The sequence below is a fragment of the Schistocerca cancellata genome, chromosome 9 (genome assembly GCF_023864275.1).
Source record: "Schistocerca cancellata isolate TAMUIC-IGC-003103 chromosome 9, iqSchCanc2.1, whole genome shotgun sequence".
In the NCBI taxonomy this organism is placed as follows: Eukaryota; Metazoa; Arthropoda; class Insecta; order Orthoptera; family Acrididae; genus Schistocerca; species Schistocerca cancellata.
Genome location: NC_064634.1, coordinates 80,460,243 through 80,604,421, shown reverse-complemented (window position 1 = coordinate 80,604,421; position 144,179 = coordinate 80,460,243). Strand labels below are relative to the sequence as shown.

Here is a 144,179-nt window from a genome sequence, read left to right as displayed (position 1 = left end):
CCGTCCCTGAATTGCTGTTCAACAGTGGGAGTCAAGAAGGTGCTTAAAACATCAATGTAGGCCTGTGCTGCGATAGTGCCACGCAAAACAACAAGGGGTGCAAGCCGCCTCCATGAAAAACACGCCCACACTATAACACCACCGCCTCTGAATTTTACTGTTGACACTACACAAACTGGCAGATGACATTCACCGGACATTCACCATACTGACACTCTGCCATCGGATCGCCATATTCTGTACCGTGATTGGTCACTCCTCAAAACTTTTCCACTGTTCAATTGTCCAATGTTTACGCTCCCTGCACCAAGCAAAGCATCGTTTGGCATTTACCGCCGTGATGTGTGGCTTATGAGCATGAAATCTAAATTTTCTCACCTCCCGCCTAACGTTCATAGTATTTGCAGTGGATCCTGATGCAGTTTGGAATTCACGTATGATGATCTAGGTAGATGTCTGCCTATTACACAGTGAAACCCTGTTCAACTGTCGACGGTCTCTGTCAGCCAGCAGACGAGGTCGGCCTTTACGATTTGTGCTGAACGTGTCCCTTCACGTTTCCGCTTTTCTATTACATCGGAAACAGTGGACTTAGGCATGTTTAGGAGTGTGGAAATCTCGGGTAGAGACGTATGACACATGTGTCACCCAGTCACGTGACTACTTTCGAAGTCCGTGAGTTCCGCTGAGCGCCCCATTCTGCTCTCTCACGATGTCTGATGACTACTGAGGTCGCTGATATGGAGTACGTGGCAGTAGGTAGCAGCACAATGCACCTAATATGAAAAACATATGTTTTGGGGGTGTCGGATACTTATACATAGTGTATATTGCTGTGTATACACTATGTGTGAATTGTAGATAACAATGATTTTTTTAGACTTAGGAAAAATTCTATATCTGTCTCCAGTCCTGAGAAAATGGATTTTATGTATCACACTCACTTCCATCCACAGCACCAAATACTATGACTATTTATAACATGAATTACATTTCGCGAACAGTTCAAAATATCGGTATGAGATTTTAGCGAATAGTAGCACACAGAGACAAGAGTATTTTGGAATATCGTTAATACATGAAACTTCATATTTGCGTATCCCATCAGAAACAAACTACAGATTTTTCAATGAGATTTTTTTTTTTTTTTGGTTCACTTCGAATACCTGGTGCATTTTATAGAAAATTTGTCAAATATATGCTGATTTATAACATCTTATAATTATTTTTATGAAAAACGCATGTCTTCTTATTTCTAATTATGAATCACAAGCAAAATTCCAATTTTTAATATAATTATGAATTTTTAATTATCGATATTATGTAGATGATTGTTAGTAAAAACTGTATAATTTTTTAAAATAAATCATAAATTTACTATTTATCATAAAATATCGATAATTAGGAAGTTGTCTTTGCATTAACTCTGGGAACTGTCATACAATTTGTAATTAAAAACAGACTTTTTCATAAAAGTGATGATTAGAATTGTGTTAATTAGCACATATTTGATGAATTCTATTTTTAAATGATGTAGATTTTTCGAACTGAATGAAAATAAACTTAAAGAAAAAGACCAGAGAAATATTCGAACCAGCGAACCATTGACTACATACTCACGCATCTCTAGCACTACCAAGTGAGTCTGACTGCCTGACATACAAGTAACATTCGTCGCTTAGATGATACACTTACTTGTCAGGAACTGTAGGCAATCATTCGTCTTGTTTTTATAATTGACAAAACTGACGAACCACGAACAAATTCTGTTTGTTTCTCATTAGCCCAATCAATCATGGTGCAAACACAAACGTGTGCGAGAAACTGAATATTTCAACTATCAGCACAGTCAAACAAACCAACGAATGGAGATAACCGCGGACATGCGCACGACTGTTGCACGTGCCTCCCCCACTCCTGCGTCTGCGCAAGGTGGCCCTCTCGCGCACATTGGAGGCATGCTTCGCTTTCTACCGCTGCATTGTCACCCTCGCCTCTACCTGCAACGGCCATGTGCGCCTAGTGCACAGTGAAATTCGCACCTTTAAGAGAACAAGAGGCGTTCCGCTAGCGGGGCTGTTTTCGGAATACTCCTGGTTGATTTGGGGTTGGTGAACAGGTGTGCTCGTCACACTATTTATGTTTGGTCTTGGGAGAAAAGTATCAGATTTATAGTTTTCAGGCACGTTTGTTCAGATCATGTCCGTTAGTGAAGCGTTCTGGTTTCAGTCTGTTTTGGTGCTTCTGGATTTTCATAGGATTTCCACATTAGGCTGTTCTACTTCCACACTCTATCACTAATGTTTTATCGCAGTAAACAATAATTAACAGACTGGTATATTTTCATGTGCGTCTACTAGGAATGTGAAAGAGTAATAGTCTTCCTTTATCACACAAAATTACCTCAGTTCGTCCACAATGAGCCCATTTTTGATATTTTAACCGAAACTTAAATTGTTGGGTGTTATGGAAGCACTCAGCGTGACGGACTCCCGTCCTAAGGGGCTCGGTTTCGATTCCCAGCTGGGTCGGGGATTTTCTCCGTTCAGCGACTGGGTGTTGTGTTGTCTTCATCATCATTTCATCCCCATCCGGCGCCCAGGACGCCAAATGTGGCGTCGAATGTAATAAGACCTGCACCAAGGCGGCCGGACGTGCCCTGTAAGGGGCCTTCCGGCCAATGACGCCAAACGCTCGTTTCCATTTCCATGGGACCACTCGTTGTAAATGTTCTGTGATTACACTTGCATGATGAACCATTTGACCCTGTCTTCAGATGTTAAATTTTAAATGATAAATTACGAAGCGTTTCACCGTTTATGCCAAAAAACCTGAGTATTCGCGATACTTTTCCAACAACATAGCCTGTATATTGAGGACGGGTAGGAGACGTTCTATAGTAAAGCCTTTCAGTATTTAATCACGACAGAACTCAATGATACGCAGTATGTCCGAATGCTACATGCTCTCCACCAAGTCACTTTCCAACATCTGTTTGCATGAGCCTTCCTCCGCCATATTTTGTTGTTTCATCCTAATCACTAAAGCAATAAGGAAACAAGCTGATACGGGGGACGACATCAAAAGCAAAGAGATTGTTCCAAGTTAACGAAAGTGTTTCAGTCAGCAGCTTCCTTCCAGGATAGTACTAATAACGTAAAAGTCACCTTTCATTTGGCGACTTCATGCCAGGCTGCCTTGTGCACGAGAGTTTTTGTAAAGCAGGAGGATCTTATATTTGTTAACTTGTAATTCTCTTCCGTGGTCGACAGAATTCTGCTTGTGTCAAAAATCTGACGCTGCGTAACAGCATTGTTAATGGCCTTCTGTGCGCTTTGTGGGGGACGTTATTTGTTCACGAGAGTATGTTCGTGTGAAATTTGTTTAACAAGTGTTCACGTTGACTGTTTAATAATGGACATGTTTTTTACTTTCTTCTCTTCAGTACCCTTTTCTGAGTAAGGCTGGTAAATAATGGAAGGCCACATCAAGGCGATAGCAGGAATGAAAGTTACTACGAAATCGAAAGCTTAAATTTCGAACAAATGGGCGGTGAACACCCAGATGTAGTTGAAGGTAGCGTTCTACGTCACAACGGAGGAGAAATCAATTCGGGCGACCCTGAGCAAAAGAAGGTGAGTATTGTAGAGTTACCAGTACAGAAAGGACCGGCCGTATACCACAAAAATAGAAAGTTAGCAGAGCTGGGCACAGTGGGGACTGAAAAGGCGCATGAAGGCGAAGAGACATTTTCTACTACAAGAGTCGTTTCTGTCCATATAGTTACTGGGCATCACTACGGCAGCTGTTTCAGAACATCCACTAGTTGAAATGTTAGTGCTAATGCTGCAAGGCCAACGGGCATTAGAAGACCTTTATTGAGGGACAACAGGCGCTGGATAAAAATCTACATCAAAAACTTGGGAATTAGGAATTACGTTTAACTTTGTAGTTGCAGAGAGAATCCAAGCTTAAAGACTGAAGTAAGGAAGCAGTTTATTGTAATTACCCAATACAATAGTAGCGATGATGCAGAAGGGAATCGACGGGAGTTGTAGGAATGAACTGAAAGTGGCATATAGACGATCGAAAATCAACTGACGGTGAAGTCAGAGGTGACGAGTACAGACAGTATTGTGATAAGAGAAGCTATCGTGAAGTTTATGGTGCACACAGGGAGACCCTCGAGCGAATGTGCCAGCAAGTCGCCCAACAAGAGATTTCGCTCCAAAAATATGAGATTGAGGCTTACAGGGTAGCACTGACAACGAAAATGGAATAGATGTAATTACGAAATGAAGGATATTCAAGTCAAACGCAGTCAGTGAGAATGAAGAGATGTTTACCATGTTCCATTTCAGTCAAAACCAGTCTGAGGTCAATATACACAACCAGGAGGCGGCAGACCATCTGCAACCACAGCAAAAGGATGAGGATAAACTGCATACAGGCGGATGACTTGTTGATGATCGTATTAGTAGGAAAGATAAGCGTAATTGAAATGAGTTACAGGAAATCGAAAATCTCCAGAAAAGGCTACGAGATATTCAACGTCCTCCAGAACCTGTGGATCCGTTTGTTCGAAATGAAAGGGTAGCTACCGATAATGATGAGTGCTAGAGGCACTTCGTGTCGGTACAAAATTATTCATCTGCAGGTATGGCTGGATCGATTTGAACTTTCGATATCGCTTTCAGAGGGACTTCTGCTATAAATTAAATTCAAGTGCATCCATTTAAGAGAGGAGCCAGCTGCGAAACTCAAGCCGAATTCCACAGAGATCGCGTGAAATCAGGCACTCTCATGATGTAAAACTAGCGACGCGAACTACCACTATCGAGCAGCTTATTCCAAAGAGATGGTAACCTCTACATGTCATATCAGAGCCCATCTGTATTTATAAAGTTGCCATTCAGATATTATTACAGGAATTAGTAGATGAACACATGCACCCACCAGGGTAGCGGAGAGAGCTAATTCGCTGCTTTCTGGACTCAGGTACGCGCGCCAGCCCCAGATCGGATCCGCCTGGCGGATGAACGACGAGGGCCGGTGTGCTGGCTAGCCTGGATGCGGTTTTTAGGCGGTTTTCCTCATCCCACTAGGTGAATACTGGGCTGGTCCCCATGTTCCGCTTCAGTTACACGGCTCGCAGACATTTGAAAAACGTCCGCGCCATTTCAAGGCTTACACTAGATGCAGACGGCTGGGGTACACTAATTCTATCCTGTGGGGTTTGGGATGGGGACAAGAAGGGCATCAGGCCAACCTCTGGCGTCAAATCCATAGTAATAAGGCCGACCCCGCGTTGCAGCGAGACAAAGGCCCAAAGAAAATGATGGGGCATATGAACACATGTCAGGGAGAGATGACAATACGGAACAGTCAGGGGTAAATTCTCCTCAGAATTCAGGAAACAGAAGTTATTGGCGCCCAGTAGTTCTACAGAGTTGGAATAATGCCCGATGCCGTGGAAACCGGAGTCACAGTTTATGGAATCCGTATCGATGCAAGTCACCCATACTACATTCGAGATGCACCGTTCAGAAATAACAGACTGTCTGCACATACAGTGGAGATTGGTCGGCAGACCAATGCTACAACAAAGATCGTGAGAGTGAGAATATAAATGTGCATAATTGACTACAAGATGAAAGAGAGAGTCAAGGGTCTAACACTGTGAAGAAGGGCTTCTGCATACAGATTTCACTAGAGTAAGAGAGACACTGCTGAAAGATAGTGAGGCAGTTGACTCACTTATACATGGTGTTATGATTCCATGATCATTGTCCCAAGTAGTCAAAATACCACTCCGAGAGAAGATGTGTCTAAAGACTGTTGCAGACGTAAAATTTACCTAGTACTCCCACTGCAGAAAATGAAAGTTTGTGGTGCTGTTCACGGTAAAAATGTGGATGTCAATCTGCACTCACGACTTGATTTCATTTATCTCTCATACTCATTAGCGACGAATTTCATGATCATCCCAGGATTGGCAATGGAAGTGAACTAGATTTTAAGAATCTGCATGAGATGCCACGTGACGTGAGAGAAAACGGTGCTTTGATAAAAGTAAACAAGAATACTATAAAATTAACATTCGAAGATCGCCTGACCAAGACTGATTCAATGGGTGAGTTACTCATTACTTCTGCAGGTATAATAGATAGCCAATCATTTGCAATAAATGGTGGTTTTCAAATAACCTTTACCATGGTTTCGACAGATTTAAACCCTTCTTCTTTAGAAGGACAAACAAACTCCACCTTAGCAATTCATTGAGTAAAGCTGTCTCCGCGTGACACTTATTGGCGACGGTCCGTATGTCTATATGTAAAAATTAAGGCCCCTAGAATAAAGGGCTTGTCACGTCAGTAAAAGCAATCACTTAAAATAGCAGACCAAGTTAGTAGCATCTTTTCTGATACATTTGAGTGCACTGCCACTAAATAATGATTTATGTGCTCATTGGAATGTGTATGAAGAGCGTGGAAGAGAAAGATCTGAACACAATGTTTCTGGAAAAGGTACAGCGCTTAGAGGAGGAAACAGAAGGGGATGCTACGTTGTAGGAGTATACCCATTGGGGATAAGGTCCTTGTGAGACAACACACTCTAAAGCAAACACAAGTTTTGTTTCCACAAATTTTTCAATGTGTTTGTTGGACCATTTTCAGTCAGAAGAGTTGTGCATCCGAATGCCATGGTAACTGAACTCTGCACACTAAAAGGTTACATAATTTAAGCCACACATCCAGCTTAAAATTGTTCATGGAATAAGAGTACGTGTTGCAAAGCTTTCCCACAGAATTCTAAAATTGTAATTGGTTCATGCTGGATGCTGTGGTTGGAATCTTTTATAAGTATTTGCAGGTCAACAGTACTGACAAGGTCAGCACTTATTATATGTACTTTAAAGTGGACCAAAGAAAATATGTTCCTATTGGAGCAGACAAGTGCGAATATGCTCCTGTTTAGGAGACTGTCGGAAAAGTGGGATACCAGCTGCCTTATTCTACTTTCCTTAACACCTTTAAAACGTTTCCCAAAAGTTTTAGCATGAGCATATATTCGTGTTCTTTCTAATATGCAGCCCACCTCTCACTCCCACAAGCTCACCTAACTGTTTCTCGCTCACCCCCCATGAGTCCAATGCTGTAAGTCGTTGATACCCATCCATTCCCACTTGCCCATTCTCACTCACACATTCAGCCCAATTCATTATAATTATCTCTTTGTGTCTCTCGAATCGTTACTGCCTCCTATCTCACAAGCCGCAGTCTCCTTCGTTCTGCATTACTACTAATGTTTCCTCTCCCTGTCACTGTCTCCCTCTTTCTCTCCATTACTGCTGTTATCTCATTTAGTCCCACTGCTGCTGTCGCTTCTCACTGTCATTGTCTCTCTCTTGTTCATTGTCACTGTCAGACACACCCTCTGTATCACTGGCTCTTACCCAATTCCACTTTCTCCTTCTCTTCGTTCCTCTCACATTGACACTGTCTCCTTCACACTTTTCCTAGCACTGTTCATTGTAAAGAATGCTCCACAGCCACTATTTTTCTCTCTCTCTCACTACCATTGTCCCCTGCGCTCTTTCTATGCTCGCTTAAGCTATTGCTGGAACACAGGTCGACAAAGATGAAGCGCGAAGATCGATTAGTGGGCACTGGATCAAGAGCGCCTTTCACGAGAGAGGCCAAAGACACACCCACTAGCAACGCGCCGCAACGCCCTCTCGACAGCAGATATTTAGGCCGCCGCCGCTGACCGGAGTGCCTCTCTCAATCTTTTAGTTTGGCGTCTGTCAGTTTACTCGCAGAACGGATTTAGTTAATTACAGGCTACGACTATACATAGCGACCAGATTAGTGAAGATAGTGGTGCTAGTTTGTCCTCAATCAGAATTGTACTTTACCAGTAGAGAAAAACTTAAGTTTGTTGGGGTTAGCTTGATTTGGGGGAAGAGACCAAACAGCGAGGTCATCTGTCTCATCGGATTAGGGAAGGATGGGGAAGGAAGTCGGCCGTGCCCTGTCAAAGGAAATATCCCGCCATTTGCTTGAAGCGATTTAGGGAAATCACGGAAACCCTAAATCAGGATGGTTGGACGCGGGATTGAACCGTCGTCCTCCCGAATGCGAGTCCCGTGTGCTAACCACTGCGCCACCTCGCTTAGTCGTCACCTCGCTCGGTCCTAAAGTTTGTAATAGCAGGATTACCGATATTTACATTACAACGGTCTACGAGAAGACTATTACTGATGAACTTATATCACAAAACATGGACTCCATTCAAGTTAAGTAAATGTTTCCAGTTCATGTAAATAAAGGGCAGTATTAATCCACGTGTGCATTTGTGTTGTAGAAAGAGGATATGGGCCACCCATAACAACACCCTCTCCCTTGCTTCCTTGCGGTATAAGACTCTATACTTTCCATATCACAGCCACTCTATGATATCTTCCTTTATTTATTACTTTTTCGTCTGTTCCCCACTGCCACTGTCTCCTTCTCTCACAGCTTAAAAAAGCGTGGATATATTCGCATGCCATAATTTTTGGGGAACATTTTAAAGTTGCTTAGGAAGGTGCTACCCCACTTTTCAGTCAGTATTCTAAACAGGAACATATTCGCCTTTTTTATGCTCTGAGAGGAGCATTTTCCGCCGGTTCCCTTATGTTTCCTGCTACAGCAGAGCATGTGACTAAAAGGTAATAACTTCATGGGTCACTAGAATTTTGATAGTTTACTTACGTGAAATGGAAGTATCGAAAAAATAAAGTTTCAGACCGGATTTTCCGTGTACAATAATCTCGCATTACTTCAGTTTATGTGGCTTTTCCTATATTTCCAAAAACGCAAAATTTTGCGCCTTTTGGAGACATTTAGCGAGAGGGTTTAAGGGTACAGATGTCGATCCTGTCCCGGACAGATCGAATCTCCCCCTTGTGCATCTTTGATCCAGGGAGTTATAGCGTCACTAACGTCGGAAGCCTCACCGTTGCAGAAAAGTGCGGCTTAGCGTACACAGTTCAAAACAGCAGACCAGCTCCTGTGTGCTCGTGCTCCGTTCGATTCCCTAACTAATTTAATTTTCTTTACAACGCGTTGTTCCTAATGTTGTGTTATTGCTCAGAACAAATTTTGCTTATAATATGGAACAAAGTGCCACTAAAGTGAAAAATTGTATGATGTACGACCTTTTTTACTAAAAATATCAGACAGCATGTCTTTAAATATGTAGTAACCAAAATAAACGAAAAATAATCACGGATAATAGTACAGCGTGGTTACTATTAACCTTTCGCTGAAACATCCTGGAAGATTAAAACTGTGTGCCGGCGAGAGACTCGAACTCGGGAACTTTGCCTTTCGCGGGCAAGTGCTCTAGCAACTGAGCTACCCAAGCACGACTCACGACATGTCCCCACAGCTCTAATTCCGCCAGTACCTCGTCTCCTACCTTCCAAACTTCCCAGAAATTCTTCGCAGAAGAGCCATACTGTACTGCCATACTGCACTGCCCGCACAGCTACGCAATCCACATTATGTTGAGGTTACTATTTATCACACCTAGTGTCACCGGTTTTGAGAGTTAAGACATTTATCTCCTGCAGTAAAAGATGAAATCAAGCCTTGCGTCTACAAAATTCCTATAGGCATCGCAGATCCACAAACAGGTTCTTAATCACGTCAATAAGCTCCTCCCCCACCAGAGAACCGCTCATAGCAAATCATTGTTGGGCTTATACGTTACGGGTTGCAGATATGTACATAATACAGGGATGAGGACTGTGGCAAATAATGCTGTGGTCCTTTAGCGGATATCTGTATATTTGTTAGGAGATCCAACTTTCTCGCCTGTCTGCGTAGGTCTGTCAGTTTTAAAATTTTCGTCGGCGCGTTGTTCAGACAGAGAACCATGCGACCCATCACTTGCATTGTTGGGATCGTGGTAGTATGTTATTTCGGAGTGTCCAAGTCTAACCTTTTGAAATGTGATAGCTTCTTCAATCCTAGCCAGCCTATAGTCGACCTCACTGTAGGTTTACTAACAGGGAGGAGTTGAATAACATTGATTTAGGTTCCTGTGGTTCTCCCAAATGATTTAAAGAGATATCAGATTGGTACTTTAAGGTACAGTATTTCATACATCTCAATCCACCCACTTCCTACGATTCAAAGTATTGCTTCTTCTTCAGACACAGAAGTGATAGTAATGAATGGCATGCATAAATAAACGAATTTTACTCCTTGAAAGAAACGTAATTTCTCACAACGAAACTTGGGATTCTTTAAATCAGCGAAGATCCTTCTATCCTTCATAGTCTACTCAGTTGTACGATGCCTGCGAAAGCTTACGGAGAAGAAACAGATACACTCCTGGAAATGGAAAAAAAGAACACATTGACACCGGTGTGTCAGACCCACCATACTTGCTCCGGACACTGCGAGAGGGCTGTACAAACAATGATCACACGCACGGCACAGCGGACACACCAGGAACCGCGGTGTTGGCCGTCGAATGGCGCTAGCTGCGCAGCATTTGTGCACCGCCGCCGTCGGTGTCAGCCAGTTTGCCGTGGCATACGGAGCTCCATCGCAGTCTTTAACACTGGTAGCATGCCGCGACAGCGTGGACGTGAACTGTATGTGCAGTTGACGGACTTTGAGCGAGGGCGTATAGTGGGCATGCGGGAGGCCGGGTGGACGTACCGCCGAATTGCTCAACACGTGGGGCGTGAGGTCTCCACAGTACATCGATGTTGTCGCCAGTGGTCGGCGGAAGGTGCACGTGCCCGTCGACCTGGGACCGGACCGCAGCGACGCACGGATGCACGCCAAGACCGTAGGATCCTACGCAGTGTCGTAGGGGACCGCACCGCCACTTCCCAGCAAATTAGGGACACTGTTGCTCCTGGGGTATCGGCGAGGACCATTCGCAACCGTCTCCATGAAGCTGGGCTACGGTCCCGCACACCGTTAGGCCGTCTTCCGCTCACGCCCCAACATCGTGCAGCCCGCCTCCAGTGGTGTCGCGACAGGCGTGAATGGAGGGACGAATGGAGACGTGTCGTCTTCAGCGATGAGAGTCGCTTCTGCCTTGGTGCCAATGATGGTCGTATGCGTGTTTGGCGCCGTGCAGGTGAGCGCCACAATCAGGACTACATACGACCGAGGCACACAGGGCCAACACCCGGCATCATGGTGTGGGGAGAGATCTCCTACACTGGCCGTACACCACTGGTGATCGTCGAGGGGACACTGAATAGTGCACGGTACATCCAAACCGTCATCGAACCCATCGTTCTACCATTCCTAGACCGGCAAGGGAACTTCTGTTCCAACAGGACAATGCACGTCTGCATGTATCCCGTGCCACCCAACGTGCTCTAGAAGGTGTAAGTCAACTACCCTGGCCAGCAAGATCTCCGGATCTGTCCCCCATTGAGCATGTTTGGGACTGGATGAAGCGTCGTCTCACGCGGTCTGCACGTCCAGCACGAACGCTGGTCCAACTGAGGCGCCAGGTGGAAATGGCATGGCAAGCCGTTCCACAGGACTACATCCAGCATCTCTACGATCGTCTCCATGGGAGAATAGCAGCCTGCATTGCTGCGAAAGGTGGATATACACTGTACTAGTGCCGACATTGTGCATGCTCTGTTGCCTGTGTCTATGTGCCTGTGGTTCTGTCAGTGTGATCATGTGATGTATCTGACCCCAGGAATGTGTCAATAAAGTTTCCCCTTCCTGGGACAATGAATTCACGGTGTTCTTATTTCAATTTCCAGGAGTGTAGTTTGCGGCTGACATCCCGCCTACTCGAAGAGTTACGTCAGCGTCGGTGTTGTTTTGGACGCGACGGTCGGTCGCGCGGCCCCACACAGTCTCGATTCGCAGAGTGGAAGCGGCTGTGACGTCAGACGCACGACCTCGCCCGCCAGGAATCCCTGTTCTCGCAGCCGCTGCGCACTGGAGGTTCTCGGCTTGCAGCGTCACGTTTTTATATGAGGCCGCTTGACGAGGAAATGAGTCCACATTAATCCTGCACCAGCATAATTGTACAGGCTCATGGCAGAAGTTCTGCGACGAGGTCGCGTTCTCACTGCCACCTCAACTGTATTTTTCACACTCCCTCTAGTTAGCTAGCTTGTTACGCTTTACTACCATAAATTTGTGAAGTTCACTTCAACAGTATCTACCGTAACTACAATGAATATTTCGACAGTCAACGGCCGCGCGGGGTTAGCTGAGCGGTCTAAGGCGTTGCAGTCGTGGACTGTGCGGCTGGTCCCGGCGGAGGTTCGAGTCCTCCCTCGGGCATGGGTGTGTGTTTGTCCTTAGGATAACTTAGGTTAAGTAGTGTGTAAGCTTAGGGACTTATGTCCTTAGCAGTTAAGTCCCATAATATTTCACTCACATTTGAACATTTTTTTTTTTTTTGACAGTCAATCCTTGAATGCAGAAACGACGTTCATACTTTTGGTTACCAGACCAACAAACAATGTTGGTCGCAAAGTTCCTCGATAATTTGACTCAATACAATTTCTGTGACGATTACATTAATTTACGCAGAAATATGAGGTGTTTTACAGCCATCAGGAATTTTTGCTGCTACGTTATCTGACAGCCAAGTATACCGTTTGTTTATTCTATAAACCGATTTCACTCTATGATCATTTTCGGATTATAAAAGTAGCAAACAACTGAGCATCCTATACGTACAACCCTTCATCATGAGACTGAAGTAAAGGACAAATGGTTCAAATGGCTCTGAGCACTATGGGACTTAACATCTACGGTAATCAGTCCCCTAGAACTTAGAACTACTTAAACCTAACTAACCTAAGGACATCACACAACACCCAGTCATCACGAGGCAGAGAAAATCCCTGACCCCGCCGGGAATCGAACCCGGGAACCCGGGCGCGGGAAGCGAGAACGCTACCGCACGACCACGAGCTGCGGACAAGTAAAGGACAGGAAGTCTCATCATTTAACCTAGTCTTCACTACTCAGTCTCGAAACCAAATGACCGGTTAGACAGCCAAATGGCGAATGCCGTGCTGCAACATTGCCTTAGTCAAGCTGAAATTATTTGTGCTACGCACATGAAACGGGAGCTTCTAATACCAGAAAAAAGGCATCTGTAGCGTTCAAAATACAGTAGAAACAAACATTATACAGACAAAGATTACACCACTCGGAGACGACTGAAAGGCCGAAACGCTTTCTAACGTATATGAAGCTACATTTCTTTAAGTAATGTATATCTAATTAAAACTGCTTTCTGTAACCAAGCCTTGGTCTCTGTCTACAACTTTTGCCTTCCACACTTCCTTCTGTCACCAAATTCACCATAACTTGAAGTTTTACCGACCTCACGCAGAATCCATCAACAAGTGCAAGAACTCAATGGAACCAATTTGAAACTACCCCTGAAAATGTGTCATAATGAAGCATCCCGTAGCGAAACAGTCCAAATATGAGATGCTTCAGTATGACAGAAGATGTTTAAATTTTCTGCCTTAAATGTAGGTAACTGTGCCTGATGTTACATGCCATTGTGACCTAGATTTCATGTTGGAACGATATACAGTTTATAGTATGTGTTTCACTGTAATTCGAGCTTCTTCTTGAAAAATTGTTCTTAAGATGCAAACTACTCTTTGTGATTCAAATTAAATTGACAGACAAAACCGAAAACGTTGTCCTTCAAAATTATGTTTGATATGCCGGTACACTGGTGGACAATATATTTTTGAATACAATAGGAGCTATTGTTATTGATTAACTGAATAAAGGATAAAGTGATAACAGGAATCATGTATACTGTCTGCATCACAAATTACTCTAGAAAACGGCAGACGTTGCACCGTCCCTTGAAGGTGCATTTATTTTGAGGAAACTGAGGAATTTTAAATTTTGGTACACCCGCTCAACAGAATCTTCACTCCCTAGATTTCAGCTAGTCCAAAATCTAAAGCAACCAATGGACCTGTGCGAAACTTTCGCGCTTTCACAGTTCTAAGTAATGACAGTATATGGAATAAGATTAGTCGTTGGAATTAGGGTAGTTCTGGGGAAGAAGACAATACGTTTTTAAAAATGAACCGAACACCGTGTAATATTAATCATGGATTTATGACACATCCTTGTGTATACACTTCCGTGCGTCCAGAAATGCGTTTTGCATTCGTAATCTTTGTCCGGTTTGTACGAAGGGCAGAGGTTAGAGACTGTCCCTAGGGCTATATGACGTATAACTTTAATTGGACAAACAACCCAGTTACAGTAAGCACACTAGGCTGTAGTAGCAAAAGGTAAACCACAATTCAAGGAAACAATGACTAATATCTTTGTTGTTTCGGAAAGTAGTTGTACGACGGGCAGAGAAACGATTACACCACTGCTGACAGTAATGATCTATGAAAATGCTGTATACAAATTATCCAGTTAATAAGTACTTGAAAACAAATCAGATGGTGCTTGCAACAAGATAATATGAAGAGGGAGTCTCTAATTCGTGTTTAATAAGTTAGCTTCGTAAAATGTAAGTACGAAGCTTGGAATCCATGATGACCTCTCGTCTATCATAGTTAGAAGCCTCTTTTATGTTAAAAATTTACACAAATAGTACGTTTCAGAACAAAATCGTTATGCAATGTCAGAATCCGGTTAGAAAACTTTTCCAGCTGTACCTCATCACCACTGTGCGATTAGTATATGTTGAGAATAAGGAACGTTGATTTAGGAATTGTAACCCCCCTCCACGAACCATGGACCTTGCTGTTGGTGGGGAGGCTTGCTTGCCTAAGCGATACAGATAGCCGTGCTGTAGGTGCAACCACAACGGAGGAGTATCTGTTACGAGGCCAGCCAAACGTGTGGTTCCTGAAGAGGGGCAGTGGTCTTTTCAGTAGTTGCAGGGGCAACAGTCTGGATGATTGACTGATCTGGCCTTGTAACATGAACCAAAACGGCCTTGCTGTGCTGGTACTGCAAACGGCTGAAAGCAAGGGGAAACTACAGCCGTAATTTTTCCCGAGGGCAAGCAGCTTTACTGTATGGTTAAATGATGATGGCATCCTCTTGGGTAAAATATTCCGGAGGTAAAATAGTCCCCCATTCGGATCTCCGGGCGGGGACTACTTAGGAGGACGTCGTTCTCAGGAGAAAGAAAACTGGCTTTCTTCGGATCGGAGCGTGGAATGTCAGATCCCTTAATAGGGCAGGTGGTTAGAATATTTAAAAAGGGAAATGGATAGGTTAAAGTTAGATATAGTGGGAATTAGTGAAGATCGCTGGTAGGAGGAACAAGACTTTTGGTCAAGTGAATACAGGGTTATAAATACAAAATCAAATAGGGGTAATGCAGGAGTAGGTTTAATAATTAATAAAAAAATGAGAGTGCTGATAAGCTACTGCAAACAACATAGTGAACACATTATTATGGCCAAGATAGACACAAAGCCCATGCCTACTACAGTAGTACAAGTTTATATGCCAACTAGATCCGCAGATGACGAAGAGATTGATGAAATGTATGATGAGATAAAAGAAATTATTCAGGTAGTGAAGGGAGACGAAAATTTAATAGTCACGGGTGACTGGAATTCGAAAGTAGGAAAAGGAAGAGAAGGAAACGTAGTAGGTGAATATGGAATGGGGGTAAGGCATGAAAGAGGTAGCCACCTGGTAGAATTTTGCACAAAGCATAATTTACTCATAGCTAACTCTTGGTTCAAGAATCATGAAAGAAGGTTGTATACTTGGAAGAATCCTGGAGATACTGGAAGGTTTCAGATAGATGATATAATGGTAAGACAGAGATTTAGGAACCAGTTTTAAATTGTAAGATATTTCCAGGGGCAGATGTGTACTCTGAGCATTAGCGAAAGATTGACAAGAATGGGGGAAATAAATACAGTAGATAAAGAACGGGTATCTTTCAGAGATGAAATAGTGAAGGCAGTAGAGGATCAAGTAGGTAAAAAGACGAGGGTTAGTACAAATCCTTGGTCAGCAGAAGAAATATTGAATTTAACTGATGAAAGGAGAAAATATAAAAATGCAGTAAATGAAGCAGGCGGAAAGGAATAAAAACGTCTCCAAAATGAGATCGACAGGAAGTGCAAAATGGCTAAGCAGGGATGGCGGAGGACAAATGTAAAAATATAGAGGCATATATCACTAGGGATAAGATAGATACTGAATACAGGAGAATTAAAGAGACCTTTGGAGAAAAGAGGAACACTTGTATGAATATCAAGAGCTCAGATGGAAACCCAGTTCTAAGCAAATAAGGGAAAGCAGAAAGGTGGAAGACGTACATGGAGGTTTTATACAAGGGCGATGTGCTTGAGGACAATATTATGAAAGAGCATATAGACGAATATGAAATGGGAGATATGATACTGCGTGAAGAATTTGACAGAGCTCTGAAAGATCTGATTCGAAACAAGGCCCCAGTAGAGGACAGCACTCGAGAAAGATCAGTTTGGATTCCGTAGAAATGTTGGAACACGTGAGGCAATACTGACCCTACGACTTATCTTAGAACACAGATTAAGGAAAGGCAAACCTACGTTTCTAGCATTTGTAGACTTAGAGAAAGCTTTTCACAGTGTTGACTGGAATACACTCTTTCAAATTCTAAAGGTGGCAGGGGTAAAATACTGGGGGCGAAAGGCTATTTATAATTTATGCAGAAACCAAATGGCAGTTATAAGAGTCGAGGGGCATGAAAGGGAAGCAGTGATTGGGAAGGGAGTGAGACAGGGTTGTAGCCCATCCCCGATGTTATTCAATCTGTATATTGAGCAAGCAGTAAAGGAGACAAAAAAAATTTAGTGTAGGAATTAAAATCCATGGAAAGAGGTAAACATTTTGAGGTTCGCCGATGACATTGTAATTCTGTCAGAGATAGCAAAGTATCTGGAAGAGCAGTTGAACGGAACGGACAGTGTCTTGAAAGGAGTATATAAGATGAACATCAACAATAGCAAAACGAGGATAATGGAATGTAGTCGAATTAAATCGGGTGATGCTGAGGGAATTAGATAAGGAAATGAGACACTTAAAGAAGTAAATGAGTTTTGCTATTTGGGGAGCAAAATAACCTACGATGGTCGAAGTAGAGAGGATATAATATGTAGATCGGCATAGGAAGGAAAGCGTTTCTGAAGAAGAGAGATTTGTTAACATCAGGTATATACTTAAATGTCAGGAAGTCGTTTCTGAAAGTATTTGTTTTGGAGTGTAGCCATGTATGGACGTGAAACATGGACGATAAACAGTTTAGACACGAAGAGAATAGAAACTTTCGAAACGCTGAAGGTTAGATGGGTAGACCACATAACTAATGAGGAGGTGTAGAACAGAATTGGGAAGAAGAGAAGTTTGAGGCACAACTTCACTAGAAGAAGATATCGGTTGGTAGGACATGTTCTGAGGCATCAAGGGATCACCGATTTAGTATTGCAGGGCAGAGTGGAGGCTAGAAATAGTAGAGGAAGATCAAGAGATGAATACACTAAGCAGATTTAGAAGGATGTAGGTTGCAGTAGGTACTGGGAGATGTAGAAGCTTGCACACGATATAATAGCATGGAGAGGTGCATCAAACCAGTCTCTGAACTGAAGACCACAACAAAAAAGCAGCAACTGGAAGTTGTTCGAGTTTATTGAAAATTTTATGGCATCCGTTTACTGGTAACTTATAGACTTCCCAGAAACATATTTTTATGTGTAAGCTGTGTCATTTCCATTTGACTGATGTGACCTCTCCAGCTGTGCTGGTACATGCTGTTTCCGCCTTAAAATTACATCCAGCCTGAGACCACTGGTTTCTTGGGTAGTGTCAATATTCGTGATAAAGATTGCTAAAAGCTCGTGTTTTCATATATACTTCCACCGTGAAGGAAACACATCTACAGCTACGTTTATTTATACACTATCGAAAATGGAAAGTATTATACCATGAAGCAGCAGTACGATATTTATCAAAGCGAGTGACCATGTTCATTACACAACGAATATTAAATGATTCAACTTTCGCTTCAGTCTGAACTGATGCCCACCATCAATATGAGTTTGATATATGATCCCCAGAGACGCGGACACACGTTGGTAATCGTTTTGATACGGACGAAAACAGCTTCTGAATGTGTACTTGAGGTATTTAATCCCGTGCAAGTAACGTTCCGTGTCAGGAGGGTGGTGCTGGGTGGGGGCTGATGTGAAAATAATCGTCTTCCCATTGCATGTTGTAGATTACCTATGGGTGGCAAATTACTGGACTGGTTCGGTCAATGAAGGATATGAAAATCCACCAACACGATTGTGATTCGAGCGACACTGTTAAGTCTTCCATTACACTGCTGCAATGTGGAATTTGTTACCCTAGTCATGAAGGGCAAGACAATAGGGTTTGCCATTCTTGCCACAAACTAACGAGCAGTCACTTACCAAATTAGGTATGTTGTCACAGCCAATAGCTCTCCGGACCATGATTCCAGAAGGAGGCCGTGTATCTCGATAATCACCGACTGATGTTCACATTCACTACGTCGGCTGTGGACGCGTTGCCACTGCTCTACCACACACGTCGCTCAGCACCACAGAACGCCACTTAGTGTCACAACTGACTCTGGCTGTACGCAGTGCGAGTCTCGGACGTCTGTGCAAAAGGCTCAACGCAGCATCCTGACGTGACAGAAGACATGGCACAGCTCCCAATATCGCATTGCTGCTCATTTTGCCCAGCCAGCAACTCGACGTGTCATGGACTCAAGCCGTAGGAAGTCCCCTACAGGAATAATGAGCCATGCTGCCCTTGTACTCACTCACAATTGCGAAAGTGTTGCCAGTGTAGGATTTTGTGCATGAACTGATCACTCGATTACATCCCATGAATATGCGATGGGATGCATGCCTCGAGATCTGGGTGGCCAAAACAGTCCCTCGAATTTTTCAGAATGTTCTTCAAACCAGTAGCGAATAATTGTGGCCGGGTGAACATGAAGTCCGTGAATAGCTACTAATGTTTTCCAGGTAACCGGAAATAACCATTCCCAGTCAATGATCGGTTCTGTTGGACCAGAGGACCCAGTCGATTCCATACAAAAACCGCTTATACCATTGTGGAAACACAACTAGCTTGCACAGTTCCTTGTTAAAAACTTGGGTACATGCCTACCATCAGCTCTTACTGGCTGAAATAGGAACTCATGAAACCTGGCCACAGTTTTCGAACCACCTAGGGTCCAGGTGATACGGTCACGGGCCGAGGAGAGGCGCCGCAGGCCATGTCGTGCTGTTAGCAAAGGCATTTGCGTCAGTCGACTGCTGCCATAGCCCATTAACGCCTCCTAACGGATACGTTCGTCGCATGTCCCACATTCATTTCTGAGGTTATTTCACGCAGTGTTGCCAGTATGTTAACACTGACAACTCTACGCAAACGCCGATGCCTTCGGTCGTTAAGTGAAGGCCGACGGCCAATGCGTTGTGAGAGGTAATGTCTGAACTTTGGTGTTCTCGCCAAGCTCTTGACACTGTGGATCAAGGAGTACTGAACTCGCCAATGATTTCCGAAATGGCATATCCCATGTGTCTAACCTCAACTACTATGCCGCGTTCAAAGCTGTTAATTCACGTCGAGCGGCCATAATTACGTCGGAAACTTTTTCCCATGAATCACATGAGTACAAATGACAGATCCGTCAATGCACGGCACTTTAATACCTCGTGTACGTGATATTACCGTCATGTGTTTATGTTCATGTCCCTACCATGACTTCTGTCTCCTCGGTGTATATCCATGAGCTGACAACAAGAATGGTTCAAATGGCTCTGAGCACTATGGGACTATGCTGTGGTCATCAGTCCCCTAGAACTTAGAACTACTTAAACCTAACTAACCTAAGAACATCACACACATCCATTCCCGAGGCAGGATTCGGACCTGCGACCGTAGCGGTCACGCGGCTCCAGACTGTAGCGCCTAGAACCGCACGGCCACTCCGGCCGGCTGCGGATAACAACATTGTCTTTAAATATATGAATTTACATATTCAGTGTGTCTGGGATAGATATGTCATACTACGCTAACATTCTACGTATGCATTAATACGATGAAAAGTGTGTCGTCGATTTACAAGAAGGTGAATATAGGGATCTGAACATTTCCTTGTAATGTCGTAACTAAGTAGCTCATACTTACTGTGACTGTGTGACATAATTGAATGAGGGAGACAGTGCTTGGCACACTGGTATACGGAGGTTCACTTCCACGTCACGCCATTCTGATTTACTGTGGTGATCCATTGTGAAAACTGGACAGTGACCGGTGAAATATTTACCACGGAAAATCGTAGAACAGCCGTATGTTTTGAGAAGCTATTCCATTTAGACAACCACTTTCGGCATTTTAATAATGCCATCTACAGACTCCTCGATATTAAGAAGGAGTATATGGGTACTGTATATTAGTGATACCACAGATGAACTTACAGAAAATGAAGCATAATAATAAAAGAACATAAAACCTACAAAATTCTATTTCCAGCGTTAAGAAAAGTACACATGCACATAGAGGACAACAAAGCAGAACAAGATAGCATTTAAACTATTACGATGTCACAGAGTTACGAAAGAACAAGCTAAACATTACAAAAAAACAAAAGTGGGCAATACACATTCAGAAGCACAGACGGATAAAGCATGTCTAGTTTCTATTTTTTTGTTTTTATGTATTTTTAAACTATAAAAAACCTACACAATTCTTACAGATGAGCAACACCGTAGTTCTTAGGAAAAGCTATCCTCATTCAAAGTAAAACGTCGTGATATAACCTGTGAAGTACACAACAGTATGCATATCTACCGCCTAAGTATGATGAGCTTTGGTGTACTGCATGTGCATAGGTACTTGTCTTAACGCTTCAAATGGCATTTTGGAGGTTTTAAAGACATTCATTATTACGCTTCATGTTCTGTACGGTCAGCTGTGGTATACCTTGGTATACGCTACATGTATAGACGTTTTTAATTAGCAGGGGACTGATCATGGCATTACTGAGATGCCGAAATGGTTGTCTAAGCAAAATAACTTCTGAAAACATACGGCGGTTCGGCGATTTTCCTCGGTAATAATCCCTGGTAATAATCCAGATTTACGTTTTCCGTGATTTCTCTAAATCGCCCCAGGGAAACGTCGGGATGATTCTTTTGAAAGGGCACGGCAGATTTCCTTCCGCACCCTTCAATCCTTCTGAACGTGTGCTCCCTCTCTAATGACCTCAATGTCGACGGGGCATTGAAACGCAATCTCCCTTCCGTCCTTCACTTGGTATGGGAAATACATACACTCGTTCTTAGTCGTTGAGTTATGACAAACATATGTTAACAAATCTAATACTGCTGTCCTAAATTTACACCACAATAAAGAAACAAATTAATGACACCATCCCTGAAACTTAATATGAAATTAAATAAAAATATTTACACAAGGGACCTATCACAGCTGAAAGCTGTCTGTCACAGTCGTAGCTTTCAGTGGTAATGTCACACTCGCATTTTTCAGTGGCGATGGTTTTTTTTCGCACAGCAATCGAGCTATGAATGTTTGACCGTCATTCACACAATTGGAAGGAGTCTTTGAGAAGCAGTTCGACGAGGCGTTTAAAGCTCGCATATCAAAAGCAAACGTGGCACTTGGTTCACGGGGAACGTTTAGTTTGATGTACAAAGAGACTGCTGGATGGACGCTGTCGGCGGACATAAGTTGGTATCCTGAGCCGCTCATTTGTAAGATGTTAAGTAAAATTGAAGTCAGTTTCCGTTATTCATTAACAGGTCTCATATTATATACGTTTGCCTATTTCCCAATTCGTATTAAAAGGCTTGATGTGGAGATATTTACAGAACCTTAACAATCACTTATCTCTATTGAGATAACACCTTCGTTATTGAGTGAGACGGATAATTTTGGAAGCACAGCGGAGAATCGGGTTTACATTAGTCCATCCGAGTATTTAAGCAGTTGAATTCATCACATACTCGTTTAGCGAGTTTTTTTTCAATATTTGCTTATCATTCAGCAACCTGTTTGTTTAACTCTTCCATTGACAGTGATTTATTGTACCACGTATTCTACGCAAAGATTTTGTGATGCTCGTGGGTTGCAGTGAATGCAGCTACGTTTTCTTCTTAAAAACTCTGAGGTTTATTCGTAATTCTTTGCCGCTACCATAAAAATCTAATATATTTATAGAGGAATGTGCTCTCAAGAGTCGGCACCAAGCTATTTCACGTGCATCCACATACAGGCTCCAGAGGCCACCTCACGATGTATGGTGGAGCGTACATTTCCTTTGCTGTTCCACTCTCAAATGGAGTGAAGGAAAATCGACTGTCTCTATGCCCCCGTACGAGCCCTAATTTCTCTGGTTTTCACGTTCCTTGCCCGCTGTGTACGTGGGCGGGAGTAGAATTGTACTGCAGCGAGTGACAAATGCTTATTCTCTAAATTCTCTCGGTAGTATTTCACGAAAAGAATATCACCTTCCCTCCATTTGAATTCACTAAGCGGTTCAGTTAACACTCGCGTGTTGAACGAGCAAACCGGTAAAAAATCTAGCAACACGCTTCTGAATTGCTTCGGTGTCTCCCTTTAATACGGCCTGGTGGCGACCCCAAGCAATCGAGCTGTGGTCAAGAATGGGTCAGCCTAATGTTATAACAGCCATCTCCTTTGTAGATGAACTTCACTTACCCAAAACTCCCCTAATAAACTGAATTCTGATATAATCAAAACTCCCCTAATAAACTGAATTCTAACATTCGCCTTCCCTACTACCGACATTTCATGCTCGTTACGTATGACACCGCTGTCCACCCCGATAGCTGAGTGGTCAGCGTGACGGATTGCCGTCCTACGGGCCCAGGTTCGATTCCCGGGGATTTTCTCCGCTCAGGGATTGGGTGTTGTGCTGTCTTCATCATCCCCATCCGGCGCGCAGGTCGCGCAATGTTGCGTCGAATGTAATGAGAACTGCACCAAGGCGTCCGGACATAAGAAGACAGTGGTATGTAGACAAGGTATCAAAGGCACTTCTCTGTACTCAAGTGACTGACATGATAAGTTTTCCGACCTGATTATAACCGCGAAACTGGAATTAACATGCTTTGAACGCAGAATCGTAGTTAGTGCTAGACGCATGGGACTTTCCACTTCGAAAATTATTAGAGAATTTAGTATTCCGGGATCCACAGTGTCAAGAGCTTGCCGAAAATACCAGATTTCAGACATTATCTCTCACAAGAGACAACACAAGGGCCGATGGTCTTCACTTAACGTCTGGGAGCAACGATGTGTGCGTAGAGTTGTCAGTGCTAACAGGCTAGCAACAGTGCGTAGAATAACCGCAGAAATCAATGTGGGACGCGCGACTAACGTAACCGTTAAGTAAAATTTGGCGTTAATGAGCTATGGCAGCAGACGACCGACGCTAGTGCCTTTGCTAACAACACGACATCGCCCTCAGCGCCTTTTCTGGGCTCGTTAGCATGTCGGTTGGACGACTGGACGGCTGGAAAATCGTGGCTGGTCAGATGAGCCCCGATTTCAGTTGGTGAGAGATGATGGTAGGGTTCGAGTGTGAGGCAGACCCCATGAAGCCATGGACAATGGTTGTCAACAAGGCACTGTGCAAGATGATGATTGCTCCATAATCGTGTGGGCTATGTTTACATGGAATGGACTGGGTCCTCTGGTGCAACTGAAGTGATCATTGGCTGGAAATGGTTATGTTCGGCTTCTTGGAACCATCTGCAACCATTCATGGTCTTCAAGTTCCCAAACAAACACAGATGGAGTACACTCCTGGAAATTGAAATAAGAACACCGTGAATTCATTGTCCCAGGAAGGGGAAACTTTATTGACACATTCCTGGGGTCAGATACATCACATGATCACACTGACAGAACCACAGGCACATAGACACAGGCAACAGAGCATGCACAATGTCGGCACAAGTACAGTGTATATCCACCTTTCGCAGCAATGCAGGCTGCTATTCTCCCATGGAGACGATCGTAGAGATGCTGGATGTAGTCCTGTGGAACGGCTTGCCATGCCATTTCCACCTGGCGCCTCAGTTGGACCAGCGTTCGTGCTGGACGTGCAGACCGCGTGAGACGACGCTTCATCCAGTCCCAAACATGCTCAATGGGGGACAGATCCGGAGATCTTGCTGGCCAGGGTAGTTGACTTACACCTTCTAGAGCACGTTGGGTGGCACGGGATACATGCGGACGTGCATTGTCCTGTTGGAACAGCAAGTTCCCTTGCCGGTCTAGGAATGGTAGAACGATGGGTTCGATGACGGTTTGGATGTACCGTGCACTATTCAGTGTCCCCTCGACGATCACCAGTGGCGTACGGCCAGTGTAGGAGATCGCTCCCCACACCATGATGCCGGGTGTTGGCCCTGTGTGCCTCGGTCGTATGCAGTCCTGATTGTGGCGCTCACCTGCACGGCGCCAAACACGCATACGACCATCATTGGCACCAAGGCAGAAGCGACTCTCATCGCTGAAGACGACACGTCTCCATTCGTCCCTCCATTCACGCCTGTCGCGACACCACTGGAGGCGGGCTGCACGATGTTGGGGCGTGAGCGGAAGACGGCCTAACGGTGTGCGGGACCGTAGCCCAGCTTCATGGAGACGGTTGCGAATGGTCCTCGCCGATACCCCAGGAGCAACAGTGTCCCTAATTTGCTAGAAGGGGCGGTGCGGTCCCCTACGGCACTGCGTAGGATCCTACGGTCTTGGCGTGCATCCGTGCGTCGCTGCGGTCCGGTCCCAGGTCGACGGGCACGTGCACCTTCCGCCGACCACTGGCGACAACATCGATGTACTGTGGAGACCTCACGCCCCACGTGTTGAGCAATTCGGCGGTACGTCCACCCGGCCTCCCGCATGCCCACTATACGCCCTCGCTCAAAGTCCGTCAACTGCACATACGGTTCACGTCCACGCTGTCGCGGCATGCTACCAGTGTTAAAGACTGCGATGGAGCTCCGTATGCCACGGCAAACTGGCTGACACTGACGGCGGCGGTGCACAAATGCTGCGCAGCTAGCGCCATTCGACGGCCAACACCGCGGTTCCTGGTGTGTCCGCTGTGCCGTGCGTGTGATCATTGCTTGTACAGCCCTCTCGCAGTGTCCGGAGCAAGTATGGTGGGTCTGACACACCGGTGTCAATGTGTTCTTTTTTCCATTTCCAGGAGTGTATTTTATGGATCACAATGTGTATGTCTCTGGGCCACAACTGTTCGCAGTTGGTTTGAAGAGCATTGTGAACAATTCTAGTGAATGATTTGGTCATGCAGATAACCCGCATGAACTCCATCGAACACTTATGGGAAATAATCTAAGGTCAGTTCGAGCACAAATTTCTGCACCGGCAACACTTTCGCAGTTATGGACGCTGTGGGGTAGCATGGCTCAATGTTTCTGCAGTGGATTTTCAATGAGTTTCTGAGTATATGCCACGTCCAGTTGCTGTACTACGTCCGGCAGGAGGAGGTTCCACACGATAGTAGGAGGTACCCCATACTTGTCATGTCAGTATGGTTTTACGTCATTTGACTATGAATTTAGAGAAGTTTCTTCTGTAGAAAATCGATGGCCTTTTTTTTTTTGTCACACTCAAGCAAAAGGACAATGAAATACAACTACTTCTTTGGCTTTGCCATATGTTTTCTATAAGCACTTGGACCATTTATTCTGCATTTGTTAACTCTGACATAAATTGGTGTGCTGAAAATTAATTTTTTAAGCAAAAACTCTTAATTTTTTTATATAAAACAAAAGTTATTAACATTCTACATCTTTATTCTTCATGTCTACATATTTGCAGCCCTCTACCAATAGAGGACACAGAATTGTATAGTGTAACATGTCGGTGTGTAACGTAACTCTGTCGGTGCGTGAGAAACAGCGTGCTGTAATCAGGTTCCGAATTCGAACAGTTCGTCAACACATGCCGCTTCCTCTCCTTCAGTATGATAATGGCAGACCACACACGAGCGCTGTGTCACCTGCAACAATCCCACGTCTTGGGTTCAATGTCATCGGTCATCCTCCATACAGTGTCGACTCGGCCCATTTCTTCATCTCTTTCCAAAACAGAATATCTTCGAGGGTTTCATTCTGATAACTACGAAGTGTTGCAAATAGACGTGGCTTCGGCAATTACGAGGTGCATTCAAGTTCTAAGGCCTCCGATTTTTTTTCTAATTAACTACTCACCCGAAATCGATGAAACTGGCGTTACTTCTCGACGTAATTGCCCTGCAGACGTACACATTTTTCACAACGCTGACGCCATGATTCCATGGCAGCGGCGAAGGCTTCTTTTGGAGTCTGTTCTGACCACTGGAAAATCGCTGAGGCAATAGCAGCACGGCTGGTGAATGTGCGGCCACGGAGAGTGTCTTTCATTGTTGGAAAAAGCCAAAAGTCACTAGGAGCAAGGTCAGGTGAGTAGGGAGCATGAGGAATCACTTCAAAGTTGTTATCACGAAGAAACTGTTGCGTAACGTTAGCTCGATGTGCGGGTGCGTTGTCTTGGTGAAACAGCACACGCGCAGCCCTTCCCGGACGTTTTTGTTGCAGTGCAGGAAGGAATTTGTTCTTCAAAACATTTTCGTAGGATGCACCTGTTACCGTAGTGCCGTTTGGAACGCAATGGGTAAGGATTACGCCCTCGCTGTCCCAGAACATGGACACCAACATTTTTTCAGCACTGGCGGTTACCCGAAATTTTTTTGGTGGCGGTGAATCTGTGTGCTTCCATTGAGCTGACTGGTGCTTTGTTTCTGGATTGAAAAATGGCATCCACATCTCATCCATTGTCACAACCGACGAAAAGAAAGTCCCATTCATGCTGTCGTTGCGCGTCAACATTGCTTGGCAACATGCCACACGGGCAGCCATGTGGTCATCCGTCAGCATTCGTGGCACCCACCTGGATGACACTTTTCGCATTTTCAGGTCGTCATGCAGGATTGTGTGCACAGAACCCACAGAAATGGCAACTCAGGAGGCGATCTGTTCAACAGTCATTCGGCGATCCCCCAAAACAATTCTCTCCACTTTTTCGATCATGTCGTCAGACCAGCTTGTGCGAGCCCGAGGTTGTTTCGGTTTGTTGTCACACGATGTTCTGCCTTCATTAAGCTGTCGCACCCACGAACGCACTTTCAACACATCCATAACTCCATCACCACATGTCTCCTTCAACTGTCAATGAATTTCAATTGGTTTCACACCACGCAAATTCCGAAAACGAATGCTTGCACGCTGTTCAAGCAAGGAAAACGTCGTCATTTTAAGTATTTAAAACAGTTCTCATTCTCGCCGCTGGCGGTAAAATTCCATCTGCCGTACGGTGCTGCCATCTCTGGGACGTATTGACAAACAACGCGGCCTCATTTTAAAACAATGCGCATGTTTCTATCTCTTTCCAGTCCGGAGAAAAAAAATCGGAGGCCTTAGAAATTGAATGCACCTCGTACTTCACTCATTCTACAGTGACGGTGTTAACCAACCCGTCTCTCGTTGGGAGAAATGTGTTCGCCTCCAGGGTGTCTATATTCAGAAATAAATATGTAGTTACGAAGAATAAAGACGTAGAATGTTAATAACGTTCGCTCTTCTTGAAAAGCCTTAAGACATTTCACGTAAAAAGAATGCCCTCGTAAACATTTACAGAATCCGATTCGTGTATCGTATGTGAAACATTGAAACTGATATTTTACGACCAATTTAAATCTCTTGGGAAAATATTATCAGCAGTAATGCTGTATTTATAGTATGAAGGCTTTCACGACCGGATGACATATCTTCTGGTAAACCTTCCGGGATGTAAGGTCGTGGTCCATGAAACTCTTCAGCTCCTAACGTTTCCGGCAAGACTCACTGGAGGAGAAACACCCCTCTGAAGATGTCCAGCGCAGCTCTTGACGAAACGTTAGGAGCTGAAGAGTTTCATGGACCACGACCTTACATCCCGGAAGGTTTACCAGAAAATGCTGTATTTGCCTGCACAGTTGTAATTGTTTAGAATTTGACGTCATATTTTATATTTTCGTGTTTATTTCTGCAGATGGCTTGTATAACCTAGTTTAGTAGATGTCAGGTATTTGGAACGAGAATCACGATGCTGTTGTGGTCTTCAATCCGAAGACTGGTGAGACGCGCCTTTCCACGCTACGCTATCCTATGTAGGCGTCTCCACGTTAACTTCTGTAATCCACCTCCTGTTGAACCCGCTTTTTTTAGACAGTCCTTGAATTTCCTCTACGTGTGGGTTGTTACACGACCCTCCATTACCAAATACACTATTCTTTAATGGTTCAGGATATGTTCTATTGATCGATATCTTCGTTTAGTACCGTAATTTTCTTTTCGCCTCAGTTTGATTCAGTACCTCTTCTTTGGTTATCCGATCTACCTGTCCAGTTTTCTGCATTCTTATGTAGCACCAGTTTTCAGAAGATTGTATTTCTCTCCTTATCTGCACTGTATAGCACCTGTGTTTACGCCGGCCGAAGTGGCCGTGCGGTTCTAGGCACTGCAGTCTGGAACCGCGAGACCGCTACGGTCGCAGGTTCGAATCCTGCCTCGGGCATGGATGTGTGTGATGTCCTTAGGTTAGTTAGGTTTAACTAGTTTTAAGTTCTAGGGGACTAATGACCTCAGAAGTTGAGTCCCATAGTGCTCAGAGTCATTTGAACCATTTTAACCTGTGTTTACGAAACTGTCCAGGCAAATACTTACCTAACGTTTCATTTTATATTACACGTTAAAATATTTATCATATCTTAGAAACACTTCTCTTCGTGTTCCCAATCTATATTTTATATCCGCTTTAATTCAGCCATGATTAATTATTTTGCACATCAAATAGCAAAACTCAGCTACTATCTTCAGCGACTCATATCACAGTTTTTTAATCTAATTCTCTTAACATAACCTGATTTAATTCGACTACAAACCATTACCAGTATTTTATTTTTATTGGCATTTATCTTTTTCAAGACACTGTTCATATTATCTAAGCACACTGTTTGTGTCAAAACTGCAATGAAATTCATCATTGTTGTAAGACCTGCTATATTAGCAATTTTTTTTATTTCTTTAAAGGAAATTTTTGTTAGGAAATAGTAAAGTTTACGATTATAGCGAATCTTATGACTGATGATGATATAAATAGTTGTGTATGTCCCGACAAGAAAGATTTATGTTATAATGACTTCACCAAATATTAAAAATTTTACTTCTTCTGCGTGAACAATAATTTCACTCCAGAATGTTTCTTTAGTTTCCTTTAATGCTTGCTCAGTGCTGAGGTTAAATAAGGTCGGGTATAAGTTGCAATCCTGTCTTACTCCCATCTCAACTAACGTTTCCTTTCGATGACTTTCGACTCATATAACTGTTATCTGGTTTCTGTGCAAGTTGTAGAGAACATTCCCCTCCCTATTTTTTACTCATGACACCTCCAGACTTTCAAGAGAGTCTATCCTATGCAATATTATCAAATGGTTCAAATGGCTCTGAGTACTATGGGACTTAACATCTGTGGTCATAAGTCCCCTAGAACTTAGAACTACTTAAACCCAACTAACCTAAGGACATCACACACATCCATGCTTGAGGCAGGATTCGAATCTGCGACCGTAGCAGTCGCGCGGTTCCGGACTGAGCGCCTAGAACCGCTAGACCACCGCGACCGGCTGCAACATTATCAACAGAATATTTAGCTTCATGTATCATGTGTGGACACAAAGGTCTCTCTGCATGTATTAACTTTGTGTTAGTTGGTTATTATGACTGATACATAGGTCTTGTACCTACTGCATTATTTTTTCTAGGAATAACATTTTTCTTTTATTTATGGGTACCTGCAAAACTTCTATTTTCTAACTGAAACTGGCTGCATTACTGGTCTTTAAATCTTTGCAAGTATATCGGAGATTTAGATCATCGTCTCTTAAACAGAATTCATGGACCGAATCACTTCACTGGTAAAACACAGAATTAAGAGCATTAATTGGAATAGGTCCTTTGTCGAATAGTACACAAATATTCCCATTACCTTCTTAAAACGTGGAAAGTTTCTGACGTCAAGCTGATGCGGGGAACCACCACTCGTAACCTGTCTCACACTCAATACAGATAGTATGAAGGAGTACAGTGCTCGGTGATCATTCTCGGAAGCTGACCAGCGCAACAGGACGCTGGAATTCCCAGAACTGAAACCCCGCTGGCTCGCGAAAAATAAGCGTAGGGGTTCGGGTGGTGGGGACCAGGGAGTGGACTGGAGAGGTATATAAACACGCGTGGGACGTCCGGTCGGCAGTCATATTCGCACAGCATTAGCGGCAGCAGGCAGAAGCAGCAGCAGCAGACATGAAGGTCACACTAGCGATAGCAGCGGCGGCCTTGTTCGTCGTCATGGCAACCACAGTGGACGCCGCATCGGGTGAGTCTCACTGTGATTGTTGCATTTCGGAGGCGCCAGGACAATTAATCATTCAGTATTTCCATTCTGGTACAGTTTTAAGCAGTGCTGCTCCTGCTGTTTCCACAGAGAAACAGATGCGAACGACACCTCCCGCTGTATAGTCGTATCTCACTAAGAGAGGTGGACAATGACTGAAGCAGTAGAGCTTCTGCGTATCCCTGTTAAAACCACGCTTCACCTCTTCATAAATCATTTTATGAAGGCTCCGGATTGAGTCCGAAAACAACACCTCATCATCATTACACTACAGCAACGCCTTGGCGATCCACCTCTCCTTCGACAACTTTAATATTTGGTTGCAGCTGTTGCGGTTCACTTCACTCATAACAGTTCATAGGTGGATGGCCTGGGCCTGCCTTTTGATACCCTTTACCCAGTATTTTTCCTTCTCAAACTATTTTTATGAAGTTGTTAAGAAGATCATAAAATTTATAATTCGAACAACAACCTGCCAGAAATATGGTTTAAAAAAAATCAATTTAAGTCAGATAATTACCAGTTTAGGATTTATTGCAAATTCGTGTTCAGATGCCTCTCACAGATATGTTTCCTTTCCAGCGGGGTCATTGTTTTCTAATCGTTACGCGGCCGAAGCACTAAGATAAACAAAAAAATTTCGTTCATAATTTGGTAAACTTAAGAGAGATTTTTGTCTTTTTAACCTTCACATAAATACTCATGATATGATTTTAAAACCACTAAAACATGAAATGTGTCGATAACTTAGGTGCTCCATATTTCTGTGCGTATTGTATGCGTGTTATGCATTTTTATTATATCCTTGTACTCTTATGTTCGACTTTTCATCGCGATTGTACAGGTTGATTCGAAAGTCATGTCCCATGGCACAAATAGGGTGAATCAGAATTCCACCGAAAAACTTTCAGGGATGACAGTATGGATGAAATCAAGAAAAAATGGCTAATAAACGTAGGCCCTAGAACGCAAACCTTAAGAGCTATGCGCACTTTTTCGTCTTCGATGCTGCTAAACCTCTTCTACCGCAGTCTCTTTGCTTTCCATAGTTTGAGAGGCGGTAGTAGAAACCAAAACAAGAAAAAATATGTCCAATAAACAAGGGCTCTAAAGGGCATACCTTACGAACTGTGAGCGCTTGTTCAGTAGGTAAGACGCGCGTCACAGAAACGAAGATGAAAAGGTGTTCATACCTCCAAGTGCAAGTGGAATCCGCGTATACGCCTCTACTTTTTATCGTGTGATCCAGGGTATAAGATTATGTAGTACACGCAAATAAGTCATCTTTAATTGAAATTACGGATTCGAAAATACACATCACAAAATCTTGCTTAACGCAACGATAATGGTGACGTGCTGTTTGGGATATATTTTAAAAACCACCGCTGGAGGGTATTGCTCACGTTAGAGCAACAGAAGTAATGGTTGTTCTTAAGTAATCTGGAATTTCCGTACTTAATGCGAGGATTCTAAGTCATCGTGTAACATTATCAAACACGACGACTACTTTCTCCATAATATGCGCGTGAAATAAACGACAGTTCAAATGTTTTCCGAAGAACGAAATCATCAGACAAACAGCCAGGGATCAGACTTTTCTTATATTTCTTTGGTATGTGGTACACACAACAACCAAACCGGAACCTACAGCAAACTCCCCTAGCTCTTGTCTCGGTAACAGTTTACGCAACAAAAGAATGAGTCAGGAAATTTGCGAATGGCCTTTTATGTAGACGCTGTTACAATATTCCTACTTACTCGAGTGGCCTGCTGACTCTAAATCTTGTTCCGAATTGTTTTGTTGACCAGTTCGTCGTGTAGTCAAGAATTTAAAACCAGAGTGATTCAATGCAGCATTAGTAGGATGTTTAATGTTTCCTTTACTTTTTGTTTTTATTTTTATTTCCTTTATATGAGAGGTCATAACACGGATTTGTACTCCCATGCTGCGTGCGAAAGAAACTGAAACTGATATGAATAATTATCATGGAGCGTCATTATAACAAGAAATCGACCGACGCTACATTCAAAGGAAAGTTCACTGCGGGAACCCCTGCGCCATTTCGTTCGTTAAAGCCGCCACTGAATGAACCGTGTGTTTGCTACAGATGATTGTCATACAAATCATTCCGAATTACACACGTCTACGATATTTTCAAAAAAGTGTTCACGATAAATGGATTAAAAAAAAAGATACTCATTTCTGTTACGTACCGTCACTGTATTAAGAGAGGTCTCATTCGCTACATCAGTGGAAATATCACCAGTTAGGCTAGGACGAGTAGTTCAAGAAACGTCAAGTAAGGGAGTACGGGAAATCCAAGTACATATCCATCGCCTAATTTATTTGTACAGTATATTTTATAACTAGTCTAAATAACATTTTTTCATCTTAATCTTATTTGTGGAGACGGGTCTGTGAATGCACGTCCAAGTGCATGAAAGTGGTATTAATGTATTCTTTTTTTTTTTTTTCAAAATTCCTGATGCTTAAATCCTGTATTGACACAAAAATGAAAAGTTCGATGGACATCTGTGCCACAAGGAGCCGTTTTCATGTATAAAAGCTAAGCTAAATGAGGCGTCATTGATCATTTGGTTTTGCGGTTCTTGCGGATCCAATGCCCGCTGACAAAATTAGTAAATACCAGGTCCACCTGTTGCATTTTATATAAACCCAAACACTTTGCACGACCTTTGTGACGTCGTTGTTGGGTGTTATTTATTCACTTCTGTAAAATATAAACACATTTTAAGCAGTTAGTTACTGTTATAAAAACTGCTGTAGGCCTAATTTTGTAGGAATAATTACTACTTCGTGTTAACATATTACAGAAATGAGTAAAAAACACCGACGGACGGAAACATTTTTGGATTTACATAAAAACCAGTCATTTGCATAACAGTTGGTGCTGATATTCAGTAGCAAATGAAGCATATTCTTCAGTAGATAATTTTATTTGCAGTGGTTCTCAGCAAGTATCTTTGTCTGAATAGTTGCATGCTGAATGCATATGCATGACCGAAAGTGTCATATTGCTCCAGAAAAGTTAGTAAGGAAACATAACGTAATGATGTTTAACGCGAAACCACGGAATGCTTAGTGATGACTAAAATAGTTAAAATAAACCCTGACTGAGACAGTAAACACATTTTCATTTGCTGGTTGGTTTTTGTTCTAGAGTGTACTCCAGGAGCCACGAAGCAGGAAGACTGCAACACTTGTAGGTGCACTCCAACAGGCGTCTGGGTCTGCACGCGCAAAGGGTGTGTTACGAAGAGAGGTAAGCGGCTGTCTTTTTAATTTGAGAGTTTCCTCTGTACTTTCACAAAATACCGGTGTCGAACAAAAAATATATTGACGTTGTTCAATAATTTTTCGTCCATTATAGTGCAGAATGCAAGGTGTAATAAAACGTATACTTTAGCATGCGAGGAGTAATGAAACGATACGGACTAACGTCAAAGGGTTGCAGAAGGTCTCATGATTAACGAATTCAGTGCAGGAACCCCAACGTCGATTCAGGGCGTTGAACTCACAGGGGCTGATACAAGACGTAAGGGAGCTAACGCCAGTTCTCTGGTGGGCTCTTAATCAGGGCTACATACAGTGGAACTGTTGTTTGTTGTTCAATGTTGTCGAATAACTACAACAAGGTCCAATGGATAAAATAGGGGTGACTGCTGCACAGATAACGACTGGCTTCTACATTTTCAACGGTATGAAGTGTCATTGGATGACACTTCCACAGACGGGCTGGCTCGGAGCAGTATGGGACTTACCTTCTGAGGTCATCAGTCCCCTAGAACTTAGAACTACTTGAACCTAACTAACCTAAGGACATCACACACATCCATGCCCCAGACACAGGATTTTATAAATAGTAATAATAATTTCAAATAGAGGGTGAGCAAAATGAAACCGACGCGGAAAATATTTGTAAGACTAACGCGCAACTGACACTTGTTAAAGAGTAGGAGAACTGCCCACCACAGAAAATTCTGGAAACGCGATTTAGGTACGCCAGTCAGTTGCTGCCACACGTCTGCGAATGCGCGTCTCCCAGATGCTCTTTCGCGAGTACCTGACACTGTCGTCAAGTATAACTGGGGGAGAGGAGTAGACATGCTTACTGACCATACGTACATAAACGGTGCTCGTTATAAAACGACGCATGTTCATTGTCGAGTGGTATGCTAAGCACAATTTGTGGAAAACCTGTGTGAAACTCTCTGTGGAAGAGTTTAAGAGAGCAGGTGTTTGTAAAACCTCCAGGAAAGCCTGCAATGCGAAGTGTAGTGATAAAATGGCGTGAAACGGGTTCCGTAGCGAGTAAAAGCCGTAACTATCCGAAAAGAATTCGAACATTGCCCGAAAAAGGGAAACCTGTAGCCAAGTCAGACTTAACGCCGTTTATCTGTTTAAGTGGGAACGAACCAATCGTCGAGTCGGAACACTGTCAAAAAGGAGCTGCTACTGTATCCTTGCAAATTTTGGAGCCAGACGAACTTTCCAGTTTTGGTTCTGGCTCAAATGGTTCAAATGGCTCTGAGCACTATGGGACTCAACTGCTGCGGTCATCAGTCCCCTAGAACTTAGAACTACTTAAACTTAACTAGCCTAAGGACATCACACACACCCATGCCCGAGGCAGGATTCGAACCTGCGACCGTAGCAGCAGCGCGGCTCCGGACTGGAGCGCCTAGAACCGCACGGCCACCGCGGCCGGCCCCCTGTGATTTTTACCTGTGGGGATAATGGAAGGGTCAGGTGTATTCAGATACCCTTAAAGAGGCGGAGCAGGAGGGGGAGACGGAGAACATTAGTATTTAACGTCCCGTCGGGACAGAGGTCATTAGAAACGGAGCACAAACCCGGAGTGGGGAAGCATGCGTAGGCAAATCGGCCGTGCCTTTTCAAAGGAACCATCCCGGCATTTGGCTGAAGCGATTTAGGAAAATCACGGAAAGCCCTGAAAGAGCTACAGCAAGACACTGAAGACGCTATTGCTGCGTGACGAAGATCTGGCACGTCTGTCTCATAGTTTGATAAAAATCGAGCTCAGCGCTGAATCGAAGGCAGCGGTGGCCATTTCCAGCACCTTGTGTGACCTTCGTTAGCAATGGTCAGTTTCACGTCAGCCATGTTGTAAATATTTTCCAGGCCTATTTCATTTTGCCCACCCAGTCGCACCTTCAAACATCCCTTAACGCTTTACGGAGTAGAGAATGTAACAAAATGATGACATTATCGTCTTTGCTGTAGAGCCTTCCATATATGTCAGCTGTGTTTACTTTCACCACTAGAAGTTGGCAGTTTGCCCATCCTCCCTGTTGTACCGGACCATAACACACTCGCCCGCAGAACGGTGGGTTCTTCGGTTTGCTACGAGAAGAAACCGAATGGAGCTTCAACACTGATAACCTTTAACACTCAAAACACTTGTATTAGTTCATTTTATTACAGTTAGACAAGAAAATTTACTTAACTTGGTATAGTCTATCTCCACAGTAATGTTCTGAGTATTTAAAACTCTTTGAAACCGACAATTTTACAAGACTTTTACTTGAAGTATTACTGACACAAAGTTCACATTAAGGTCTGCCTAATGCATTTAATAAACCGGCGGCCTATCTAAGACGATGCTGTCGTCAAGACCGTTGACTGCGAACTGGGCGAACGTTCCTCTGCTCACCTGTGAGTAGACCAGCGACTGCGGTAGTCTAGCGAAGCACTGAGACGCATGGGTATGCCGGCGTTTTCATTCGTCAGTGTGCCGTCCTGCTACTACCGATTTCTGTGCTTTCGCTGTGAGGTGCCAACCTCTGTTTGGCACCCGGTTCTGTGGACGACGCCACACATCCTACAGTACCGATGCTGCTCCCACTTCCGAATTTTTTACACTTAAGAAGCTATTCTGTGATCAGTATTTTAAAATAACGAAAGGGTATAGACAGCTCTCAAACACGGGTTCCAATTTCAGGCGGTCGACTTCTATAAGAGAGAAAGTTGATCCGCCATCATTAAGAACGTCCCAGTCATCTATGTCTACATCTGTTTATGTACTCGCTAGTCACCGTATCGTGCATTGCGGAGGGTACTTTTTATCACCGCTACTCACCTCCCTTCCTCTTCCATTTGCAAATAAAGCGAGGAAAAACCGACTGCCTATATGACTCCTTATGGAATATAATTTCTCTTCACTAAATGTACGTTGGTGGCAGTACAATCATTATCCTGTCAGCTGCAAATGCTGGTTCTCTAAATTTTCTGAATACTGTTCAACTAAAAGAACGTAACTGGTGAATTTGATAACACAAAGAGTGTTGGATCTGTCGCAACAAATTTTTCCTTGTACCTATATTTTCATTCTGTTTGTCCAAGGTAAATTTTCTTTTTGTAGATCTCTTGCACATAGTTTCAATACAAACTGGAAAGAAATGAAGGTGAATTAAAGAAGAATTTGTGTATCGTAAATATAGGATAATGTTAATGAAGAAGGAAAACTGAGTGGCTTGTCTGTCGAAGTATACAGCCACATTTTGTAGAGACGTCCCGGTTCCCTGAACATGAGCTTAATGTATTGACGCTTCACAGAGGCAGAGGAGTCGCCCATCGTGAAACGGCAAGCCCAGAGGTGTACACCCAACTCGACCTTCAAGAAGGACTGCAACACGTGCACGTGCAACAGCAGTGGAACGTCCGCCATCTGCACCCAGCTGGGATGTCTCAGCCGCGGCCGTAGACGTGAGTCCATCTCTCTCTCATTTCTGTTCGTCTCACTGCCTATTTCTCTGCGTTATAGCAGTTCTTTCCGTGTATGGCCCCGATTTCACAAAACTGTGTTACTTCGCCGTGATACACCAAGCAAATGTTACTTTCGTCCTTGAGTTTTACACACTAGTGAATTACCGGTAACTGTACTGCCGTACAGTTCTCGTACTTTTGTTTCCGATGTCCTCAGAAGGAATAAAAAGCAGACTTTCACTAGCTTTTGTTGCTTCCGCTTATTCAGAATACTGACCTAAGACACAACACTCACAAAGCAGGTCAAATGAAACTAATTAACGACGCTGCGTGATAACTGGTGGATTGCGAACCTTTAGCTGTGTAGTTGAATAGAATTCCGCATACGACACGATTGTAGAGCGACTCAATAGTAAATGATTCGCAGCGTTGTTGACCGCTGACATTGGTAGCACTGAACTGCAAGTAGTAAATAAACTCTGCCTGCCATTGTTTTCAACACTATCAGATTAAAGTGACCTCAACTGAAAATCATTTTTCCGCTGGACCGTGGAGGTAGTGGATCTGTTCTCCTAAGCAGGGGCTCCGTTGCCGAGGAAATTAAATAAACTGTTTAATAAAAGGTCTAGGGGTAGACTATAGGCCAGTATCAGACGGGAAATATTAATTAAATTTCATAAATTCACAATGGAGCACAAAATGCGAGGCAGTCTCGTTACATAGCGTGGGATTTATCAAACCCACAATTTTTACCCTACAGCGCTCCGCGTGCTTGTTAATTTGGAACTTCTGAAGTTTTTCCGCTTTTTCTGACCTTCTGGAGCTTCTGCTCTTTACCTCAATTCCAAATTTAAAAAAAATTAAATTGTGTGAATTCCTAAAGGAACAAACTGCTTAGTTCATCGGTCGGTAGACTTAAGCAGTACTTAAACTGACTTATGCTAAGAACAACACAAACACCCATGCCCGAGGGAGGAGTCGAACCTCCGGTGGGAGGGACGCCTCAAACCGCGTGGCCACTCTGCACGCCATTCCAAATTTCTGTTCTTTTTTTTCCATTCTGAAATCATCTTTTTTTTGTTGATTTTGATCTTCTGTCATTTCTGTCAATTCTCATCATCTGTTCTTTCAGTCAATTCTCATTTTCTGCTCTTTCTGTCCATTCTCAGCTTCTGTTAATGCTGTCCATTCTGAATTTCTGATCTTTCTGTGCATCCTGCGCTTTTGTTTTTTCTGCCCGTTCTCAGCTAGCGCGGTTCCTGCCGATTCTCAGTTTCTGTCCATTCTAATCTTCTTCATTTTCTGTCCGTTCTGAGCTTCTCTGCTTCTTACCTTCTGAGCTTCATTTCAATCTTTCCGTTCAGAGAATCTGTTCTTCTTGTACAGTGTATACTCTCGTCAGTTTCCCTCTCCCCTTTTTGATATTCTGTTCTGTCCATCCTACCCGTTCTGATGTTCTATTCGCTTTTTTAATATTTTGTCTTCCTGATGTCCAGTTGTGTGACGTATTACATTTGGTACAGATGCCGCTACTCCTACAAAAGCATTCCTACAATTCTTTCCTACTTTAAAATAAACATGTATATGAATAAAAACTTCTTGCATTAATTGTCAAAAGTGCTTAAATTTTTAGTTCTTTAGTAATGATGAATACTTTATAGCGAGGAATAGCTGCTCTATTGCTCTCAGAGGGAATTATCTGAGTCCCCTTTGATACTGTGTTGCAGAGGTGAACTGCACCCCAGGAACGACCTTCAAGGACAAGTGTAACACCTGCCGCTGCGGTTCCAACGGTAGGACCGCCGCCTGCACCTTGAAAGCGTGTCCCCCTGGCACGTATTAACCAGGTACACATCCACTCTGTTTGACGTTTGCCTTTGTCAATTTCAGATCTAAACAAGTTAGTGTTTTAATGCTGCAGTGAAGGCTGTCATATGGTCAATGCTTATGTCAGCGCATCTTCCAGACTGAGATGCCACGGTCGGTATATGAGACTACTGATGCTTCATATCCATCTATGAGAGATTCGAGTTAAACGAGGTGAAATATAAGTGCTGAATTTGCAGTAAGAGAATAGCGATTGATTTACCTTTAACTGGCAATGATATCAACAGCCAAAGATAATCTTGCATCAGGCGTCTCATGACGTATGGCTATGTCTTACATACAGCTCTTAGTACACTTATAAACTCGGAGCACCTTGAGGTATTGCAGTATTTGTCTTTGAATATACCTCCCTCAAATGGGGGCAGAACGTTAATACACAGTTTCATACATCTATCATGTCCTCTGAGACATGATGTTTCAACTGCTATTTTTTATGTTGGAAAAATCTGTAGAAAAGCCTGGGCTACTTACAGTGCAGCATGTTCTGAGGTCCCTGTTTTAACAACAAAACTCTATGTACCAAGTAACTGTGGAACAGGTGTGCGTGCGTGCGTGTGTGTGTGTGTGTGTGTGTGTGTGTGTGTGTGTGTGTGAGAGAGAGAGAGAGAGAGAGAGAGAGAGAGAGAGAGAGAGAGAGAGAGAGAGAGAGAGAGGGAGAGAGGGAGTGAGAGAGGGAGAGTGTGTGGGTGAGCGAGTAAGTGTGGTGTGAATGAGTGAGTGAGTGAGTGTATGTGAGTGTGGGTGTGAATGACTGAGTTAGTGAATGTGTGAGTGTGGGTTTGAATGAGTGAGTGTGAAAGAAAGTAAGCAATTTAAATGTTGTCTCAGACCTTTCACCTCAGTTTATTAATAAGAATTTACAGTGGCCTACAATATAGAAATATGTGTTTACACTTACATACAGCACATATCATTTTGATAGTCTCTTATTGTTTTGTGTGTATCTTTAGGGCGAAGGAGATGCTCCTTGTCATACTGTGACAAATTGATAATGGCAAAATATAAATATTATTTATTTAGTCGTATATACATCATTGTCTCAAAATCACTGCACAATAAGACCAACAGAGGAAAGATAAATCTATCAAAGATCTTGGTTGTAATAACTAGTCCAACATTTTTAAAGATTAGAACTATGCAATAACGATGGTAAAAAATTGACGCTGATTTCCGGTTAAGACACCATGGAAGATGAAACTAATGAGGTCTAGACTCAATATACATCGTTGTGGGTGTCACTATTGTGAAAAAGGCTTTAAAAAACCAGCTACTGAGAGAATGTCTCACTAACATTGTCACGATTCTTTCTGTGCACTCCTCAATCTTTATTAGTTTATTTAATACCTTGTAAATAGTTGATACTTTCACAAACATTACACTGTGCTACACTTCTCTATTCAAATATAAAGTTGCCTCATTTGTAAATCTCAGAGTAGCGAGGGTGCAGGGCATGGAAAGGGACTGTGGGTAGGTTGCGTTCGGTGGGAAAGTGGGCCGGCTGTGAGGCGTGCAGAGTTTGTCTGCACAGTTGTATTAACATTGCGTCCCGGATGGCGTAGGGGTTAAGCACTGCCTAGTAAGTGCGAGATCCCGCGTTCTAATCACGGTCTGGCAGATATTTTCAGTCGTCGTCGCTGATTCCGCGTTACGTGCCGATGCAGCTGACATCAGTAACCCCTTCCCTTCCCTCTCCGTCCTCCCCTGTCTACCTTTAATTTTCATGTAGTGTGAATATTAATGATACTGGTGAAAATTACTAACAGATCCTAACATGAGAAACGCTAAGTATTGTTACTTAATCTAAATTAAATACTCCTCATACTGGCATGTGAATGTTTTGATCTTTCTTTTCAGCGTTCCTTCATGAAGGTGACAGATTGTCCGGGAAGTTCTCTGCAGTTAAAAGGAAACAACGCCATTTCTGTGATGCGAACCTTCGCCTATAATCTCTGCGGCGTATTATTTTCATCTACTTCCAATTTGTCATTTGTAATTTTCTTACCATCTTCAAGCATGAAAAATAAAGACAATGATTGTAAGCCATCTAATACAGACTTTGTTTCACACACTCAACTTTACCTCCATTTGATTTAAATTCAGTATTTCTATGTTTTAATTTTATTTTTCTGTTCATTTCTTCGTAAAGATTATTTTTCTTTTTACAATCATCAACAGTACGATGGTCTACTTCTGTATGCAGCAAACATTATACTATCCGCACAAGCTCGACGACTTCCACACCCTTCTGCTACTTGGGTCAGCAGAAGTGTTGGACGTCTATTTGGCGTCCGTTATGCTACACACCAAGACTTATCGAGTGACGCAGAGAGTCATGATATGTTTGCAGTTTTTCACACGTTTCGAGCTTCTTCACTATCTCTGTCTCAGTAATATGAACAGTTACATCATGGAACCAAGTAAATCGAAATTTGTACGATTCGTCGTCAGATGGTATACAAGACGTTCCAATCCATCTTACGATAAGCTGATTCTTGTCCTGACGAAATGTATCCACCTAAGGTGGACAGTAATACATGATGTAGTGATCAATACATCTTAAGAGGACAAACATAATGCTTAAATAGTATTAAATAAATCTAAAGGGCGATGAACAACTGTAAATGATAATGAGTGGTAAACTGGAGTCTCGGCATTACTCTGAACATTATGTTTCGTAATATTATTTTGTTGGCTCCTGGGCACAGCAAAACAGGTAGCGCTTCCCTTCCACAAGCTGATAAGTAATTTAATACACCAAATTACACTGACATTCACGACACCACTTCAATAAGTAGCGTGACGAGAAATTATCTGTAGTTGAAGTTATCAAACTGGTTTTTAAATAAAGAAAAGTAGCACACACACACGCACACACACGCACACACACACACACACACACACACACACACACACACAAACCATAAAGCTATCGATTATATTGTAGTGCCAACTTTTAACAACTATACTACAAGCTATTTGTAAATGTCCATGTTCATGGTTGTCCGGTCATCACGTATTGGATGAATGGTGCAGAAAACGTCTCTTTCCATTGCACAGTAGCAACTGCAGCCTCCGTACTCAACTACACTCCTGGAAATTGAAATAAGAAACGCATACGACCATCATTGGCACCAAGGCAGAAGCGACTCTCATCGCTGAAGACGACACGTCTCCATTCGTCCCTCCATTCACGCCTGTCGCGACACCACTGGAGGCGGGCTGCACGATGTTGGGGCGTGAGCGGAAGACGGCCTAACGGTGTGCGGGACCGTAGCCCAGCTTCATGGAGACGGTTGCGAATGGTCCTCGCCGATACCTCAGGAGCAACAGTGTCCCTAATTTGCTGGGAAGTGGCGGTGCGGTCCCCTACGGCACTGCGTAGGATCCTACGGTCTTGGCGTGCATCCGTGCGTCGCTGCGGTCCGGTCCCAGGTCGACGGGCACGTGCACCTTCCGCCGACCACTGGCGACAACATCGATGTACTGTGGAGACCTCACGCCCCACGTGTTGAGCAATTCGGCGGTACGTCCACCCGGCCTCCCGCATGCCCACTATACGCCCTCGCTCAAAGTCCGTCAACTGCACATACGGTTCACGTCCACGCTGTCGCGGCATGCTACCAGTGTTAAAGACTGCGATGGAACTCCGTATGCCACGGCAAACTGGCTGACACTGACGGCGGCGGTGCACAAATGCTGCGCAGCTAGCGCCATTCGACGGCCAACACCGCGGTTCCTGGTGTGTCCGCTGTGCCGTGGGTGTGATGATTGCTTGTACAGCCCTCTCGCAGTGTCCGGAGCAAGTATGGTGGGTCTGACACACCGGTGTCAATGTGTTCTTTTTTCCATTTCCAGGAGTGTATTTTCTGGCTGTATTCTACTCTTTGTCTTCCTCTACAGCTTCTCACCGTTCACAGCGTCTACTGCCATGGCAGTAATTCCTTACTCCCTGATGTCTTGACACATGTCCTACCGTCCTGTCCCTTCTCCTTGGCAGTGCTTGCCATATGTTTTCGTCCTCGTCCATTCTGCGGAGAATCTCCTCATTCCTTACCTTATTAGTCTACCTAACTGTCAACATTTGTCTGTAACACCACATTTCAATGGCCTCGATTCTTTTTGTTCTGGCTTTCCTCCAATTCATGTCTCAGTACCAACGACATGGTTCTGAATAATGGACTGCCACAGGGTTCGGCACTAGCAGCAATTCTTTTCATTCTGTATATTGCCGACATGCCAGACACAAAATCACGTAATTTTGCTTATGCGGACGACCTGGCCATCGCGTATGGAAATAAACATTTTAACGACCCCGACAAAATTTTTAATGCAGACCTGTAACTATTGAACACCAACTACTTCAAGTGGCTTCTGCATCCAAACCCTACCAAAACCACCAGCACCATAGTCAACCCTAACAATAAGGATAGAAATAGAAAACGGCAACGCTCTATGAATTGGCAAAGCTTCAGGCATGGGGATAAGAATAAGTACTTGGAAATGAAATTAGATTGCACACAAGGTACAAAACCGGAATGGCGTAATGATATCCTGTCGAAACTAACTGGAACGACATGGGGCTGCGAAGGCAGCTCATTGAGGACTTCACCACTCTCGCTTGCCTACAGCGTGGCTGAGTATTGCTCGCCAGTCTTGATGAGAAGTGCATTCATAGTCTAAGTGGACGTACAACTTAAGGAAACGATGTCGATAATCTCCAGAACACTTCGGGTTACCTTGTGTGCCCGGCTGCCTAGCCTAGCAAACTTAGAGCACCCTCAAATCTATTCGAACATAGTTAGCCACAAGATCATATAGAAAACTCCTGGACAATCCAGAACTTCATACACACCGAGATCTTGCACCTCTAAACGGACTCAAATCCACCTCACCTTTATGTAAAATCGACGAAGAATTGCAAGGCTTCGACTCGAAGACAGTTTGGAAAGAACTGTGGGCTGTAAGTCGACATAAGAATCAAAACTTGGAGGACGACCGCACTAGAAGATCCATTCATTCAACCTCGCGAGGAAATTACGGACAACTTTTAACCGTGTCATGAAGAGCGTTGTTAGGTGTAAGCAATTGATGAAGAAACGGGGGCCGGCTGGGGTTCTAGGCGCTACAGTCTGGAACCGCACGACCGCTACGATCGCAGGTTCGAATCCTGCCTCGGGCATGGATGTGTGTGATGTCCTTAGGTTAGTTAGGTTTATGTAGTTCTAGGGGACTGATGACCTCAGAAGTTAAGTCCCATAGTGCTCAGATCCATTTGAACCCAACAAATGGGGCCTATCGGACAGACCTGAATGTGAGTGTGGGATACACAATCAGTGGACCATTTACTTGTGTGAAGTGCACGGCCATGAGGGTGATCTGAAAGACATACACAGGCTCTCTGGCTGAGACAAAGAGCTGTTCACGAAAGTTCGTGATATTTTACAGTATTATAATATGTAAGGAATATTCTAACTCAGTGCAGAGCTATTAGAGTATTTTAGATAATACATTATATAATGAATGCCTTTGTAAATGACCAGCCAGTAAAAAGCGATTATTCTACATTTGTCACCATTGCATGTCGTTCTTTGTGGATACTCGATGTAGTCCGAAGTGACAAAGGCCCAAAAAAATTCAACAGCATTATTACGTGAATAATCTCTGTTGTGCCCTAACCATAGTTGCACTGTATCCAACTACGTAATTAACGATGCCACTTTTTTTATTGAAGTTGGTCTAGTGTGATTGTTGAACTCAAGTTCTCTATACACTGCTGCTTCCTGGTGTTTGCTTGGCATGACTGACTAGTTACTAACAGTGCAATTACAAGCTAAAACTTGTACTTTTCGTCTTTGTATGGGACTGACATTTTTTCAACGTGTAATTGTATGATATCACACTCAGACTGAGAGTACTTCTCACGTCTGTACTACAAGGGTTTCTATAAATCAACTGGTCACGTTGATCAAAAATTTACTTATATATTGAACCGTTTAGGGCGGAGCGTATTTTCAGAATGCCTCCATGCAAAGTATGATGTCACATGCGTTCATCATCACTGTCAGTGCTTGAATTAGCACCCTCTTCATGGAAGAAAATGTTCTGATAAATAAAGATGTGATATATTAAAATCCCGAGTGACAGATTAGTTCTGGGTGCAGTTAGAACTGTGTACTTCCGTGGTCTCTGCACTGAAGCAGCCGTGGCAGCGAGCGGGCACGTGGTGGCCGTGCTGCGTGAATGGCGCCCGGGGCAGCGGCCGCTTTGTGTTTATGGGGGGCCTGACGGTAGTGGGTTCGTGCGTGCCCTAAAAAATTTCTGGATTTAAATTACATAGAACGCAATGCGAACACTATATTTTTGATAGCATCTTTCCGCGTCCTAAAGCTTCTGACATTCATACTTGGGTACTCGAGGGAATTACGATTGCTCATGATGATAGAGAATGAAAAATGCTCCTCTCTTCGCACAAAACCCGTGGATACGTCCTGGGCAGACATAGAGGTTTAAAAAAGGGAAATGGCCTTTCGACTTAGCTGGCAGCTTCAAAGACATTTAAATTAAAATATCACGACATATTCGCTATTTTTTACTTGTTACCATTGTTACCCATGTCATGTACTGTAATGCAACGTGTCAAGTAAAGTAATATGATACATGGTATCATCTCCCCAGGAGCAAATCCTCCCACAGAAATTTTATCACCTCAGGAAAATTTAGTTATTAAATGCTCCCTCTTCAGCTTTTGATATTACACATCGTTTCCTATGTCTGGCGAGCTATCTGGATTTTGGGGACAGGATAGTGGCTTTAGCAGGTGGGCCAACATATTGCAGCTAAAAAACTCACTACACCAGCAGAAGGGTTAACTCATAAAAAAACGCACAAATTTAACAATAAGTTTTGATTTAAATGTTTTCGAAGCTGGCAGATACGTCAAAAGCCATCCCCCTTCTTTTAGAATCCTAACTCTGCCCGAGATGTACTTGCCCTTTTTGTGGTATGACAGTAGGATTTTTCATTCTGTTTCTCAACTTCTTCTCCACCATAAGTTTGACATTAGACCGCCATAACTTGGCAACCGATGTAACTTTTTGTCGACTCGAGCTACGACTAGTCCGGTATAGGTATTTTATTTATACCTGTCGAGGAACTATTGCTCGTCAGACACTTGCACGGCGCATGTACAATTTGTATCACTGAGCGTGCTGTCCGTGTGTAGAACGGGGAAGGGGTGCGATTTGAGGGAAACTGCGACAGCCCGAAGACTCGGCAAGAGAATTTTGGAAACTGAAAGACAGGATGGGTGTTCGAGGAGTGCTGTGCTGAGTGTCTTCAGCACGTGGCGAAACCGACGTGAGGCCACGTCCACAGGTCGTGGGGCGGGGCGGCCACCCCTCATTACAGACGTCGGCTGAGCAGACTGGTGAAATAGGACAGGCGGCGAACTGTGGCAGAGCTAAATTCCAGACTTTAATGCTGGGCAGGCTACAAGTGTGTGTGCACACACAGACAACCGAGCACTGCTAAACAATGAGACTCTGCAGCCGACGACCTACGCAAGTGCCGATGGCAGTGGCCATGACAGTGGCATCTACGACTGAAATGGGATGTGATCTTGGGAACTGGACGTTGGTGCAGTGAAGAGCGTTGCATGGTCTCATGAATTCCGATACCTTCTTCATCATGCCGATGGGGCAGCGCGAATGTGTCGTCTTCCAGAGGAAAAGCTCCTTGGCGCCTGCACTACAGGACGGAGACATGCTCGCATGGCTGCATTATGCATTGGGGCACATGCAAATAGGCATCCACGGGTACAGTGGAGCTCGAGCAAGGCATCACGATGGACAAGGAGTATCGTACACCGGTTGCAGATCATTTACACCCCTTCATAACGATCATGGTACCTCACGGAAGTGGCAACAAAATATAAAATTAAAGATAAACATCATGGCAACAACCGAACCAGCGATCCATTGACTACATATTCACACTGATACAATACCATAGAGTGAGTCACCCAACCCGCGTTAGAAGTAATTTCGTAGCTTAGATGCTATACTCATGTGTCTGGGACTGCAGAAAGTCATTCCTCTTAGTTTTGCCTTTAGAACTGACGAACCATATACAAGGACAGGAGCGACAGTTCTCCACAAATTCCATTTGTTTCTAACTAGCCCAATCAGCCATCGTGCTAACACATACGCTTCCAAGAAACCTTGTGTTTCAACTAGTAGTTGCAGTCAAACAAACCAATGGACGGGGAGAACGTGAATATGAACTCGACTGATGCACGTACCACCCCAGCTCCAGCGTCTGCGCAAGGTGGCCCGTGCGAGCACATTGGAGACATGCGTAACTTTGCACCGCTACATGCGCACCCTTGCCTCTACCTGCAACGGTCGTGCACGCCTAGTGCACAGGGAATGTCGCACAGGTGTAAACGCACAATTAAGAGAAGAGGAGGCGTTCTATTAGCGGGGGTGATTTCGCAACACTTCTGGTCGATTTGGGGTAAGTTAGCAGACTGAAAGTGGGCTGTTTAGGTTTTTATGTTGGTAACGCCACGTATACATGGAAGAACCCTGGAGATACTAAAAGGTATCAGATAGATTATATAATGGTAAGACAGAGATTTAGGAACCAGGTTTTAAATTATAAGACATTTCCAGGGGCAGATGTGGACTCTGACCACAATCTATTGGTTATGACCTGTAGATTAAAACTGAAGAAACTGCAAAAAGGTGGGAATTTAAGGAGATATCACCTGGATAAACTGAAAGAACCAGAGTTTGTACAGAGTATCAGGAAGAGCATAAGGAAACAATTGACAGGAATGGGGGAAAGAAATGCAGTAGAAAAATAATGGGTTGCTTTGAGGGATGAAGTAGTGAAGGCAGCAGAGGATCAAGTAGCTAAAAAGACGAGAGCTAGTAGAAATCCTTGGGTAAGAGAAGAAATATTGAATTTAATTAATGAAAGGAGAAAATATAAAAATGTAGTAAATGAAGCAGGCAAAAAGGAATACAAACGTCTCAAAAATGAGATCGACAGGAAGCGCAAAATGGCTAAGCAGGGATGGCTAGAGGACAAATGTAAGGATGTAGAGGCATGTCTCACTAGGGGTAAGATAGAAACTGCCTACAGGAAAATTAATGAGACCTTTGGAGATAAGAGGACCCCTTGTATGAACATCAAGAGCTCAGATGGAAAACCAGTCCTAAGCAAAGAAGGGAAAGCAGAAAGGTGGAAGGAGTATATAGAGGGTCTATACAAGGGCGATGTACTTGAGGACAATATTATGGAAATGGAACAGAATGTAGATGAAGATGAAATGGGAGATACGATACTGCGTGAAAAGTTTGACAGAGCACTGAAAGACCTGAGCCGAAACAAGGCCCCCAGAGTAGACAACATTCCATTGGAACTACTGACGGCCTAGGGAGGGCCAGTCCTGACAAAACTCTACCATCTGGAGAGCAAGATGTATGGAACAAACGAAATACCCTCAGACTTCAAGAAGAATGTAATAATTCCAATCCCAAAGAAAGCAGGTGTTGACAGATGTGAAAATTACCGAACAATCAGTTCAATAAGCCACAGCTGCAAAATACTAACACGAATTCTTTACAGACGAATGGAAAAACTAGTAGAAGTCGACCTCGGGGAAGATCAGTTTGGATTCCGTAGAAATGCTGGAACACGTGAGGCAATACTGACCTTACGACTTATCTTAGAAGAAAGATTAAGGAAAGGCAAACATACGTTTCTAGCATTTGTAGACTTAGAGAAAGCTTTTGACAATGTTGACTGGAATACTCTCAAATTATAAAGGTGGCAGGGATAAAATACAGGGAGCGGAAGGCTATTTACAATTTGCACAGAAACCAGATGGCAGTTATAAGAGTCGAGGGACATGAAAGGGAAGCAGTGGTTGGGAAGGGAGTAAGACAGGGTTGTAGCCTGTCCCCGATGTTATTCAATCTGTATATTGAGCAAGAAGTAAAGGAAACAAAAGAAAAATTCGGAGTAGGTATTAAAATCCATGGAGAAGAAATAAAAACTTTGAGGTTCGCCGATGACATTGTAATTCTGTCAGAGACAGCAAAGGACTTGGAAGAGCAGTTGAACGGAATGGATGGTGTCTTGAAGGGAGGATATAAGATGAACATCAACAAAAGCAAAACGAGGATAATGGAATGTAGTCGAATTAAGTCGGGTGATGCTGAGGGTATTAGATTAGGAAATGAGACACTTAAAGTAGTAAAGGAGTTTTGCTATTTGGGAGCAAAATAACTGCTGATGGTCGAAGTAGAGAGGATATAAAATGTAGACTGGCAATGGCAAGGAAAGCGTTTTTGAAGGAGAGAAATTTGTTAACATCGAGTGTAGATTTAAGTGTCAGGAAGTCATTTCTGAAAGTATTTGTATGGAGCGTAGCCATGTATGGAAGTGAAACATGGACGGTAAATAGTTTGGACAAGAAGAGAATAGAAGCTTTCGAAATGTGGTGTTACAGAAGAATGCTGAAAATTAAATGAGTAGATCACATAACTAATGAGGAAGTATTGAATAGGATTGGGGAGAAGAGAAGTTTGTGGCACAACTTGACCAGAAGGAGGGATCGGTTGGTAGGACATGTTGTGAGGCATCAAGGGATCACCAATAGTATTGGAGGGCAGCGTGGAGGGTAAAAATCGTAGGGGGAGACCAAGAGATGAATACACTAAGCAGATTCAGAAGGATGTAGGTTGCAGTAGGTACTGGGAGATGAAGAAGCTTGCACAGGATAGAGTAGCATGGAGAGCTGCATCAAACGAGTCTCAGGACTGAAGACCACAACAACAATAACAACGCCACGTAGCGCTCTGTATGAAAATCACTGGCTGTGCTGTGTGCAGTCTGTGGCTGCTTGGCATTGTTGGAATATTCGCTATTGTAGTGTTGGGCAGTTGGATGTGAACAACGCGTAACGTTGGGCAGTTGGAGATGGGTCGCCAGCAGTGGTGGATGTGGAGTGTTTTGAGAGGTTGCTATAAGCGGATGACCTGGACGTGTTTCCTTCAGAAAAAGGAAATTTGTTTAGTTGGATGTCACAAAATTATATATACAGAGTGGTCCATTGATCGTGATCGGGCCAAATATCTAACGAAATAAGCGTCAAACGAAAAAACTACAAACGACGAAACTTGTATAGCTTGAAGGGGGAAACCAGATGGTGCTATGTTTGGTCCTCTAGATGGCGCTGCCATAGGTCATGACGGATGTCAATTGCGTTTTTTTAAATAGGAACCCCCATTTTTATTACATATTCGTGTAGTATGTAAAGAAATATGAATTTTTTAGTTGGACCATTTTTTTCGCTTTGTGATAGATGCCGCTGTAATAGTCACAAACATATGGCTCACAATTTTAGACGAACAATTGGTAACAGGTAGATTTTTTAAGTTAAAATACAGAACATAGGTACGTTTGAACATTTTATTTCGGTTGTTGCAATGTGATACATGTATCTTTGTGAACTTATCATTTCTGAGAACGCATACTGTTACAGCGTGATTACCTGTAATTGCCACATTAACGCAATAAATGCTCAAAATTATGTCCGTCAACCTCAATGCATTTGGCAATAGGCGTAACGACATTTCTCTCAACAGCGAGTACTTCGCCTTCCGTAATGTTCGCACATACATTGACAATGCACTGACGCATGTTGTCAGGCGTTGTCAGTGGATCACGATATCAAATATCCTTCAACTTTCCCCACAGAAAGAAATCCGGGGACGTCAAATCCGGTGAACGTGCGGGCCATGGTATGGTGCTTCGACGACCAATCCACCTGTAATGAAATATGTTACTCAATACCGCTTCAACCGCAACGCGAACTATGTGCCGGACATCCATCATGTTGGAAGTACATCGCCATTCTGTCATGCAATGAAACATCTTGTAGTAACATCGGTAGAACATTACGTAGGAAATCAGCATACAGTGCAGCATTTAGATTGCCATCGATAAAATGGGGGCCAATTATCCTTCCTCCCGTAATGCCGCACCATGCATTAACCCGCCAAGGTCGCTGATGTTCCACTTGTCGCAGCCATCGTGGATTTTCCGTTGCCCAATACTGCATATTATGCCGGATTACGTTACCGCTGTTGGTGAATGACGCTTCGCCGATTAATAGAACACGTGCAAAAAAATCTGTCATCGTCCCGTAATTTCTCTTGTGCCCAGTGGCAGAACTGTACACGACGTTCAAAGTCGTCGCCATGCAATTCCTGGTGCGTAAAAATATGGTGCAATCGATGTTGATGTAGAATTCTCAACAACGACGTTTTTGAGATTCCCGATTCCACGCGCAATTTGCTGCTGATGTGCGTATTAGCCGCGACAGCAGCTAAAACACCTACTTGGGCATCATCATTTGTTGCAGGTCGTGGTTGACGTTTCACATGTGGCCGAACACTTCCTGTTTCCTTAAATAACGTAACTATCCGGCGAACGGTCCGGACACTTGGATGATGTCGTCCAGGATACCGAGCAGCATACATAGCACACGCCCGTTGGGCATTTTGATCACAACAGCCATACATCAACACGATATCGACCTTTCCCTCAATTGGTAAACCGTCCATTTTAACACGGGTAATGTATCACGAAGCAAATACTGTCCGCACTGGCGGAATGTTACGTGATACACGTACTTATACGTTTGTGACTATTACAGCGCCATCTATCACAATGCGAAAAAAGTAGTCCAACTAAAACATTCATATTTCTTTACGTACTACACTAACATGTAATAAAAAATGAGGGTTCCTATTTTTAAAAATGCAGTTGATATCCGTTTAACCTATGGCAGCGCCATCTAGCGGGCCAACCATAGCGCCATTTGGTTTCCCCCCATAACAAGCTAGACGAGTTTCGTTCTTTATAGTTTTATCGATTGATGCTTATTTCGAGAGACATTTGGCCCGGTCACTATCACTGGACCACCCTGTATATTACGACTTTTGAACGCTATTAAAGTAAATACATTGTCTGTTCTCTATCAAAATCTTTTATTTGCTAACTACGCCTATCAGTAGTTAGTGCCTTCAGTAGTTAGAATCTTTTATTTAGCTGGCAGTATTGGCGCTCGCTGTACTGCAGTAGTAACGAAGATTTTTGTGAGGTAAGTGATTCATGAAAGGTATAGGTTATTGTTAGTCAGGTTATAAAATAAATAAAATAAAAAATATTATTTAAATATTAATTTTTCTATCTGTATGATGGTGATTGTGATTGTAATTGTAATAAATATTTGCTTATCTGGAACGTGGACGTTTAATTATTCGGTATCAGACGCTTGACAATGGCTTTCTCGTAAAGGCAATGTTACTCGTAGTTGACCGTGAAATAAAACTGAAATAATCGGACTTCGTAAATAAATCGTTTCCAAAGACAGCTGCGGTAGGTGCGGACTCATAATCTAAATCTCAATATTTCAATAATTTGCCAGCCATGCCAATACGTCGTACAGAGGTGATTGTCTACTAAACATAAAAAAGTTACACAGTTAGTTAAATCAGGTATATTCAATGAATAAGCCTACAGTTCATAATCCTACTTACTTTTATAAATATAAATTCTTTACAGAATCGAGTGCCTAGTCTGGTTGCAACTCGCAGTATTCTTCTATAACATGAAATATGGCGGTGTGCCAGACAATAGAATAAAATACGTGCTTCTCGCACCACTTCTACCAGAGCTCTCTCCTTTCTTAATCAAACATAAGAGTAACGTAATTGTGCTTTTGTTTTATCAGCGACACAGCGCTGCAGTTGTGTGCCATTGGCTTTATTTATTTGTCACTGATTATTTATTTAATTAATATTTCGCGTTTCCGAGGAAACTCACGCTCGGCATGCAAATGTGCCTTTATATTGCCCCCTGAATTGCGAGGCGAAAGGACACACCTGCAGGCGAGCAATTCACCCTAAGGCACAAGAAAATCTAAGTTATCTACAACTATTTACATGACTTACATTATACACATTATATACAAAATTTGAATGATGCGGGTGCGTCGTAAAAGTTCTTATGTTGGCAGATAGAGTGCGCGCATGCGCAGAAGCGTCTGTGTGACTCCGGCACTGCCGTTATATCGTACAGTTAGATCACGCGGCACAGTATTGCAGTTCATATTGTTCGTGTGCGCGTGTTTCTCAGTCGTTGCACAAAGAAAATATTCAACCAAGATTACATATGAAGACTACATTCTATGACAGGTAACTTAGTTTTAAATTTACAATATTTGTTATAACACAATACAACTTAGATTGTTGAATGTTCTTAGTTACATAGTATTGTTTTGAAATACTTCAAAGAAAAATGTCCGTATGTTTCAGGTGCGTTGACCTATACACATCGTGTCGTTATTACAGTTCATATTCATCTGCTGCACAATAATTTTTTTTACAGGTTAGTATCGTCGTGGTAAAGTTTTTTTTTTTTTTTTTTTTTGATCACAGTAACATCGTTGTATAACAACGTGATTAATACATAAGCGTGTCCATTTCCCATTTCCATTATAGTCGTTGTGATGCAGTTCGTTGTGACTAAAGGCATTGCTCATTACAGATCAGACGTGACCCGTCGAGTAATTGGTCCACGTGCAGTTCGTTTTTTTTTTACATTCCGTGGAAGCTTGGTCGCAGAACCTCGGACGGCACATAGCTGGCGTCGATCCTTGGACAGTCCAGGTAAGAGTATCCGTCACATTTCGAGAACATTTCATTCCCTGAAGTTCCAACCAAAATTCTTCCACCCGTTGTGTTGTTTTCTGGACAGGCACTTTGTGTCCATTTAATCCAGTTAACATCTTGAAGTTAGGTACTGTAGTAATGTCACTAGACGATGCACGAATTATGCCCTTGACATTTTCAGTTTTTTGCTGAATATAGCTCACCTAAATGTTCGTAGTTATTAATCAAAGAAATCATTCATCGCGTTTACATAGATACGCTGCATAATGAATGGCATTAACCGTTTCTTTCACATAGGTTTCTGCGTAGTTGCAGAGTTAGTAATGTTCGTTAATGTCCGTGAACAGAGGTTCACTATGCAATGTCTTTTTGGCACTCGTTTTGTTCAAATTTTTTACATAGTAACAGTTACATGATACATCAGTTAAAAAATAAGTAATTATACATACACACGTCACATATTTTCTTAGCATAAACATAATACAGTTGCACATAAACATGTTTGCATCATCCTTACATAGCTATAGGTTATTACATTGTGTCACGTGATGTCGTCTGAAATTAAGATAGGTTAGACACAACATTCATTACATCAATAGGCAAGACCAGGCGTTTTCACTACTCAATAAATGAAACTTCCTGGCAGATTAAAACTGTGTGCCCGACCGAGACTCGAACTCGGGACCTTTGCCTTTCGCAGGCAAGTGCTCTACCATCTGAGCTACCGAAGCACGACTCACGCCCGGTCCTCACAGCTGTACTTCTGCCAGTATCTCGTCTCCTACCTTCCAAACTTTACAGAAGCTCTCCTGCGAACCTTGCAGAACTAGCACTCCTGAAAGAAAGGATATTGCGGAGACATGGCTTAGCCACAGCCTGGGGGATGTTTCCAGAATGAGATTTTCACTCTGCAGCGGAGTGTGCGCTGATATAAATAAATATTCAAAATAGTAAGAGAGAGAAAATGTTCGATTCCTCGCGTTTTGTGCGTGTGTGTAGAGTGTCTGTGTGGCCTTGACTACTGATAGATGCTTTTCGTGTTGAGAGATGTGCGTCTAATCTATTTCTCAAAGTAAAAGATCGCTTCACAGATGACGTCTGTCGGTTCGTCAGGTGTCATACCAAGTCAGTGGTACCTACAATAACAAATGTTCCGTGAAAAATTAATATATCATTGACTGCTACGTAATCATAAATTTTATTTTAATATTCCGTCTTCCAGGTGGTGGCGCGCACTGAAAGAAGAGTTCTTCTGCCTTCAACTGCGACTCTGGAACCGCTGAAATGAAAATTTCTACACCACTTATTATCTGTGTTGTAACAACAGAGTTTTTCGAGTTGGTTAGCAATATTTCGATGGGTATGACTTTGACATTATTCAACATGAAATGCTCTAAGATCTCGGTGTGCGTATTTTTCTAAAATTCTTTGAAGTGTGTCAACGTGTTCCTTCCAAGACTGTGTAGCTATCAGTATATCATCTACATAGTGTGTGACTGTCTCAACTAAATCGTCGCCAAGCACGGTATCCAGGGCTGTAATGAATACCCCAGAGCTGACATTCAGTCTGAAAGGTAGAACACAAAACTGATAGGTTCGCCCCCCGAACATAAATGCAGTATATTTCCGTGAATCAGGAGTGATACCCACCTGCCAAAACGAATTAGCGAGATCTATTGTGGAAAAATATTTTGCATCTAGAAATTTCTGTAATTGCTCTTCTAAATTTTCGGGTTTTGTGTGAACCGGTAAAATTATTTCATTAATTGCTCGTGCGTCTAACACTAACCTAATGCTTCCATTTGATTTTTTGACAACAAGTAGAGGACTACAATAAGGTGAGGTGGATGGTTCAATGACCTTCCAGTCTAACATTTGTTTTAATTCTTGCCACACAGCAGGTCGTTGAGATAACGGTACGTTATATGTCTTGTGGTAGAATATCTTGTGAGGCTTAACTTCAATCTTGTATACATACGTGTTGATAACACCTAATCGTTTGGTAAAAACTTGTAAATATTTGGATAACACTTCCTGTAGTTTTATACGTTCATGTACACTGAGAGCTGTAGCTTCACTTATCTTATGATCAAGCAATGTTTTCAAGTCCATTAGCTCTGTGTCAGATGAGTGTGTTTGCATATCTTGAATGTCATTGTCAAGTACTAACTGAACCTTGTACCCTGTACAGTGTTTGTCATGCTTTAGAGTTCTCCTGTCCAAATCAATAATAATTACACTGCCTTTATCATTTAAAATACATTTACCTTTGGAGAAGTCTATAATAGAGTCCTTCTCGCTCATAATATCTATTCCTAATATGCAATTTGTCGCAAGGTTTTGTACAACCAGGAATGGCCATTGTACGGTTCCATTACCTATTTTAATGTTTACAAAAACTTGCTTCGTAACCCTACATGACTTATTACCTAGTGCAGTAGTTATTTTACAGTTTTGGGCAGGAAACTCAGGCACAGGTTCCAATTCACACATCTTTTTATAGAAATTAAAAGACAAAACGCTCACAGCTGCACCTGTATCTAGGATAATAGTAGTTGGAATCCCACCTACTACACCAGTAGTAGATGCTAAAACAATTTCATTTGTGTTTGAACGACATTGTGTACTGTCTTGTAAAAGTTCATCTGATATATTGTTATTGTAGTTGTATCTTATAAATAAAACAGGTAATTTTTGTTTAGAATTATTCGGCATATCATTATTCTGTTGTTCAAGTGTGGTGTCAAATAACTGATTAACATTGCAGTCGCCCCGCAAGAATTCTGCAGCCACGACCTGGGGCATAGAAGTGACTGTTTCTAGTTTGTTGGATTAGCATTTGTACTAGGTACTGACACAGATTGAGGTTGTGCATCAGGTGTCATTTCTATTATATTCACATTCGGATATTGCCTATTATGATCTCCAAACTTTTGCGGTTGTTGTTGCTGTTGCGCATTATAACTTACCTGTCGGTCGTAAGGTATGCTCCAATTTTGTCCTGGTGGCTGCTGTGGTAAAGCAGAGTTTGAATGGAAGTACTGATCGTTACGAGTCCAACCTTGATGCTGTCTTGGCTCGTAGTTATTATTATTTCTATTTCTGTTTGTGTTTTTGTTGTTGTCTTTGTATCCGTTGTTACCGTTGTAGTTATTACCGCGGTGCCTTTTGTATGGATTGCCGCATGAAGTGTTATTACTGTTGTAACTATTGTTTGTATTGGAATACGCGTGTTGATTTTGATTTTCGTATTGAAACGCCATGTGAGTTTGCTGTTTTTGCTGTACCGCGTATCCAACTGTGGGCGCGCCAGAATTGAGTTGGCAAGCGTGCATGTTTTGCATACCACTAGTGTAAACATTGTGGCTGCTGTTTTGCCGCGCGAAGCGCTGATCTTCAAGTAACATGTCAACCGAATCTAAGGCTGTTAAAAAATAATCTGAATCGTCATCCGGGATATGTAGGAGTTTTTCTTTAATGTTGAAAGGCAATTTGGCCTTCAACGCACGGAGTATATCACGCGTTGCGACTGGTTCGTCTAAAAAGTGTCCCATGTTCAAGTATTTTTCAAAATATCTGCGTAAGTTGCCATTTTTACTGTTAAAAGTTTCAGGTTCTAAAATTTGTCTTCTGAGTCGCTCCTGGACGGATTGCGACCAGAATTTGTTCAGAAAAGCACGCTCAAACTCACTGTACGTGGTACATACGTCAGCTTGACTGTATGCCCAGACAGCTGCATCGCCTTGGATGTAACCGACAATATATGAAATCTTTTTCCGGTCACTCCAAGTGCGTGGAAATGCGTTACTAAAAGATTTAAGAAAAATCACCGGATGAATGGTTCGTTTTTCTGGGATAAAAATCTGAAATTGCCTGTGTTTCATTAAGCTTTCTTCTTCCTTCGTATTGTGATATGGATTTATTCCACTGTAATTACTGGTATGTTCAGCTGGCGAGTAATTACGATAATGTTGCTGTGGTTTACCATGATAATAGCTTGTGTTTGTGTTTGCACATCGTGGTATGTGTTGTAGTCGTGGTGTGTTTTGTTCTTGTGTGTTTGTCGTGTGCGGTATGTGTGTGTCATACTCGAATGTATATTGGTTCCTGAACTGTGCATTTTGACTGATATTTTCGTTACATTCAGACTGTGGTCGATCGGTGAATTGTCTCATGGGTGCAGTGACGGATTGTACTGCGTCACTGATCAGCTGTTTGTTATTAGTAATGTAGTGCGCTACGGAGTCGTGCACAATTGTTGGTAAATTTTCACGTAAGCATCTATCAAAATGTTTGTCTTTGTTCACTACCCAATCATGAAATTCTTTATTAATATTTTGAAAATGAGCTGTGGCATCAGATTGTAAGATGTCAGTCAGGTGTTGTTCAACATTGTCAAATTTATTCTGTACGTCAGTAATTCGTTTTTCAAGGTTGTCATGTACTGAAGGATATGTTTGAATTTGTTCAGTAAGAACTTCACACGTGACATTAAGGTTTTTTACTTGTGTCTGTAAAAGTGCTACGTCAGTTGTAGTCTTTTCTTGTCTCGTATTAAGCTGGGAAAATTTAGTACTGAGTTCAGTCATCTGTTTGGTCAGTGTGGCGTCTATAAGTTCCACACGTTTACATAAAGTGTCATTACCTGTCTTGAGTGCTATGAGGTCAGGTTTAATTGCGTCATTTTGTGTCTGTAAGGTTGCCATGTTTTCGGCGTTCTGTTTCATTAGCATTTGTAACATGTCGGCAATGTTTACTGTTTGCAAGGTCTGTGCCCCCGTCGCGTCATTAGACGTGACGTCATGCATCAACATGGGCTCTGACTGAGACTTTGAAATTTTTGTAGTGGACGGCCTATTGCCAAAATTTCCGTCAACACTTGCGTCAATGTTTGATAAATCGTCACTACCGGTTGCTGTCGTAAAGTCATTTTCTAACATTTGTCTCTCGTCCGAGTCGGATTGCGTCTGAATAGTACGTCTTTGCTGTTCCATTTTTGCGTATTGATTTCTAGTTATTACCATGCCACACGTGATATATGTTTCAAGAAAATATTTGACACTGATTTTAAAATAAAATGCAGTTGAGCATGAATCGCTCGTAGCAACAATGGCTGTCTGTTAATTTAAAAATATAAACTGAATTTGAGATTATTGGTAATGGCTGCTGTCCATGTTACTACGTATCGTACAGAAGTCGGCCATATTGTACACTCGTATATTGGTATTGTTGCATACGTTATTGTTTAAGGAAAAGTACTGAGAATGAAATTTATCACTGAAAACTGTTATGCACGAAAGAAACACTACAGAATCTACTGAAAAGCTAATACACTGAATTATACGTCTGGTCAAGCCTGCTAATGCAAAGATGCTGCGTCTTACCTTATTTTGCTGGAAGTTTCATTGCGTCTTCCCGCAAAATTTTAGAATTGGAAAATATCTTCAGATTTTTTTTTGTTATCTCTCATACATTCACGTCCAGGTCCAGAAAGTTGATTTTTCACATGAAACAAAGAGAACAATGTAACAAATGACAAAATAACAAGTCCGACACGCAGTCGCCAATATAAAATAAATAAAATAAAAAATATTATTTAAATATTAATTTTTCTGTCTGTATGATGGTGATTGTGATTGTAATTGTAATAAGTATTTGCTTATCTGGAACGTGGACGTTTAATTATTCGGTATCAGACGCTTGACAATGGCTTTCTCGTAAAGGCAATGTTACTCGTAGTTGACCGTGAAATAAAACTGAAATAATCGGACTTCGTAAATAAATCGTTTCCAAAGACAGCTGCGGTAGGTGCGGACTCATAATCTAAATCTCAATATTTCAATAATTTGCCAGCCATGCCAATACGTCGTACAGAGGTGATTGTCTACTAAACATAAAAAAGTTACACAGTTAGTTAAATCAGATATATTCAATGAATAAGCCTACAGTTCATAATCCTACTTACTTTTATAAATATAAATTCTTTACAGAATCGAGTGCCTAGTCTGGTTGCAACTCGCAGTATTCTTCTATAACATGAAATATGGCGGTGTGCCAGACAATAGAATAAAATACGTGCTTCTCGCACCACTTCTACCAGAGCTCTCTCCTTTCTTAATCAAACATAAGAGTAACGTAATTGTGCTTTTGTTTTATCAGCGACACAGCGCTGCAGTTGTGTGCCATAGGCTTTATTTATTTGTCACTGATTATTTATTTAATTAATATTTCGCGTTTCCGAGGAAACTCACGCTCGGCATGCAAATGTGCCTTTATAAGGTCCACTCTTTTGTAGGGATTACTGAAACTCAGATGGCGTTGCGCTAAAAAAATATTGTGTGTCAGTTTAATGATGATCAGAATAAGTAAAGAGAGAACTGTCTGAGTACGTTCAGTTTTACCCAGCTGTCTTTGTATCAAATAACGTAAAAGTTTACCAGCTTTTCCAAGGGGACATTACAAGACGTTCTCGGCACAGTATTTCTGACTGGTCTTGGGAGAAAAATATCAGATTTATAGTTTTCAGTTACGTTTGTTCTGCTCATGTACGTTAGGGAAGGGTTTTGGTTTCAGTCTATTTTAGTGGTTTTGCATTTTCGTTAGGCAGTTCTGCTTCCACAATGTATCATTATTGCTTTATCGCAGTGAACAATAATTAACAGATTGGTATGTTATGAGCACCTACAAGGAAGGTGAAAGAGTAATACTTTTCCTTTATCACATACGATTACCTCAGTTCGTAAACAATGAGCAAGTTTTTTACATTTCAACTCAAACTTAAAGTGTCGGATGTTCTGTGATTACAATTGCCTGATGAAGCATTTGATCTTGCGTTCAGATATAAAAGCTTGTAATTATAAATTAGGGAAGCTTTCACCGTTTATGCCAAAAGAACCTATGTATTCGTAATACTTTTTTCAACACCACAACCTTTATAATGAGGAAGCGTAGGAGACCTCCTATAGTAAGACCATTCAATATTTAATCACATGAGAACGGAATCATATGAGATATGTCTGAATGCTACATGCACTCCATCAAGCAGTTTCCAACACCTGTTTGCATAAGCCTTACTACGTCACGTGTGATAAGATTATCGTTACCATAAGACGTCTCTTTGTTGTTTCATCCTATTCACTAAACCAACAAGGAAACAAGATGATACGGGGGAGGACAGCAAAAGCAAAGAGATGGTTCTAAGTTAAGAAAAGTGTTTCAGTCAGCGGCTTTCTTTCAGGATAGTAGTAATAACGTAAAAGTCAACTTTCATTTGGGGACTTCCTGCCAAGCTGCCTTATTCATAAGAATTTTTGTAAAGCAGGAGGATCTGATAATTAATAACATGTAATTCTCTTCCATGATCGATAGAATTCTGCTTTTTGTGGGGTTAATTTTTTCAGAGAGTATGTTCGTATGAAATTTATTTAAAGAGTGTTGGATAAAAATCTTGACGGGAAACGTGGGGAATTAGGAATTTCGTTTCATTTTGTAGTTGGAGAGACCAATGCTATTTACAGACTGCATGCGAAAAGACTGAAGTAAGGGGGGAGTTTATTGTGATTGTGCAATGCAAAGATTAAATAGTAGCGGAAGTTGATGAGGCAGGAGGAAATCTACAGGAGTTGTCAGAATGAACTGGAAGAATAGGCGATGGAAAATGAACTGACGATGAAGTCAGAGGAGACGGGTACAGACAGTAACGTGATAAGAGAGGCCATCGCGAAGTTTTATAGTGAATACAACGAGACGCTCGAACGAGTGTGCCAGCAAGTCGCCCAACAAGAGACTTCGCTCCAAAAATATGAGATTGAGGCTTACACGGTAGCACTGACAACGAAAATGGAACAGACGTAATTATGAAATAAAGGGTATTCGAATCAAATGCAGCCTGTGGCGGTGGGTGATAATGAAGAGGTGTTTTTCCTGTTCCATTTCAGTCAAAACAAGTCTGAGGTCAACGGGCACAACCAGGAGGCGGTAGACCATTTGAAAAGAAAGCAAAAAGATATTGTTGAACTGCATACAGACGGGAGACTTGTTCACGATCGTATTACTAACGAGGGAACCTCCCCATCGCACCCCCCTCAGATTTAGTTATAAGTTGGCACAGTGGATAGCCCTTGAAAAACTGAACACAGATCAATCGAGAAAACAGGAAGAAGTTGTGTGGAACTATGAAAAAAATAAGCAAAATGTACAAACTGAGTAGTCCATGTGCAAGATATGCAACATCAAGGAGATCGTGACCTCAGGAGCGCCGTGGTCCTGTGGTTAGCGTGAGCAGCTGTGGAACGAGAGTTTCTTGGTTCAAGTCTGCCCTCGCCTGAAAAATTTAACTTTTTATTTTCGCAAAGTTATGATCTGTCCGTTCGTTCACGGACGTCTCTGTTCACTGTAATAAGTTTAGTGTCTGTGCTTTGCGACCGCACTGCAAAACCGTGCGATTAGTAGACGAAGGACGTGTCTCTCCAATGGGAACCGATAACATTTGATCGCAAGATCACAGGTCAACCGATTCTTCCACAGGAAAACACGTCTGATATATTCTATACGACACTGGTGACGGCATATGCGTCACATGACACGAATATGTTGTCGACCCACCTAACTTGTACACTTGGCGAATGGGTAAAAAGATTCTTCTACCTTGTCCGATTTAGGTTTTCTTATGGATGTGATAATCACTCCCAAAAACGTGATGAAAACATAAGAGTTTGTCACATAAGCTGCAACAAATGAATGCAACAGTTCCACAGTCGCACATTTTTCCCTGTGCTCTGTCATAACATATGTTTTTAACGTTTTCAAATTTTTCCGTGTGTAGACCGTCAAATCCTGCATCTGTCCAAGCAAATCTGAACATGTCCTAGAATTTTGGAGAGGGAAGTTAATTATGTGTGAGTGCCTGAACTGAAAATTGTTTGAAAATAAAAAATTAAAACTTTTCACCCGAGGGAAGATTCGAACCAAGGATCTCTTCTTCCGCAGCTGCTCACGCTAACCGCGGGACCACGGCACTTCTGAGCTCAGGTTATCCTTGATGTTGCCTATCTTCCGCATGCACTACTCAGTTTGTAAATTTTGCTTATTTTTTTATAGTTCCATACAACTTCTTCCTGTTTTCTCGATTGATCTGTGTTCAGTTTTTCAAGGACTATCCACTGTGCCAACTTATAACTAAATCTGAGGGGGGTGCGATGGGGAGGTTCCCTTGTAAGAAGTATAAGCATAATCTAGATGAGTTACGGGAAATGGAAGATCTCAAGAGAAGGCTACGAGATATTCAATGTTCTCCAGACCCTGTGGGTTGCTCGAAAAGAAGGGATAGATACCAATGAAGATAAATGATACAAGGAATACATGTTTGTAGGAAATTATTCATTGTTCCCTGATTCCACCAATGACCAACATCTGTAAGTATGGCTAGATCCATTTGAACTTTGTATATCGCTTTCAGGGAGCATTCTGCTGAAAATTAAATACAAGTATAGCCATTTAAGAGAGGAGCCAGCTGTGAGACACATGCTCAATTCCACAGAGATTTCCTACATCAATTATGGTCCAATGAACACAAGGATCGAGTGGAATTAGGCACTCTAACGAAGGAAAACTAGCGACACGAACTACCACAATCGATTCTTATTCTTCGGCACTACAGCCCTTAGTGGGCCTTCGCCTCCTCAGCAACCTTCCTCCACATCTCTCTGTTCTCAGCATTTTTCTTCCATCCACGGCCAGCCAGCACATTGTCCATCCATTTAGCTCTTGGTCTGCCCTTCCTTCTGGTGGAATACAGTCTGGCATTTATTAATCGTTTCGGCATCTTCTCTTCCGGCATCGTCACATTATGTCCTAATCAAACGTATTATTTGAGATATGAAAATTTTACTATATCTTCCCCTTTTATAAGCTCCTGTATTTCATGGTTGTATCTCACTCTCCAACTTCTGCCTCTCTCACAGGTCCATAGATTTTTCGTAAGATTTGCCTTTCAAGTCCCTTAGGCTGTTACTGTCTGCATTTGTCACTATCCACGTTTCTGATCCATATGTGGTAATAGGTCTCATAAGGGAACAGTATACTCTTAAATTAGTTGTTCTTGTAATTAGAGAGTTCTTGAGTATCTTTAGGTTTGCGTAATAGGCTTTGTTTCCTGCTTGCATTCTTTCTTTAATACATATTCTCATGCTATTATCATTGGTTAGGAGGACACCTAAACTGTCGAAGAATCTAACAGCTTTGTGCAATATCAGAGATCTTCAGGTCCTGTTGTGTTCTTCTAGCTTCAGAGTTGGACATAACCATATATTTTGTCTTTCTTTTATTTATAGTAAATCCAATTCTTGTTCCTTCTGCTTCCATTTGTCCATATATTTCTTTAGGCGATGTTACATCCCTTTCCACGATGGCAATATCTTATGCATATGAGCATATCTGGCTGAACTTCATCATTATTGTTCCTCTTTTATCTACTTTTTGTATGATACTATGCAATGCTAAGTTAAACAGGACAACAGAGAGGCCATCAACTTCTTTCACTCCATACTCATAGTCAAATTGCTTCTTCATTCTGTTATCCACTTTTGCTTCTGCTTTTGCTTTTGTATCCTTCATTGTTAGCTCGATTAATCTTCTCAGTTTGTCACAGATGCCCAATTCTTTCAGCCCTTTTTACAACGCTGGTCTATTAATACGTTCGAAAGCTTGTTTAAAGTCAATGAACAGGAAGAGAAGATCTACACTACTGGCCATTAAAATTGCTACACGAAGAAGAAATGCAGATGATAAACGCGTATTCATTGGACAAATATATTATACTTGAACTAACATGTGATTACATTTTCAAGTAATTTGGTTCCATAGATCCTGAGAAATCAGTACCCAGAACAACCACCTCTGGCCGTAATAACGGCCTTGATACGCCTGGGTATTGAGTCAAACAGAGCTTGGATGGCGTGTACAGGTACAGCTGCCCATGCAGCTTCAACACGATACGAAAATTCATCAAGAGTAGTGACTGGCGTATTGTGACGAGCCAGTTACTCGGCCGCCATTGATCAGACGTTTTCAGTTGGTGAGAGATCTGGAGAATGTGCTGGCCAGGGCAGCAGTCGAACATTTCCTGTATCCAGGAAGGCCCGTACAGGACCTGCAACATGCGGTCGTGCATTATCCTGCTAAAATGTAGGGTTTCGGAGGGATCGAATGAAGGATAGAGCCACGAGTCGTAACACATCTGAAATGTAACGTCCACTGTTCAAAGTGCCGTCAATACGAACAAGAGGTGACCGAGACGTGTAACCAATGGCACCCCACACCATCACGCCGGGTGATACCCCAGTATGGCGATGACGAATACACGCTTCCAATGTGCGTTCAACGCGATGTCGCCAAACACGGATGCGACCATCATGATGCTGTAAACAGAACCTGGATTCATCCGAAAAAATGACGTTTTGCCATTCTTGCACCCAGATTCGTCGTTGAGTACACCATCGCAGGCGCTCCTGTCTGTGATGCAGCGACAAGGGTAACCGCAGCCATGGTCTCCGAGCTGATAGTCCATGCTGCTGCAAACGTCGTCGAACTGTTCGTGCAGATGGTTGTTGTCTTGAAACAGTCCCCATCTGTTGACTCAGGGATCGAGACGTGGCTGCACGATCCGTTAGAGCCATGCGGATAAGATGCCTGTCATCTCGACTGCTAGTGATACGAGGCCGTTGGGATCCAGCACGGCGTTCCGTATTACCCTCCTGAACCCACCGATTCCATATTATGCTAACAATGATTGGATCTCGACCAACGCGAGCAGTAATGTCGCGATACGATAAACTGCAATCACGATAGGCTAGAAGCCGACCTTTATCAAAGTCGGAAACGTGATGGTACCCAATTCTCCTCCTTACACGAGGCATCACAACGTTGGACCAGGCAACGCCGCTCAGCTGCTGTTATGAGAAATAGGTTGGAAACTTTCCCCATGTCAGCACGTTCTAGGTGTCGCCAACGGCGTCAACCTTGTTTGAATGCTCTGAAAAACTAATCATTTGCATATCACCGCATCTTCTTCCTGTCGGTTAAATTTCGCGTCTGTAGCATGTCATCTTCGTGGGGTAACAATTTTAATGGCCAGTAGTGTAAATCATATTCTTTAAATTTTTCCATTATTTGTCTAATAACAAACAACTGGTCAGATGTATCTCGTTTTTGTCGGAATTCAGACTGGTATTCTCCGAGTATCTTTCCGGCGCACTTCTTTACTCTTTTGTTGAGTGCTCAAGAGAAAATCTTGTATACTGTATTCAGTAGGGTTATGCCTTTACAGTTATCACAACTGAGCTTTCCTCCTTCCTTATATACTGGGCATATTATTCCAGTAATTCCCTCCTCCGGCATGCTTTCATTTACCCATACGTTCTTTATTACGAGTATTTTAAATATTTCATATCTTAGAGATTGCCCCCCTGATTTTAAAAATTGTGACGCGATCCCATCTTCACCGGGTTCACGATTATTTTTTAGTTTATTTATCATTCTTACCACTTGCAGCATTGTTAGGTTTTGTGCCTCATCCCTTTCAATAACTCTTGCCTCTGTGTTCTCTTCCTGTTCCTGTGTACGTCTTGGGGCCTGATCTAAGTTTTTGTTGAGTATAACTTGCGTACCTTGCAATATTTCTTGTTCATCTCTTACTATCTCACCGTCCTTTTTTTGCATGCATTTTGTTTCGTACTGTATCATTCTCAGTCTGCTACATTTTTACGTTCTATTACTAGCCTGCATTAATCATCACACCACTCATTTCATGCATTTCTTCTCATCCAGACTATGTCCTCTGCTACCTCTTTCAGCGCTTTCTGGATCTTAGTCCATGTCTCTTGGATCCTTATTGTTCCCTCACTGGGAGTCAGTGCATGTATAATTTGAGCTTGGTATCCTTTCAAAACTGCTGGGTCATTCAGTTTTTCTGTGTCCCAGTGTGTATTTTTCTCTGTTCTAGGTTTAGGTGTTGCAGATAGTTTCTCTCTCACTATATCTTTTACAGCATAGTGGTGTGAGTCACAGTTAGGACCCCTGCAGCTCCTCATCGATAATTGACGTGGCATGTCGTGCCTTTACTAACACATGGTCTATTTGAATGACTACTCCACTTATATTTGATTTCCATGTTCCGAGATGTAATCTTTTATGTGCGAAACATGTGCTCCTGACGATTAGATTATTTCTAGCAGCAAACTGACATAACATTTCTCCATTCTCGTTACTTTCTTCATGTAGTGTGTATCTCCCAGATACTCTTCCAGATTCGCTGCTTCCAACCTTTGCATTAAAATCTTCCGTAACAAAGAACAGGTCATACTTTTATACTTCACCGCATGCCCTTTCTAGATCACCATAAAACTTTATCTTCGCATTTTCTTCTGCTTACTCTGTTGGTGCGTATGCTGTTATTATCGTTATATTTCTGCATTTCCCTTTTACTATCAGTCTGCTAAGTCTTTCATTTATGGGTTCAAATTCCAAAACACTTTTACCAATCTCCTTTCTTATTATGAATCCCGTTCTGGCTTGTTCTGTTCTTCTGTCTGGTCCACCATACGGCAGAAAATACTGGGGCATATCTATCTGTCACTGTCCTTGCCATCTGATTTCTTGTAGCGCTACAATGTTGTACTTGAACTTCGTGATCTCATCAGCTATTTCTTTCATTTTTTCTGGTTCCAACGTGGTTCATACATTCCATGTTACTATTGCCAAATCTTTTGTCCTTTTTCTTTTCCGAGGTCGCGTTTTTTCTCATCCATCATCAGAGGCACTTGTTGGGGTTCCGTAATATGTCATTTTTACAATATTGGATTATCGACCCCACGCCAAACCCCTATCTTTGAGGACCTGGATTTCTTTAGGGTTTACTCCCCTAGGGAGCTTGGCTTCCCTCCGCCTACAGAGGCCCCCCACCCAGCCCTGCCCTATGTTGCAGGACACACTTCGTCTGGCTCCTCAGTCGAGACCAGTCCGGCTTGGGTGACCCTGCCGGCATAGCAGTCGACTTCATCGAGGCACGCAAAACAATTCTTCCCGGCACTGAGGGTGACTACGACAAGATGGTGTCCTTTGGAAGGTCCACGATCGATTCGCTTATTCAAAAGAGATGGTGAACCACAACCAGTAACTCAATAACGTATGCACTGGTTGCCTACATTCAAAATAAACCCGTCCGCCTGGTGGGGAATGGAGTAAGCAATATCACTGAGATTGCCGAAAGAGTGTAGAATGGGTAAGGTCTACGATCTATCTAACCTTCACTGAAGGCAAATTGTGATGGACCGATGGCTCGGCGCTATCATGTCGCAAACTGAACGACTTGTCGGGTTTTCGAAAAGTGCTTTAGTGGGTGTCTCGAGCAATTGGTAGAACAACTAACATCAGACTTTCATGATGAACACACAGTGCACTGATCACTCCTAACGAAGTGGCTCCACAGTCAACAACCCTTGTATGTGTCAATGTTAACACCACGAAATTGGCAACTGCGACTGAAATGGGCAGGTGGCCATCGGCATTTAACGTTGGCGCAGGGACAGACCGTTGCATGGTCTCATGAACTGATACCTTCTTCATTATGCCGATGAGATGGCCCGAATTCGTTGTTACATTTCCTTGAGATTTGTACTGCACGACAGAGACAAGCTGGAGTGTCTGCATTATGCTCTGGGGAGCAATAGGTGTAGTGCAGCTCTTGAAAATGGCACCACGACGGCCAAAGAGTATCATAAACTGGTTGCCAACCACATACAACCCTTCATGACGATAATGCTTCCCGAGAAAACCGGCAATTTTCAACATGGTAATACGCCTTGCCACAAAGCCAGGAGCGTGATGAAGTGGTAGAAGGAAAGCAGTGGCTCCCCAGCTCTCCAGATCTGAACCCCATTGAACACGTCTGGGATGAAATGTAACGTGATGTCAGAGTTCTTCGCCCCTCCTCCCTAAATTTACGGGAATTAGGTGACTTGTGTGTGCCAACTCCCTCCAGCGTTCTACCAAGGCTTCATTGCTATCATGCCACGAAGCATCGCCGCTATTATCCGTGTCAAAGGTAGGTGGTCATAATGTTTCGGCTGATCAATGTGTCATGGCGGAGCCCATCTGTATTTGTCTTCCAAAGCTGCCATTCAGACCTTGTTACAGGAACCAGCCAGGAGTTTCACAAAGTTGGAATAACACACAGTGGCATGGAAACTGAGGCCACAGTTTATTGAGTCCGCATCAATACGAAGTCACCAGTAGTACGTCACTGGAGGCGCGTCATTCAGAGATACGAGACTCCCTGCACATACAGTGGAGATATGGTCGGCAGACCCATACTGCAACAAGGATCATGAGAGTGAGAATAGAAATGAACATTTTTTAATTGAAGATGAAAGACAATGTGAAGGGTTTAATACCGTGAAGAGAGAGAGCTTCTGTATACAGATTTCAGAAGTATAATAGACACTGCTTAAAGACAGTCAGGTAGTTTAGTCACTTAGGTGCCTCTTAGTTTTTATAAGTATAAATGGTTTTAGATTCCGTGTAGGCCCTATCATTGTCTCAAATAGTCAAAATTCTACTCTGAGAGATGATGTTGGTATAGAGATTACACAGCAGTAAAAAGTGAATAGGAATACTGCAGAATTATCTTTTGAAGTGGGTGAGTCAGTCATCATTTTCGATAAATTTGAGTGTACCATCACAAAATAGTGAATTATGTGCTGATGGGGGAATGTGCATAACGTGTATGGAAGGAGAAGATCTGAACACAATGATTCTGAAAGAGATATAGAGTAGACAGAAGGAGATGTTATGCTGTGCCAGTGTGGGGAATAAGGTCCTTTTGAGAGCATAGACCGTCAAGAAAACACACGTTTTTGTACCACACGTTTTTCAGTGTGTTTGTTGAACAATTTTAGGTTAGGAAAGTTGTGCATCCATGGTAACTGAAACCCTGTGCACAAAGAGGATACACGATTTAAGCCTTACATCCAGTTTAAAATCGATCACAGAATAAGTAATGTGTTGCGTTGCTTTTCCTCAGAATTCGAAATTTGTGGTTAGTTGTTATAACCTTTTATATGTATTTGTAGATTAACGTATTGGTTAGGTCAGTATATGGACCACAGAAAAAGTGGTGCAACTCGAGCAGAAAAAGCGAATATGCCCCTGTTGAGAAGACCAGCTGCCTCATTTTACTTTCATCAGTACCTGTAAAATATTTCCCAAAAGTTTTGCCGTGCGAACATACTCTTGCTCTTTTTAATACGCAATTCTACTCTCACTCCCAGAACCACTGCTGACTTTAACTCGTTCACACCCACTAGTCAATCGATGTAAGTCGCTCTTACACATCCACTCCCAATTGTAGATTCGCACTCATGATTTCAGCCCAACTCATTGTCATTTTGTGTTTCATCAGAAAATGCAACTCTCAGCCATTGCGCCAACGTCCAATGTAGATGGTCACCTACCCATTTCAGATGTAGTTCCCGGTGTCATGGTGTTAAATTTGGCACATACATGGGTTGTCGGTTGTGGAGACACATCGTTAGGAATGTTTCGTGCACCGTGTGTTCAGACGCACTTGTAGCCTGCCCAACATTAAAGTCTGGTGTTGGTTCCGCCACAATTCGCCGCCCTTCCTGTTGTACCAGTGTACCCAAACTACGACGTCCGACATCTGTAATGAGTGGGGTGGCTGGACAACAGCACGACGTCTGGACATGGTTTCACTTTGGTTTGGCCACGTGTTGAAGACACCACAGCACTCCGCGAACACCCGACAAGTCGTGCAGTTTCCGAAATGCTCGTGCCGAGCCACCAGGCCTTCACAATCTGACATCGCTCGGACAGATCGCTCGCCTTCCCCATTATACACACGGACAGCATGCTTAGTGATACTACAAACGTCTAGCAGTCTTTCCTTGTCAGGTGACACTGCTATCCCCTGGACGGGTTTACATCGATAGTAGGTAAAAATGTAAATGCCATCATTGGCCAGGAGGCCCCTTACGGGGCAAGGCCAGCTACCTTGGTGCAGGTCTTATTAAATTCGACTTCACATTGGGCGACCTGCGCACCAGATGGGGATGAAACAATGGTGTGGACAACACAACACCCAGTCCCTAATTGGAGAAAATCCCTGACAAAGCCGGGAATCAAACCCGAGCCTGTAGGGCAGTAATCCATCACGCTGACCACTGAGCTATCAGGGCGGACATCAATAGTAGGTTGGTGGCCATAAGGATTTTGCTGATCAGTGTATGTATATCTGCTAGCACAAGATGATGGCACAATTGGCCTGTTGTTTCTGTAACATGGGGCAAGCCAAAGGTGATGGGGGACAGCAGATTGCTGTGGCCGTGCAGGAAGTGAAGCACAGTATGGGGATCGTCTTCGATAGCATTTGGAGCTTCGGACTTTTATGTCGTCTCGTTGTCGCTGCAGAGCTCTACCATGGGAGCAAGGAGAGGATGTTGTTTGGCGGCTGGTGTCCGCTTTCCACGACGCAAACTGCATGCATAGATTAAATGGGTACTTTATTCAGAAAGGCAGAATGTTACTTATCTCCAGCCCGGCATTGTGGTACAACCTCTTCTGTATAGCTCACGTTAGCCTCACTGCCAGTGAAGTACAAAGTCCGCAGTGTACACTATATGGTTGCTATGTACTGCCTGTCTCTGTGTTAGTGGCTGAGCTAACTGCTACTGCTATTCCTGCTGGGCTGCGAATGATGACACTGGAACCTACTCAGTGCGACAGACTGCAGAACTAACTGGCCATCCGGTCCGCGGCGGCTATTTAAACACTGGCGGCCAAGAGGGCGTTGGTGGCGTGTTTCCTGTGAGGCCTTTGTCGATCATCGTGCATCCTCTATGCCACATGGTGTGCCGGTGCCAGCTTACATCAGCACATGGACAGCAGCAGAGGAGAGCGCTCAAGAGGGCAGACTTAAGTCTGCAGCCAGGTACCTCGCCGTGTGACACAGCCAGCGACCTTGTTATGTGGGGCTAAGCAGGGTGCTGCCTCGTCGCTGTGACTTCACAGTGAGGCGCCGTACCAAGTGGCTTGGGAGGAGGACAAATTGGCACCACACAAACACTGAAGTGTTGGCACGTGCACAGCTCCTTTACCACTCTGTAGTACCTACCTGTGTATAAGGTTTCAGAGAAAGGGTGAGCCACTGAATGCATGAAATTATTAGTGTTCGTTTCTTGTATTTCTACTCAAGCAATACTGAGTTTCCAGAAAGTTGGTATTGTCAAATTTTGTCTTTACTGTTTACTCAATTCTCAGTTGTTACTGTAAATCAGGCTGCTTAGACGGCAACAGACAAATGATTTTCCTTCGTAAGCTTTGTTAGCTACACAGATGCCTAATTTTCACTTTTGAGATACGTGTTTAATGTGGTATTTTCTTGGTTCTTTGAACAATATTCCAAGAGACTTGGAAATGGACTGTTACTAAATAATACTGTAGAATATTACGATTTTTGTTGGACAGTTTTATCACATACAAACAGACTTCGCAAGGATTACAGATGGATGAATGAGGTGCGTATAGTCTTCTAAGATACTGACATTCAGAGCATTAGTGTGGAAACAAGGGTGCCATTGTAATCCGTGATTATACTTCCGTTTCTTGAATACATTTATCACATTTTGGCAGACTTTTTTTTTCTTTCAATCTGGGGTCTTTTCCTGCACTTGTGAGAACTCTAAATGTTTTGATGTGAGGGGATGTAAGGGTACATGCATCAGTCCACTCCAGGACAGATCGAATCCCCCACACGAGTCTTTGATCCAGTGAATTAGCATCACTGTCAGGGAAACTTCACAGTACCAGAAGGGTGCGGCTTGGCGCCCGCCGTTCTGTTTCTCGCAGAAGTAAGGTGAGCCTGAGCAAACCAGCAGAGCATGTCCTGTGCGCTCGTGCACAGTGCGATTCGTCCTTTTAACTCTCTGTTTCCGAAAACTAATTTAATTTTCTTTCCAATGCGTTGTTCTTAACGTTGTTTTCTTGCTCAAAACAGATTTTGCTTGTAATATACAAAACGTGCCATGTCATGTAAATTGTATAACGTATGACCCACTTTTTTTTAAATTTCAGACAGCAGGTCTGAAATAAAACGAAAAATAATCATGTATAAAAGTACAGTGTGGTTATAATTAACCTTTCGCTACCTGAGAAAGGCCCGAACAAGAACAAGGTCTCGTAGGACAATTGAATTTTGTGAAAAGTTTGGTACGGACATGAGGAACAGAAATAACGAATTAACTGTTGAAGGAAACATATTTTAAATTCCACATTATAGTTTAACATTTGTTAATTGCGCGCCATGTTTACGTCCTAGGATATAAACGCTGCTAATGTGACCACCATCTACACTCCTGGAAATTGAAATAAGAACACCGTGAATTCATTATCCCAGGAAGGGGAAACTTTATTGACACATTCCTGGGGTCAGATACATCACATGATCACACTGACAGAACCACAGGCACATAGACACAGGCAACAGAGCATGCACAATGTCGGCACTAGTACAGTGTATATCCACCTTTCGCAGCAATGCAGGCTGCTATTCTCCCATGGAGACGATCGTAGAGATGCTGGATGTAGTCCTGTGGAACGGCTTGCCATTCCATTTCCACCTGGCGGCTCAGTTGGACCAGCGTTCGTGCTGGACGTGCAGACCGCGTCAGACGACGCTTCATCCAGTCCCAAACATGCTCAATGGGGGACAAATCCGGAGATCTTGCTGGCCAGGGTAGTTGACTTACACCTTCTAGAGCACGTTGGGTGGCACGGGATACATGCGGACGTGCATTGCCCTGTTGGAACAGCAAGTTCCCTTGCCGGTCTAGGAATGGTAGAACGATGGGTTCGATGACGGTTTGGATGTACCGTGCACTATTCAGTGTCCCCTCGACGATCACCAGTGGTGTACGACCAGTGTAGGAGATCGCTCCCCACACCATGATGCCGGGTGTTGGCCCTGTGTGCCTCGGTCGTATGCAGTCCTGATTGTGGCGCTCACCTGCACGGCGCCAAACACGCATACGACCATCATTGGCACCAAGGCAGAAGCGACTCTCATCGCTGAAGACGACACGTCTCCATTCGTCCCTCCATTCACGCCTGTCGCGACACCACTGGAGGCGGGCTGCACGATGTTGGGGCGTGAGCGGAAGACGGCCTAACGGTGTGCGGGACCGTAGCCCAGCTTCATGGAGACGGTTGCGAATGGTCCTCGCCGATACCCCAGGAGCAACAGTGTCCCTAATTTGCTAGAAGGGGCGGTGCGGTCCCCTACGGCACTGCGTAGGATCCTACGGTCTTGGCGTGCATCCGTGCGTCGCTGCGGTCCGGTCCCAGGTCGACGGGCACGTGCACCTTCCGCCGACCACTGGCGACAACATCGATGTACTGTGGAGACCTCACGCCCCACGTGTTGAGCAATTCGGCGGTACGTCCACCCGGCCTCCCGCATGCCCACTATACGCCCTCGCTCAAAGTCCGTCAACTGCACATACGGTTCACGTCCACGCTGTCGCGGCATGCTACCAGTCTTAAAGACTGTGATGGAGCTCCGTATGCCACGGCAAACTGGCTGACACTGACGGCGGCGGTGCACAAATGCTGCGCAGCTAGCGCCATTCGACGGCCAACACCGCGGTTCCTGGTGTGTCCGCTGTGCCGTGCGTGTGATCATTGCTTGTACAGCCCTCTCGCAGTGTCCGGAGTATGTATGGTGGGTCTGACACACCGGTGTCAATGTGTTCTTTTTTCCATTTCCAGGAGTGTATGTCCACAACAGCCCGGACGTTTGTACGGGTACTATTTCACAACTGTTCGCATTACTCTTTGAACGGTGAGCCACGAATTTTTCAGCTGTGCACAGCTTGAAGTTCGTCCAGCACTCTGAGCCATGGCACCAGTTACTTCTTCAACATTTTTTGTCACAATTGGCCGTCGGCCTCTCCCAGGAGAAATTCCCAAATCAGCAGAACTTCTGAATCATGATCTTCAGCCTTTGTGCGGATACAGGACTTTCTCCTGCTTTTTTAATGCATTGAAAGTCGCGGTGAGCAGCAGCACTATTGCTTGTGTCTTATGAAAACATCTTACGATTAAATCCCTGCTCCCCTTGTCCAGATCCATATTGACTGTCTAGAACTGTAGTACAAACTGATGCTTGTGTTTCAACCCTATGTTGCCGTACCAGTACAGGCGCCTAACAGCTAGTAATGACACAAACATTACTAACAAAGCAAATCCTGCAACTGATAGTCTGATCATTCCTATAAACCTGGATACCCCTGCGGTAAACCGTTTTCCGTCTGCACTGGCTTAAGTAGCGAAAGTTTAGCTATAATCACCCCTGTAACTGGTTCTGAGATATATCGTAATATTTAGAGTCCCCCATAACCTTTAAAGAGAGAATCGTGTGTGTGTGTTTGTGTGTGTGTGTGTGTGTGTGTGTGTGTGTCCGGTACGCGATCGAGAAAAAAAAACAGTAATTTTTGGAACTGAAATTATTTAGAGAGTCAGGGTATGGTTTTAAATTACGGGCGACCCTAAGGAATTCACCAGCGATGGCAGACTCCATTCAAAACGTGTTAAGTGCATGAATTCGGTTGCAGAGGGAGTGTTATGAAGCTCGAAGAAATAAACCCAGTGTTTTCAAATCAGCTTGAACATCACTTAACCTGCTCGTATTAATTGTACTTGTTTGGTGAGAGTGTTGATTACGATTACTGGAATTTTAGATATGATGCGTGTCAGCAGACAAGTGGTTAAGAACCTCCCCAAAGTTGCACGTGTCGTAACCGTCTTGACCGACTGACTTTCACAATTCAGACGCGAGTTAGCTTAAATAAAAGGAGCAACATACAGTGTAGAAAACTAGGCCAGAAATGTGTGTATATGGGGATAAGGCGCAAAAAGTTTCTAGTTTTTTTTAATACATGCGTACGACGTTAGAGACTAAGGCAACTTTCATTAGAGCATATCTTTGACTCTCCCCCTCTTCTGCAATCTAGATGACATTAATGGTCTTCTTACGTAGATTATAATGAAAACTATGTAGCCATCTCCAAATGCCTTTAAAAGAAAAACGATAAAATATTGGTCTTTGAAATGATAGCACAAATGTAATCAAAAGTTTTTACTGTCGGCAACTTGAACGAGCCATCTCGTGTCCTCTTAGTCGCGGATGTTTGTCTAAGCATCTAGCAGCCACATTGGTTTGCTCTCCAGCTGCTCCATATCCACATAATATTCCCTGTTGTTTGAGAAAGGTATATGTTCCGAATAACAATGAAAACACGGATAAGCGTAAATATAACCTAACCGTTATCTCGCGACTACTTTTGCGCGTCAAATTTTGATGAAAAAGGTAAATGAGCTGTGTCGGCTCGTTTTCCGAGCTGCTGTGTATCGTTGCTTCTTGGCGCGATCCGTTTTCCTGTAACGCCACCGGGTGGCGCCTCGGTCGTCTTGTGGTTGGTTCTTGGTTTGGAGGAAGATGGAGGCGAGCTGTTGACGGACGGTGGGGAGTGAGAGACAGGAAAGAGTGACGAACCGCAAGCGTGCGATTACGGGGCCTAATCGACGGTAGTTCCCCCCCCCCCCCCCCCCAACAGCGGGTTTGGTAGTGACCCTCTGCTGATGTGGGCGGCATGATCACGTTGATTTTCCCTGCTAACCGCCATTCCTACCTTATTTTTGGTTGAGGTACTTCTGTTTGTAGACGTTGGCACCTGTGCTGGACTTGCTCCTGTTAGGCTGGTTTGCGAGCAGTTCTTCAATGCGTACTCAAGCTAGTAAATTCGCCCTCCCCCTCTCTGTATGCCTGATATATTGAGTACTTAAACTGTTTTCCTTTCATTACAATTTGTTCAGCATTTCGGTAATGTTGCCATTATAGCTTGGGTGTGAAATTAATTTGGTTGTAACATGTTCTAGGGCACACATGAGTGACCACTAGGTCGAATACCGAGCCTGACCTTGAAGATGTCAAGTTCTTGCTTGCCAGACTTGTGCATGAATTGTAACATCGTGACAGGCAAACTCCAGTGGCCCGATCAATGTTGTCTCGTTTTCTGTGCTCGTGTTGGAAGGTCTTGGTAAGATCCAGCACTTACCCTCAGAGATGTCGTTGGCCGCGTGTGTGCGGCGTGGTGTTCGGCCTCCTAGCTTGGGGTAAAGGCTGAGGCGGGGCGACCTCCTCGCTTACCACGGCATATCTCTGTAAGTTAAGTTCTTTATCTTATGGCATTCGGACTTAAGTTTAAATCAAGGTGTCCGCAACCCTAAGCCATCCTAGCCAAGCCTTGCCCCCGCAACTCCAGCCTTGTCTTGTACTGTCGCATGATTTCAATTCTTAAATGTTCATTGTCGTAAATTTTCAAGTCGTTGTTACCTTCTGTTCCTAAATTGTAAGTGCCCAAAGGCCTTTCCAAATATCTGTTCTTGTCCTAGATGTGTAAATTTTAAAACGTTGTCAAATTCTGAACTTGTAAAATTTTGAATACTATTACTTTCCTGTTTGAAAAGTTGCTAAATTGCTGGCGCGAAAAGCGTCGTCAAGTTATTTTAATGGCAGTCCTCAATTTGTAAGAGTTTTTATAAATGAGGGGCAGCTTCCTCACTTGAACTCTACTATCTAAAGACTGATTTTCAAATTATTACGGCAATGCTCTGTCTGTAACCGTACCCAGATTTTCCTGGTTGAAATCTAAAGTTGTTATTTTAAAGAGGTGTTACTTCTCCTAAAAAGGAAACAAATTAAGTTTGGTCCTTTCTGTCCGCGCCCTAAAATCTATTTGACAATCTTATTGACGTTTTAAGAATATCTCATTAAATAAAGGATTATCGACAATTGTGAAGCAACAAATGGCCTCCCGTAAATTCAGCCTGCACCTTCTACCCAGCCGTTAAGCTGTTGTCGTATCCTGGGGCGTCCACTACTATACGGCATTGTTGGCTGGGAGACCACTCGCGGGGGCGGTTCGGCTGCCGCTCCACAAGTTCTCTAATGCCACTACGGCGACTTGCGAATGAATGAGGATGAAATGATGATGAAAGACACACAACACCCAGTTATCTCGAGGCAGAGAAAATCCATGACCCCGCCGGGAATCGAATCCGGGGCCCCGTGAGAGGGAAGCGAGAACGCTACCGCAAGACCACGAGCCGCAGACTTCACAGAGCTAAGGAATGGTTAGTGAAACGTAGAATAAATAAAGTGTATGAGTTATAATTTTAGATTTCAAATTATTTGAGAACGGTCGTCAGCTCAGTGTGTGTACTATACGATCATTAATCGATTACAAACTATAATTACGAACTACTCATTGAATTTTAATCAGGTGAGAACAGAACCAACGGTACTTACTGGAGCTCTGAGGCAAAAACACTGTTAATACCATGACTTAAACCTAATGAAAAAACCAGCAGAACAATCTGTACTAAGTATATGCACATCAAAGTTAACTGTTTGCAAAACAGTTCAGGTAATAAACTGATCTGCGTTACTCTCTATAGTGCTGTTACTGATTTCAGAACTGCAAGTTTTCGTAAATAATTGTTTTTTGTTACAGTAAGTCATTTCTGGAAAGTTCTTAATGTTTCATTAAGCAAAGAATTTTACACTACATTATAACGTAATTTGCAAATGTGGGAAGAGTTTGCAGTGCACACAAAAAACATAAAATACACTATTCTGCAGAAATTTTTTGTGAGTACTCGTTTGATTTATGCTTTGACTCTCTTGCTGTTTGACAATACTCCTTAATTACTTGTTACACCTAGAAACAAACTTAACTGCTGTTAAATGACAGTTTTTGGTAATGCCTAGTTTTGTAAATTGCACTTCTTCATCTGAGTTATCGAAATGAAATGAGCTTATCCCCTTCAGAATTTTCCTATTCTTTCAATGGTGGTGTTTCCGGAATCAGTAATGGTGGTACGATAGGAACCTGGTAGGAAAATGATTGAGGTAAAGTTCATGTACACCATAACAGCTGCTGTGTTAAACACTGTTATTCAGTGAAGATAAACTACACTGAAGTGTTAAAGTCATGGAATAGTGACATGCACGTATCCATATGCTGGCAGAACGCGTGTGCAAGATATAAAGGGGCAGTGCATCGGCGGAGCTGTCATTTGTTCTCAGGTGAATCATGTGAGAATGTCACCGAAGTTATTATGGTGATCATGGCTGCACGACTGTCGACGCGCAATAGTATTTGGGGCTAGACGCAAGGGAGTTTCTGTCTCGTAAATCGCTAAGGAATTCAGTATTCCGAGATCCAGAGAGTCAAGTGCTTACCGAGAATACCAAATTTCAAGCATTACTTCTCACCACGAACAATAAAGCAGCTGACAGCCTTCACTTAACGACCGACAGCGTTTGCATACAGTTGTCAGCGTTAGACAACGTCGAGTGAGATAACCGCATAAATCAAAGTGGGACGTACGGCAAACGCATCCGCTAGGACACTACTGCGAAACTTGGAATTAATGCGCTATGGCAGCAAATGATCGACGCAAGTGCCTTTGCTAACAGCAGGTCATGGGTCCCGCCCATCTCCTGGACTCGTGACCTTATCGGTTGGAACCTAGACGACTGGAAAATCGTGTTCTGGTCAGATGAGTCCCGATTTCAGTTGGTAAGAGTTGATAGTAGGTTTCGAGTGGACCGTTACGTCGGCGAAGTCATAGACCCAAGTTGTCAACAAGACACTGTGCAAACTGATGGTAGCTATATAATGGGGTGGTCTATGTTTACATAGAACTGAACCGATTGTTGAGTGGAAATAGTTATGTTCGGCTACTTGGAGGCTAATTGTAGCCATTGATGGACTTCATGTCCACAAAGAACAATGGAATTTTTATGTATCACAATGCTCCACGTCATCGTTTTCACTAGCGCCTTTGTCCCGCAATGGTCGCAGGGTCGGCGTGGTTACAACGGATTTGGCAAGGTTAATTTAAAGGGGTGGCCAGATACCCTTCCTGCAGTCACCCCATACGCCCCAGGACGGAATCAGTGTACCCCAGCCGTCTGGGTCGAGTGTTAACCACGAAATAGTGCGGAAGTGTTACAAATGTCTTTGTGTCGTGTAACTGAGGTGGGTTGTGGGGACCAGCCCGATATTCACCTAGTGGGATGTGGAAAACCGCCTAAAAACCACATCCAGGCTGGCCGACACACCGACCCACGTCGTTAATGCGTCTGGCGGATTCGATCTGGGGCAGGCGCGCCTACTGGAGTCCAGGCAACAGCGAATTAGCGTTCTCGTCGGCCAACACGAACTACATCGAACATTTATAGGACATAATAGAGAGGTCAATTCATGCATAAGATCTTGTAACAGCAACATTTTCGCAGTTATACACTGAAGCGCCGAAGAAACTGGTATACGCATGCGTATTCAAATACAGAGGTATGTAAACAGGGAGAATGCGGCACTGCGGTTGGCAACGCCTATACAAGATACCAAGTGTCTGGCGCGGTTATCAGATCGGTTACTGCTGCTACAATGGCAGGTTATCAAGATTTAAGTGAGTTTGAACGTAATGTTATAGTCGGCGCACGAGGGATGGGACAGCATTTCCGAGGTAGCGAGGAAGTGGGGTTATTCCCGTACGAGCATTTCATGAGACTACCATGAATATGAGGAATACGGTAAAACATCAAATCTCCGACATCGCTGCGACCGGAAAAAGGTCCTGCAACAACAAGACCAAAGACGATTGAAGGGAATCGTTCAACGTGACGGAAGTGAAGCAAATTGCTGCAGATTTCAATGCTAGACCATCAACAAGTGTCAACGTGCGAACGATTCAACGAAACATCGTTGATGTGGGCTTTCGTAGCCGAAGTCCCACTCCTGTACCCTTATGACCCCACGACACAAAACCTTACGCCTCGCCTGGGCCCGTCAACGCCGACATTGGACTGTTGATGACTGGAAACATGCCTAGTCGGACGAATCCCGTTTCAAATTGTACTGAGCGGATGGACGTGTATGTGTATGGAGATAACCCCATGAACCCTTGCACCGAGCAGGTCAGTAGGGGACAGTTCAATCTAGTGCAGACTCTGTAACGGTGTGGCGTGTGTGCAGTTGGAGTGATATGGGACCCTAATACGTCTAGATACGACAGTGACAAGTGACACGTACGTAAGCATCCTGTTTGATCAGCTGCATCCATTAATATCTATCCTCGTATATCCATAACTGAAACAGACGACTTGGGACGTCAGCTACTATAAAACATGTTAAAATATGACGGAATTCCTGTAACTGTATTAAGGAGTTGGTTTTATTGGCAACTAGTTTCGATGTTGTTACAACATCATCTTCAGGCCTATACTTGTTGAGAGCAACCGGATGTGTCTAACACTAGTAGTCAGTGGTCACCTTAATACAGCTGGAGGAATTTCGTCATTTTTTTAACATATATTAATGTCTATTGTGCATTCCGAAGGACTTGTAGAAATTTCAGCTGGACAATGCGACACCCCACCCGTCCAGAACTGCTATAGAGTGGCTGCAGGAATACTCTTCTGAATTTAAACACTTCCCCTGGCCGCCGTACTCCCCGGACATGAACATTATTGAGTATCTGAGATGCCTTGCAACGTGCCGTTCAGAAAAGATCTCTAATTCCTCTTACGGATTTATGGACAGCCCTGCAGGATTCTAGGTGTCAGCTCTCAAGCACTACTTCAGACATTAGTTGAGTCTACGCCACGTCGTGTCGCGGCGCTTCTGCGTGCTCGCGCGACCCCTGCACGATGTTTCTTTGACTCTTTAGTGTAGATGGGTATAGAGGCAGCTTGGCCTGATATTTCTGCAGGGGACTTCCAACGACTCGTTGAGTCCTTGCCACGTCGAGTTGCTGTATTTTGCCAAAGCCGTCCCACATTATATTAGGAGGTATTCCGTGACTTTTATCACCTCCATTTACTAAGCTTGTTAGCTCTGCACAATCTAAAGGTGATCTTACTTTGATGGGTTACTGCTGCTGTGACGTAATGCATTACCCGTCGACAGTATATGGCAACAGGCTTGTCCTTATCGTCGCTTTCTATAACAAGTCTGAGCCCACAGTACTCCTCTTGAATATTAATTCCTTTCGATGACAACATGCTACGCCCACTTACGACCATTCCTGGTCATATGCTAAAAATTTTGTAGTTTATCCCCTAAATAGCCGCGCACCGCGCCTCGTCTCCACCGACAACTTCTGGTCCGACTCCCTGCTTACGCTCCCTGAGACAATACTCCTTACTTGAAACTTATTCTTTGGCTCCATATAACAGCACACTTCCCTGTCTGGAGCAGGGTTTGTACTCCATCACGATTACGATATTCTTTTTTATTAGTTCGTTTGAATTATCTTCTTCGACATTTAATTATATGACAAAATTAATAAAATAATAAAGGGTATAGACGACAGAAACTATAAGGCATTTACACTATGGTTCTAGAATTAATTATGGGAAAGATCTATCAGGCACCGTCTTGTGTGTCTTCGATTGCTATAATGTACTGGCAAACAGCTACACAACCCGCATTATGTTCATATTACTGTTTATCACAGCTATTGTCACTGGCTTTGGACTGTAGGTTAGATCATTTATTCCTGCAGTAAAAGTTGGAATCGCCACTGGCGTCTACAAGATTCCTGTAGGTATCCCAGGTCCACATACAGGTCCTTAATCACCTCAATAAGCTCGTCGGCCACCAGAGAACTGCTCATAGCATTATATTGTTGGGCTTTAATATGTTATGGGATCCTGATGTAGCGTAATTAAGGGATCTGGACTGTGGCAAATAATGCTGTGGTACCTCTCCAGATATCTGTATATTTGTTAAAAGGCAAAATTATTTGGCTTGTCTGCAAAGGTCTTTCAGTTTAAAAATTTTCGTCACCGTGTTGTTTAGACAGAGGACCATGCGGACTGTCATCTGCATCGCTGGGATCGTGGTAGTATGCTATTGCGGAGTGCGTAATTTAGACCTTTCGAAATGCGATAGCTTCTTCAATCCTAGCGAACTGGTAGTCGATCTCATTGTAGGTTTATTAAAAGGGAAGGGGATGAATAATATGAATTTAGGTGCCTGTGATTCTCCCAAATCATTTAACCAGATACCAACACTGGTCCTTTAAGGTACAGTATTTCATACATCCTCGTTCCACCTGATCCCCATTCCCCCCCCCTCCCCCCTCAAAATTCAAAGTATTGCTTCTTCTCCCCACATAAAGGCGAATTTAAGGTATGGCATGCACAAATCACTGGATTTTTCTCCTTGAAAGAAACGTAATTACTGATTAGAGCCCTGCATGCCCGAGTAAGCAAGCACAAAATACGAAATGGGGCGAGCACACCCTAACTGGATAGGCTGCCCGCACTAGTCCTAGTGACCGAGCATAGAAGCCGTGACCGAATACGTAGCACGTAACTTCAAACACATTACACGTGTCATTATCCGTGTGAGACTGCAGCCAGTACGGGCTTCTCATTTGTGGTGTGTCTCTCTCTCTCTCTCTCTCTCTCTGTAATCATGCAGCGCGAGGAAGCCAGTGCAGTAAGACAAGATTGAAACCAATGTTTACACATTGAAGAAACGGGAAGGTCTAAAAAGCCAAGTATGGAGTACATTTCTGTTAGTTGTAGACGAAAACAGTGCGTCTACTGAGTACGTATCGTGCATAAACTGCACCACATTATTATGTTTCCAGTCGGGAACCACTCATTTAAAGAAATACAGTTGCAATTAACCTCACAAAGATACAGCTCCTTCAGGGATACCGGCAGTAATAAAAAATGGTATTACAGCAAACTGTGTTGCAATGTGTGCTAAACATATGAGACCTTTTAATGCTGTTTCCGGTGAACGTTTCAGAGAACTAGGCCAAGAATTAATACAGATAGGTGTGCATAACGGAGAAGTTAACGTGAACACGTTGTTGCGTCGGTATTCATTCACCCTGTCACCATTGTTATTCAGTCCATCCTCGTCGCCAATCTTGTTGTGTCTAGGAGCCCTGCCTACTCGGTTCGCTAAACAAACAAACAAACAACTCATATAACGAGTTTTTTTACAAAAAAGCAATTACAGATACTTAACTTCGGCAACTATACAAATGTGTCGTGAGCAAAGGGCGGCATACGAATTAATATTCTGTTATTCTGTGCATCATCTGTTTATTGAATTTGCCTGTTCCAAAATGAGCAGCCCACGTCTCCCACCCCCTGCTCAGGTACCTCAGCTGCAAGTGATAGATGCCACGCAGCTAACACAGATGTTTCAGTTTCAGACGCAACAGATTGCAACCCTTCTCAATCCCAAAAAAAACAAAAAAACAAAAAAATGTTTAAATTTGTGTGAAAACTTATGGGACTTAACTGCCAAGGTCATCAGTCCCTAAGCTTACACCTACTTAACCTAAATTATCCTGAGGACAAACCCATACACCCCTGCCCGAGGGAGGACTCGAACCTCCGCTGGGACCAGCCGCACAGTCCATGACTGCAGCGCCTTAGACAGCTTTTTTTTTTAATCTCATTTTGTTCGTTTTCGTTCGTTGTATCTGCTCAACGCGGACGTTGCAGGACACCCGATTCAGTTCGTTGTTGAGCCATTAACTCAGTTTTTTTATTCCAGAGGGCAGCTAACCCTCTGACCGAAAACGCTGAGTTACCGTGCCGGCGACCGCCCGGCTAATCCCGGGCGGCGCCACATCCCTCTACTATAAGCAGACATGTCAAAGAACAAGCTGATGCAATACGAAACAGCATAATGCCTTCTGTTATTGCGAAAATTATTTATAAAACATGTGCTGCGACAATTGATATGTGGACTGATTCGCATAATCAGATGCACTATTTGACGCTTACAACACATTACATTAACACAGATTGGTCTCTTGTGAACAATTTTTTGTTTACAACAAAATTCCCGGACGTTAAGAAGACGGGAGTAAATATTATGAAAGAAATTGAAGAGAGGTTGGCTGACTGGGATATTTCGCCGGACACGTTGCACAGTTTCGTTTTTGTCTCGGACCAGGGTGCCAATGTAATAAAGGCTTTGGAAACTCACGAAGGGATTCCTTGTGCTCCTCATTGCATAAACACAGCACTTAGGCATACTTTCGATGAACATAACTTCAAGTTAAATCATGCGCGAACATCGTATCAACAATAAATACTGCAAAGGTACATTAAGAAAAGTGACCTCTGCTCGTCTTCGAAATCATCGTTGAAACACGAGGACTGCACACGCTGAAACAGCCTGTACACTGGAATCCTTACACACTCAGTACAACGAAGTTGCTGCTTTGCTGGCGGAAAATAACTCCTCTTACAGATTGCAAGGATATGATAATGAGCTTGCAGGAAAAACTGCGCATTTTCTAAGACCATTAAAAGAGGCCATCCTCACGCAGGAAGCGACTACGAGGGTAGCGGAGTAAGTGTGGAGTGCACATGTGGGTCTTTTAGGTTAGAGAATTCCCTCCCTAGGCCCGACAAGACGCCTCCTGAGACGCGGCAAGGTAGGAGTAGGCAAAATGCAACAGGAAATAACAAAATTAATGTGCTAATAGTAAACTGCAGGAGCGTCGATAGAAAGGTCCCAGAACTGCTCTCATTAATAAACGATGTAACACTTCTGTCACTATATGTAACTGGGTTTTCTCTTTTGATGCTAGTCAATTGTCAGGATGAGAGTTATGTCAGGGTGAAAATAATAAATAAATTAATTTTTCAACATGTGGGCAGGGTGGGTTCTTCCTTGGCTCGGGTATGAGGTAGAATGAAACAGCATTTTTACATAAGATAACTTTTATTGAAGATTTGTACAACGCTTTTCTTACTGGATGTTCTGGCTCGGAGAACGGCAGCTGTGTCGTTTGCGGAGCCTTCGGCTGCGGAAGCGGCGACGTCTGATTACGCGTGGCGGTGTGTATCTCGTGTCGCCGTCGCGCCCAGTTGACTGGAGGCGCGCATCGTGCTGTGGCCCGTTTAAATGTTAAGAATGAAGTCGTGAATCGGATGCTGATACCTTGGATGTGGCGTCCCAGTGTTTCTCTACTCTAAGCGGCCGCGTGTGTCAGTGTTGTGCGTCGGCCAGCGGAGCGGCGCGGCGGGGGAAGGCCAGTGTCCCGGACTCGAACATCGGACTCCCGCTTGCCAGTCTTCGGCTGACAGATCTTCATCCCAGCTCACAGGTGACTGCTGATGTGAGGCCGTCTCCTTCCCGTCCCCACAAGTCACCCGGGTTCGTAAAAATCAGACTTCAAATACCTTTTAACTTCTGTCTTCTGGCGGCGAAGCTGCTGCTTGCTATTCCATTACAGCGGCGGACTTGGTGCGTCTGTGGATGATGTAGTCTCTTCTTGCATGACGGTCTTCAGCACCGAAACTGACTGAAAACTACTGCTACTCTTTTTGTCGGGCCCACCGCGTCTCGCGTATTTATTCACTGCAGTTCACTGGAGGTAAACGACTTCACGGTCATTGCCTCTTCTGTCACGTTGAAAAGTTTCTCGAAGAATCTTCTTAACGTCGGTCATTGGCTCTTGGAATGTAGGCGAGGGCCTTTGCTCACATGTGACAACTGAGAAACACGTGAGCCGGTCGGGCGATGCCCTGACAGCTGAATCGACAGCGTCCGCTTATGTGGGGAGGGCGATGGCTACTCCTGAACTTGCTGACTTCATGGTCATTGTCTCTTCTGCTCTGCCTGCTGTTTGCCAGTATGTAAGTCTCTAAACTGAACTAAGTTTTGCATTTATTTTCTTATTTCTACTTCACATTGCTTTCACTAATTTATTTACTTATCTTAAGTACCACTCAACATTCCTCCAGCCTTCGGAGAAATTCGCCCTCGAATTTGCCACTCAACATTCCTCCACTCTTCACACGGCAAAAGCACTAACACAAGCAATGAAAACTCTCGACTTAGACGATTACACACGCTTCACATTAAGTACGTTGAAAATACTTTTTCACTTTACTAAAGCACTGTATGCTCATGAATCACATAGTTCACACATAATTCGTTGTAATAAGTGTAACAAATCTTAATGACAATGTATAAACAAAAATAGATTTTTCACTTAGAAAATTACATAGCAACTCCTGTTTACCCTATATTAATGCAAGAATATCTATTCCACAGTATTGTTTATTTTATCATGAGATTGTTTAATAAAGACTGAAGTACAATAAACAAAATTAATACATTAATGCTCAAAAGTAACCACTGAAGTACACCAGTTAAGAGTGTGGTATCCAGTTCACAGGGATTTGATGAAGTGGTATATTAATATTTGGCTTATCGCCTTAAATAAAAGAAAACTGTACAAAGCAGAAACACCAACACAAAGGTTCCAGATATACCCGTTCCTAGCATTATAATTTTAGTTTTGTGTTAACTTTTTAACTTTAAGACATGTTGCATCATAACATTGGCATCAATTTTGCCTACTGTGAGTTTATGGACATATCTAATGACTTCAGAAGGGAACTGTCGAGGGAGTCCTCGAGGTAGGATAGGTTTTGTGTAGGAAATGCTTGCATGGCGTTTTCTGAAAAAAGCAAACAACATGGTTATGGACCTACCAACCGAGCAAAAACAAAAACAAAGAAAAGAAGGAATACATTGTTAACTACAAGATCTACATGTTTCTACATTCAACTTTTTTTCTTAAAAAATAAAACATTATCGTTTATTAATTATTTACATTTGTATATTATCCAAAGTCTACTGTGATACAACATGGACATTCGTACCCTTGGTCGAAGATTGTATGGTGCCATGTCTGTATGTTGTGCTGGCGTGGTCACTCTTTTTCCTTTTCGGGCACTTCCTCCACCCTTTGGAAAAACAGACACTATTGTTGAAGGAATTACATCTGGAGCACCCTTAAAAGGTTTTAAACGACTTGCATGGACAATAGTAGTTCGGGAGGGCAGTTGCAGTTTAACGTTGACTGGTGACGTGATGTCAATAATTTGATTAGGACCTCTGTAGTTCGTTACGAATTTCTTCGTTTTTCCTTTCGCAATGTATGGGGTTGACGGCATCACCCACTGACCGATTTTGTAATTTGCATATTTAGCTTGGGCATTACCTAATCTTTCCTGTCGTTCCAAAGCCTTTTGGCCTTTTGGTTTTTGAATCTTTTTCCATACATCCTTCGTCACTCGACAGAAATCCTTCACTGTTTCTCTGACTCTTCCGTTTTTCTGCCTGATTACATCAAAAGGGGACGGCATTTTTCTCCCATAGACTACTTCATAAGGTGACATGCCAGTTGCTTCATGCGTTTTGGCGTTGTATACCGACACGATTATTGGTAAATACGTATCCCAATTAGAATGTTGCTCAATAATATAATAACTAAGCATCTTGCCAATTGTCCGATGAACTTTTTCTGTGTGTCCGTTGCACTGAGTTGTGCGTAATTTACGTATTTTTAGTAAGTGGCATAGCTGTTTCATTTATTCAGACATAAAATTAGATCCCTGATCTGTGATAATAGCTTCAGGTATGCCAAATTTAAGTATCCAGTTGTTAACTAAAGCTTGGGCAACTGTATTTGCTTGCTGATCTGGGAGACTCACCATAGCTAGATAGCGTGAAAAGTGATCTATAATCGTAAGAACATATTTATTACCAGCAGGTGTTTTATGAAATGGCCCGTAGAGATCCATTCCACAGATTTGAAATGGATATGAAGCCTCGGGGAGCCTTTGTAAGGTTATTTTTAAACAAGAAAGTTCAGCTCGTTGTGCGCACGCAATGCAATTACGAACATACTGCGCAACATCCTCCTTTCTGGTTTGCCACCAAAATCGCTCTGCTACGCGTCTTTCGGTTGTCCGCTGTCCACCATGTCCTGCAAGGATATGATCGCGGGCCTCTGCCATTATTTCTTGTCTAAGGTGTTGGGGAACAACAATTCGCGGTCCAAGTGTTGTTTTAAGCATAATACACCATCTTCAAAGCAAAATTGTTTTTGAGTTGCGTATTTTTTGCATTCTGTATCCTCATCTTGTGCCTTTCTCCAGTCCTCAATATCTCGGCCTGTTGCTTCCAAAAGTGCTATTTTCCGACTTAGGCAATCTGCATTCGTGTGTTTTTTGCCTGGTTTATGGATAACTTCGAAATCCATTTCGGAAAGACATAGGGCCCATAGACATAGATGGATCTCTTTAAACCAAGCAACCATTTTAAAGCTGCATGATCTGTAATAACCTTGAATTTCCTACCATAAAAGTAGCATATAAAGTATTTGATGCCATAAATAACATTTAACAACTCTTTCTCCGTTGTGGAATAATTTCTTTCTGCAGTTGTTAGTTGTCTCGAAGTGTAGGCTGTGGGGTGTTCCGCGCCATTAATGTTCTGACTCAAAACAACTCCTACTGAATGACCACTTGCGTCACAGGATAAAATAAATTCTTTATTATAATCTGGGCAGGCTAATACTGGACTGTGTGTTAACTTACCTTTAAGGGTTTGAAATACTGATTCACAGTCTTCAGACCAATGAAATTTTGCACCATTTTTCAATAATTTGGTTAAGGGTCGGGCAATTTCAGCAAAATTTTGAACATATTTTCGGTAATACGATGTGAGACCAATGAAACTTTGTACTTCCTTAACGTGTTGTGGTGTTGGGAAGTCCTTAACTGCCGAAATTAATCGAGGATCTGTTTTAATTCCTTTTTCACTAATGACATGCCTTAGGTATGTAACCTCTGTCAATGCAAAACTACATTTTTCCATATTTAATGTTAATTTAGCTTTTCTAAGGCTCTGAAAAACATTGCGCAGATGCACAGCATGTTCATTAATGTCTTTGGAGAATACAATAATATCGTCTATATATACACAACATTGCTGAGTTTTGAGTCCTCGCAATACTCCATCGAGTAGTCTTTGAAAAGTTGCTGGCGCGTTCTTCAAACCGAAAGGCATTCTTTTAAATTGCCAGTGGCCTCCAGGGGTAGAAAATGCTGTTTTATACCTATCTTCAGGTGCAACTTTCAATTGATGATATCCGCTACATAAATCGATTGTTGAAAAGTATTTACTGTTACCCAAACTGTCAATGATATCTGTAATGTTTGGAAGAGGATACACATCTGAGATAGTTTGTTTGTTAAGGTGTCTGTAGTCACAACAAAATCTATATCGTTTCGTACCGTCGGGAGACTTCTTTGGAATAATTACAATATTTGAATTATAAGGCGAATCAGAATATTCTATAATTCCATCTTTTAGATGCTGTTCTAAAAATTCATCCAGTACTGGCTGTAAGTTCTATAAACTGGGAAGTTATTCCCAGTTGGGATCCTATGCTGTGTGATATCTTTTGCTGGCAGTGGACCTTCTGCAGTAAATAAAGCTTGGAACTCAACTAAAACTGCTTCTATCGCGTCTCTATCATTTCCTTTCAAATGCTCAATCTTCTGGCGTAATGCGGTTTTATAGGCGTCTGGTTTCTGACCATCAGCAGTATCTAACCAAATGGAATCTTCTTCTTCAAAAGTACTGTCTGTAGCTACTAATATTCCCTTATGCAACTCTTTGTCCTCCATTCCGAAATTGTTAATATGTACTGGTACTTTTGTTTCTCCCTCAATGTCTTGAACCCGTACAACACTTCTACATACAAAACAATGTGATACATCTAATTCCTCATTTTCCTCTAATGGCTCTATTAGACACACTGTATTTGTAGGTACCTCGGGGTCAACGGTCATCCAGAAAAGTTTTCCTGAGCCAAATGGTATCTTATCCCGCGAATCAACCTTGAAGGACGTTGCACGCAGTGTAGCTGATTTCGCCTTCCGTTTAGGGAAATCTTGCGGCAGCGGGCCCTTTGCAGTGGTGTCACCTAGCTGAAACACTATTCCGCTAAGTTCTACGGTTTGCTGCCTGAGGTCGATTTTAGCGTGATGTTTATTCAGGAAATCCAGCCCTAGGATCGCGTCGTACCCGTCAGTTACCTTTGTTACCACTTCTACGTCTTCTTGAAATTGTACACCGTGAATATAGAAAATCAATGATGTACACCCTAATGACTTCACTGTACCTCCTCCTACCCCACTCAATCTATACCTTGGAGGGTCATATTTCTTTTCTCCAATGCATTCATTACTCACTATTGATACGTTTGCGCCTGTATCCACCAGTATCCTTGCCTCTTTATCCTGTATGGTAGCAGATAACCAGCATTCCGCCTTCACATTGGCCTTAATGGCATGAAATTTTATTGGGAACGCCTGGCAGCGGCTCCGACATTCCCGTTTGAGTTTAACTGATTTCTATTTCCAAAAACTTTATTAGACCTGCATTCCTTGAATGTGTGACCTAGTCTTGACAATTAATGCACTGAGGTTGTCTGCAGTTTTTTGCTATATGTCCCTTTCGATCACACCTAAAACATCGTACTCCTGCTGAAAATACTATTCGCTTCTCCTTGTATCTGGTGGCAATGTCTATTTCTTCGAAAGCCGTCGCCACAGATACAGCTTCCGCTAAATTTTTATGAAACTCTGCCCTGACACGACGGGACGTTTCAAGAGGTAATCCGCGTAAAAATGTATCGAGAGCTCTGTCTTCTGCCTCTTGTAAAATAACTTTATTTGCTTCATCACTCGTTGTCAACTGATAGGTGTTAATATTAACTTTTCTAATCCTATCTCCAAAGCTTTCTAACGACTCGTTTTGCCTCTGAGTGATAGTGTTTAATTTTTCCCTATAAAATCTACAGCTGTTCTGTTTTTGAAAACGTTTAAGCAATCCTTTCTTCAATTCCTTAAATGCTGGAGCATTCCGTAATGCTTCATGCGATAATACGTGTGCTTTAGCCTATCCTATCAATCTTAACTTTTTCATTTGTAAGAGCTGTTCATCTGACCATGATCCTAACTTTGCAGCTGCTACTAAATCATCAAAAAAGGCTGTTATGTCCTCGCCAGGTTTACCTGAAAAAGGTGTTACTAAGGCTGCTACTGAGGAATCTAGGGTGGGAGGGATTGAACTGGTTTGCCTAACCTCACTCAACTGTTTAAATAATGTATTATTATCATTTGTAAGCTGTGCTATCTGATTAACTAAGCTCTGAATAGCTTCTTCAGTAGAAACCGCTTGTGGTGCTGACTCTGACTTTGTACGATTTCGTGTCATCATTTTACAAACTATTAGTTACACAATATTACTACACTGAATGAAAAATATATTTAAATATTTTCGACAAACTCTTAAAATTATGAGAGAGAATACACTTCTAAATAAAGAAAATTATCCGACTGCTATGCAAACCTGTGTCCTTTCACACATTAAACAATACTAACTGTGGACCTTCAGTGACTGTCATTCACACCTCATACTGAACCAAGGGTTTTTTCTCTGACACCAAATGTAACACTTCTGTCACTAAATGTAACTGGGTTTTCTCTTTTGATGCTAGTCAATTGTCAGGATGAGCATTAAGTCATGGTGAAAATACTAAATAAATTAATTTTTCTCTCTTAACAACATGTGGGCAGGGTGGCTCGGGTATGAGGTAGAATGAAACAGCATTTTTACATAAGATAACTTTTATCGAAGATTTGTACAACGGTTTTATTACTGGATGTTCTGGCTTGTAGAGCAGCAGCTGTGTCGTTTGCGGAGCCTTCTGCTGCAGCAGCGGCGGCGTCGCCGTCTCGCCCAGTTGACTGGAGGCGCGCATCATGCTGTGGCCCGTTTAAATATTGAGAACGAAGTCGTGAATCGGATGCTGATACCTTGGATGTGGAGTCCCAGTGTTTCTCTTCTCTAAGCGGCCGCGTGTGTCAGTGTTGTGCGTCGGCCAGCGGAGCGGCGCGGCGGGGGAAGGCCAGTGTCCCGGACTTGAACAACGGACTCCCGCTTGCCAGTCTTCGGCTGTCAGATCTTCATCCCAGCTCACAGGTGACTGCTGATGTGAGTCGGTCTCCTTCCCGTCCCCACAAGTCACTCGGGTTCGTAAAAATCAGACTTCAAACACCTTTTAACTTCTGTCTTCTGGCGGCGAAGCTGCTGCTTGCTATTCCATTACAGCGACGGACTTGGTGCGTCTGTGTATGATGTAGTCTCTTCTTGCATGACGGTCTTCAGCACCGAAACTGACTGAAAACTACTGCTACTCTTCTTGTCGGGCCCACTGCGTCTCGTGTCTTTATTCACTGCAGTTCACTGGAGATGAACGACTTCACGGTCATTGCCTCTTCTGTCACGTTGAAAAGCTTCTCGAAGAATCTTCTTAACGTTGGTCATTGGCTCTTGGAATGTAGGCGAGGGTCTTTGCTCGCATGTGACTACTGAGAAACACGTGAGCCGGTCGGGCGATGCCCTGACGGCTGAATCGACAGCGTCCGCTTATTTGGGGAGGGCGATGGCTTCTCCTGAACTTGCTGACTTCACAGTCATTGTCTCTTCTGCTCTGCCCGCTGTTTGCCAGTATGTAAGTCTCTAAACTGAATTAAGTTTTGCGTTTATTTTCTGATTTCTACTTCACATTTCTTTCACTAATTTATTTACTTATCTTAAGTACCACTCAACAATGGTCACAATGCCCACATAGTACTAGGGACAGACAGTTGGCTGAAACCAGACGTAAACAGTAATGAAATCCTAAACTCAGATTGAAATATATACCGCAGATACAGGCTGGACATGGTAATTGGATGTCTCTATAGGCCCCCTGGCTTAGCAGCTGTTGTGGCTGAGCACCTGAAGGATAATTTGGAAAATATTTCGAGTAGATTTCCCCACCATCTTATAGTTCTGGGTGGAGATTTTAATTTGCCGGATATAGACTGGGGGACTCAAACGTTCATAACGGGTGGCAGGGACAAGGATCCAGTGAAATTATTTTAAGTGCTTTGTCTGAAAACTACCTTGAGCAGTTAAACAGAGAACCAACTCGTGGCGAAAACATATTGGACCTTCTGGTGGCAAACAGACCCGAACTATTTGAAACAGTTAACGCAGAACAGGGAATCAGCGATCATAAAGCGGTTACTGCATCGATGATTTCAGCCGTAAATAGAAATATTAAAAAATGTAGGAAGATTTTTCTGTTTAGCAAAAGTGACAAAAAACAGATTTCAGAGTACCTGACGGCTCAACACAAAAGTTTTGTCTCAAGTACAGATTGTGTTGAGGATCAGTGGACAAAGTTCAAAACTATCGTACAATATGCGTTAGATGAGTATGTGCCAAGCAAGATCGTAAGAGATGGGAGAGAGCCACCGTGGTACAACAATCGAGTTAGAAAACTGCTGCGGAAGAAAAGGGAACTTCACAGCAAACATAAATATAGCCAAAGCCTTGCAGACAAACAAAAATTACGCGAAGCGAAATGTAGTGTGAGGAGGGCTATGCGAGAGGCGTTCAATGAATTCGAAAGTAAAGTTCTGTGTACTGACTTGGCAGAAAATCCTAAGAAATTTTGGTCTTATGTCAAAACGGTAGGTGGATCAAAACAAAATGTCCAGACACTCTGTGACCAAAATGGTACTGAAACAGAGGATAACAGACTGAAGGCCGAAATACTAAATGTCTTTTTCCAATGCTGTTTCACAGAGGAAGACTTCCTTCTCTAGATTGTCGCACAGATGACAAAATGGTAGATATCGAAATAGACGTCTGAGGGATAGAGAAACAATTAAAATCGCCCAAAAGAGGAAAGGCCGCTGGACCTGATGGGATACCAGTTCGATTTTACACAGAGTACGCGAATGAACTTGCCCTCCTTCTTGCGGCGGTTTACCGTAGGTCTCTGGAAGAGCGTAGCGTTCCAATGGATTGGAAAAGGGCACAGGTCATCTCCGTTTTCAAGAAGGGACGTCGAACAGATGTGCAGAACTATAGACCTATATCTCTAAAGTCGATCAGTTGTAGAATTTTGGAACACGTATTATGTTCGAGTATAATGACTTTTCTGGAGACTAGAAATCTACTCTGTAGGAATCAGCATGGGTTTCGAAAAAGACGGTCGTGTGAAAACCAGCTCGCGCCATTCGTCCACGAGACTCAGAGGGCCATAGACACGGGTTCACAGGTGGATGCCGTGTTTCTTGACTTCCGCAAGGCGTTCGATACAGTTCCCCACAGTCGTTTAATGAACAAAGTAAGAGCATATGGACTATCAGACCAATTGTGTGATTGGATTGAAGAGTTCCTAGCTAACAGAAGGCAGCATGTCATTCCCAACGGAGAGAAGTCTTCCGAAGTAAGAGTGATTTCAGGTGTGCTGCAGGGGAGTGTCGTAGGACCGTTGCTATTCACAATATACATAAATGACCTTGTGGATGGTATCGGAAGTTCACTGAGGCTTTTTGTGGATGATGCTGTGGTATATCGAGAGGCTGTAACAATGGAAAATTGTACTGAAATGCAGGAGGATCTGCAGCAAATTGACGCATGGTGCAGGGAATGGCAATTGAATCTCAATGTAGACAAGTATAATGTGCTGCGAATACATAGAAAGAAAGATCCCTTATCATTTAGCTACAATATAGCAGGTCAGTAACTGGAAGCAGTTAATGCCATAAATTATCTGGGAGTACGCATTAGGAGTGATTTAAAATGGAATGATCATATAAAGTTGATCGTCAGTAAAGCAGGTGCCAGACTGAGATTCATTGGAAGAATCCTAAGGAAATGCAATCCGAAAACGAAGGAAGTAGGTTACAGTACGCTTGTTCGCCCGCTGCTTGAATACTGCTCAGCAGTGTGGGATCCGTACCAGATAGGGTTGATAGAAGAGATAGAGAAGATCCAACGGAGAGCAGCGCGCTTCGTTACAGGATCATTCAGTAATCGCGAAAACGTTACGGAGTTGATAGATAAACTCCAGTGGACGACTCTGCAGGAGAGACGCTCAGTAGCTCGGTACGGGCTTTTGTTGAAGTTTCGAGAACATACCTTCACCGAAGAGTCAAGCAGTATATTGCTCCCTCCTACGTATATCAGAGAGATTAGAGCCCACACAGATGCATACCGACAATCCTTCTTTCCACGAACAATACGAGACTGGAATAGAAGGAAGAACCGACAGAGGTACTCAAGGTACCCTCCGCCACACATCGTCAGGTGGCTTGCGGAGTATGGATGTAGATGTAGATGTAGATGTAGATGTAGAACCAGATACCAACACTGGTCCTTTAAGGTACAATATTTCATACATCCTCGTTCCATACGATCCCTCCTCCCTCTCCCCCTCTCCTCCCCCCCCCCCCCCCACACAATTCAAAGTACTGCTTCTTCTCCCCCCATTAAGGTGAATTTAAGGTATGGCATGCATAAATCACTGGATTTTCCTCCTTGAAAGAAACGTAATTACTGATAACGAAACATGGGATTTTTGAAATCAACAAAAATCCTTCCATCCTTCATAGCGTACTCAGTGGCACAATGACTGTGAAGATTATGGAGAAGGAACATATTTGTAACTGTAAGCTTTCCCGGCGTAAGCTATTGATGAAGGTTTCTCGGATGTCCAGCCTGGTGGTAGCGTTGATATCTCACGAAGTTTCGGGAAGTGTCATATTACCCATCTTCACTTCGCCAGAAGATGGCTAGTATGACACTTCCCGAAACATCGCGAGATATCAACGCTAACACCCAGCTGGAGACCCGAGAAACCTTCATCAAGGAACAGATTGTTTGCGGCAGACATCCCGCCCACTCGAAGAGTTACGACAGCGTCGGTGTTGTTTTGGACGCTTTCGTCGGCCCTGCAGCCACACACGGGGTCTCAATTCGCACAGTGAAAGCGGCTGTGACGTCAGACGCACGACCTCGGCCGTTGACTCGCCCGCTGGGAATCCCTGTTCTCGCAGCTGCATCGCACTGAAGATTCTCGGCTTGTAGCGTCACGTTTTTATTTGAGGGCGCTTGAAAAGACAATGAATCCACATTAATCCTACATTAGCATATTGTATAGACTCACGGCAGACGTTCTACGACGAGGTCGCGTTCTCACTGCCTATTCAGCAACCTCAACCATGTTCTTCATACTCCCTATAGTTACGCTTTACTACCATAAATATATACAGTACACTTCAACATTATCTACTGTAACTAAACTGCATATTTCGACAGTCAACGGTCGAATGCAGAAACGACGTTCATACTTTTGGTTACCATACCAACAAACAATGTTGGTCGCAAAGTTCCTTGATAATTTGACTTAATACAGTTTCTGTGGGGATTACATTAATTTACACAGAAATATGAGATGTTTTACAGCCCTCAGAAATTTTTGCTGCTACGTTATATGACACCCAACTACACCGTTTGTTTATCCTATAAACCGATTTCACTCTATACAATTTTCGGGTTATAAAAGTAGCAAGCAAACAACTGAGCAACCTATACGTACAACCCTTCTTCGTGAGACTGAAATACAGGACAGGAAATCTAATCTTTTACGAAGTCCTCACTACTGAGTATCAAAACCAAATGACCGATTAGACAGCCAAATGGCGAATGCCGTGCTGCAGCAGAGCCTTAATGAACCGGAAAGAGTTTGTGCTTCGCACATGAAACCGTAGCTTCGAAAACCAGAAATAAGGCATCTGTAGTGTACAAAATGCAGTAGGAAAAATCCGTTATACAGACAAAGATTACACAACTCGGAGACAACTGAAAGCCAGAAACTGTGTTTAACGTATATGAAGCTACGCAGAAAGTGGCTGGTTGCTGCATTCCTTTAAGTAATCTATAACTGTGTAAACCTGCTTACTGTGGCTAAGCATTCGTCTCTGTCTACAATTTTTGCCTCACACACTTCTTTCTGTTACCAAATTCATCATACCTTGATCCCTTATCGACTTATTTCGCTAGTGTACACGCAGAATACACCAACGAATGGAAGAACTCTATGGAGCCAATTTGAAACTACCCCTGCAAATGTATCATAATGAAGCGAAACACATCAAACACGAGATGTTTCGGTATGACGGAAGATATTTAAATTTTCTGGTTTAAATGTAGGTAACGGCCTGATATTACATGTATTTGCGACCTAGATTTCATGTTAGAACGATATACAGTCAATAGTATGTGTTTCACTGTAAGTAACAGCTACTTCTATGTAAAATATTTTTTGTGACTCATATTAACTTGACAGTCAAAGCCGCAAATGTTGTCCTACAAAATTATGTTTGATACGCCGGTACGCTGGTGGAAATCATGTTTTTGGATACAAAGGATCACTTCTTATTGATTAACTTAATAAAAGGGTAAAGCGATAACATGTATCATGTACACTAGCGGTATCACAAGTTACTCTAGAAAAAGCCCGACGTTGCACCAGCCCTTGAAGGTGCGTTTATTTTGGGGGAAACTGAGGAAATTTAAATTTTGGTACACCCACCCTATTCAACAGAATGTTCACTCCCTAGACTTCAACTAGTCCAAAATCTAAAGAAACCAGTGGATGTATACTAAACATTCGCACTTTAATGGTTTTAAGTAATGGCAGTATTTGGAATAAGTTTACTCGTTGGAATTAGGGTAGTTCTGTAAATGAAGACAAAAGTCTTTAAAAATGAACCGAACACTGTGTAATAGCAATCATGAATTTATAATGCATCCTCGTATATACACTTCTGCGTGTCTAGAAATGTGTCTTGATTTCGTAATGTTTGTCCCGGCTTGTACGACAGGCAGAGATTAGGGCGTTTCCCTAGGGCTAGATAACGTATAACTTTAACTCGACAAACATTCCCAGTTACAGTAAGCACCGTACACTGTAGTAGCAAAAGGTAAATCACAATTCAAGGCAACAATGACAAATATGTTTGTCGTTTGGGAAAGTAGCTGTACGTGGGGCAGTGATAACACTACGACAGAGCTGATGGTAATTATCTATGAAAACACTGAATACAAATTATCCAGTTAATAAGTACTTTTAAACGAATCAGATGGCACTTGTAATAAGATACTATGGAAAGGGAGTCTCTTATATGTGTTTAACAAGTTAGTTACGTAAAACACCGGTGTGAAGCCCTTTTGCCTAACATATTAAAAGTATATTTTATGCTAAAATTTTACACAAATAGTACGTTTTAGGACAAAATAGGTATTCAGTGTCAGAATCCGGTTTAAAAAACTTTTCCAACTATTCCTCATTCACACCTGTACGATTAGTATGTGTTGAGAAGGAATGTTGACTTGAGAATTGTAACTGGAAATGGTTCGAGTTTATTGAAAACCTTATGGCATCCGTTTACAGGTAACTCATTGACTTCCCAGTAATTTCCTTTTGATTGATGTGTTTATTCCAGCTGCCCTGGTAAATGCAGGTTATGCCTTAAAATTACTTTCGGCTGGAGACCACTGGTTTCTTGCGTAGTGTCAATGTACGTGAAAAAGGTTACTAAGAGCTCGTGTTCTGGTATGAGATATACTACCACTGTGAAGGAAACACATCTACAGCGACACTTTCTAGACACTATCGGAAATGGAAATCAGCAGTCCGATATTTTTCAATGTATGTGACGATGTTCATTACACAACGGGAATTAAATGATTCAACTTTCGCTCCAGTCGGAACTGATGCCTATCATCAACATGAGTGCGGGTAACCACAGACGCGAACACACTTTGGTATTCGTTGTGATATGGAAGGAAGCAGCTTCCGAATGTTAACTTGAAGCGTTTCATCCCCTGCCTGTAATGTTCTGAGTCAGTTCATTATTTGCTGGGTGGAGGCTGGTATGAAAATCAACGTCTTCAATTACTTGGTAGAGATTACCTATGGGTGGCAAATTACGGGAGTGGGTAGGTCAATCAAGAATGCGAATATTCGTCAACAAATTGCGACTCGAGGTACACTGTAATGTCTTCCATTACCCTGCTGGAACATGCAATTTGTTACCCTACTCATAAAGGGCAAGACAATAGAGTTTGCCATGCTTGTCACATAATGGCGAACAGTCACTCTCATTTTATCAATTACCAAATTAGTTCTGTTGTCAGAGCCAATAGCTCTCCGGACCATGATTCCAGAAGTGGGTCATGTATCTCAATAATCGCCGAATGATGTGAACATTCACTACGTCGGCTGTGGACGCGTTGCCATTGATCTAACGCAAACGGCGATCAACACCACAGAACGCCACTTAGTGTCACAACTGACTCTGGCTGTATGTAGTGCGAATCTCGGACGTATGTGCAAAAGGCTGAGGTGACAGATGTCATGGCATACCTCCTAATATCACGTTGGTGCTCCGTTTGCGTGGCTTAAAGCAGCAATTCGACGTTGCGTGGACTCAAGTCGTTGGAAGTCCTCTGCAGGAATATCGAGCCATGCTGCCCTTATAGCCCCCGTAATTGCGAAAGTGTTGCCTGTGTAGGATTTTGTGCATGAACTGACATCTCGATGACATCCCATAAATGTGTGAGGGTATTCGTGCCTCGCTATCTAGATGGCCAAAACAGTCGCTCGAATTTTTCGGAATGTTCTTCAAACCAGTCGCGAATAACTGTGGCCCAGTGAACATGAAATCCGTGAATACTTACAAATGTGTTTCAAGTAGCCGAAAATAACCATTTCCAGTCAATGATCGGTTCAGTTGGCCCAGAGGACCCAGAACCACCTGTACCATTATGAAGACACCACCAGCTTGCACAGCTGCTTATTGACAACTTGGGTCCATGGCTATGATCAGATCTTACTGGCTGAAATAGGAACTCATGAAACCAGGCCACAGTTTTCGAACCACCCAGGGTCCAGCTGATATGGCCACGAACCGAGCAGAGGCACAGCAGGTGATGTCGTGAAGATAGCAAAGGCATTCGCGTCAGTCGACTGCTGCCATAGCCCATTAACGCCTCCTAACGGATACGTTCGTCGCATGTCCCACAATCATTTCTGCGGTTATTTCTCGCAGTGTTGCCAGTTTGTTAACACTGACAACTCTACGCAAACGCCGATGGCTTTGCTCTTTAAGTGAAGGTCGGGCGGTCACTACGTTTTCCGTTGTGAGAGGCAATGTCTGAAATTTGGCATTCTCGCCAAGCTCAAGACACTGTGGATCCCGGAATACTGAATTCGCTATTGATTTCCCAAATAGCATATCCCCATGTGTCTAACCTCAACTACTATGCCGCGTTCGATGTCTGTTAACTCTCGTCGAGTGGCCATAATCACGTCGGAAACATTTTCCCATGAATCACATGAGTACAAATAGCTACACTAATGCACAGCCTTTTAATACCTCGTGCACACGTTATTACCGTCATGTGTTTATGTTCATATCCCTACCATGACTTCTGTCTCCTCAGCGTATATCCATGAGGCGACAACAACATTGTCTTCAAATATATGGATTTACATATTCAATATATGGATTCACATATTCAAAGATTGGGTCTCACTAGGGTTATACGCGCCATCACCTTTGCATCTGAACTAAACTTTCCCAAAACTCTCCCAGTAAACTGAATACGACCATTCGGCTTATCTACTACCGCTGTTTCGTTCTCGTTCCACTTCATATACCTAGGTTTTTAGCTCACGTCTCTTTGTCAAGCAGCACACGACAAATACTGTATTCGAACATTACAGGATTGTCATTTTTTCTACTGACCTGCACAAACTTACTTTTACCTACATCTATAGCGAGCTGCAATGGATCACACCAAACAGAAAATTTGTCTAAGTCTCTTCCTTCAGTCAATCAGCTATGTCACTTTCCCATGCACCACTGCGTCATCAGCAAACAGTCGTAGAATGCTGTTCACTCTGTCCGTCGGACAGTTTATTAATGCAGAGAAAAAGAACGGTCACTTCTCTCTCCTGTGGCACTCCTGATGTGTCCCAGGTCGCCCCTCATATTACATTTCAGAAGCTGGTTTTGCCCGGGCATATTAATTCTGTAACTTCTAAACAGGTCAACGATCGCTGCAACGACACTCACAGCCGGGACCATGACTTCCACCGGCAATTCTCGTATTTCCTGAGCTATTCATCCGGCATCCACACTAAGCAAGAGCTGGCCGAGAATACCAAGGTCGATGGCCTTGACTTAACATCTGAGAAAAACGGCATTTGTTGCCAGTGGCAACAGACAAGCAACAGTGCTTGGAATAACCATAAAAATGAAATTGGGACGTACGACGAACGTACCCCTTAAGCAAAATTTGGCGTTAAAATACTGTGGCAGCAGACGACCGACGCAAGTGCCCTTACTAACAGCACGACACCGCCTTTACTGTGCTCGTGACCATATTGCTTGGAGAACTGGACGACTGGACGTCTGGACGACTGAAAACCGTGGCCTGGTCAGAGGAGCCACGTTTTCAGTCGGTGAAAGATGATGATAGGGTTTGAGTGTGGGGCAGACCCCACGAAGTAAAGGACCAAGGTTGTCAACAAGAGACAGTGCAAGATGGTGGTTCCTCCATATTGGTGTGGGCTACGTTTACGTGAAATGGACTAGGTCCTCTAGTGCAACTGAAACGATCATTGACTGGATATGGCTATTTTCGGCTACTTGAAACCATTTGCAACCATTCATGGGCTTCACATTCCCAAACAAAGATGGAATTTTTTATGCTTCTACATTTACGTGATTACTCCGCTACTCACACGAAAGTGCGTAGCAGAGGGTTGAATGAACCACCTTCAAGGTGTCTCTCTACCATTCCACTCTCGAACGGTGCGAGGAAAAAGCGAGCGTTTAAAATTTTCTGTATGAGCCCTGATTTCTCTTATTTTATCGAGATGATCATTTCTCCTTATGTAGGTGGCTGCTAACAGAATGTTTTCACAATCGCAGGAGAAAAGTGATGATTGAAATTTCATGAGACGATCGTAACGAAAAACGCCTTTGTTTTAATGATTACCACTCCAGTTAACGTGTCATGTCTGTAGCAGTAGTCGGACAGTAGTAAAATGGTACTCTGCCTTACGGCAGGTCCTGTCATGGGTTAAGCCGCTTCCGCTTTTGTCTGTCCATAGCCATGCTTTTTATTTCTGAATATTTCCCTCCTTGCCTTCCTTGCCCAGCATTTGTTATCTTCTTTCCTCTTCCACTTTTTCCCTCCACCATTCTTCCTATTCCTTCCTTCAATAAACAGTCCCTCCTCAAACAATGTCCAATCCAGTTCCGTTTCTCTTTCTTCTCCAACTCTTCTTAATACTTTTTCATTACTTACTCGGTCTTCCCATTTCACTTTTTCCGTTGTTCTCCATATCCATATCCCTAGTGCCTCCAATCGTCTTTCATCTTTCTTCCTCAATGTCCACGTCTCCGCACCATATAGTGCAACGTTCCGCTGTAACATTTGGCAAGTCTTTTCCGCGGACAAGCGTGATGTAAATAGTCTGTTAAGTAGACCTGTTGCACCTTCTAAGTGTTCTGCCAATGAATCGCAGTCTTTGTTCTGCTGTGCCCACAACATTATCTACGTAATCGTTCCAGTTAGGTTAATTTGTAATTGTAATCCCTAAGTATTTAGTTGAATTATACAGTCTTCAGATTTGTGTCACTTATTGCGTCATCGAAATTTAGCGGATTTCTTTTAATACTCATGCGAATAAATTGACACTTTTCTTTATTCAAGGTCAATTGCCACTTTTCACATCATACAGATATCTTATCTAAACCATTTTGCAATTCGTTTTGGTCATCTGATGACTTTCAAATACAGTAAATGACAGCATCACCTGCAAACAATCTAGGACGGCTACTCAGATTGACTCCTATGTCGTTAATATAGATAAGGAACAATCGAGGGCATATAACACATCCTTGGGGAACGCCGGATATTACTTATATTTTGCACGATGACTTTCTATCACTGACAACGGGAGGCCGCAAATTGTGAAATTCAGATTCGATTCATACTGCGCATAATAAAAGCTCATGGCCAGAGGTGTAATGTGGCAATGCACCAAGATGCACTTCTCAGCCGTTGTCGAGAAAATCGACAGTTAAAAGAAACCGTCGCGGTGAAATACTCTCTACGATTAATAATTTTCTACAGCGTCATGGGGCAGCGGCAAGCGCTCGGGTTCGTAATCCGAAGGTCGCCAGATCGAATCTCGCGTCTTGTAACTCTTTTTTATTATTTGTTTTTTGTAATTCAAGGGCTATTTATCCAGGTGGCAAGAGCAAATCAAACGTGGCGTAGCAAATTTGATAAATATTGTACAATCGATTCATGGGTGCATGATCGCTTCGTAGAGGCTCGACATAAGTTCCAGCAAGTTACTACCAGAAACCTGCAGCAGTGGGCCTTGGGCGCTGCATGTCAGTTCCCAGATTTCAACTTCAAAGCTTCAAAAACATGGGTCACCGAATTTGAAAGGAAGTATGGGATTCGGCAACGGAAAATCACAAAATTTGTTTCCCGGAAAGAGACGGCTACCCAAGACGAAATTTTGGCCGCAGCGGACACATTTCGGATCCAGACGCGATCGTTGATAACTAACTTCGACAAAGATTTCATAATTAATACTGATCAAACAGGTACGTAAAGAGCTGTTCACAAATGTCATATGACATGATGATAGAATATGATAATCTGATATAAGACAGACAACACTGGTTTCGTATATTTCTTATATAAACGATATTTTTATATTTTGTTTGTCAGGGTGCCAGTACAGTCCACGTTCAACAGAACTCTCGCCGAAAAAGGGTCAAAGGCTGTCCTGGCAACCCGATACGACATGAACAAGGTGACGCATTCGTATACGGCACAATATTCAATCACGATGTCTGGACTAGTCTTGCCTCTTGTTTTCGTATGCCTCCAAGAGTCCACATGCACGTCTGGACCCAGAGTACAGAAGACAGTCGACGAGTTCGCCAAGAAGTATACCAACGTTGTTATTATATCCTCCAAATCCGGTAAACTAACAACGGGTTTGTTCATATACTTATTGCATAATGCTTTGCAACCATACGTACAAAAGAAAGAATTTCTCCTTCTGATCGACTCTTGAGGTGGGCAAACTAACCCGGCGTTATACGATGAGATGTTCCAGGACGTTAAGAAGTTACCAACGTGCACTATAAAAGGCATTCCTCCAAAGTGCACTCCTCTGGTCCAACCGTGTGACGTGTATTTTTACCGGCAGGTAAAAAATTTTATCAAGCACCTTCAAAATTGTGCTTTTTTAATCGAGCGAAACCGCGACATCAACTCCAAAGACGATTGTATAAAAATCCAATCCATCGTCCACCACCAATTGTCTTCTCCGATTTTTGCCGAGATGATACGATACGCGTGATATGCATCAAACCTGACGAACGATAGAACAATTTTTCAGAATATCAATCAGGTGTTTTTCCCAACATAATTTAAAAAACAATTGTTCTTGTAAAAACGCATCGTTTATCAAATGTGCTCGATGTCGTGGTGTTTTCTGCTTTCCATGTTTCTGTGATAACTATCACTCTGGTTCGTGCGATACTCCAGATACTTCTGGTCACTAATTGTTAATTATGTGCGAGTGTATACCGAACTTTTCAATAAATTGTATCCACTTGAATATTATTTGTGATATTGTGTTTTATTTCAAGTATTATTTTTCCACGACAAACGACTTTCAACAACTTATTATATGCATAATTGTTGCAACTGATTGCCGGGAATTATATATATACGAGGGCTGTTCAGAAAGTAAGCTCCGATTGATCGCGAAATGGGAACCACAGTGAAAATTAGAAATGTTTTATTTTTAACAGTTCGCTACACCATACAGCTACTTCTCTACGTAGTTGCCGTTCTGACTAAGACACTTGTCGTAGCGTTGTACCAACTTTCCAATACCCTCACCATAGAAAGCAGCCGCCAGTGCTTTCCGCCAATTCTCTACGCTGGCCTACAGCTCTTTTCTGTGCCAAAATGTTGTATTCATAGCCAGCGGTTCATGTGAGCAAAAATGAAACGCAGGGGGAGTCAATTACGGGCTGTATTGTGGGTAGTCAAACATTTCAATTGAAAACGATGCAGGAGCATCTTCATTGCCCCTTCAGAATGCGGCTGAGAATATTGCCTTGTAGAAGAAACTGCACGACAGTTATGTAATGTTGGCTGTATAGCTTCAGGCGAAATTTCTCACCAGGTCCTCGTACTTGGCGGGAGACACTATTCTCTAGACAACTTTACGCGATCACTGTGAGCTCAGAAATGAGAGGAGTGACGTGATGCTATCTAGGGTCATACTAGAGACACTGCCCAACACATCTGTGCAAAGCTTTATCGGATTATCATAGTCGTTTCCATTTCGCGATCAATCGGAGCTTACTTTCTGAACTGCCCTCGTATATATATATATATATATATATATATATATATATGTGTGTGTGTGTGTGTGTGTGTGTGTGTGTGTGTGTGTGCATTTGAATTACAAAAACCAAATAATAAAAAAAAAAATTGCATGGCGTGAGATCCGACCCCGCGACCTTCGGATTACGAACGCGAGTGCTTACCGCTGCGCCACGACGTTGTAGGAAATTATTAATCGTAGAGAGTATTTCACCGCAACGGTTTCTTTTAACTGTCGATTTTCTCGACAACGGCTGAGAAGTGCATCTTGGTGCTTTGCCACATTACACCTCTGGCCATGAGCTTTTATTATGCGCAGTATGAATCGAATCTGAATTTCACAATTGGCGGCCTCCCCTCGTGGGAATTGTGACCTTTCTGACCGGAAACCACGAATCCAGTCGCACAACTGAGGCGATATTCCATAGCCACGCAGTTTGGTTAGAAGACGCTTGTGAGGAACGGTGTCGAAACCCGTCTGGAAATCTAAAAAAATAGAAACAATTTCACATTCCCTGTCGATAGCAATCTTCACTTCATGAGTATAAAGAGCTAGTTGAGTTTCGCAAGAACGATACTTTCTGAATCCGTTCACACTATGTGTCAATAAATCGTTTTCTTCGAGGTACTTCATAATGTTCAAATGCACTATATGTTCCAAAACCCTTATGGATCACGGTGCACATTTCTTCGGGCCACAACTATATGCAGTTGGTTTGAAGAACATGATGAACAATTCGAGCGAATGATTTGATCATCCACATAGCCCGACGTCAACTCCATTGAACATTCATGGGAAATAATCGACAGGTTAGTTCGTGCATAAATCCCTGCACCGACAACTCTTTCACAGTTATGGACGCTATAGGGGCAACATGGCTGAATGTTTCTGCAGGGGTTTTCCAACGAGTTTTTGAGTATATGCGGCGTCCAACTGCTGCACTACGTCGGGCACAAGGAGACCCGACACGATTTTGAGGATGTACCCCATAGTGTATACATTTATGGAAATGAACTGTCATGCTATGTATTTCTTGCTAATTACTCACGTTAATGTAGGGCTGTGGTACAAGGAAGGTGCATTCCATGCGCTGTTCTTGACTGATGGCTACTGTGAACAAATAATACGTGGCTGTTATCTACTACTTCATTTTATTTCTGGTTTCACGTCACTTCAGTATGGGTTCCGAGCAGCTTCTTCTCACCACGGTCGATCGTCGTTGTTTGTTCACTAGACTCGAGCAAAGAGTTTTGAAATACCACTACCCCTTTCGCTTTGTCATGTTTTGTTTGAGCACTTGGCCCACTTTATTCTGCATTGTGAACCCTAAGTGACACACGAGGCCGTGCTGAAAGTTATTCCTCCGAAATTTTTCTTTTTTGCCAAAGTTCTTAATTCTTTTTATATAAAACGAACTTTATTGACATTCTACATCGTCATTCTTCATTTCTACATACGTGCAGCCCTCTGCCATTAGAGGACATGGAATTGCATGGTGTAAAATGGCGGTGTGTAACGTAACGGTCTCGGTGCCTGAGAAAAGGCGAACTGTAATCAAGTTTAGAATCCTCTTCAATAAAGTTTCGAATTCAAAGAGGTGGTCCACGCATGAAGCATCCTCTCCTTCAGTATGATAATGCCAGCCCACACACGAGCACTGTGACAACTGCAATAATCCGATGTCTTGGGTTCGATGTCATCGGTCATCCTCCGTTTCGACTCGTCCCATTCCTTCACTTCTTTCCAAAAGTTAAAGAATATCTTCGAGGTTTTCATTTTGATAGTGATTAAGTGTTGTAAATTAACTAATTCACACATTCTACAGTGACAGTGTCAACAAACTGTTCTTTCGTTGGAAGAAACGCGTTCGTAGCCAGGGTGACCATGTTCGAAATAAAGCATAAAGATGTAGAATGTTAATAACGTTCGTTCTATTTAAAAAGCTTTAAGAGTTTTCACATAAAAAGTTAGGTAGAAATCTTTTCTTCACAACTCCCCCTGATGGATTTACAGAATTCTGTAGTGTACAGTATTTGAATCACTAAAGCTAATATTTTACGAACAATCTGAATCTCTTGGGAGAATGTTATCAGCAATTACGCTGTCTCTGTCTGCATAGTTGTAATAGTTTAGTATTTTACATCAGTTTTGTTTTTTAGTGATTATTTCTACAGGATATTTGTATTGCTGAGTTTAATAGATATCAGCCATTTGGCATGAAAATCATGCTTCTGGTCTTCATTAGGAAGATTGATGAGATGCACTTTCCCACGTTGCGCTATCCTATGCAGGCGTCTTCATCTCCGCGCTAACTACTGCAACACACCTGCTTTCTATAGTCAATCCTTGGACTTCCTCTACCTTCGTATTCTCACACGTCCCTGCATTACCAAATGAACTACTCTTTTAAGGCTCAGGATGTGTTCTGTCAAAGAATCTGCTCTTTTAGTGCCGTAATTTTCTTTTCTCCTCAGTTCGATTCAGTACTTCTTCATTGGTTATCCGATCCACGTGTCTAATCTTCTGCACTCTTCTGTAGCACCACGCTTCAGAAGACTGTATTCTCTTCTCGTATGCACTGCATATCATCCGTGTTTACAAAGCAGTCCAAGTAAATAATTTGCTACCGTTTCATTTTATAGTACATGTTAAAAATTTCTCATTCCGTAGAAACACTTGTTGCCAATCTGTATTTTATATCCGCTTTAATTAAGCTATCATTAATTATTTTGCTCATCAAACAGTAAAACTCAGCTACTACCTTCAATGACTCATATCTCAGTTTTTAATCTAATTGTCTTAACATAACCTGCTTTAATTCGACTTCATCCCATTATCAATATTTAATTTTTATTGGCTTTCATCTAATAAACTCTTCTCATGACTCTATGCATTCTGTTCAAATTATCTAAGTACATTTCTGGTAGCCAAATTATAACGATATCCATTATCCATCATCATTGTTAAGACCAGGTACAGCTGTAAAATTTTCTATTTGCTAAAAGGAAATTTCCTTTGCATTTAGGAAATAGAAAATTTTTCGACTATCGCGAATCTTATCACTGATAATGAACATCAACAGTTGTGTACGTCCCGCCAACAAAACTTTCTGTTATAATGACATCAGGAAGCTACAAAATTTTTATTTCTTCACCCTGAATTAGGATTCATTTGCTACTTGCCAAATGTTCAGATCAAATAACGTTGGGGACAGACTACAATCGTGTCTTACTCCCATCTCAACTAACGTTTACCTTCCATGTCTTACGGCTCTTACAACTGTTGTCTGGCTTCTGTACAATTTGTGCAGAATTTTCCCCTCGACATTTTTTCCCCCGATACCACCAACATTTCAAAATTGTGTATTCCATGCAACATTGTTACCAGAATATTTAGATTCATGTATCAGGTATGGACACAAATTTCTCCCAGTATATATTAACTTTATGTTAGCTGGTTGTTCCACGGATACGTAAGTCAGATGTCTACTGGATACATTTTTCTAAGAATAATATTGTTATTTTATTTACGGATGTCTGTAAAAGGTCTATTTTCTAACTGAAGGCTTTTCACATGCAGTGTATGCTGGAGCTTTAGATCATCGTCTCTTAAACAAAATTAATGGATCTAATAATTTCACTGAAAAAAACATGGAACAAATGGCATTAATCGGAAAAAGGGCTCTGTCGAATAGTCCACTAACATTCTATTTACTCTTTTGAAATATAAAAAGTTTCTGACGTCAAACTCAAGGGGGGAATCACCACTCGTGACCTGTATCACAGTAAGTACAGATAACATGAAGGAGTACAGTGCTCGGTGATCATTCTGCGAAACTACTCAGCGCAACAGGTCGCTGGAATTCCCAGAAATGAAACACTGCTGGCTCGCGAAAAATAAACGTAGGGGTTCGGTGGTGGGGACCAGGAGTGGACTGGAGTGGTATATAAACACGCGTGGGATGCCCGGTCGGCAGTCGTATTCGCCCAGCATTAGCGGCAGCAGGCAGAAGCAGCAGCAGCAGATATGAAGGTCACACTAGCGATAGCAGCGGCGGCCTTGTTCGTCGTCATGGCAACCACAGTGGACGCCGCCTCGGGTGAGTCTCACTGCGATTGTGAGGCGTCAAGATAATTAATCATTTCGGATTTCCATTCTGGTACCGTTTAAGCAGTGCTGCTCCTGCCGTTTCCACAGAGAAACAAATACAATCGACGCCCCCCCACTGTATAGATGTATCTCACCAAGTGAGGTGAGCATTGACTGAAGCAGTAGAGCTTGTGCGTATCCGGGTTAAAATCACCCTTCACCTCTGCATAAATCATTTTATGAGGGCTGCAGATTGGGTCCTAAAATAACAACTCATCATCATCGCATTACAGCAGCGCTTTGGCAATGCAGCGATCCACCTCTCCCTCGCCATCATCAATATTAGGTTGTAGTTGTAGCTGTTGCAGTTCTTTCCACTCAGAACAGTTCACAATATGGATGTTCTGGGCCTGCCTTTTGATACTCTTTGCCCAGTACATTTTTCGCAAACTATTTTTATGAAGTTTTTATGTCAATCATAAAATGTATGATTGGAATATCAACCAGCCACAAATATCATTTAAAAATGTTAATTTAAATCAGGCGATTTGCGGTTACGGATTTATTGCAAATCCACGTTCACATGTCTCTTCCAGATATCTTTCTTTCCTGCTGGGACCTTGTTTTGTACTCGTTTCTAGACTGAAGACTGTAGCAAAGATGGTTCTTGATTTGGTAACTTAAGAGAAATTTTTATCTTTTTAAGTTCATGGAATGATTTTAAACGTAGTAAAACATGAAATGTGCCTCTAACATATTTACTGTATATTTCTGTGCCACTAATTCGTTTTGTATATGAGTTACGCATTTTAAAGCAAAGCTTTCCAATGCGTTCACAGTTTTATTGACGTTCATCACTATTATTTACTGTATTTTTAGCTTGAATCCATATAGCATTTTCATTTTGGTTGCATCCGTCTACTGTTACCTTCGAATTTTCATTGCAATTGTATATGTTGATTCAAAAGTCATGTCCCATGGTACAAATGGGGAGAAAAAGAATTCCACTGAGAAACTTTCAGAGATGATAGTACGGACAAAAACAAGAGAAAATGGCTAATAAACATAGACTGTTGAATGCATACATTAGGAGCTATGAGCACTTCTGCATCTTCGATACTGCAAAAACCTATTCTACCGCCGCATCTTTTTCTTCCATATTTTGAGAGGCGTTGGTAGGAACCAAAACGAGATAAAACATGTCCACTAGACAAGGGCTCTAAAGGGGGTATTTCTCACACTAGAGCGTTATGAAACCCTATAGGACAGTTACCGCTGAAGATACACGCCTCCATGTGATTTAAATGTCATCAGTTTAGAATTCCGTGAAATCTTTATTCTTATAGGAAATATTTTGCGTTTTAATTCATTCTTCGTGGTATTTTTCGGGATTTCCTAAAAGAAGTAATCGTTACTCTTAAGTAATTTGGAATTTTCGCGCTTAATGCATGGATTCTACAAACACTATAAAAACGACGATTACTTTCACCATAATATGTGTGAGACATAAACGATTCTTAAAATGTTTTCCGAAGAATGAAATCGTCAGACAAACAGCCACGGATCTTTCTTTGGTATGCGGTACACACAACAACCCAACGGGAACGTGCGGCAAACTCCCCTAGCTCTTGTTACGATAAAATTTTATGCAACAAAGAATGAGTCAGGGTGTTTGCGAATGGTCTTTCACTACGACGCTCTTACAATATTCTTACTTAAGCAGTTGATCTGAAGAATCTTCATCTTGTTCCGAAATCTTTTGTTGATCAGTTTATCGTGTAGTCAAAAAATTTAAAACCGGAGTGATACAAAGCAGCATTATTGGGAAGTTTAATGTTTCTTTTATTTTCTACTTTTATTTTTATTTCTTTTATATCACAGTTCATAACACATCTTCGTACTTCCACGTTGCGAGAGAATGATACTGAAACTGATATGAACTAGTTAGCATGGAGTGTTATTACAACAAGAAATCGACCGACGCTACAATCAAAGGAAAGTTGACTACGGGGAACTGCACCAATTCGTTCGGTAAAACCGCCATTAAAGAAACCGTGTGTTCGCTACAGATGATAGTCATACAAATCATTCCGAATTACATACGTCTAAGATATTTTCAAAAAAGTGTTAACGATGAATGGATTTAAAAAAAGATGAGAACCGTAACTGTATTGAGAGAGGTCTCATTTGCTACATCAGTGGAAATATCATCAGTTGGACTAAGACGAGTAGTTCAAGAAACGTCAAGTTGAGTACGGGAAATCCACGAACATATCCAACGCCTAATTTATTTGTACAGTATATTTTATAACTAGTCTACATAAACATTTTTTTCATCTTAATCTTATTTGTGGAGACGGGTTTGTGAATGCACGTCCAAGTGCATGAAAATCACATTACTGCATTCGTTATTGTTACGAAAGTCGTATTCCTGATGCTTGAATCCTGTATTGACACAAAAATTAAAAGCTCGGTGGGCATCTGTGCCACAAGGAGCCATTTGCATGTTTAAAAGCTAAGCTAAATGAGGCGTCATTCATCATTTGGTTTTGCAGTTCTTCCAGATGCAGGGCCTGCTGACAAAATTATAAAATTTCAGGTGCACCTGTTGTTGAGACAATTGCCTTTGATATAAACCCAAACACGTTGCACGCCCTTTGTGGCATTGTTGTCGGATTCTTAAAGGGCTTATTTCAATAGTGGTACAAGTCCATTTTTGTTCATTGTGAGATACATAGTCCTAAAGCTAAATGAGCGCTGAAAAATCTGCAGTTGAGACACCAGAAATATTCAGGTATATATACTTCAATATTTCTGGTATCTCAACGCTTTCTGGTATTTCAGCGCTCATTTAACTTTAGGACTCTGTATCTCAGAACTTGTGCCATTATTCAGTAGAAAATGAAGCATGTTCTTCAGTAGAGAATTATTTTTAGGGTGTTCTCAGCAAGTTTCTTTGTCTGAATAGTTGCATGCTGAATGCATATGCATGACCGAAATCATCATGTTGCCCCATGAAAAGTAAGTAAGGAAACATAATGTAATGACGTTCCCGTCAAAACCACAGAACGCTTCTTGACAGCTACAAAGATGAATATTAAATCCTGTCTGAGACAGTAAACACATTTTCATTTGCTGCTTGGTTTTTGTTCTAGAGTGTACTCCAGGAGCCAAGAAGAAGGAAGACTGCAACACTTGTACGTGCACTGCAACAGGCGTCTGGGCCTGCACGCGCAGGGGATGTATTACGAAGAGAGGTAAGCGGCTGTCTGCTTCATTTGAGAGTTTCCTCTGTAGTTTAACGAAATACAGGTGTCGAGCAATAATTGTGTTGACATTGTTCAATAATTTTTCGTCCATTATAGTGTAGAATGCAAGGTGTAATAAAACATACAGTGTAGCATGCAACGTGTCATGAAACGGTACGGACAAACATCAAAGTGTTGCAAAGGGTCTCATGAGTAACAAATTCAGTGCAGGAACCCCAACGTCGATTCAGGGCGTTGAACTCACAGGGGCTGATAAGAGAGGTTATGGCAGCTAACGTCAGATCGCTGGTGGGCCCGTAATCAGGACTTCGTGCAGTGGAACTGTTGTTTGTTATTCAGTGTTGACGAATGACTTCCACAAAGTAAAATGGATACGATAGAGGTGAGTCCTGCACAGATAACCACTGGCCCCTACATTTACAACGCTCTGTAGTGTCATTGGATGACAGTTCCAAACACGGGATTTTATTAATGGTTTCTTTCAAATACAGGTTGTGCAAAATGAGACTGACGCCGAACATATTTCTATGTCTAACACGCAACTCACGTTTGTTAATGAATAGGAGAACTGCCCACCACAAAAAATTTTGGAAACGCGATTTAGGTGCGCCAATTACGTACTGTCACATGTCTGTGAATGCGCATCTCCCACACGCTCTGTCGCGAGTATTTCACAGCGTCGTTACGTCTAAGTGGGTGAGAGGAACATACATGCTTAGTGACCATTTGAACGTAATATCAAACGGTGCTCATGATAAAACGACGCATGCTCATTTTCGAGTATTATACGAATCAGAATTTGTGTAAAACGTGTGTGGGAACAGTTTAAGCAATGGTTGAAGAGAGGCGCTTTGCAAAACCTCCAGCAAAGCCTGCAGTGCCTAAACTTAGTGGTAAAATGAAACAGGGTCTGTAGCGAAGTGCCAGCCTCTCTTTGGCACCTGGTTCTTTGGACGACGCTACACGTTTTACGGTACCGATACTGTTCCCACTTCCGAATTTTTTTTTAGACCGAAGAAGTTGTTCTATGAGCAGAATTTTCAAAATGACGAAAGTGTATAGACAGCCCACAAACACGAGTTGCTATTTCAAGCGGGCGACTTCTATAAAGAGGAAGCTGCGCCATCAGCGTTAAGAATGCCTCAGTCATCTATGTCTACATCTGCTTATGTACTCGCTAGCCACCGTATGGTGCATTGCAAAGAGTACAAAAAAAAAAATACAGAAAAAACTGACTGCCTGTATGGCTCCTTATACACTCTACTTTCTCTTCACTAAACGTACGTTGGCGGCGCTAGAATCATTATCGAGTCAGCTGCAAATGCTGGTTCTCTAAATTTTCTGAATATTGATCCGCTAAAAGAACGTAAGTGGTGAATTTGATAACACAAAGATTGTTGGATCTGCCGCAACAAATGTTTCCCTGTACCTATATTTTCATTCTGTTTGTTCCAGGAAATTTTTTTTATTGTACGTTCTTTTGTACATAGTTTCAGTACAAACTGGAAAGAAATGCAGGCAAATTAAAGAAGAAATTGTGTATCGTAAATATAGGATAATGTTAATGAAGAAGGAAAACTGAGTGACTTGTCTGTCTACGTATACAGCCACATTTTGTAGAGGCTTCCCGGTTCCCTGAACATGAGCTTAATGTATTGTCGCTTCACAGAGGCAGAGGAGTCGCCCATCGTGAAACGGGAAGCCCAGAGCTGTACACCCAACACGACCTTCAAGAAGGACTGCAACACGTGCACGTGCAACAGCAGTGGAACGTCCGCAATCTGCACCCAGCTGGGATGTCTCAGCCGCGGCCGCAGACGTGAGTCCATCTCTCTCTCTCTCATTTCCGTTCTTCTCACTGTGCTTTTCTTTGAGTTACAGCAGTTCTTCCCGTGTATGGCTCTAATTTTAATGAATTGTGTTACTTGGCCGTGACACATCATGCGAATGTTACTTTCGTCCCTGAGTTTTACACAATAGTGAATTACCGGTAACTGTGCTGCCGTACAGTTCTCGTACTTTTGTTTCCGATCTCATCAGGAGGAATAACAAGCAGACTTTCACTAGCTTTAAATGCTTATGCTTATTCAGAATACTGACCTAAGACACAACACTTACAGAGCAGGTCAAATGAAACTAATTAACGACGTGGCGTGGTGGCTGGTGGATTGCGAATCTATAGCTGTGTAGTTGAATAGAATTCCGCAGACGACACGAATGTAGAGCGACTCAACAGTAAATGAATCGCACCGTTGTTGACCAACGTGGTACAATTGAACTGCAAGTAATAAATAAACTCTGCCTGCCATTGTTTTCTCTACAATCAGATTAAAGAGACCTCAACTGAAAATCATTTTTTCCCCTGTACCGTGGAGGTAGTGGATCTGTACTGCATGGGCTCAGTTGCCGAAAAAAAAAATAAACTGCTTAATGATAGGACTAGGGGTAGACTATAGACCAGTAACAGACGGGCAATATTAATTAAATTTCATATATTCACAATGAAGCACAAAAATGAGAGGCAATCTCGTTACATAGAGTGGGATTTTGCCAACCCAAAATTTTACCGTACAGCTCTCCGCGTGCTTGATAATTAGGAATCCAGAACGAAAGCAATGTGCCATGAGTAATTACAAATTGCGAGCACGCAGACAGGGACAGTGAGACAAAGTTTACCTCCCTAGTGATTTTGATTGAGAGCGACTACTCCCTCGCAGTGTATTTGCAGTTTAACAGTGGACGAATGTGCTATGAACATTTTATTGCGAATGTCCTGACAAAAGGTGAACGAAATTGTATCGTGAAAAAGGCAGCAACCACAACAATAGTGGTAGTCACAAAGTGATGCTTACCAAGGACAGCAGCGAACTGAGGCCAAGAGGTCGTCTCTCAGCAGTAACCTCTAAACCCACACAGCTGTGTGCTTCCTGCGATAGCAAATGTTCACTGCAGCCAACTTAACTGTGGGCGGAGATGAGGTTCTTCGCTTACGCCTTCTGCAGATGGGCAGTTGGTGGTCCTGAGGTGGTGCCAGCTCTCTGTGAACAAGGTTATGGTTAGCGTCCCTCTGCGCTGCTGTTCCCTTGATTTGGTTTTGAAACTAACGGAGACTGGAACTTCTACAGATTTACGTGATCTTGAGTATTTTTGAATTACATGATTGGTGACCAAGAAAATTTCCTATAAGTTTGCAAGCTCCAGCAGAAGCGATTTTACAGGATAAGCGTAGTGTGAAGTGGAAACAGAAATTCAGATGTAAAGTGTGTAATATATCGAACATCTGTTGTTTGAAGAAGTTCTGGCAGTGGAAGCAAATGCACAAGAAAATGTAGATCACAACTGCAATGCTCTTCTGTGTGAATAGTAGCACACAAGTCATTTCGTTTATTACATTGTAATGTGCAAACAAGCAGTAAAACCTGAGGTAAAACGACTTAGAAGACACAAATCTCTGTGAGGTGTAAATAATGGTGTTCACATACAAAACTGTTTTATTTATATAAAGAAGAGTGTATGTATATTCCAGAACGCCTCCCACATGGCGTGGATCGATTTCAACCAAATGTGAGACTGCAACGTAGGTCTCACAAGTATCAGCACAGAGTGGTTCATAAAATACTAACTGTGACAGTAATCGAGATACAGGCAAATAAGTTTTTTTTTTTTCGTCCCATGAGGTGTAGGCTCCCTGTATGACAGGCGTGTTGTGTGGGAACGCATCAGAGAGCCAAATCTACTTGCTTTGCAGGGCAGCGTACATGTCAGGGGTAAGAAAGAGTGTTCTGGGCCTCAACACATAGGCTGCCCTGTTGTGTTGGAGTCGTATTGGCCTTCTTTATCGACCTGCGTTGCACAGCAGCCTGTACATCAGGGACAAATACATTATTTTGAAGCCCCTGATACGAGCCTGTCCTGTCTGAAAGGCATGTTGTGGGAGTAGCATTAGCTTGCTTTATTGAACTGTACTGTGGGTGCTGTACATGCTGATGAGCGTGGCAGGAACCAGGCTGAAATGGATAGAAGAGAGCGGTATAGTGATGGGGAGTCGAAAATGGATAAAGAGAGGGAAAGAGGGGAAAATGCATGAGGCAGATTGTCGAGGGGTAGGAGGCAGATATGAAAGGTAGAGGGGAGGTGGAGGTGGTGAGAATGGTTCAAATGGCTCTGAGCACTATGGGACTTAACATCTATGGTCATCAGTCCCCTAGAACTTAGAACTACTTAAACCTAACTAATGACACCCAGTCATCACGAGGCAGAGAAAATCCCCGACTCCGCCGGGAATCGAACCCGAGAACCCGGGCGCAGGAGAGGCGGTAAGAGAAATGGAGAGGAGGGTGTGGTCAGAGGGAGGAGGAGGAAGTCATGGTCCGAAAGAGGGGATGTAGGTAATGGGCAAAGACAGGGAGAGGAGACGGATGAAGAGAGAGAGAGAAAGAATGGGGAGGAGGAGACAGATAAAGGTGAGAGACAGATAAAGGTGAATAGGTAAGGTGGACAGATAGAGGCAGAAGCGGAGGACACATATGTGGGTGAAGCGAAGGGGGAAAACTAGTGATTCCATGAAAAGCAAGGTGTTTCCTGCTTGTTCCAGCTGCTTAGCTGAGATAAACAGCCTGAAGCGTATGCTTCACTGGGTGTAAATATGAATCCAGAATTTTCATCGTTTTCTCATTCTTGTGTAATAATAATAGAGTACCACGTCTCCCTGACTCTGTACTCCACACGCCAAATGTTACAAAAAGACACTCAGGTGCAACAAACAGCACGCTAGCACAGGGCAACTGCAGTTTGTCACTCCAGAGAAGCGCTGAATGTATAGCTGCGTTGCCAGCCACTCAGCAACCAGTCACCAACTTATACGGCCTGCCGGTCAGTTTCTTTTGAGTCACACCAAGTGCGGAAGGCCTAATAGTTAAACTAGAATCAGGTTTAGACGGGTGACCCGAACACGCCTATACTTCACTTGCCCTGTCAGCTGAAGCATCTGAGGTGGTCCTCCTACATTTCCTAGCTCCAGGATATTATACCGCTCCAACAATAAAAGTGGAGGACTACGACGAGAATTTATAAAGATTCCTTTCTGTGGTGTAGACGCATTCTTGAATAGTTACTTCCAAAGCCTCGTCTGGCCAAGAAGTTTAAGTTTTCTGTGGGATATCTGCGTATCTTGAGGTGATATCTGGGGTGATTCCCTTCTAAAAATTCGCGTCCGATTCTAACCTCCCGTCATTGTCCATTCTGTTTTTCTGTCTGTTTTCTGTGCTTCCGTACGTGGTATCGATTCTGAAGTTTTTCCGCTTTTTCTCACATTCTGGAGCTTCTGCTCTCTCGGTTCATTCCATGTTCCTGTTCCTTTTTTCTATTTTGAGATCATGCTTCTTCTGTCGATTCTGATCTTCTCTTCTTTCTGTCAATTCTCATCGTCTGCCCTTCTGTTCATGCTGTCCGTTCTGAGCTTATGTTCTTCCTGTACATCCTTAGCTTCTGTTATCTTCTGCCCATTCTCCGCTTCTGCGTCATCAGACGATTCTCAGCTTCTGCTCTTTCTGTACGTTCTAATATTGTTCATTTGCTATCCATTCTGAGCTCTTTGCCTTCTGAACATTTTGCACTTCTGTTCAATCTCTGCGTTCAGAGAATCTGTTCTTCCTGTACAGTCTGAGCTTCTTTTCGCTCTTTCCATTTTCCGCTTCTGTTCTGTCCATTCCCGTCCCACCCAATGTTCTATATGTATTTTATTTTTCGTCGTTCTCATGTCTTATTATATGAAATGTGACAGTTAAAGTATGACATGTTACAGTTGCAGCGCATGTCGCTACTCCTACAAAAGCGTTTCTACAACTGTTTCCTGCTTTATAATAAACACGCATGTAAATTGAAAACTTCTTGCAATAATTGTGAAATGTGCTTCGGTTTTAAGTTCTTTTGTAAAGAAGATAACTTTTTTTACTATGAGGAAAAGCTGTTTTATTGCCCTCAGAGGCAGTTATTTGAATTTTGTTTGATATTGTATTGCAGAGGTGAACTGCACCCCAGGAACGACCTTCAAGGACAAGTGTAACACCTGCCGCTGCAGTTCCAATGGCAAGAGCGCCGCCTGCACCTTGAAAGCGTGTCCCCCTGGCTCGTATTAACCAGGTACGCATCCACTCCGTTTGACGTTCGCCTTTGCGAATGTCAGATCTAAACAAGTTAGGGTTTTAATGCTACAATTAAGGCTGTCACGCCCAATTTTACGTCAGCATAGCTTCCGAACTGAAAAGTCGCGCTGGGTGTGTGAGACTTCTTTACCAACGTTTCACACCCATCTGTGGAAGGCTTCAGAGACCAGAGTTAAACGAAGTGAAATACAAATGGTGAATTTGCATTAAGAGAATAGCGTCTGACTTACTTTTAATTGACAATGATGTCACTGGCCAAAGGTTATCACACATTAAGTGTCACATGACGTATGTTTGTGAGTCACATTCCACTCATAGAGCACTAGTGAACTCAGAGGACCTTGAGGTTTGCCAGTTTCTGTCTCTGAATGTATCTCCCTCAGATGGAGACAAAACGTTAGTAAACATATTCATACGTCGACTATGTCCTCTGAAACACGACGTTTTAACTGTTCTTTGAGATGCTGGCCTAGGCTGTTTACAGTGCTGCAAGTTCTGTAGTCCCTATTTTATCGACAAAAACTCTAAATACCAAATAACTGTAGACTTAGTGTGTGTGTGTGTGTGTGTGTGTGTGTGTGTGTGTGTGTGTGTGTGTGTGTGTGTGTGTGAAAGAGATAGAGAGAGAGAGAGAGAGACAGTGCGTGAGTGAGTGATTGAGTGTGTGAATGTGGGTATGAGTGAGTGTGTGGGTGTGAGTGTGAAATGAGGGAATAAGCATGTGTGTGAGTGTGAATGAGTGAGTGGGTGTGTGTGTGACTGTGGATGTGAATGAGTACTTTAGTAATTTATATTTCGACTTAGGCCTTTCACCTTAATTTATTAATAAGATTTTATAGTGGCCTAAAATATAGAAATAATTACACTTACATATAGCACATTTCATTCTCATAGTTTCTTATTGTACTGGTGTGTATATTTAAGGGCAATGGAGATGCCCCGTATCATACTGAGACAAACTGCAAATGGCTAAATATAAATTGCATTTTTTTCAATCTTAGAAGCATCTTTGTCTCAAAATTACTGCACTATTAGTAGTAACAGAGGAAAGATAAATTTATCAAAGATTTTACTTACATGTTCTTCATACTGATATTTTCTATTCCAGTGTAATAAATAACCCAACATTTTTTTAAATATTAAAAAACTAATTTCCGGCTAAGACTCCATGGAAGATGAAACTAATGAGGCCTTGACTCAATAAACATCGTCATGGGTGTCACTAGTGTGAAAAAGGCACGAAATACTAGCTATTGAGAGAACACCTTACTATTCTTACAACGATTCATTCTGTGCGTTCCTCAATCTTTATTATTTATTTATATGCCTTTTTAAATAGTTGATACTTTCACAATCATGGCACTGTCCTGTACTTCCTATTTAAATATAACGTTGCTTCATTTTTAAATCTCAAGGTAGCGAGGGTGGAGGAAATGGACAGGGACTGGGGACTGTGGGCCGGCCGTGAGGCGTGCAGAGATAGTCTTCACAATTGCAGTAACATTGCATCCCGGATGACGCAGGTATTAAGCACTGCCTAGTGAGCAGGAGATACCGGCTTCGAGTCACGGTTTGGGAGACATTTTCACTCGTCCTCGCTGATTCCGCGTAATGTGCCGATGCAACTGACATTTGTAATCCCTTCACTTCTCTCTCCGTCGTCCCCCCCTCTACCTATAATTTTCATATGGTGTAGATATTATTGATGCTGGTTAAAATTACTAACAGATCCTAACTTAATCTGAATGAAATGTTCCTCATACTGGCATGTGAATGTTTTGATTTTTCTTTTCAGCGTTCCTTCGTGAAGGTGACTGATTGTCCGAGAAGTTCTCTGCGGTTAAATGGAAATAACGCCATTCCTGTGATGCAGAATCTCTGCAGCGAATTATTTTCATCTATTTCCAATTTGTCTTTTGTAATTTTCTTATCGTCTTCAAACATGAAAAATAAACATAATGATTGTAACCCATGTAATACAGAGTTTGTTTCACGGCCACCACTTTACCTCCATTTCATTTAAATGCAGTATTTCTATGTTTCAATTTTCTTTTTCTGTTCATTTCTTCGTAAAGTTATTATTTTTCTTTTTACAGTAATCAACAATACAATGGTCTACTTCTGTATGCTAATATTATACTGTCCGCACATGTTCGAAGGCTTCCACACCCTTCTGCTACCTGGGTGAGCTGTGGTGTTGGACTTCTAATTGACGTCCTTTATACTACACGCCAGGACGTATTGAGTTGCGCAGAGAGTGAATGATATGTTTGCAGATTTTCACACTTGTAGAGACAAATATCGAGCTTGTTTAGTATCTTTGCCTCGGTAATATGAACAGTTACACTGTTTGATCAAAAGTATCCGGACAGTTACACTGTGTGATCAGAAGTATCCGGACGCCGGGCTGAAAATGACTTACAAGTTCATAGCGCCCTCCATCGGTAATACTGGAATTCAATATTCAGCCCTTTGCCTTGATGACAGCTTTCACTCTCACAGGCATACGTTCAATCAGGTGCTGGTAGGTTCTTGGGAAATGGCAGTCCATTCTACACGGAGTGCTACACTGAGGAGAGATATCGATGTCAGTCAGTGAGGCCTGGCACGAAGTCGGCGTTCCGAGACATCCCACTGATGTTCTATAGGGTTCAGGTCAGGACTCTTTGCAGGCCAGTTCATTACAGGGAAGTTATTGTCATATAACCACTCCGCCACAGGCCGTACATAATGAACAGGTGCTCAATCGTGTTAAAAGATGCAATCGCCATCCCCGAATTGCCCTTCAATAGTGGGAAGCAAGAAGGAGATTAAAACATCAATATATGCCTGTACTGTGATAGTGCCACGCAAAACAACAAAGGACGCAAGCCCCCTTCATGAAAAAGACGACCACACCATAACGCCACCGCCTCTGAATTTTATTATTGACGCTACACAAGCTGGCAGATGACGCTCACCTTGCTATCGGATCGCCACATGGTGTACCGTGATTCCTCACTCATCACAACGTTATTCCACTGTTCAATCGTCTAATGTTTACGCTCCTTACACCAAGCGAGGTGTCGTTTGGCATTTATCGGCGGTCGACAATGGAATCCAAGTCTTCTCACCTCCCGCCTAACTGTCATAGTACTTGCATTGGACCCTGATGCAGTTTGGAATTTCTGGGTGATGGTCTGGAATGCTGTCTGCCTGTAACACATTATCACCCTCTTCAACTGTCGGCCGTCTCTGTCAGTCAACAGACGAGGTCAGCCTGTACGCTTTAGTGCTGTACGTGTCCCTTTACGTTTCCACTTCGCTATCACATCGGAAACAGTGCACCTAGGGACGTTTAGGAGTGTGGAAATCTCGCGTACAGCCGTATGACACAAGTGACACCCAATCACCTGATCTCGTTCGAAGTCCGTGGGTTCCGTGTAGCGCCCCATTCTGCTCTCTCACGGCATCTAATGACTAATGATGTCGCTGGTATGGAGTACCTGGCAGTAGATGGCAGCATAATGCACTTAATATGAAAAACGTATGTTTTTCGGGGTGTCCGGCTACCTTTGATCACATAGTGTATATCACGAACCAAATAAGTCAAAATTTGTACGATTCGTAGTCATAAGGTATAGGAGACTTTCCATTCCGTCTTAGGAAAAGCTGATTCTTGGAACTACGAAATGTGTCCATCTAAAATGAACAGTAATGCATGATCTAGTAACCATGGCCTATGCATCTATACAGGGCGAAGATAACGCTTAAAAAATATTAAACAAATCGGATGGGTGACAATAATGAGAAGTGAACTGGGGTCTCAGCATTAACCTGAACATTTTTTTTCGTAATATTATTTTATTGGCTCCTAGATACACCAAAACAGCTACCGCAGGCCTTCCAAAAATTGTTAAGTAATTTAATACACCAAATTACACTCACATTAACGATAACACTTCAATAAGTATATTGGAGAAAAGGAATCTGCCGTTTAAGTTAAACTGGTTTCTGAATAAACAAAATTAACACACACACACACACACACACACACACACACACACTCACTCACTCACGCACACACAAACACACACACACACACATGCAAGCAAGCATAAACCGATCGATTATATTTTACTGCCAACTTTTAACAAGTATACCTCAAGCTATTTATAAGTTCATAGTTGTCCAATGATCATGTATTCGATTAATGGTGCAGAAAACGTTCAAGCAGGTCTCTTTTCATTGCATATTAGGAACTGCAGCCTACGTACTCAACTATTTGCTGGATGTATTCCATTATTTGTCTTCCTCTACAGCTTCTCACCGTCCACAGCCTCTAGTACCGTGACAGTTATTCCTTATTCTCTAACGTCTTGACACATATCCTATCGTCCTGTCCCTAGGTTTTGGTAGTGCTTGCTATGTGTTGCCGTTATCGCGCATTCTGCGGAGAATCTCCTCATTCCTTACCTTATTAGTCTACTAATTATCAACATTCTTCTGTAACACCAAATGTCAAAAGCTTCGATTCTTTCTGTTCTGGTTTTGTCGCAGTTCATGTCTCAATAGCAACAAAGTGGTTCTGAATAATGGCCTGCCACAGGGTTCGGCACCAGGACCTACTCTTTTCAGTCTGTATGTTGCCGACATGCCAGACACAAAATCACGTAATTTTGCGTATGCGGACGACCTGGACATCGGGTATGAGAGTAAACATTTAACGACCTCGGCAAAATCCTGAATGCAGACCTGGAAGTACTGAACACCTACTACTCCAAGTGACATCTATTATGACGTCTCCTTCTAACTGTCGGCTTGTACCAGGGGAGCAAGGACAGGATGTTGTTTGGTGGCCGTTACCCTCTTTTTATAACACAATCTGCATTGATAATTAACTGGGATTTCTATTCATAAGAATAGAAAATTAGTTAACTCAAGGTAGTTGTTGTGATACAAGCTCCCCCGTTAGCCTCATTGCTGATGAAGTACAAAGTCCGCTATGTACTATTCTGGTCGCTATGTGCTGCCCGTCTCTGAGGTAGCGGCGTGGCTAAATGCTGTTGTGTCTCCCACTAAGCTGTGACTGATGATAGACCGGAGCTCACTCGGCCCTCACAAAACCACCAGCACCATAGTGCATCCTTACAATAAAGATACAAAAAGAAAACGACAACTCTCTATGAATGGCCAAAGCATCAGGCAGGAGGATAAGCCTAAGCACTTGGGAATGAGATTAGATTTCACGCTAATGTATACCCCACATCTAGAAGTTCCAAAACAGAAACTAAAATCCCATAATGCTATCCTGTCAAAACGTTGGCGTAAATTCAGCACGGTGAGTAGTTTAACAGCTCAATGTATAACTGGTTGTGGACGCCAATACCTTCTACGTTGTTCCTTTGAAGTCCCTGTTGTTTGCTGGTCGGGTGAAGCGGAGGTTATCTTGTCAGTGGGTCCGTTAACTGTCTGTCGGTTGGGTTGTCGTCGGACCGACAATGGTTGGGCCGACTGCCTGTTTCACCTAAGCGAGCGTTAGTGTTTGAATTCCAGGCCGACCCTCGGAACTTCTGAGCGCCCTTGGATGTACTGCCTTTTCTTGTTTGTTCTTGTTGTTTGTACTTGTATGGCTTGTATCCGATTGTTAGATTAAGGTTGTTTTGCCTTAAGGCATCAGATGGTTTGGGCCTTCAGCTTAATTTAAAAACTGTTTTACATAAAGCCTTTGGCATTTTTTAAAATTAATGTTACTGAGTCTTAAGTGTCGGGCCTTCAACCGATTTGAATTTAAGTTGTTTTGCTCTTAAAGTGTCAGATTCTTTGGGCCTTCGGCCGATTTTAAATTAAAGTTGATCTGCTCTTAAGCTGTCACATGGTTTGGGCCTTCAGCCTAATTTGAGAACTGTTTTACGTAAAGCCTTCGGCATTTTTAAAATTAATGTTATTGAGTCTTAAGTGTTTAGCCTTCAGCCTATTTTAAATTTATGTTGTTTGCTCTTAAAGTGTCAGATTCTTTGGGTCTTCAGCCTACTTAAGGAACTGTTTTAAGATAAGGCTTTACCTTTTAAATTTATGATTTTGGTTGAGCTTTATTATTGGGTTTCAGCCGTTTTTAAATTAAAGTGCTCTTGCCCTTAAGGCATGAGGTTGTACGGTGCATTCAGCCGCTAATCAAGCAGATAATTAAAGCTGTGTTTTTTTAAAATATTTCTTGGCTCTTATAAAGTTTGATCAAATAAAAGGTTGTATGTTCGAGTGTAACTGACAGACGCTTATTTTGGCCCCTTTCCACAACTTAAACTACCTGTCCTGTCCTGCGGGTTTAGCAGGGGGTCTCAAATATGTCGAACTTACATAGAAAGGATTGCAAACAGCACATTTTTGATAGAATCTCTCCGTGTCCTAATGCTTCTGACATTCACAGTTGGGCACTCGAGGAAGTTAAGATTGCTCATGATGATACAGAACGAAAAGTGCTCCTGCCGTAGCACAAAAACAGGCGGATACGTCCTGGGCAGAGTGAGGGGTGTAAAAGAAAGGAATTGGCTTTTCGACTTACCTGGCAGCTACAATGACATTTAAATCAAAATATCACAACATATTCGCTATTTTTTACTAGTTACCACTATTACCCATGTCATGTAATATAATGAAACGCGTCAAGTGAAGTAATATGATACATGATATAATCCCCCCAGAAACAAATCCACCTCCAGAAATTTTATCTAAAGAAAAACTAATTTAGTTATTACATGTACACTCTTCAACTTCTGATATTACATACCGTTTACTATGTCTGGCGAAACATCTGGACTTTGGGGACAGGATCAGTGGATTTAGCCTATAAAAACTGCAAGATGCAGGTGGGCCAACACCTTGCCGCTAAGGAACTCACTACACCGGATAGAAGGGTTAACTCGTAAAAAAAGCACAAATATAACAAGACATTTGTTTTAATTACTGAAGACGCCGGCCGTGAAAGCCTACACGCTATGATAAGATATTTTGATGTAAATGTTTTTGAAGCTGGCAGGTAAGACAAAAGCCAGCTCCTCTCTTTTACAATCGTCACTCTGCCCAGGATGTACTTTCCCTTTTTGTGGTATGATAGGACGATTTTTCATTCTGGTTCCCAACTTTTACTCTAGCATAATTTTGATATTAGACCGCCATAACTTGGCAACCAATGCAGTTTTTTGTCGGGCTACGACTAATCCGGTATAGGTTTTTTTAAATTTTCTTTCCAACTATGATGCTTCTATCTTAACAACGGATCAAGCTTTCACAAAACAGGACGACTATTAATAACATCCATTTGTCTATCTTCTTACAAAATTCACACAAGTTTGAAACGTATAAGTAGCGTATGTTTAAAAAAAAGAACTGAAGCTAACTTGTTTTTTGCATAAATACGATTGAACGTTGACTTTTTAAAGAAAGTTTTCAGTTTTATAGTAAGAATGATTACTCATTTGAATCGAATCACTGCAAACAGTGCCAGTGCAAACACTGTCATTCAATTCACGTAAAAATGAATATGACGTGCTACATCCAACTCGACTTCAAACCATCGTATCATCACGACAAGTAAACACTATTGGATGCAAAAAATTTCCTTTTCATTTCATCCATTTATCTACCTTAATGCAAAGTTTGAACCGAGTCGTACAAGTTTAAAGTATAGAAGTGGCACTCTTCGAAAACCTCCCAGAAAAACGTGTTTTTCGACATGTTTGCACTTGAAATCCAAACGATTTACATAGAAATGGCGCCATTAGCTGAATATAGACTCCAGTACGCTTAGCATATTTTGCATAAGGAATTATTCGATCGGTACAATTTATCTCGGCGCCCGCTCCGGTTCGTCATTCAAACTTCCCGTATATATACCTTAACGTAGCTACAGTAAGACAAAAGATTAAATGACTATACAAATGACTCATGATCCAAACTAAACGAAAAACTTTTCACCCTGACTTCCTAGCTCAACGATTATCAGTTTTCACTTGCATTGCACTCTGGCGTCTCTTTTACGAGATTCAACAATTCCCGATAATGTGACAGTAGTAAAACTTGCACTGGTGGCATCCAAAGATTCAAACACGTTAATGGCTCGGATAGTGACGTTGAAATAGCATACTCTGACTGTGGGATTCGTCATGTACGCATATTCAGTCTGCCGTTAGAAATTTCGAATGGCGTTGTTTTCCGGTGACTACGTCGCTATGGAAGTGCACTTGTAACTAGCTGTTGTGCTGGACGAAAAAACACTCGTCGGTACGGAAATGGGTTTTTAGTTTTACTTGTGGTAAAGGCCGAGTGGGTACTACAATACACAAGTAAATATTGGGTCACTTATCTATAACTTGATCAAGATCAAACACTTAACACTTAAACAACCCACACCCACACGACTGTCTACGTACACTGATGAACATTATGTCCATGGACTTGCTGTGATATAAACCCGTCCAGGCGGTAGCAGCGTCACCTGTCGAGGAATGATTGCTTGTCAGACACTTGCACGGCGCATGTACAAACAGTCTCACTGAGCGTGCTGACCGTGTGTACAATGGGTAAGGCGGGCGATTTGAGGCTCACTGCGACGGCCCGAATACTCGGCAAGAGAATTTCGGAAACTGAAAGACAGGATGGGTGTTCGAGGAGTGCCGGCTGGTGTGGCCGAGCGGTTCTAGGCGCTACAGTCTGGAACTGCACGACCGCTACGGTCGCAGGTTCGATCCAACCTCCGTTATGGATCTGTGTGATATCCTTAGGTTAGTTAGGTTTAAGTAGTTCTAAGTTATAGGGGACTGCTGACCTCAATAGGTAAGTCCCATAGTGCTCAGATCCATTTGAACTTTTTTTTTTTTTCGAGGAGTGCCGTGCTGAGTATTTTCAACGCGTGGCGAAACCGACTGAGGCCACGTCCACAGGTCGTGGGGGCGTGCGGCCACCCCTCATTATAGATGTTGGGTGTCGTTGGCTTGGCATACTGGTAATACAAGACAGGCGTTCAACTGTGGCAGAACTAACATCAGACTTTAATGCTGGGCGGATTACTAGTGTGTCTGAGCACACAGTCTACCGAGCACTGCTAACAATGGACCTCTGCAGCGGACGACCTACGCATGTGCCGATGTTAGCCCCATGACAGGCATCCATGGGTACAGTGGAGCTCGGGCAATCCATAACGGTGGCCAAGGAGTATCGTACACTGGTTGCAGATCACGTACACCCCTTGATAACGATCATGGTACCTGATGGCAGCGGCAGCAAAAAATAAAATTAAGTGTAAACATCATGGCAACAATCGAACCAGCAAACCATTGACTACGTATTTACACTCCCCCAACACTGTTGAGTGAGCCACCCTACCCGCGGTAGTAGTTGCTTAGATATTATACTCATGTGTCAGGAACTTTAGACAGTCATTTCTCTTAATTTTGCCTTTATAATCGGTAGAACTTACGAACCATGTACAAGGACAGGAAAGACAGTCCTCGACAAATTCCATTTGTTTCTAATTAGCCCAGTCAGCCATGGTGCTAACTCAAACGCTTGCAAGGATCTTTGCGTCTCAACTAATAGTTACAGTCAAACAAACCAATAGACAGGGAGAACCGTGGATATGAGCTCGACTGTTGCACGTACCACCCCCGCTCCTGCGTCTGCGCAAGGTGGCCCGTGCGCGCACATTGGAGGCAACCGCAACTTTTCACCGCTGCATGCGCTCCCTTGATTCTACCTGCAACGACGGTGCGCGCCTAGAGCGCCGGGGAAGTCGCACAGCTGTAAACAAACATTTAAGAATTTAAGAGAAGAGTAGGCATTCCACTAGCAGGGGTGTTTTCGAAACAGCTCTGGACGATTTGGGGTAAGTGAGCAGACCTTCTCGTCACAGAACTTCTGGCGGGTATTTGTAGAAAGATATCAGATTTATAGTTTTCAGTTACGTTTGTTCAGCCCATCTACGTTGGGGAAAAGTTTTCGTTTCAGTCTATTTTAGTGTTTTTGGTTTTTCATAGGATCTCTGTTAAACGTTAGGCAGTTCAACTCCCACCATCTATCGTTAACACATTGGTATGTTATGTGCATCTACAAGGAATGTGAAAGAGTAATTCTTTTCCTTTATCAAACACGATTACCTCAGTTCGTCCGCAGTGAGCGCATTTTTTACATTTCACCTCAAAGTTCTGTGATTAGAATTGCCTAATGAACCATTTGACCTTATGTTCATAAATAAAAGCTTGTTATTATGAATTAGGGAAGCTTTCACCATTTGTGCCAAAAAACCTGTGTATTCGAAATACTTTTTCCAACACCACAACCTGTAGGAGACTTTCTATAGTACGCCCATTCGGTATTTAATTAAATCAGGATGGAGTCATATGAGATATGTCATGCACTCCACCAAGTAACTGTACAACACCTGTTTGCACAAACCTTACTCCGTCACGTGTAATAAGATTATCGTTACCATAAGGCTGGTTTTTGTTGTTTCATCCTATCCACTAAATCAGCTAGCAAACAAGATGGCTCTGAGCACTATGGGACTTAACATCTATGGTCATCAGTCCCCTATAACTTAGAATTACTTAAACCTAACTAACCTAAGGGCATCACACAACACCCAGTCATCACGAGGCAGAGAAAATACCTGACCCCGCCGGGAATCGAACCCGGGAACCTGGGCGCGGGAAGCGAGAACGCTACCGCACGACCACGAGCTGCGGACAGCAAACAAGATGATACGGGTGAGGACAGCAAAGGCAAAGAGATGGTTCCAAGTTAACAAAAGTGTTTCAGTCAGCGGCTATCTCTCAGGATAGTAGTAATAACGTAAAAGTCAATTTTCATTTGGTGACTTCCCGCCAAGCTGCCTTATTCACAAGAGTTTTTGTAAAGCAGGAGAATCTGATAATTAATAATAACTGGTTTCAGTCTATTTTATTGTTTTTGGATTTTCTTAGGATTTCCGTTCATGTTAGGCAGTTCTACTTCCACGGTCTATCGTTATTGCTTTTTCACAGTGAACAATAACTAACAAATTGGTATGTTTTCATGTGCATCTACAAGGAATGTGAAAGAGTAATTCTTTTCCTTTATCACACACGATTACCTCAGTTCGTCCCCAGTGAGTGCATTTTTTACATTTCACCTCAAAGTTAAACTGTTGGATGTTCTGTGATTAGAATTGCCTAATGAACCATTTGATCTCGTATTCAGAAATTAAAGCTTGTCATTATAAATTGAGGAAGCGCCTCACCGTTTACGCCAAAAGAACATGTGTATTCGGAATACTTTTTCCAACACCACAATCAGCAAAGTGAGGAAGGATAGGAGACCTTCTATAGTAGCCGGCCGCGGTGGCCGTGCGGTTCTGGCGCTGCAGTCCGGAACCGCGAGGCTGCTACGGTCGCAGGTTCGAATCCTGCCTCGGGCATGGGTGTGTGTGATGTCCTTAGGTTAGTTAGGTTTAAGTAGTTCTAAGTTCTAGGGGACTTATGACCTAAGATGTTGAGTCCCATAGTGCTCAGAGCCATTTGAACCTTCTATAGTAAACCCCATTCAGTATTTAATCACATCAGAACGGAATCATACGCGATATGTCCGAATGCTACATGCGGTCTACCAAGTCACTTTCCAACACCTGTTTGCATAAGCGTTACTCCGTGACGTGTAATAACATTATCGTTACCATAAGGCTGGTTTTTGTTGTTTCATCCTATTCACTAAATGAGTATGGAAAAAAGATGATACGGGGGAGGACAGCAACAGCAAAGAGAAGGTTGCACGTTAACAGAAGTGTTTCAGTCAGCGACATCCTTTCAGGTTAGTAGTAATAACGTAAAAGTCAATTTTCATTTGGTGACTTCCTGCCAAGCTGCCTTATTCACAAGAGTTTTTGTAAAGTAGGAGGATCTGATAATTAATAATTCTCTTCCATGGTCGACAGAATTCTGCTTGTATCAAAAACCCGACGCTGCGTAACAGCACTGTTAATGGCTTTGTGTGTGATTTTTGTGGGGGTTAATATTTTCAGAGAGTATGTTCGTATGAAATTCTGCACTGGTGAACAGCCAAAATCCGGGCGACCCTGAGCAAAACAAGGTGAGTATTGTAGAGTTACGAGTAGAGAAGGAAGCAGAACTGGGCACAGCGGGGACTGAAAAGGCGAATGAAGGCGAAGAGACATTTTCTACTACAAGAGTCGTTTCTGTCCAGATAGGTACAGGCCACCAGTACGGCAACTGTTTCTGGACATCCACTAGAGAAAAAACTTGATGATCAAAACAAGACCTTCAGTGAGTGACAACAGGATCTGTTGACGAAAATCGTGGGGAATTAGGAATTTCGTTTGACTTTGTGGTTGGAGAGACGAACGCTATTTACAGACTGCATGCGAAAAGACTGAAGTAAGGGATGGGTTTATTGGGACTATCCAATGCAAAGACGGAAAAGTAGCCAAAGCTGATGACGTAGAAGGGAATCTACAAGAGTTGTCAGAATGAACTGAAAGTGGCATATAGATATTCGAAAATGAACTGACGGTGAAGTCAGAGGAGACTAGTACAGACAGTAACGTGATAAGAGCGGCCATTGCGAACTTTATGGAGAACACAAGGAGATGCTCGAACGAGTGTGCCAGCAAGTCGCCCAACAAGGGACCTCGCTCCAAAAATATGAGATTGAGGCTTACAGGGTAGCACTGACAACGAAAATGGAACAGACGTAATTAGGAAATGAAGGAGATTCAGACAGAATACAGCCGGTGGCATTAGGTGAGTATGAAGAGGTGTTTTCACTGTTCCATTTCAGTCAAAACCAGTCTGAGCTCAACAGGCACAATCAAGAGAAAGTAGACCATTTGCAACGAAAGCAAAACGATGTAGTTGAACTGCATACAGACGGGCGACTTGTTACTGATCGTATTAGTAAAAAGTATAGGTAATCGAGATGAGTTATGGGAAATCCAAGGTCTCAGTAAATGGCTACGAGACATTCAGCGTTCTCCAGAACCTGTGTCTCCGTTTGTTCTAAAAGAAAGGATACCTTCCGATGATGACAAATGATGCACCACAACGTGTTGGTAGAAAATAATTCGTTGTTCCCTGATTCCACCAATGACCAACATCTGCAAGTATGGCTAGATCTATTTGAACTTTGGATATCAGTTTCAGAGAGGCTTCTGCTAAAAATTAAGTTCAAGTACAGCCATTTAAGAGAGGAGTCTGCTTTGAGAGATACGCTGAATTCCACAGAGATTTCCTAAATCAATTCTGGTGCAAGGAACACCAGGATTGCGTGAAATTAGACACGCTCATGAAGGAAAACTAGCGACACAAATACCACGATCGATTCTTCCTCTTATTCTTCGGCACAGCAACCCTTGGTGGGCCTTGTCCCCCTCAACAATCTTCCTCTATATGTCTCTCTTATCAGCATTTTTCTTCCATCCACGGATCCCCGACTTGGCAACGTCAGCCAGTACATTGTGCATCCATCTAGCTCTTTGTCTGCCCTTCCTTCTGGTGGAATACAGTCTCGCACTCATTATTCGTTTGGGCATCCTGTCTTCTGTCATCCTCTCCACATGTCCTAACCAACGTATTCTTTGAGATTTGATAAATTTTACTATATTTTTCCCTCGTATAATCTCCTGTATTTCATGGTTGTACCTTACTCTTCAACCTTCTGCCTCTCTGACAGGCCCATGGATTTTTCATAAGATTTTCCTTTCAAATGTCCTTACGCTATTACTGTCTGCTTCTGTCACTGTCAATGTTTCTGATCAATATGTGGCAACAGGTCGCACAATTGAATAGTATACTCTTAATGTAATTTTCTTATGATTAGAGAGTTCTTGATTATCTTTAGGTTTGCGTAATATACGTTGTTTCGTGCTTGTATCCTTTATTCAATACATTCTCTCATACTATTGTCATTGGTTTGGAGGACACGTAAATAATGGAAGCATCTAGCAACTTTGATTCATTTAGTAGAGATCTTCAGGTCCTGTGCTGTTCTTCTAGCTTCAGAATCGGACATAACCATATATTTGGTCTTGCTTTCATTGACACTAAGTCCAACTCTTGTTCCTTCTGCTTTCATTTGTCCACATATTTCTTTAAGCGATGTTACATCCGTTGCCACGATGGCAAAATCATCTGTATATGCGCATATCTGGCTCGACTTCATCATTATTGTTCCCCTTTTATCTATTTTTTGTATGATACTGCGCAATGCTAAGATAAACAGGACAACAGAGGCCATGACCTTGTTTCACTCCATACTCAAAGTCAAACTACCTGTTCATTCTCTTATTCACTTTTACTTTTGTATCTTTCATTGTTAGCTCGGTTAAACTTCTCAGTTTATCACAGATGCCCAATTCTTTCAGCCCTTTGTACAATGCTGGTCTATTAATACTATCGAAAGCTTGTTTAAATTCAATGAACGGGAAGTGGAGATCTATATCATATTCTTACAATTTTTCCATTATTATTCTAACAACAAACAACTGGTCAGATGTACCTCTGTTTGGTCGGAATCCACACTGGTATTCTCCGAGTATCTTTTCAGCGCACTTCTTTATTCTTTTGTTCAGCACTGCAGAGAAAATCTCATATACAGTATTCAGTAGGGTTATGCCTCTACATTTATCAGAATGGAGCTTTTCTCCTTCCTTATATATTGGGCATATTACTCTAGTATTCCACTCCTCCGGCATGCTTTCATTTACCCATATGTTCATGATAGATGGTTGTATACATGGAAGAACCCTGGAGACACTAAAAGGTATCAGATAGATTATATAATGGTAAGACAGAGATTTAGGAACCAGGTTTTAAATTGTAAGACATTTCCAGGGGCAGATGTGGACTCTGACCACAATCTATTGGTTATGACCTGTACATTAAAACTGAAGAAACTGCAAAAAGGTGGGAACTTAAGGAGATGGGACCTGGATAAACTGAAAGAACCAGAGGTTGTACAGAGTTTCTGGGTGAGCATAAGGGAAAAATTGTTAGGAATGGGGGAAATAAATACAGTAGAAGAAGAATGGTTAGCTTTGAGGGAGGAAGTAGTGAAGGCAGCAGAGGATCAAGTAGGTAAAAAGACGAGGGCTAGTAGAAATCCTTGGGTAACAGAAGAAATATTGAATTTAATTGATGAAAGGAGAAAATATAAAAATGCAGTAAATGAAGCAGGCAAAAAGGAATACAAACGTCTCAAAAATGAGATCGACAGGAAGTGCAAAATGGCTAAGCAGGGATGGCTAGAGGACAAATGTAAGGATGTAGAGGCGTATCTCACTAGGGGTAAGATAGATACTGCCTACAGGAAAATTAAAGAGACTTTTGGAGATAAGAGAACCACTTGTATGAACATCAAGAGCTCAGATGGAAACCCAGTTCTAAGCAAAGAAGGGAAAGCGGAAAGGTGGAAGGAGTATGTAGAAGGTCTATACAAGGGCGATGCACTTGAGGACAATATTATGGAAATGGAAGAGCATGTAGATGAAGATGAAATGGGAGATACGATACTGCGTGAAGAGTTTGACAGAGCACTGAAAGCCCTGAGTCGAAACGAGGCCCCCGGAGTAGACAACATTCCATTGGAACTACTGACGGCCTTGGGAGAACCAGTCCTGACAAAACTCTACCATCTGGTGAGAAAGATGTATGAAACAGGCGAAATACCCTCAGACTTCAAGAAGAATATAATAATTCCAATACCAAAGAAAGCAGGCGTTGACAGATGTGAAAATTACCGAACAATCAGTTTAATAAGCCACAGCTGCAAAATACTAACACGAATTCTTTACAGACGAATGGAAAAACTAGTAGATGCCGAACTCGGGGAAGATCAGTTTGGATTCCGTAGAAATACTGGAACACGTGAGGCAATACTGACCTTACGACTTATCTTAGAAGAAAGATTAAGGAAAGGCAAACCTACGTTTCTAGCATTTGTAGACTTAGAGAAAGCTTTTGACAATGTTGACTGGAATACGCTCTTTCAAATTCTAAAGGTGGCAGGGGTAAAATACAGGGAGCGAAAGGCTATTTACAATTTGTACAGAAACCAGGTGGCAGTTATAAGAGTCGAGGGACATGAAAGGGAAGCAGTGGTTGGGAAGGGAGTAAGACAGGGTTGTAGCCTCTGCCCGGTGTTATTCAATCTGTATATTGAGCAAGCAGTAAAGGAAACAAAAGAAAAATTCGGGGTAGGTATTATAATCCATGGAGAAGAAATAAAAACTTTGAGGTTCGCCGATGACATTGTAATTCTGTCAGAGACAGCAAAGGACTTGGAAGAGCAGTTGAACGGAATGGATGGTGTCTTGAAGGGAGGATATAAGATGAACATCAACAAAAACAAAACGAGAATAATGGAATGTAGTCGAATTAAGTCGGGTGATGTTGAGGGTATTAGATTAGGAAATGAGACACTTAAAGTAGTAAAGGAGTTTTGCTATTTGGGGAGCAAAATAACTGATGATGGTCGAAGTAGAGAGGATATAAAATGTAGACTGGTAATGGCAAGGAAAGCGTTTCTGAAGAAGAGAAATTTGTTAACATCGAGTATAGATTTAAGTGTCAGGAAGTCATTTCTGAAAGTATTTGTATGGAGTGTAGCCTTGTATGGAAGTGAAACATGGACTGTAAATAGTTTGGACAAGAAGAGAATAGAAGCTTTCGAAATGTGGTGCTACAGAAGAATGCTGAAGATTAGATGGATAGATCACATAACTAATGAGGAAGTATTGAATAGGATTGGGGAGAAGAGAAGTTTGTGGCACAACTTGACCAGAAGAAGGGATCGGTTGGTAGGACATGTTCTGAGGCATCAAGGGATCACCAATTTAGTATTGGAGGGCAGCGTGGAGGGTAAAAATCGTAGGGGGAGACCAAGAGATGAATACACTAAGCAGATTCAGAAGGATGTAGGTTGCAGTAGGTACTGGGAGATGAAGAAGCTTGCACAGGATAGAGTAGCATGGAGAGCTGCATCAAACCAGTCTCAGGACTGAAGACCACAACAACAACAACAACACAACAACAACATGTTCTTTTTATGAGTAGTTTAAATATTTCACGTCTTAGAGGTTGCCCCCCTCATTTTATTAGTTCTAACACGATCCCATCTTCACCGGGTGCACGGTTATTTTTTAGTTTATTTATCACTGTTTCCACATCCAGCATTGTTTGGTTTTGTGCCTCATCCCTTTAAATTTCTCTTGCCTCTGTGTTATCTTCCGGTTCCTGTGTACCTCTTGGGGCCTGAACTGGGTTTTTGTTGAGCATATCTCCAAAGTATTCTGCCCACCTCTGCAATATCTCTTGTTCATCTCTTTTTATCTCATCGTTTCTGTTTTTGGATGCATTTCGTTTAGGTTGAAAATTTTTTCTCATCTTTCCCACGGCATGATAGAATTTCTTCGTTTCATTTTGTTCCTGTAATTCTTCAATCTCTTTAAACTTTGATTTCAGCCATTCCTTTTTCTTTTTCTTGTATATTGTTTGGAGATTCGGTCGTAATTCTTTGTACACCTCCACGTTCCTTTTTGTTTCTCCCTGTATCATTCCCAGGTTTGCTGCATTTTTACGTTCTGTTACCAGCCTCCATTTGTCATCAAACCACTCATTTCGTGCATTTATTCTCATCCAGACTACGTCTTCTACTGCCTCTTTTAGCGCTTTCTGGATTTTAGTCCACCATTTTCGGATTTCCATTGTTTCCTCACTGGGAGTCAGTGCATCTCCAACTTTTGCTTGGTATGCTTTCACATCTTCTGGGTCATTCAGTTTTTCTGTGTCTCAGTTTGTATTTTTCTCCATTCCTGGTTTAGGTGTTACAGATAGTTTGTCTCTCACTACAGCTTTTACAGCATAGTGATCTGAGTCACAGTTAGGACCCCTGCAGCTCCTCTCATCGATAACTGGCGTTGAATGTAGTGCCTTTACTAACATGGTCTATGTGATTGACTACTCCATTTACATTTGATTTCCATGTTCCGAGATGTATTCTTTTACGTGGGAAACCTGAGCTCCTGATTATTAGACTATTTCTAGCAGCAAACGGACGTAACATTTCTCCATTCTTGATTCTTTCTTCGTGTAATGTGTATCTCCCAGATACTCCCATATCAGCATCGCCCAACCTGTGCATCAAAATCTCCCATAACTAAGAACAGATCATACATTTGTACTTCACTACATGCCCTTTCTAGATCATTATAAAACTATTTGCTTTGTTTCTTTTTCTTCTTCCTCTGTTGGTGCGTAAGCTGTTATTATCGTTATATTTCTGTTTTCCCGTTTCACTCTCAGTCTGCTAAGTCTTTCATTTATGGGTTCAAATTCCAAAACACTTTACCAATCTCCTTTGTTATTATGAATCCCGCTCTGGCTTGTTCTCTTCTTGTGTCTGCTCCACTATACAACAGAGAATACTGGGGCATATTTATCTGACCTTGTCCTTGCCATCTTATTTATTGTAGCGCTACAATGTTTTACTTGAACTTCATGATCGCATCAGCTATTTCTTTCATTTTTCCAGGTTTCTACAAGGTTCGCACATTCCATGCTACTATTGCCAAATCTTTCGTCCCTTTTCTTTACCGAGGTCGTATTTTTTGTGTCTCATCCGTCATCAGAGGCACTTGTTGGGGTTTTGTAATATGTTATTTTTACAGTGTGGGGTAACCGGCCCCACGCCCATCTTGGAGGCGCTGGATGTTTTTAGGGTTTACTCCCCTATGGAGGTGGGCTTCCCTACGCCTACAGAGCCCCCTACCCTTTGTTGACCGACGCACTCCTCAGTCGAGACCAGTCCGGCTTGGGTGACCCTGCCAGTAGCGTCGGCTTAGCTCTCGACTTCATCAAAGCATGTAAACCCTCCCGCCCTGCACTGAAGGTACCTACGATAAGGCTGTGTCCCCTGGGAGGGTCCACGATCGATTCGCTTATTCAAAACAGATGGTGAACCATAACTAGTACCACAATAACCTATGCACTGATTGCCTACAATGGACATAAATCCGTCCACCTGTCGGGGAATGGCGTATGTAGTATCACTGAAATTGCTCATAGCGTGTAGAATGGGAAAGGTCTGCGATGTATCAGAGTGTCTCCAGCATGTGGTAAAACAAGGTGTAACCAAGTCCAAACTTCGTGGGGTTTGGCGGCCTCCCATTACATATGTCTGAGGTCGTAGGCTAGATAGACTGATAAAACAGGACAGGCAGCGAACTGTGGTTGAACTAACATCAAACTTTCATGATGAACACACAGTGCACTGAACACTCCTAACGAAGGGGCTCCGCAGTCAGTAACCCGTGTATGTGTCAATGTTAACACCGCGAAATCGGCAACTAAGTCTGAAATGGGCAAGTGGCCATCGGCATTTAACGTTGGCGCAATGAGAGAGTGTTGCATGGTCTCATGAATCTCGATACCTTCTCCTTTATGCCTATGGCAGGACGCGAATTCGTTGTTACATCTCCGTGAGATTTCTACTGCTGGACAGAGACAAGCTGGCGCGTTTGCGTTATGCCCTGGAGAAAACACATGTGGACTTCCATAGGTGTACTGGAGCTCTTGAAAGGCACCACGACGGCCAAAGAGTATCATAAACTGGTTGCAGACCACATACACCCCTTCATGACGATCATGCTTCAAGACTAGAGTGGCAATTTTCAACAAGGTAATACGCCATGTCATAAAGCCAGGAATGTGATGAAGTGCTAGAAGAAACGCAGTGGCTACCAGTTTTCCAGATCTGAACCCGATCTAACACATCTTGAATGAAATTGAATGTGAGCTCTTCGCCCTTCCTCCGTGAATTTACGGGAATTAGGTGACTTGTGTGTGCGAACTCCCTCGAGCGTTCTACCAAGGCCTCATTGCTTTCATGCCATGGAGCATCGCCGCTATTATCCGTGTCAAAGGTAGGTGGTCATAATGTTATGGCTGATCAATGTGTCATGGCGGAGCCCATCTGTATTTGTCTTCCAAAGCTGCCATTCAGATCTTGTTGCAGAGATCAGTATATGAACACATGTCAGGCAGGCATCAAAATGTGGAATGGTCAGAAGATTGAACGAATTGGAGCCCAGGAGTTTCACAAAGTTGGAACAACACGCAGTGGCGTGGAAACGGATGCCATAGTGTATAAGACGGCATCAATACTTCATTGGAAGCGCAGACTCCCTGCACATACAGTGGAGATATTGTCAGCAAACCCATACTACAACAAGAATTGTGAGAATGAGAACAGAAATGATCATATTTGACTAGAAGACGAAAGACAATGTTAAGTGCTTAATAGTGTGAAGAGAGAGAGTTTCTCTATACAGATTTCAGTAGTATAATAGATTTAGCTTAAAGACAGTCAGGTAGTTGAGTCATTTAGGTGCCCCTTAGTTATTATAAGTATAGATGGTGTTAAGATTCCGTGCAAGCCCTACCATTGTCTCAAATAGTCAAAATTCTACTCTGAGGGATGATGTTTCCAAAGACTATTGAAGGTATAGCGATTACCAAGCAGTAAAAAGTAACATGAATACTGTAGAAATAACTGTTGATGATGGCCTGGCGAAGAGTGCTTCATAGGGTGTGTCAGTCCATCATTTTCGATAAATTTGAGTGTACCACCACAAAACAGTGAATTATGTGCTGATAGGGAATATGTAAAACGAGTATTGAAGGAGAAGATCTGAACACAATGATTCTGAAAAAGGTATAGAACTTAGAAGGGTAAACCGAACAGAAAAACTTAGATGAGAGAATTGTAAGAGTAGACAGAAGGAGATGTTATGTTGTGGCATTGTGGGGGATAAGGTCCTTTTGAGAGCATAGACACTCAATAAAACACAAGTTTTTGTACCACACGTTTTTCAGTGTGTTTGTTGAACAATTTTAAGTTAAGAGAGTTGTGCAATCATGGTAACTGAAACCCTGCACACAAAGAGGATACGCGATTTAAGCCATAAATCCAGTTTAAAATCTATCACAAAATAAGGAATGTGTTGCGTTACTTTTCCTCAGAATTACAAATTTGTAGTTAGTTGTTATAACCTTTTAGATGCATATGTAGATTAACGCATTGGTTTGGTCAGTATATGGACCACAGAAAAAGTTCTCCAATTGGAGCAGAAAAATCGAATATGCCCCTCATGAGATGACCAGCTGCCTCATTTTACTTTCATCAGTACCTGTAAAATATTTCCCAAAAGTTCTGCCGTGGGAACATATTAATGCTCTTTTTAATACGCAATTCTACTCTCACTCCCAGAAACTCCGCTGACTGTAACTCGTTCACACCGACTTGTCAATTGATGTAAGTCGCTCTTACACATCCACTCCCAATTGCCGATTCTCAGTCATGGTTTTAGCCCGACTCATTGACATTTAGTGTTTCATCAGACCATGCGACGTTCAGGCATTGCGCCAATGTCAAATGTAGATGGTCACCTACCCATTTCAGATGTAGTTGCCGGTGTCATGGTGTTAAATTTGGCACATGCATGGGTTGTCGGTTGCGGAGACCCATCGTTAGGAATGTTTCGTGCACCGTGTGTACAGACACACTTGTACTCCGCCCAGCATTAAAGTCTGGTGTAGTGTAGTTTCCACCACAATTCGCCGCTCTTCCTGTTACACCAGTGTACCCAACCTACCACGTCCGACACCTGTAATGAGTGGTGTGGCTGCCCAACAGCACGACGTCTGAACGTGGTTTCAGTTTGGTATCGCCACGTGTTGAAGACACCACAGCACTCCTCGAACAACCGACAAGTCGTGCAGTTTCCGAAATGCTCGTGGCGAGCCACCAGACCTTCACAATCTGACATCGCTGGGACAGATCGCTCGCCTTCCCCATTCTACACACGGACAGCATGCTTAGTGATACTACAAACGTCTAGCAGTCTTTCCTTGCCAGGTGACTCTGCTATCCCCTGGACGGGTTTACATCGATAGCAGGTAAAAATGGAAATGCCATCATTGGCCAGGAGGCTCCTTACGGGGCAAGGCCAGCTACCTTGGTGCAGGTCTTATCAAATTCGACTTCACATTGGGCGACCTGCACACCAGATGGGGATGAAACGATGGTGGGGACAACCCAGCACTCAGTCCCTGAGTGGAGAAAATCCCCAACAAAGCCGGGAGTCAAACCCGAGCCTGTAGGGCAGTAATCCATCACGCTGACCACTGAGCTATCAGGGCGGACATCAATAGTAGGTTGGCGACCATAAGGATTTTGCTGATCAGTGTATGTATATCTGCTAGCACAAGATGATGGCACATTTGGCGTGTTGTTTCTGTGACATGGGGCAAGCCAAAGGTGATGGGGGGACAGCAGATTGCTGTGGCCATGCAGGAAGCGAATGGGGATCGTCTTCGACAGCATTTTGAGCTTCGGACTTTTATGTCGTCTCGTTGTCGCTTTGGAGCTGTACCATGGGAGCAAGGAGAGGATGTTGTTTGGCTGCCGGTATCCTCATTAACACCCGTAGTCTAGGGGTTTCGGTCAGAGGGCTAGCTGCCCTCTGTAATAATAAAAAAACTGAGTTAATGGATCACCAACGAACTGAAACGGGTGTCTTTCGACGTCCGCCCAGAGCAAATACAACGAACGAAAACGAACAAAATGAGATAAAAAAAGGGGTAGCGTCTTTGATTCATACTCAAAACGTCTTCGGTCCCGGGTTCGACCCCGCCACTGACAAAATTTTGATAAATAATCAGCATTGGCGGCCGAAGACTTCCGGCATAAGAAGTCAGCCTCATTCTGCCAACGGCCTTGTCAAAGAGGGCGGAGGAGCGGATAGAGGTTCAGGGCACTCTCTTGTCCTAGGGGTGGGAAATTGCCCCTAAAGGCGGAAGAATCAGCAATGATCAACAGCAACAGAAAATGGTATAACACGTGTAGCATTCGTTATGAATAGGAAGGTAGGGCAGAGGGTGTGTTACTGTGAACAGTTCAGTGACCGGGTAGTTCTAATCAGAATCGACAGCAGACCAACACCGACAACGATAGTTCAGGTATACATGCCGACGTCGCAAGCTGACGATGAACAGATAGAGAAACTGTATGAGGATATTGAAAGGGTAATGCAGTATGTAAAGGGGGACGAAAATCTAATAGTCATGGGCGACTGGAATGCAGTTGTAGGGGAAGGAGTAGAAGAAAAGGTTACAGGAGAATATGGGCTTGGGACAAGGAATGAAAGAGGAGAAAGACTAATTGAGCTCTGTAACAAGTTTCAGTTTGTTTTTTTTTTTTTTTTTTTTTTTTTTTTTTTTTTTTTTTTTTTTTTTTTTTTTTTTTTTTTTGCCATCAGTCTACTGACTGGTTTGATGCGGCCCGCCATGAATTCCTTTCCTGTGCTAACCTCTTCATCTCAGAGTAGCACTTGCAACCTACGTCCTCAATTATTTGCTTGACGCATTCCAATCTCTGTCTTCCTCTACAGTTTTTGCCCTCTACAACTCCGTCTAGTACCATGGAAGTCATTCCCTCATGTCTTAGCAGATGTCCTATCATCCTGTCCCTTCTCCTTCTCAGTGTTTTCCACATATTCTTTTCCTCTCCGATTCTGCGTAGAACCTCCTCATTCCTTACTTTATCAGTCCACCTAATTTTCAACATTCGTCTATAGCGCCACATCTCAAATGCTTCGATTCTCTTCTGTTCCGGTTTTCCCACAGTCCATGTTTCACTACCATACAATGCTGTACTCCAGACGTACATCCTCAGAAATTTCTTCCTCAAATTAAGGCCGGTATTTGATATTAGTAGACTTCTCTTGGCCAGAAATGCCTTTTTTGCCATAGCGAGTCTGCTTTTGACGTCCTCCTTGCTCCGTCCGTCATTGGTTATTTTACTGCCTAGGTAGCAGAATTCCTTAACTTCATTGACTTCGTGACCATCAATCCTGATGTTAAGTTTCTCGTTGTTCTCATTTCTACTACTTCTCATTACCTTCGTCTTTCTCCGATTTACTCTCAAACCATACTGTGTACTCATTAGACTGTTCATTCCGTTCAGCAGATCATTTAATTCTTCTTCACTTTAACTCAGGATAGCAATGTCATCAGCGAATCGTATCATTGATATCCTTTCACCTTGTATTTTAATTCCACTCCTGAACCTTTCTTTTATTTCCATCATTGCTTCCGCAATGGACAGATTGAAGAGTACGGGTGAAAGACTACAGCCTTGCCTTACACCCTTCTTAAGACGAGCACTTCGTTCTTGATCGTCCACTCTTATTA

General features: G+C 42.7%; 1 protein-coding gene and 1 long non-coding RNA gene across 4 annotated transcripts; one reads left to right on the top strand and one right to left on the bottom strand.

The window, feature by feature from the left end:
- Positions 1-30,419: 30,419 nt before the first annotated feature.
- LOC126100925 (serine protease inhibitor I/II-like) lies at positions 30,420-121,884 on the top strand. 3 transcript variants are annotated; one of them, XM_049911591.1, is made up of 5 exons: positions 30,420-30,572; positions 113,630-113,731; positions 115,413-115,562; positions 119,765-119,884; positions 121,703-121,884. In XM_049911591.1, exons 1-4 carry the CDS (start codon positions 30,500-30,502, stop codon positions 119,878-119,880), a joined length of 441 nt encoding a protein of 146 aa, XP_049767548.1. In that variant the 5' UTR covers positions 30,420-30,499; the 3' UTR covers positions 119,881-119,884; positions 121,703-121,884. The 3 variants fall into 3 exon arrangements, with proteins under 3 accessions (XP_049767548.1, XP_049767547.1, XP_049767546.1); XM_049911590.1 differs by lacking the exons at positions 113,630-113,731; positions 115,413-115,562; positions 119,765-119,884; positions 121,703-121,884 and adding exons at positions 33,773-33,874; positions 37,189-37,338; positions 39,066-39,185; positions 41,080-41,273 and having other exon boundaries at positions 30,422-30,572; XM_049911589.1 differs by lacking the exon at positions 30,420-30,572 and adding an exon at positions 110,339-110,484.
- On the bottom strand, positions 116,901-130,542 carry LOC126100927 (uncharacterized). The gene is made up of 2 exons (XR_007522231.1): positions 130,494-130,542; positions 116,901-117,970 (listed from the first exon to the last, which is right to left on the bottom strand). It is a non-coding gene; the product is annotated as an uncharacterized LOC126100927 (long non-coding RNA).
- Between the last annotated feature and the right edge of the window lie 13,637 nt (positions 130,543-144,179).

Bases quoted from the DNA above. Each gene is read 5' to 3' on its own strand.
- LOC126100925 (XM_049911591.1), top strand. From the start codon at position 30,500: ATGAAGGTCACACTAGCGATAGCAGCGGCGGCCTTGTTCGTCGTCATG. The intron at 30,573-113,629 runs GTGAGTCTCACT...TTTTTGTTCTAG, and splicing joins CACAGTGGACGCCGCATCGG to AGTGTACTCCAGGAGCCAAG. The intron at 115,563-119,764 runs GTGAGTCCATCT...ATTGTATTGCAG, and splicing joins TCTCAGCCGCGGCCGCAGAC to AGGTGAACTGCACCCCAGGA.